At 46.5% G+C, this 144,179-nt stretch overlaps 2 protein-coding genes and 2 long non-coding RNA genes across 7 annotated transcripts; 2 read left to right on the top strand and 2 right to left on the bottom strand.

Moving 5' to 3' along the window:
- Positions 1-33,922: 33,922 nt before the first annotated feature.
- OSGIN2 (oxidative stress induced growth inhibitor family member 2) lies at positions 33,923-65,911 on the top strand. 3 transcript variants are annotated; one of them, XM_040432266.1, is made up of 6 exons: positions 33,923-34,061; positions 49,928-50,064; positions 51,518-51,654; positions 53,278-53,469; positions 55,603-55,694; positions 63,937-65,911. In XM_040432266.1, the coding sequence occupies exons 2-6, from the start codon at positions 49,998-50,000 to the stop codon at positions 64,973-64,975; spliced, it is 1,527 nt and encodes a 508-aa protein (XP_040288200.1). In that variant the 5' UTR covers positions 33,923-34,061; positions 49,928-49,997; the 3' UTR covers positions 64,976-65,911. The 3 variants fall into 3 exon arrangements, with proteins under 3 accessions (XP_040288200.1, XP_040288201.1, XP_040288202.1); XM_040432267.1 differs by having other exon boundaries at positions 33,923-34,065; XM_040432268.1 differs by lacking the exon at positions 33,923-34,061 and adding an exon at positions 44,918-45,284.
- On the bottom strand, positions 58,895-60,276 carry LOC121001275. Its single transcript, XR_005779019.1, has 3 exons — positions 60,188-60,276; positions 59,604-59,608; positions 58,895-59,026 (listed from the first exon to the last, which is right to left on the bottom strand). It is a non-coding gene; the product is annotated as an uncharacterized LOC121001275 (long non-coding RNA).
- Positions 65,912-82,319: 16,408 nt separating the features above from the next.
- On the bottom strand, positions 82,320-136,548 carry NBN (nibrin). Of its 2 annotated transcripts, none has more exons than XM_040432263.1 (16): positions 136,454-136,548; positions 131,330-131,466; positions 130,448-130,596; positions 129,870-130,029; positions 124,940-125,043; positions 123,273-123,390; positions 122,218-122,408; positions 119,521-119,630; positions 119,255-119,393; positions 118,868-119,137; positions 114,769-115,252; positions 100,272-100,352; positions 97,214-97,372; positions 95,149-95,262; positions 94,640-94,689; positions 82,320-83,212 (listed from the first exon to the last, which is right to left on the bottom strand). In XM_040432263.1, exons 1-16 carry the CDS (start codon positions 136,482-136,484, stop codon positions 83,179-83,181), a joined length of 2,331 nt encoding a protein of 776 aa, XP_040288197.1. In that variant the 5' UTR covers positions 136,485-136,548; the 3' UTR covers positions 82,320-83,178. The 2 variants fall into 2 exon arrangements, with proteins under 2 accessions (XP_040288197.1, XP_040288199.1); XM_040432265.1 differs by having other exon boundaries at positions 131,330-131,463.
- LOC121001273 lies at positions 92,937-107,322 on the top strand. Its single transcript, XR_005779018.1, has 3 exons — positions 92,937-93,092; positions 105,482-105,485; positions 107,310-107,322. It is a non-coding gene; the product is annotated as an uncharacterized LOC121001273 (long non-coding RNA).
- Positions 136,549-144,179: the final 7,631 nt, after the last annotated feature.

Here is a 144,179-nt window from a genome sequence, read left to right as displayed (position 1 = left end):
AACGCTGCCAGACTGATGCATTCTGAGCGGATCCGCGTCCACTCAGAATGCATTAGGGCAGTACGGATGCGTTCGGGGCCGCTTGTGAGCCCCTTCAAACGGAGCTCACAAGTGGAGCCCCGAACGCTAGTGTGAAAGTAGCCTAACAGAGGAATGGGACAATATAGAATCATAAGAGCTATTCAATAAAATGTATCTGCTATTGGTTCATTTCAGTATTATTATTATTTTTATTTTTTTGTCCGTCTCACTGAGCTGGTCGAATGTGCTCAGTTTAAATGTTCAATTGTCACCAGCCATGTGTTCTGTTAGAAGGTGTGACAGTTACAGGGAGAGAGCTGCAGCTGAAAGGACACGCCCCCTGAGCTGCAGCTGAAAGGACACACCCCCAAGCTGCAGCTGAAAGGACACACCCCTGAGCTGCCAGGCTGAAGATCATCTAGCAGAGCATGAATGGGGAGATCTCTGGACCCATGTGAGTTACAGGGCTGGTTCTAGCTCTAACAAAAGGTATTGTCATCTTTGATATGATGTCTGAGTCTGACGTACACATATTACACCAATCATAGCAGAACCCCTTTAATAGGGTCCCACCTACCATGTGCCATTTATTGTATTGGTGTCTACTCTGTGGGAGAGGCGCCTTTGGATCACGTGTGATTTCTACCTCTGCAACCCTCTGTAATTCTGTCCAATGTTTTATAATTCTAGGCTGTTGCCAGATTTCAAATTTTCCAGTATTTAGACCCTGTAAATTCCCGACACTCAGTTTAGGAATATTTCGTATCCCTGCCAGATTTCTAGGCTATGATATGTTTATACACGTGGCCCTGCACTTCACATAGAGAACATTTCCTCACAACTTACATACTTGTAAGTGATACGTGAAAGTGATCTGTCAAGTAAGAAAAAGGGAATTCAAAAAGGTATTGTTGGAGTAATCATATGTTTAACAAGTGGCTGGTTTCAGCGTCCCCAATATGAATGGACACAGGTGGCTCATACGTAAAGAGAAGTCACAGCGTTAGGCCTCATGCACACGGCCGTGGCCGTATTGCGGCCCGCATACAGCAGGTCCGCAATACACGGGCACCGGCATTGTGCACCCCGCATCACTGATGCGGACCCATTTACTTGAATGGGTCCGTAATCCAGGAGATGCGGTGCGGAACGGAAGCAAGGATCGGAAGCCCACTGAAGCACCACAAAGCTCTTTTGTTGTGTTTCTGTCCGTGCCTCCGCACCGGAAAAAAATTTTCTATTTTTTTACGGTCCGGATGGATCACGGACCTATTCAAATTGAATGGGTCTCGATCCATCCCGGCCGCCGCAAGGATGTTGCCCCTGCATTAAGGGTACATTCACACAACCGTAGTGTACACCCGGCCGGCACCCCCTATAGAACTGCCTATGTTCTATTTTTTTGCGGGGCCGCGCTCCGGAAATGCGGTGATTGCACTGCCTATAGATAAGCAGCGTGCATGTAACGGATCTCCTGGCACCCCGACCGGGTACCTCCGTCGATGGATGCTCCTAGCGCTTCCCGAGGACTCCAAGCACTCCACTTGACACCATAACCGCCACAGACCCCACGAACCGCCGAAGCTTGGTTGAGGTCTCACCGTCTCCTACCCACCCTGGACCTACGACAAGGCTCCAGGCTCCAGTGGGTGAACCTCTCCTAAATCCAGAGAGCAGGAACAGTTCTTACAAGAGCTAGTAGTTATAGCCAGGGGAGTATAGCAAATCTTCAGAGTATAGCAATCCCCAGTGTCGATCAGTTACCCAAACACCAGCCTCAACATGATGAAGGGTAAAACAGGAACTCTTTATTGAACACACAAGCATTGACTTATACACATTTTCCAACAAGGTTACCACCCCCAGGGTTTTATAAAAATAACCAATAAACACGTACAATACAATAAAACACTCCCACACAAAATTCTCCCCTCTGCTGTGATACAATTACCTTACACAATGAGTTAATGTAATCATCACAGGCAGGAGAATACACAATGTCTTCTGTCCTGGAGACAACCGAGGAGTAATTCAATTATCTCTCAGGACAAAGGGAAATCGCCAATACACACGTGGAGACAATAGGACAGACATCACTACTCAAATATACAATGTCCACCCTTTACAGTACACATAGACATTTAACATATCCCAAAATGGCACGAATTAGACCAGGGGTTCAAAAGTTTAGCATGGGATGATGAGAGGGCCCATAATCCTGGGGCAAGAGGCTGGCAAACAGGCCCCTCCAAAACCCAGTGGCGAGGTTGGTTTCGTCACAGTGCAGCATCTCAGCCTATGTTCATATTAAAAAATGGGTAAATGACTTAACAAAGTACCTAGTTTATTATAATATATGCATCTGGAGGCCGAGATGACATCTAGGCACAGTGGCAGGCCAGCCCGTCTCCTCTGTCCCCAGGGACCTGTCCTCTAAAAGTCAGTACAGGCCACCATAATCATCTTGTAGCATCTTACTGCTGCATGGAGCTTTACAGAGGGCCCTCAGAATGAATTTTACTGGTGGGCCCCAGGCACCTAAGTCCGACACTGTACAGGACAAGATTGGAAACAGCCCTGTACCTCCCATGGACCCAGAGGTGGCGCTATACAGACAGATTTCAGTGAATAACTCAGTAACTATACTAAATTTAAAATCCAGGTGCTCTTTTGAAAACTGTAGAATATTTTTTGTAGGACAACCTTTTTAAGCCTTCGCCTATTCCCTATGTTTCCCTATGTCGGAATGATTATGTTTTTGTATTCATGGGTCCACTGTTAGAAAAGCATTGAAGGAGAATGGTGTCCATGGAAGGACAATGTAGAAGAAGCTACTGCTGTCCAAAAAAACTGTGCGGCCCATCTCAGTTTTATCTGAGACCACCTCAATATTCCACAGTGCTTCTGCAATTATGTTTAATGGACAGATGAAACAAAAGCAGAACTTTTGGAGGAAAAAAACACTGCAAATCAGCACAAACTCTATGAGCAACTAAGCCAGTTTTACTTAATGACAGCAGTTTGATAAATGACTCCATTATTGTTTCACTGATCATAACTTTTTACATTTTTTCTTCAGTATAGCTGTATGAAACCTTGGATTTTGTGGGACAACAGGAGGGGCTGCCCCTGAACCATGCAGCCCTGTGCAAGTGCCTATTTTGCTGCGGTTTGTCATGAAAACAATTGTTTAGGGTACATTCATACAACCATATATTGCACAAAAAAAATAATCCGCAAAATATAGACACAGTCCGTGTGGCATCCACATTTTTTTGGCAGAACCATTGACTTCAATAGGTCTGTGGTCTGCGTTTGCAGACAAATATAAGACATGTTCTATCCTTTGCGGAACAGACATACAGATGCGGAAAGCTTCCATAAATGATAGAATATACCCTATTACTGCCACACCATGGACCCATTTAAGTAATGGGAAATGGCTTCTAAGGCTGGGTTCACACGGGCGAGATTTCCGCGCGGGTGCAATGCGTGAGGTGAACGCATTGCACCCCCACTGAATCCGGACCCATTCACTTCTATGGGGCTGTGCACATGAGCGGTGATTTTCACGCATCACTTGTGCGTTGCGTGAAAATCGCAGCATGCTCTATAGTGTGCGTTTTTCACACAACGCAGGCGCCATAGAAGTGAATGGGGCTGTGTGAAAATCGCAAGCATCTGCAAGCAAGTGCGGATGCGGTGCGATTTTCACGCACGGTTGCTAGGAGTTGATCGGGATGGGGACCCGATCATTATTATTTTCCCTTATAACATGGTTATAAGGGAAAATAATAGCATTCTTAATACAGAATGCTAAGTAAAATAGGGCTGGAGGGGTTAAAAAATAAATAAATAATAATTTAACTCACCTTAATCCACTTGTTCGCGCAGCCCGGCTTCTCTTCTTTCTTCTTCTTTGCTGTGCAGGAGGAAAAGGACCTGTGGTGACGTCACTGCGCTCATCACATGGTCCGTCACATGATCCATCAACACGGTGATGGATCATGTGATGGACCATGTGATGAGCGCAGAGATGTCATCAAAGGTCCTTTACCCAGGTCCTGAAGAAAGAAGAAAGAAGAGAAATCGGGCTGCGCTAACAAGTGGATTAAGGTGAGTTAAATTTTTTATTTATTTTTTTAACCCCTCCAGCCCTATTTTACTAAGCATTCTGTATTAAGAATGCTATTATTTTCCCTTATAACCATGTTACACATGTCTACACAACCTTGAACCCAAACCTGAACTTCAGTGAAGAAGTTCGGGTCTGGGTACCACATTCAGTTTTTTGTCATGCGTGTGCAAAACGCATTGCACCCGCGCGATAAAAACGAAATAACGGAACGCAATCGCAGTCAAAACTGACTAAAATTCCGTACCTACTCGTGCGGGTTTGCCACAGTGCACCCGGGACGCATCCTGAGCCAAAATGTGACGCCTGTGTGAACCCAGCCTAAGGCCTCATGCACACGACCGTATTTTTTCACGGTCCGCAAAACGGGGTTCCGTTGGTCCGTGATCCGTGACCGTTTTTTCGGCCGTGGGTCTTCCTTGATTTTTGGAGGATCCACGGACATGAAAAAAAAGTTGTTTTGGTGTCCGCCTGGCCGTGCGGAGCCAAACGGATCCATCCTGAATTACAATGCAAGTCAATGGGGACGGATCCGTTTGACGTTGACACAATATGGTGCAATTTCAAACGGATCCGTCCCCCATTGACTTTCAATGTAAAGTCAGGAGTTAATATACCATAGGATCTGAGTTTTCTCCAATCCGATGGTATATTTTAACTTGAAGCGTCCCCATCACCATGGGAACGCCTCTATGTTAGAATATACCATCGGATTTGAGTTACATCCTGAAACTCAGATCCGACAGTATATTCTAACACAGAGGCGTTCCCATAGTGATGGGGACGCTTCTAGTTAGAATTTACAACAAACTGTGTACATGACTGCCCCCTGCTGCCTGGCAGCACCCGATCTTTTACAAGGGGCTGTGATCAGCACAATTAACCCTTCAGGTGCCGCACCTGAAGGGGTTAATTGTGCGTATCATAGCCCCCTGTAAGAGATCAGGGGCTGCCAGGCAGCAGGGGGCAGACCCCCCTCCCTCCCCAGTTTAAATATCATTGGTGGCCAATGTGCGCCCCCCCCCCCCCCCCGGCCCCCCCTCTATTGTAATTTCATTGGTGGCCAGTGTGCGGCCTCTGTCGGCCCCCCTCTATTGTAATTTCATTGGTCGCCTCCCCCCCGGCCACCCCTCTATTGTATTAATATCATTGGTGGCCAGTGTGCGGGCTCCCCTCTCTCTCCCCCCCCCCCCCCCGATCATTGGTGGCAGCGGAGATTCCGATCTGAGTCCCAGTTTAATCGCTCTGGGGCTCCGATCGTAACCATGGCAACCAGGACGCTACTGCAGGCCTGGTTGCCACGGTGACTTAGCAATATAACAATATTAAAAGCATCATACTTACCTGCTGGCTGCTGCGATGTCTGTGTCCGGCCGGGAGCTCCTGCTACTGGTAAGTGACAGGTCTGTGCGGCGCATTGCTTAATGATCTGTCACTTACCAGTAGGAGGAGCTCCTGGCCGGACACAGACAGCGCAGCAGCCAGCAGGTAAGTATGATGCTTCTAATATTGTAATATTGCTAAGTAACCATGGCAACCAGGCCTGCAGTAGCGTCCTGGTTGCCATGGTTACCGATCTGAGCCTCAGAGCGATTAAACTGGGACTCCGATCGGAATCTCCGCTGCCACCATGCCACCAATGATCGGGGGGGGGGGGAGAGGGGAGGCCGCACACTGGCCACCAATGATATTAATACAATAGAGGGGGGCCGGGGGGGGCCGCACACTGGCCACCAATGAAATTACAATAGAGGGGGGGAGGGGGGCCGACGGAGGCCACACACTGGCCACCAATGAAATTACAATAGAGGGGGGGAGGGGGGCCGACTGAGGCCGCACACTGGCCACCAATGAAATTACAATAGGGGGGGGGGCCGGGGGGGGCCACACACTGGCCACCAATGATATTCAAACTGGGGAGGGAGGGGGGTCTGCCCCCTGCTGCCTGGCAGCCCCTGATCTCTTATAGGGGGCTATGATATGCACAATTAACCCCTCAGGTGCAGCACCTGAGGGGTTAATTGTGCGGATGACAGCCCCCTGTAAGAGATCAGGTGCTGCCAGGCAGCGGGGGCAGTCATGTACACAGTTCGTAGTATATTCTAACTAGAAGCGTCCCCATCACTATGGGAACGCCTCTGTGTTAGAATATACTGTCGGATTTGAGTTTTCACGAAGTGAAAACTCATCTCTGAAAAAGCTTTTATGCAGACGGATCTTCGGATCCGTCTGCATGAAAGTAACCTACGGCCACGGATCACGGACACGGATGCCAATCTTGTGTGCATCCGTGTTCTTTCACGGACCCATTGACTTGAATGGGTCCGTGAACCGTTGTCGGTCAAAAAAATAGGACAGGTCTTATTTTTTTGACGGACAGGAAACACGGATGCGGCTGCAAAACGGTGCATTTTCCGATTTTTCCACGGACCCATTGAAAGTCAATGGGTCCTCGAAAAAAAACTGAAAACGGCACAACGGCCACGGATGCACACAACGGTCGTGTGCATGAGGCCTAAAGGTGGAACTCTAGGCAAAGGTGAATCTACAGGCATTTCCCCCATAGTTTTATGGGTTTTGTTTTTATGGTATTCCCTTTGCGGTAAACCTGACCTGTTACCATCATTCTCCATGGCAATATGACTACAGCGATACCACATTTATATAGTTTTACTTATGTTTTAATGCAGAAAAAAAAATAAACTTGCATTGCCATACTCTGACCCCAATAACATTTTTATGGCTATGTCTACAGAGCTGGATGAGGGCTAATTTTTTTCAGGGCATTCTGTAGTTTCTTATTGTTCTTATTGACATTTGAAGTGCATATAACTTTTTATAGAATTCTTTTGGGGAGGGAGATTAAACAGAAAAATGGGATGGTGAAGCGGCCATTTAAAAAAAAAAAATTCCATTACAACATTCACCATATGGAATTTACACACTACCATGGCTGACATGCAAAAGCAAACAGAATATGTAGCAGCACCCTGCCCCAAGCGCACACATGCAAACACTAGGAACATGGATTACTCTGAATTGCACTACTACTATGCTTACTATGTATGAATTTTAAGCATTTTGCTCACATTTGAGATCAAAATTGTATCAGACCCATCTACAAATGTCAAGATGGCTCCTACGGATGGGAACCTAAGGCCTCTTTCACACGAACAATAGGGATTGTGTCAGGGTGCGTTCAGTGAAATTCGCACCATTTCGCAAGCAAGTTCAGTCAGTTTTGTCTGCAATTGCGTTCAGTGTTTCAGTTTGCAATCCGCTTGGATGCGTTTTTCACGCGCGTGAAAAAAAATTAAAGGTTTACAACCAACTTCTCCTACCAACAACCAGTAAAAAACGCATTGCATCTGGTCATTCACTTCTATGGGTCCAGGGCTGCGTAAAAAAAACGCACAATATAGAACATGCTGCGATTTTTCCTGAATGCAGAAATGATGCGTGAAAAACAACGCTCATCTGCACTGACCCACTGAAATGAGTCAGGATTCAGTGCGGGTGCTATGCGTTCACTTCATGCATTGCATCTGCGCGGAAAACTCGCTCATGTGAAAGGGGCCTAACACTAAGGCTCCATTCACACGTCCGCAAATGGGTCCGCATCCGTTCCGCAATTTTGCGGAACGGGTGCGGACCCATTCATTTTCTATGGGGACGGAATGGATGCAGAAAGCACACAATGTGCTGTCCGCATCCGCATTTGCGGAGCGCGGCCCCGATCTTCAGGTCCGCAGCTCCGCAAAAGATAGAACATGTCCTATTCTTGTCCGCAGCTTGCGGAGAAGAATAGGCATTTCTATAGGGGTGCCAGGGCGGGTGTGTTGCGGATCCGCAATTTGCGGGTCCGCGACACGCCACGGACGTGTGAATGGAGCCTTAGTAGGCATAAAGCCCACAACATTCGGGGCAGTGTAGGATCCAGCTATAGTATACTCGATTTAAAAAACTCAGGCAGATGGGCGGGAGTGCACAGTCTAAACTGAGACCACCACTCCTGCAATTGTACAATGCAAAAAATTAAATTATTTTTCGGTAAGGCGCAGAAGCAGAAAGCTCTGTACACTTTGTAGTTTCTGGCACCGGCGTTCTGCAGCTCAGCTTCCATTCACTTTGGGAACGGAGCTGCAGTACCCCATTACTGCCACTACACAGTGTACAGAGCTGCCCTGCTTCCCTTTCCGTACACTGTACAGTTGCGGGTGCCAGAAACAGCCTGATTAGTGATGCCGGGTGTCGGACCCCCACTAATCTGATATTGATGACCTATCCTGAGGACAGGTCATCAATATCTGTAGCTCGGACAATCCCTTGAAGTATGCAACATGATTTCACATTTCTGTCTCTGCAGCTCCCATAAAATCACATCAACAGACCTTGTATGGTCCTGCCACCACTTCCATACATCAGTTTCTAGCTAAATGTAATGCACTGAAGACGTTCTGCAGCTTTGAGCCATGGGAGCCTGTTTTTCTATTCATACAGTTTGGGTTTTCAAATCCCAGGGAACCAAAGGACATCAATGTACGGTGCATAAAGTTAATTCAAGCACTAAATGAGCTAATGGAGGCCACAAATGACCTGAGTGCATTGCTATCGTCTGCTAATGACAGATGGGGCTCCGAGGTGTAAGGCCCCTTTCACACGGGCAAGTTTTCCGCCCGGGTGCAATGTGTGACGTGAACGCATTGCACCCGCACTGAATCCGGACCCATTCATTTCAATGGGGCTGTGTACATGAGCAATGTTTTTCACGCATCACTTGTGCGCTGCGTGAAAATCGCAGCGTGTTCTATATTCTGCGTTTTTCACGCAACACAGGCCCCATAGAAGTGAATGGGACTGCTTGAAAATCGCAAGCATCCGCAAGCAAGTGCAGATGCAATGCGATTTTCACGGATGGTTGCTAAGTAGATGATGTTAATAAATAGGGATGAGCCCCAGGACTCCATTAAAGTCCATTTACTTTATCATTTTCCATTATAACATGTTATAATAGAAAATAAAATAAAATCTACAGAACACCGGACCCAAACCCGAACTTCAGTGAAGAAGTCCAGGTTTTGGTCTGGGTACCAACATTCAGTTTTTTATCACGAGTGTGCTAGACGCATTAAAAACGCTTTTCACTCGCGCGGAAAAAACTGAACAACGCAATCGCAGACAAATTGCGTGCGAACCCGCCCGCAACGCATCCGGACTGAATCCGGCACGCTCATCCGCAAGGGACCTAAGACTACTAAGAGCTGTTTTCCGCAGGTGAAATCTACAAGCAAATCTTCTCCCAAATTCTCCAGATTTCCCTGCAGATTCTTGCTGAAATGTTGCTCAAATTTTGTGGGGCGTTTTTGTACCTGCGGTGTTTAGTGTGCTTTTTGTGGTAAGAACTAAAGATGAGTGAAGTTCTGAAAAATTTTATTTGGCTGCTTCACAAAATTTCACAAAGAAATTTCATTTGTGGCAAATTATTTCATTGCGAAGCACATTCCTTTATATGTTGCAGATGCAATGACGGCGTCCGCGCTGCCCCCCGTCATTGAACCCGTCAGATGCCATGTTCATCACTGATCGTGGCATCTGAGGCTACTATTTAAGCCTTTCAGGGGTTAATCAGGGTCAAATAAATAAATACTCTCCTTATCCATTTGTTCGCGAAGGGGCCGTCGTGGCCATCTTGATTGAAGGCAACACACAAAATCTCGCGCAATTGCAGCATCCCACATCAGTGTGTAAATGGGACACTTTAAACATCTGAATATATATATATATATATATATATATGTGTGTGTGTTTATTTGCAATGTATGGTATTTCCTATTATCTGGCTGGCAATGTCATTACACCCACTCGCCCCTAGGTGGTGCTGCACCACACTATATATAGCTTTGGGTGTGTCTAGCTTAGAGGAGGTTGTTATGTTAGAGTCAGAGTGAGAGAGGAGAAGCAACTTCATGAAGGAGAGAAACAGGCTAAAGTCACCATGTAGCTGTGTTCCTTTCCTCTGGGCCCTGATCAAGCCTGGAGAAGACAACCACAGCAACCAAGCACCAGACAGTAAGTCTATGTACAAAGATGCAGAGAGACTAGCGAGGGTAACAGCTAAACTTAGCTTATGGACCATATCAGCACGAGTGCCTGAGAGCAACTTTCTGAGTGCCAGGACACAAATGGACAGTTAGTGTGCAGAATTGTCCTTATCCACTACACAAGCCTTCCGGGTCATGGTGGAAAAACCTATTTAGAAGAGTATCCTGAAAATAATGAAGCAGATGTGTTTGCCTGCCACAAGGGAGATCGCCCTTAAAGGATAGCTCATAGTAACCAGATATAACAGCATACTTTAGTACCAGAGTGCTATAGAGTGGACTTGGGATTACCACCGGGATCCTTGCCTGTAAAGTGTCTACTTTAAAAGTGACAACTCCTTCATTGACAACTGCCACTACCTGATAATAGGATTACAATTGAACGTATTAATACTTATGCTATACAAAAAGCTTTCCATTTATGAACTGTACCAACTGTCCAAAAACTATTGATTTGCAGTAAATGTTAACTGGTTTATAACAAACGACTCCTGATTCTTACTACTGCTACTCTCAACATTTGCACCTTACGGTGCTGGCGTCACGAACCAGGGGCCCAGCCGCAAAAGCACCTTACACCAATTACCATCAAGGGCACCTCAACTTCCATCTGGCTGGTGTTCCCTGCAATCGAGAGTGCCCTGGGGGATTTAGTGCTGTCTTCCCATCCACTGCACTGCCGACCAAGGGAGGCTCTGCTAACCGTGAGTACAAATGAACTACTACCTCCATCGGCCCACCGTCACCTCACGTGTTTCCCCTGCGGTCTGGCACGTTGCACAATGACGTGCTGACGTGATCGCGCTAGCCCGGTTTCTGCAATCAAGAAGGCCGCGACTGCCTCTTTGCGCTCAAATGGATGAGGTGAGTTGTTTTTTTTTTACCGGCATTTCGGGAAAAATACATTCGTTACAACAAAGCGCAAGGAAATTCGGCTTCGCAGCGAATCCAATTTTTCCTGAAATTCGGATCAAGTCAATTCGTTTGGCTTCGATTTGCTCAACACTAGTAAAAACGCTAGCTCCAGATATTAGCTGAAGGTCTATGGGAAATGGGAAACACAAGTGTTGTTTTTTTTTTTTTTTGTTACTGCCATTTTTGTTAATCAGGTGGCACTTTTGGGGAATTTTATTTAAAAAAAACACGATACTGTATAACTAAAAATTTAGAAAAGAAATTGACATGGTGTGGATCTAAAGTGGTTTTCTAAGACTTTTATACTGATGATCCATCCTCTGGATAGGTCAACAGTACGTGATCGGTAGGGGTCCGACATCTGGAACCCCCGCCGATCAGCTGAACTGCGATATTAAGCACAGCGGCTATACAATTTACATCACTGTGCTTCGGGAGGTGAGAGAATGCCGTGGCGCTACTGTGAGCGCTGCAACTTCTCAAACAGCTTATTAGCAGGACTCCTGGGTGTTCTCTTCCTGGCTGCAGCGATCACATACCATGCACACAAGTCAGCACGCAGCCAATCACTGGACTCAGCAGTGTATGGGATGTCACTGCTGCAGCCAGGAGATCAAACAGCAGCGGGGAGGACCAGAGCTCAGCGGGGGAAGAAGTAGGGGAGAAAAAGGTTGAATATTGATTCTTTTGTTATGATAAATTGGACAACCTCTTTAATGACAGTATTTTCATAAGAAAGAAATACACAATAAGCAAGAATGAGCTGATGGCGGGGAAAATGATCTCCTCTCCAACTCGTGGATGATTTCAAGGTTGGAGCAGAAATGCTTACTATTTAAAACTGTACATGCTTATCAGACTGTGAAATATACAAGACTAAAACCAGACACAGCTTAACAATACTCGGGAGATGTCCTCTTACTGCAACTCACGAGCGCTGGCGCTGTGCGAATCAAATGGTCTCCAGCCTGTTCTACTTGATGTCCTTAAATAAAAACAATATCAGGCATCACAAATCCTGCATTATTGAATAGCAACTGCTCAGATAACATTGTGTGTTCAGAAAAAGTTGGCTGTTCAGTTTTTCTTGGTGCAAAGCCATGGTTCTTGGTGAAGTATGTGGCTTTACCTTCCTTCCTGGAAACAACACAACAACACAGATGCAGTAGAACTGATGGCTTTGAAATTGCAACGGAATAAAAGATAGATCATTGCCGATTTGAAGGCTAGACTTCCTTCACCAAGGACAAAGAACCTGCTTGTAACTTATGCCTGATGGCATGAGCCAGATGCAGGGAGGTGTAGAAGGATGGAGCCTAGAGGAGGGCGCAGAGAGAAGCGAGGTGTGGATGTTCAGGTGCTGGGACAGAGAGAAGCTGTCAAGAGCTCACGAAGGGAGAGAAAAGGGTGCCTTCATAGCAAGTCCTGGAGGAGCCAGTGCGGAGGGTGGGAGTGGTAGTGGCCCTGATGAGACGTTGTCTCACAGTGTACTCACTCAGGCAGTTGCTCCCTGGGGATCAGTGCAGTAGAAACGTAGTTTGAAGAATGAGGCCAGAAGTGAACGTATAACAGTCTCTTTTTACTAAGTGCAGACTATAACTTCTGGCATAATCTGAAAACTGGTGTAAAAGAAGATAAATATGCTGGGCCTGCCAGGCCGCCCTCACCACACCCCCTTCTTGGGAAAGTGGCAAGGTCATTGTAGAAACATCAGTGTTTAAAGAGTCACAAACACAAGGTTTGAACCTTTTTAATGCCAGAAAACTGGCATGGGGGTGATTATAATTTACCCCCACCTGAAAAAAAAAAACTTGAGGGTGGAGCACATATAGGTTTTCAGGAAGGTAATTTAAAAAAACTGTTCAGAAAGATTTCAAAACAGAAAAACAGGTATTAATCACCTCCAACCATCCCCTGATGCTGCCGTTCCAATGTTGCTTCAGTCCCCACTGCTGTCTACTTCTTCCTGGTCCCGGCTCGTCGCACTGGACTTGCTAGGAAAGGCACACTTAAGTCAATTACTGGCTGAGGCAGATCACCACAGAAGCCAGTGACTGGCTGTGTGGGCTTTCCTGGCATTTCTAGTGTGCCAGCATTTCAAGCTGGCAACTGGAAGTGGAAAGTGGAAAATAACTGAAGTGCCAGATTCAGCACATAACTGACAGGAACAAAGCCTAAAAGATCCTATTGACTGTAATGGAATCCATCCGGTTTCTGTTTGAGAGAATGTTTGTTTAGCCAATAGGATTGTATTTTACTACACTCCCACCAGATGTGTATGAACGTGCCCGATTCCATTTGGCATCTCCAGCACATTAGGTCTATGTTTGAAAACATTTTATGCAGAGGCAAAGGAGTATGGTACCATCTAGTGAGAACGTTGAAGAATCTTTGAAATAAGGGCAAGAAGGGTCAAGATACCTTGATCAGACAGTGGGGTTTTAAGGTCCATTTCCCAAGGTGTGAGGAAAGAGACAGTAGATTATCTACTCGGCTAGAATAATATGCTGTAGATTACCAATATCTTTTTGGTTGGTTAGATATGTATTAATGCCATTCTTTCAAAGCAAGTGAGTAGAGATGGCCCAAATAGTTCGCCGGCGAATAGTTCCCGGCGAACATAGCTTGTTCGCGTTCGCCGCGGCGGGCGAACATATGCGATGTTCGGTCCGCCCCCTATACATCATCATTGAGTAAACTTTGACCCTGTACCTCACAGTCAGCAGACACATTCCAGCCAATCAGCAGCAGACCCTCCTTCCCAGACCCTCCCACCTCCTGGACAGCATCCATTTTAGATTCATTCGGAATCTGCATTCTCAGTGAGAGGAGGGACAGTGTAGCTGCTGCTGATTCAATAGGGAAAGCGTTAGCTAGGGTAGTGTTCTGTGTCCACAGACTCATCTGCTGTAAGGACAGCGTACTGACAGCACCCCAAAAAGCCCTTTTCAGGGCTGGTACATCAGTCTGCTTTTTTTATTTTATTTTATATATATATATATATATATATATATTGCAGTTGCCTGGCTGCCCGTGTGTGAGAGGCTGCAGGCTCAGTCACAGACTGTACTGTGTGCACACCATTCATACAGGGTGTGACAGAAAATACCTTGCAGATAAAAAAAAATTCTATTTAATATTATTCTGTGATCTAATCCCATTTGCAAGCCCTTGTGTGTCAGGCCCACACAGACTGTATTGTGGCCACTGGCTAGTGGATAGGCCTCCACTTATACCATTACAGGGTGTTACTCACTCACAAATACCTCGCAGATAAAAAAAAGGGGAGTTTGGTCTGTCAAACCCTTACACTACCTGATCGATACAACATCATACCTGATCGTATACACACACTGGATGTTTTAAACCACTTTGTTCAAAAACAATTTGGATTGTTAGGTGATTTATGTCCTTTATGGATTAAAATCCAACTCTGCGTCAACTACATAATTTTCCATGGGAGTTTTGCCATGGATCCCCCTCCGGCATGCCACAGTCCAGGTGTTAGTCCCCTTGAAACAACTTTTCCATCACTACTGTGGCTAGAAAGAGTCCCTGTGGGTTTTAAAATTTGCTTGCCTATTGAAGTCTATGGCGGTTCGCCCGGTTCGCCTGTTCGCGAACATTTGCAGAAATTCGCGTTCGGCGTTCGCGAATGGAAAATTTTATGTTCGCGACATCACTACAAGTGGGTTCTCTAAGAAAGACTGCCAAGTCAGTGATGGCTTTAAGATAGGTTCTAATATGACTTAGTTGCAATAGAGAGAGAGTTACCAAGGATGGACAGTCTCATAGTTCAGGTATGGTTGGAAAATAAGCCTCTGGGCAGAAGATGGTAACGTTTGTGCAATTCCGCTTTTCCGTCCCCCTCAGTGAGGATCTATTCTCTCCTCTATTTTTGACAAACTCTGTGACAGAAGCCCTGAACGGAGCTTCCGAAGCAGATTGGAATATAGCCTAAGGCTACTTTCACACTAGCGTTCAGAGAGGATCCGTCTGGTGTCTGCACAGACGGATCCGCTCCTATAATGCAGACATTTGGATCCGTTCAGAACGGATCCGTCTGCATTATAGTTTAGAAAAAATTCTAAGTCTGAAAGTTGTTCAGACGGATCCGTCCAGACTTTACATTGAAAGTCAATGGGGGACGGATCCGTTTGAAAATTGAGCCATATGGTGTCAACTTCAAACGGATCCGTCCCCATTGACTTACATTGTAAATCTGGACGGATCCGTTTGCCTCCGCACGGCCAGGCGGACACCCGAACGCAAGCAGCGTTCGGGTGTCCGCCTGCTGAGCGGAGCGGAGGCTGAACGCTGCCAGACTGATGCATTCTGAGCGGATCCGCATCCACTCAGAATGCATTGGGGCTGGATGGATGCGTTCGGGGCCGCTTGTGAGACCCTTCAAACGGAGCTCACAAGCGGAGCCCCGACGCTAGTGTGAAAGTAGCCTAAGCTGTTTCAACAGAGAAAATAAAGCTTCTTGTTATGAGTAGATATTATTTTTATAACCATAACTCAAACCAAGGAGATATCATTCTTTTCAATGGAAAAATCAGTTTACAGGAGCCTACAAAAAAACAAAAGCAAACAAAAATGTTTAGATCATTATGTTATTACACTTTCCATATTTATAGTACCTTCTCCACATTTAGTATCTTAGGCTACTTTCACACTTGTGTTTTGGCGATCCGTCATGGGCTCTCAGTTTTGCCCTAATGCATTCTGAATTGAAAAGGATCCGTTCAGAATGCATCAGTTTGCCTCTGTTCAGTCACCATTCCACTCTGGAGGCGGACACCAAAACGCTGTCTGCTCATTTTTCACAGTTTTTTTTTTTTTTGTGCAGAAGAAACTTTTTTTTTTTTTCTCCTTTTCCCTTTTTTGTCTCCTAAATTTAATTGCCAATTTATTACAAGCCCCTTCACGTGTGAAAGCACCTCATACACACCCCACAGTAAATATAGTTTTACATATTTCACACGTTACACCCCAATAAAATAAAAATGGAGCATCCGTCCCAACGAGTATACTCAGCTGAAGAGGCATACGCGTATCTTGCCTCTGATACTGAGTCGGCCAGTGAGGGAGAAGTGGATGCCACTTTCCTGTTTTCCTCTACCCCCTCATCATCATCATCCGGTGATAAGGGACCCTCTAGAAGGCGCCCCAGGGTAGCAGTTTAGACAGCCCCCAGAGTGACCCCATATGGACCCCAACCCCTGAGGATTATCAGCCCCAAATTCCTGAGTTTGTGGGCAGCTCAGGAATTCAGATAGACTTTACGGGCTTCACAGAAATTGCATTTTTTTAAATCTTTTTCTCTGAAGATTTTATAAATTTGATGGTAACCCAAACAAATTTATATGCCCAGCAATTTATTTCCCAGAACCACATAACAACATACGCTAGACCCCAAGGTTGGACCCCAGTGAATGCAGCAGAGATGATGACCTTTTGGGGACTCTTGCTGCATATGGGCCTTGTTAAAAAAACCAAAGATTAATCAGTATTGGAGTGCGGATGTCTTGTACCACACTCCAATTTACAGTAATGTCATGGCCCGTAATTGATTCCAAGCAATTCTGAAATTTTTGCATTACAACGAAAATGCACAGTACCCACCGCCAGAATGACCCCGCATTTGACCATCTGTTCAAAATTAGGCCCATCCTTGACCACTTCAACCCAAAGTTCTCAGAAGTGAACACCCCAGAACAAAATGTGTGCATAGACGAATCCCTATTACTTTTCAAAGGGAGGGTAAGATTCCGCCAGTACGTGCCCAGCAAGCAGGCAAGGTATGGCATAAAAATGTATAAAGTCTGTGAGAGTAGCTCTGGGTAGTGGAACTTTACTGCACCCACTGCTGGATAAGGGTTACCATCTCTATGTGGTGTGGGGACTCGCTCTGGGAGACAGGATTAGCGGAAGCAGTATAGAGGCAACAACAAGTTCTTTGGATCAAACAGTTCAGTGTTTTATTCACACTTTAGGCAAGTGACAAAACAAGCAGTCATATTCAAACAAAAAGTCACCTTGCGGTGTTGGTGGTAATTCACATCATGCGGCAATTCTGCCTCAAAGAGTCCTTCCTGATAGCAGCACCAACCTGTTTTAACACCAAACAGGTAGCAAGCCTTCATGCAGACACAAGGCTCCCAGATCCCAACACAGAGACGTGGCTTCTGAACCCTATTTAAGGACAGCCAGATACTGCCAAAACCCGGACCGGCATTTAAAATCCGGTCCAGTATTTGACCTTACCTGGCTGTAAATCAGCCCAGCAGCACATGCTGGGAGGAAAATACCTGTTTTCCCAGACCAACCCTATCACTGTGTTACATACCCCTCCCCCCCCTTTGTTCAACCCTGAGGGGGTGAACACATGCCAGACAGTGTAACCGGCCTGCCCTGTGTTCCACCGAAAACTTAAAGTTTTGTAGGGAGAAAAACCATCGGGTGATCCGGGCATTTCTGTCCTTGGCCTGGCTCATCGGGTCTCGGCTGGGGTGAGCTTACGACTGAGGAAGACAACGGGATGCTCCTCCCCATTGACTTCCTGAGACAGTACAGCACCGAGGCCTACTTCAGAGGCATCGGTCTGTACTATAAACTCCCTTTTGAAGTCGCGCGTCACCAAAACCGGGGACCCGCACAGGGCCGACTTCAAAGCGGAGAAAGCCTCTTCCGCCCGATCATCCCAGCGAAACATCATTGGCTTGTGTCCGTTCAAGAGTCCTGTCAAGGGTGCGGCTAGAGTAGCAAAGTGGGGAACAAACCTCATGTAATAGCCCACCATTCCCAGGAATGACTTTATTTGCCTAGTAGAGACAGGTCGCGGTCGATTCCGTATCGCCTCTTTTTTGTTCACTTGGGGTTTGATGACTCCGCGCCCAATGACATACCCCAGGTACTTAGTCTCTTCTAACCCTATTGCACATTTTTTGGGGTTAGCGGTTAGGCCAGCTTTCCGAATGGAGTCCACTACAGCCCACTTCACTTTGGTTAGGTGACTTTACCAGTCGGTACTGTGGATGACAATATCGTCCAGGTAAACCGAAGCGTATCGACGATGTGGACGAAGCACAATGTCCATTAGTCACTGAAAAGTGGCGGGGGCGCCATGCAGACCAAAGGGTAAGACCTTATAAAATACCGGGCTTGTCCTAACCTCTCGATGAGCTCATCCACCCGGGGCATGGGATACGCATCAAATTTGGAAACCTCGTTAAGTTTTCGAAAGTCATTACAAAACCGCAACGTCCCGTCCAGCTTGGGCATCAATACTTTAGGACTGGCCCACTCACTTTTTGACTCCTCAATGACGTCTAGCTGCAACATTAGCTGCACCTCCTCCGATATGGCTTGTCGCCGAGCCTCGGGCACCCGGTATGGTTTTAATCTGACTTTTGCCTGAGGCTCAGTGACTGGATTATGGAAGTGCGTCCAGGGAGGTCCGAGAACACATCCGTGTTCCGACTAACGAACTCCCTGGCCTCCTGAGTCTGTTTAGAGGAGAGGCTGTCAGCCAATTTTTACTGTGGCAGCCGCCTCTCTTGCATCAGAGGGGCCGGTACCTCTTTTCCTAGAAAACCCGGCCGCGGGCTGTCTTCTGTACAGGTTTCCTTATCTTTCCACGGTTTGCGTAAATTCACATGGTAAACCTGCTCCGGCTTTCGCCGCCCTGGCTGGTGTACCTTGTAGTTTACATCTCCAATTTTCTCAAGTACCTCGCTTGGCCCCTGCCACCTAGCCAGGAACTTACTGTCCACGGTCGGCACCACAACCAAAACCCGATCACCCGGGTTAAAGATCCGGACCTGAGCCTGCCGATTATATACTCGACTGGGCTCGCTGAGCTGCCTCCATATGCTCCCTAACAAGAGGCAACACTGTCTCTATCCGATCTTGCATCTGGGTAACGTACTCAATGACACTTTTATGTGGAGAGGATGTTGTTCCCACGCTTCTTTGGCCATGTCCAAGAGACCGCGAGGGTGTCTGCCATATAGCAGTTCGAAGGGCGAGAACCCAGTAGAGGCCTGGGGTAACTCTCGCACTGCGAACATGAGATAGGGCAGAAGGAGGTCCCAGTCCTTCCCATCTTTAGACACTACCTTTTTCAACATATTTTTTGATGTTTGGTTAAACTGTTCTACCAGACCGTCCGTTTACAGAAGATAAACGGACGTCCGTAGTTGTTTTATGTGCAGCATGAGTTCCCTCATCACCTTGGACATAAAAGGGGTCCCTTGGTCGGTCAGAACCTCTTTAGGTAGTCCTACTTGGGAAAACATCTCCATTAACTCCTTAGCTATAAGTTTGGCCGAGGTATGTCGCAGTGGCACCGCCTCCAGGTAGATGTGTTGATGCCCTCTGGTAGACTTCGGTACTGGGCCTATGAAGTCCATACCTATTCGGTCAAACGGTACTTCGATAATCGGGAGAGGTACTAGGGGACTACGGAAATGTGTCTGGGTGCTAGTTAACTGGCAGGTCGGGCAAGACTTACAAAATACAAAACTCTTTTACTTCTTCGAATATGCTGGGCCAGTAAAACCGCTGTAGAATACGATCCTGAGTTTTCTGCAGCCCCAGGTGACCCCTGAGAACGTGTTGGTGGGCTAGATCTAACACAAGCTTGCGATAAGCCTTGGGGACCACCAACTGTTCAATAGGCTCACCCCGTAGTTGGTTTACCCGAAACAGCATATGATGAACCACAAAACGGGGAAACACTGACACTGCCCCAGGTTGTTGTGGTTCACCATCTACTATTAAAACATTTTCCCAGGCGCGGGGTAGGGTTGGGTCCCGACATTGGGTGGTACCAAAATTATCCCCAGAGACATTGAGGTCTGCTAATTCAGGACCCGGCGGCAAGTCCTCCACATCTCCCACCATCACACTTAGCGGGGTTGTCTCCCCCTCTTCCACCGAAGTGGGGGTCACCCCTACCGCTGGCCCTTCGGTCTCAGGTTCCCAGGGTTCTGTTCTCTCCCCAGAGCCTGGACACTTTGCTAGGGTTACCCCTGACTTATGGGTATCGGTCACTCTAATAGCAGGCCTCAGTGCCGGGAAGTATCTCCCTATTATGAGTTCATATGGGTCCATCTACCGGCCACCGTGGTTAGAGACACCAGCGTTGTGGGGTAGTCTTTTAAATCTCCGTAGATGCACATCACCCCGACTTCCCGGCTAGTATACTCAGTGGATCGCACCAGGGTAGCACTTACTAGGGTCACCAGACTCCCTGAGTCCAGCAGAGCCTCCGCCCGAGTGTCTCCTACTTCCACCTGGCACGAGTGATCTAGAGACTCTGGGGTACCTGTTGCACACAGCCTCCTGGCGACTGATGGTAGCCATAGTTAGTGTCCATGGGAGGAAAATACCTGTTTTCCCAGACCAAACCTTTGACTGTGTCACAGTGGATAATTACTACACCAATCTACTACTGTTCCAGTCCCTAGCTTCCAGAAGTACTGTGGCGTGCGGCACAGTATGCAAAAATCAGAGAGGCCTCCCTAGATCCCTGGTAGGGCAACCACTAAGAAAAGGAGACAGCCATGCTCTCCTCAATCAGAACATGTTGGTGGTTAATTACAAGGACAAGATGGATGTCCTTTTACTGACCACCATTCACAGTAACACCAGCTCCCCTGCCGCTGTACGAGGTACCACAACCGCTGTCCCCAAGCCAGACTGCATCCTGGACTACAATAAACACATGGGGTGGTTGATCTTTCAGATCAAGTTCTGAAGCCCTACAATGCCACACGAAAAACAAAAGTGTGGTACAAAAAGCTGGCCTTACACATTGTACAGATGGCGCTGTACAATGCGTTTGTGCTATTTAGATCTAGAGGCCATCCAAGAACATTCCTACAATTTCAATAGGTGGTGATAAAGGCCCTAATTTTCTCAAACCAAGCAATAGAGGGTCCCAGTACTTCTGTAAGTTACCGTGCCCAAGTTGTACCAGGGCAACATTTCCCTGGTGAAGCCCCCCAAACAGCGAGAACGGGAAGGACCCAAAAAAGATGCAGGGTGTGTTCCAAAAGGGGGATAAGGAAAGACACCATTCACCATTGCGAAACCTGCCCTGCAAAACCTGGCCTATGCATCAAGGATTGTTTCAGAATATATCACTCATCCATGGAATAATTTCATCCTTGATGTACCCTGTAATTTTACCACCTTATATCTGATTTTGTCCACAGAGCTTACATATCCACTTTTCCCCAACCACTTTGTTTGGTCAAATGTGCCCTTTCCACCACTTAAAATGTTCGTACGGTGGTGCTCTTTCCAAAATGGGGTCACTTCTTGGGGCGACATGGCACCTAAAATCCATGTCTGTTTATTCAAGCCTGCAAAATCCGTATTTTGCACTTTGCCTCTAGAGCCCTGCTGTGCGCCCATACGGCTGGCTACAAGCACATATGGGGTGTTGCCGTATTCAGGGGGAAATGGGTAACAAAATGTGCGTGCACTTTGTCCAGTTACCCTTTTTGAAAGTGAAAAATGTGGGTGTAACGCAACTTTTTCTGGAAAAAATTTGAATTTTTCATTTTCACAGCCAAGTATTTCCTAATTCTGTGAAACGCCTGATGGGTGAAAGTGCTCACTATACACCTTGAAATACTCCTTGAGGGGTCTAGTTTCCGGAATTGGGTCACTTTTTGGGGGTTTCCATGTAGGCATACCTCAGGGTGTCTTCATATGCGACATAGCTCCAAAAAGACAATGCTGAAAAATCTGTCCTCCAAAAGCCCTCTGATGCTCCTTTCTTTTTGCACCCTGCTATGCGCTCAAAAATCAGTTTTTGAGCACATGTGGGGTGATGCCGTATTCAGGGGGAAATGGGTAACAAAATGTGGAATGCATTTTGTCCTTGTGAAAGTGAAAAATGTGGGTGTAAAGCAACTTTTACTGGAAAAAATAGTAATTTTTCATTTTCACAAGTATTTCCTAATTATGTGAAACGCCTGATGGGTCAAAGTGCTTACAACACACCTTGAAATACTCCTTGAGGGGTCTAGTTTCTGGAAAGGGGTCACTTTTTGGGGGTTTACACTTTAGGGGTAGCTGAGGGTGTCTTCAAATACAAAATTCTAGCAAAATCTGCCTCCAAAATCCATATGGCGCTGCTTTCCTTCTGACCACTGGCACATGCCCATATAGCATTTTACCGCCACATATGGGGTATTTCTGTAAACTGCAGAATCAGTGTAATGCATATTGAGGTTTATTGATTAACATTAAAAAAAAAAAAATTCAACCTCCATTTTCATTTCATTCTTGTGGAACACATCAAGGGTTAACAAAGTTTGTAACATCAGTTTTGAATAATTTGAGGGGTGTCGTTTCTAAAATGGGGTCAATTATAGGGGGGTTTCCATTATATAAGCCCCTCAAAATCACTTTATAACTGAATTGGTGCTTAAAAAATGGTTTTGGAAAATTTGGTGAAAATTAGAAAAATTGCTTCTAAACTTTGAAGCCTTCTAACGTCTTAAAAAAATAATATGACGTTTACAAAATGATGCCAACATAAAGTAGACACATGGGGAATGTTGATTGATAACTACAGGGTGGGCCATTTATATGGATACACCTTAATAAAATGGGAATGGTTGGTGATATTAACTTCCTGTTTGTGGCACATTAGTATATGTGAGGGGGGAAACTTTTCAAGATGGGTGGTGACCATGGCGGCCATTTTGAAGTCGGCCATTTTGAATCCAACTTTAGTTTTTTCAATAGGAAGAGGGTCATGTGACACATTAAACTTAAAAAACTATTAAAAAACAATGGTGTGCTTGGTTTTAACGTAACTTTATTCTTTCATGAGTTATTTACAAGTTTCTGACCACTTATAAAATGTGTTCAATGTGCTGCCCATTGTGTTGGATTGTCAATGCAACCCTCTTCTCCCACTCTTCACACACTGATAGCAACACCGCAGGAGAAATGCTAGCACAGGCTTATAGTATCCGTAGTTTCAGGTGCTGCACATCTCGTATCTTCACAGCATAGACGATTGCCTTCAGATGATACGAGATGTGCAGCACCTGAAACTACGGATACTGGAAGCCTGTGCTAGCATTTCTCCTGCGGTGTTGCTATCAGTGTGTGAAGAGTTGGAGAAGAGGGTTGCATTCTGAATTCAGACATTAGTGTCGGCCGCACCACAGATCATCCAACGCCCGCCCCCCCCAGGTATGAAGCCGGTGTGTGCGCATTATCCATTCTTTCTTTCTGGCCACACGACAGATCCCCAAATCATCGCCGCCCTTCGAGGTGAAGCCGATGTGTGCATACATTGACAAAAAAAAACGAATTAACTACCTCTAACTACTTATTCCGCTCCGTACTTGCGGGCTGCCCAGGCGTGAGTTCGTTGCGCAATCCCGTCGGCACGTGCTCCAGCGAGACCCGCCACGGGAGTTCACTGGTCTTGCGGGATTGCGCAACGAACTCATGCCTGGGCAGCCCGCAAGTACGGAGCGGAATAAGTAGTTAGAGGTAGTTAAGTAGGTTTCCTGACATTGAGCGCAGCGCAGCCGCACTTAACATATAGGGAGGGTACTTGCGGGACTGCGGGCCCTCCCCCCTGCCGGTCGCGCGGTGGCCAGCGGGGCTCAAGAGGCAGCTGCCCCTTTTGCCCCGCGTTAAAGACGGCCCTGGATGCTCGGTGTGCTCGTCTTCATTTTGGGGGCCCTGTTCTGGAGATAGGAGAAAGTCCCAGAGGTGGGACCCACACCTATCTGACATTGATGGAATATCCTAGCACTATACCATCAATGTCCCAGATGGGAATACCCAATATTAATAACATAGAATGGGATGTGAAATGTCGCTATTAGACTATCGCTTCTCTTCCAGTATTTCGGCGAGGCTCTGTGCAATTCTTTATTGAGGAAGTGGCTAAATCCGCCCCGTCTTTCCATGAACTGTGTAGCAATCATTTGCATCAAGCTTGTGACAGGGTTCCGCATTGAACATGTGTACAGTAAATGGTTATATAGCCAAGTAACCTTATCTTATGACTTGCCATAGCTTCCAGCACAGATGCAAATAAGCCACGTCAGATCCCATTGATTTCCACTGATTGACTGGCTGATACTTCCTATTAGCAGTCTTGCCTGATACAGGTCAGTACTTTTCCATTAAAATGTCGCTTTGTAATGCAGAACACATGAACCAAAATTATTTCTGTTAAGAATTAATTAGAAATTGATTTAATTACATTGTAACTTCATCTTATAATTGTATTACCCGGTAAACAATGGGAGACATTTATCGAGCCTGGTGCAAAGGTAAAGCGGACCTGTCGCCCACAGCAGCCAATCAGATTCCAGCTCTCACGTTTTTAGAAGCTCATTTGACAATGAAAGAAATAAACTCATTGGTTGCTGTAGGCAGAAGCTCCTATTCTCCTTTACAACAGGAGTGATAAATCTCCCCTTCTGTGTCTAAAGACCCTTTAGACACAGAAGGGGAGATTTATCATATAGCGGCTTTCTTTTGTCTAATCAGATTTCAAGAATAAATGCAACAATGTGTCAACAATCTGTGTTATTATGTATCATAGTGTATAATAAGTCTGACGAACACTGTCAGTAAAATGTGGGGGGCGCATAATTAAACATAAAAAATACTTTGCTCGATAATATTATATAGAATAAGTGTCTTGGTAGCTTCACTTACTATAGATCAATGAACCGAAGCTGGTGGCTCTCCGGCTAAGGTCTATTTCACGAGTCCATGTCCATGATGACATCCATGACAAGATGATTAGTGGTTCATCCGTGAAGATGTCTGTGAAGGATACAAGTTTGGTCCTTGTACCCATTTTTGGGTCTCCATGCGTCATTCTATCCTTAGGATAGGTCATCAATATAAGGTTGGTATGGAGGGGGGGGGAGGCAACCAGCTCTCCACCACAAAGCTGTTTTGGGCAGGTAACTTTACCACCAGTACCTAGAATACCACCATAAAGTGGTCTATTTGCTTATAATACCACAGTATTGTGATCACATTCTACAATCATGTAATGCTTAAATAAAAAACAACAGTATATCTTTCCAAAATAATTCTGCCAAACTATGCTTTACTAACACCATCATATAATATCATGGTACTTCAAGTATCGACCAATTAATAGCACTTTGCATGAGTCAAGTATTATTATTTATTTTAAAGTGTCATTAATTCTATTGAGCTATGCGTAAGAAGGAAAATACAAATGTGATAGCACTCTGCATCCAGCATTCTGCCCTGCCTCCATGCTGGATGAGGCATTGGTGTACATTTTGGCCAAAGCGTAATAAGCCACTCACCACGTCAAGGTCGCCTCTATTGAGTGGTCCTTAACACTAGTTCCTACCTGTTTATGGGCCATGACAGCCACACAAAGTCCAGGGAATGCAGGTCAGCGTGCACGCCAAGTACACTTTGCTTGTAACCCCGTCCGGTGCCATTACAGCTTTCATTGGATCCAGGGATGCAAGTACCAACATGCACGCTGAGCCCACCATATACTTCTCCTGGAGCCAAATGGCTAATGGTAGGTTCTATATAAGCAGACTCAGTTTTATACTGACTTTAAAACCAGCCTCCAGGACAGATTGACTGGTCAGGTGTGCATGACTCCAAGGAGATCGCCACGCCTCCAATATATACTACAAAGAAAAAAATGTGGGGGATTGAGTCAGCACAACCCTGTATGTGGTGCACATCACTATGGCGAAATACATATACAAACGGAAAATACAAATGTGATAGCACTCTGCATCCAGCATTCTGCCCTGCCTCCATGCTGGATGAGGCATTGGTGTACATTTTGGCCAAAGCGTAATAAGCCACTCACCACGTCAAGGTCGCCTCTATTGAGTGGTCCCTAACACTAGTTCCTACCTGTTTATGGGCCATGACAGCCACACAATAGAGGCGACCTTGACGTGGTGAGTGGCTTATTACGCTTTGGCCAAAATGTACACCAATGCCTCATCCAGCATGGAGGCAGGGCAGAATGCTGGATACAGAGTCTGCTTATATAGAACCTACCAGTAGCCATTTGGCTCCAGGAGAAGTATATGGTGGGCTCAGCGTGCATGTTGGTGCTTGCATCCCTGGATCCGATGAAAGCTGTAATGGCACCGGACGGGGTTAAAAGCAGAGTGTGCTTGGCGTGCACGCTGACCTGCATTCCCTGGACTTTGTGTGGCTGTCATGGCCCATAAACAGGTAGGAACTAGTGTTAGGGACCACTCAATAGAGGCGACCTTGACGTGGTGAGTGGCTTATTACGCTTTGGCCAAAATGTACACCAATGCCTCATCCAGCATGGAGGCAGGGCAGAATGCTGGATGCAGAGTGCTATCACATTTGTATTTTCCGTTTGTATATGTATTTCGCCATAGTGATGTGCACCTACATACAGGTTGTGCTGACTCAATCCCCCACATTTTTTTTCTATGCGTAAGAAGGGCTTCACATACATAATATCACACTACAAAAAAGTAAAAAAAATCAACTGAGTGACAGACTGGTTCAGAGGGGGAGAGTACCCTGCCCATGAGGAAGTACAATCTGCAAGGGAAGGGGTAGGAGACAGTAGGTCAAGGTAGAAGCTGCTCCGATGGTACTGTAGTGGCAGCAGGGTTTATTGTAGGTTTTACCCTTTCCTGAAAAGGTTAGCTTTCAGGTTGCCTTTGAAAATTTGTAAGGTAGGGGAGAGTCTGATGTGTCGGGCTAGTGAGTGTGAGAGTATGTGGGGCAGAGGAGGCAACTGTGTGAGAAGCAAACAAGAGGAGATCAAAATAAGAAGGTCTTGTGAGGCTCAGGGAGATTAAGTGTGGGGATGTCTCAGGTGGAGACGTATGGTTGTGGACGGCCTTGGATGCCATTGTTAATATTTTGAACTGAATTTGCTAGGAACTATGGGGAGTCAGAGAAGAGATTGACAAAGGTAATAGGTGGAGAATAAACATGAGGAGAGACGGATTAAGTGGGCAGCAGAGCTGAGAATTAATTAGAGGGTGAAAGAGTGCTAGATGGGAGGCCACAGAGATGGATTTTGCAGTAGTCTTGGCAGGAGATGATGAGGGCATGAACTTGCAGTTTTGTTGACTCGAAAAGTTGCAAATTAAGTTGCAAATGCCTCTTAATAAATTACTCTGTAACCAAAATGGATGAGACACAGCTGCTGAAGCAGTGAAGTTGTAAGGAGGGGGGAGTCTTGAAGGGGAAATCAAAGAACATGTTTCTAAGTACAGTACATGTACTGTATATTGTCTGGAGGTACCAAAGACTCCTATGTAACCAGAATAGTATTGAACTTCTAAGAATCCAAAGAGTTAAATGATTTTTCAGTACGAAAGAGGTTAACTGGGAGTGCAGAGACCATAGATTGACCAATGTAGGTCAATCAGTTTGGAGACAGAAGAAACATGGGTGAGATCTAATAAGTGGGTCCAAAGCAGGCTGCCCAGGCTGGTGTTCTGAACATAAAGCATTCAGAATTATGCTGGTTGTTACTGGGATTCATTTGTCAGCAGAAACACACCTTAGACATATTAGCTGAGCTCCTCTAATCTACTGGAACAGTTAGTTTTTCCAACGCCAGATTACTAGACAATGCATGTTTCACATATTACTCTTCCCAAACACCAATTACCAGAGAAAGCGGTGTGCAGACGATGAACAAGCAGGCAATACTTAGAAATAAGCCCATATTCTCCTTAGACTGTAAAATAGATTGAAAAGTCTAGACTGAAAAGTAATGTATTTGGAAATTAGCTTTTCACTAGAGGTGGAGGTGAAGTGCTGCATTTACAAGCAACGATACCCATACACATTTGATGTTTCTGGGCAGCGGAGTCAGCATGATCTTTGGCGTTTACGTGAACGATTGTTTCACCCAATAAAAAAGAGTTTCGTTCGTTCATCAGGTGATTTGCGGCACCTCTAGACGAGCAGATTATCAGGAACAAGCATTCTAGGAACGTTCAGGCAGCGTAAACCTGCCTTTACACGGGACATTGTAACGCAGCAGGTGTGGACCCACAGTGTCACTGAACAGATATGACTTAAGGTACTCCTAAGGGTATAATCAAAGTGGTTCCCCTGGTCTTCACACTTCCACCTCTGTACAGGGATCTGGGCTTTACTGCAAGGGAACCACAAGGCCAAAACCTCTTGAAATAGTCTGTTCAGTAACAGCTGACCCACAGGGGTCAAGAGACACCAGTGCAAGGGAACAGAGTTTGTTCAATCAAATAAACATGCAAGAGGCGGCACAGGGTCCATATGATGATCAGGCAGAGGTCAGAATGGGCAGAGGAGGACCAACGCGAAAAACAGATGGGAGTTTAGAAGACACAAACACCTTTGCAGGAACTGGACTGGCTAAGGACCTTATTGCTCAGGCACTTTCCCAGACTGGAGACGAATCAGGTGGCGCTACCCCTTTAAAAGACGAGGTGAGTGTGCTCCTTAAGGGTGAAGAGCAGGCACTAAAAGGCAGAAGGAGGAGATGGCCTGAAGAAGCCAACAGCGTGGGACCAGACTACAAACACTTCGGCAGTTGAGAGATATGCCAGCAGGCACGATTGGATGGCAGAGCTGTAGGTGGGGTGAGTATTCCGGGGGCTGAGGGACAGGGAGAGCTAACATCACAGATAGTGATATACTGCCCTGTTTCATATAGACTCAGCGTGTGCACCGCAGCTGTGTTTACATCCCTGCTGTGTCCTTCTAGAGATGATGGATGTGTGGTGGTGATGGTGGTGGAAATGGATCCCATAATGAGGAGCGCTCATTGTGTGGTCTGTGCTCATTGACACCATGAATTGTACGACTTTTACATCGCTTGAAAACTCGCAATATCCAATAAAATTGTAATGTACGGTGACATATAAGACGCACCCCACGGCACCTTATTATGTGTATATGCTGTATCTTGTCCTTTGGGCTCCACAGAGATGTTACACACTGCAATTATGGTTATTTGCAATGGCAGGAAACTGTAGTGTTCTATGCCAGGTGCAGCTGTTCACAGGAAAGCTGGGTGACATCAATATGGCCGCCATTACAGCTTCCACAGGAGTGGTCACCCAGCTCTCGTAAAATAAATAGATGTAGATATGTAGAGAAACAGAAAACATGTCACTCAATAAGTAGATAGATGACAGGACAGAAAGGATGTGAATGGTGGTTGTAGTCCTGAGATTGGTGGTAGTACTCACAGTTCACGGAGGCAGTTCTCACCTTGGCACTCCCATGCGAAATGACTGGAGGACGCACCCTTTATTTTCCCCTCGGGGCACTCCCTGGTATTAGGGCTCCTGCCTGATGGTGGTTAGGGTGCCCTTGATGGTAGACAGTTAGGTGCAAGGCAGGACAGATGCAGGGGTCAATGGACGGTGGAGTCAATAATCAGGCCTAGTTTAGTTGAAACAGATAACAGTCTCTTTACTGTGGACTGTAGTCTTCTCCCAACAATGATGGTGTAGTAGTCCCTGAGCTCTTTCTAAACACTTTGCTATCCTTCCAAATTGACCACAGGTGTGCAAAGGCTCTCACAATCAGTACTGCAGTACTGATAGGCGGTGATGGCCAGTTCGCATTGTTCGCCCGCGAACATATGCGGGCTGCCATCTTTTTTCACTAGTTCGGGGAGGCACAGGTAAGCCCTTACCTGTGCCTGTGCGCGAGCCGGTCTGAAAACAAGTGCGGTCAGCGGGAGCAGGCAGTTCCGAGAACAGCCGCCGGGGGCCTTCATTTGTTTTCAGACCGGCTCGCGGCACAGGCACAGGTAAGGGCTCACCTGTGCCTCCGCCAGACTTGTGAAAAAAGATTGCAGCTCGCATATGTTCGCGGGCAAACAATGCGAACTGGCCATCACTGCTGATAGGTCATCGATATCAATTCCTGGGTAACCCCTTTAACCCTTGCAAACGTTAACCCTTTCCAGGGATCCTGCGGGGCACCGCAGTACTATAGTTATTACACTACAAGTTATACTTATTACACCACTAGTTATAGTGATTACACGATTACTTATTAGAAAGCGCTTGGATATCTAAAAGGTCAGCACTGCTTCCTCTTCGAGCAGACATGTCTCCTGTGAGCACGGCAGTGCACTTTCTACCGACTCGCTGCAAAATACTGGCCGCTACTCCACTAACCTGAGCGTGCGCAGGCGTTGCTCTACTTCCCCTGTGTGTACTGGGGCTAGTGCTTCTCTGTGGCACTGCTGGAGTCAATATTTCCCTCTTCCTCTGTGTTGCTGACTAAGGTGCTGATCAGGTCTCTTATTGATACTGGGCTGTTGCAACCATCCCTTTGCCTGAGCTTTATGTATTCTAGTGTTTTCTAGTTCTAGTGAAGGTGTGTTTTTTCTGTCTGTCTAACCCTGTACAAACTCTGCCTGTTTACCGACTCTGATCCTCCGCGGCATGCCCCGACCTCGGATTTATTTAACGAATCCTCGCAAGCTTTGCTTGCCCTGATCCTGGCCTGTCTCCTAATGATGAGTATTGCCTGCCCCTTCAGCTGCACTGGGACGATACCAGAAGGCCGTGGCCTGGTTGGATTCCCAGCAGTGAAGTCCAGATCCCTGTATAAGGGTTAAAGGGTGAATACCAGGAGACCACTGCGACAACATCCTTAGGGTCAGCCCAAAGTCAAACCACTTAGTTCGCACAGAAGGCCTATGCCCACTGCCTGTTACTCAGCATCGCCGTACAGTGTGGACAGATCAATGGGCTTTTTGTGTGTTCCCACTCAATATCCATCGCTAAAAGTGGACCACCAGAAAACTGGTACCACTGTGGGATCTCTGTGGCCCCAACTTTCGCAGTTTTTTTTTTCCTGTAGACCTGGAACTGAAAATAATTTAAAATACTGATAATCCTTATGTAAGACATTTACAATGTTACCTGTGCGATGTAGATGATGTGTTTCTAGACTGGTCAGGGAGAACATGAGGTCCACCAGTAAATTAGGGGAAAGGAGATGGATGTGCAGGAAACATTGAGAATGGACATTTGAGTGCAGCCTTGTTCTGTTATGAAAGTTATCATCCCGAGCATATCAAACTCCCTTATGGACAATTCTTGAGATTTAAAGCGGCCTTACACATTAAATAGAAGTTGGCCGAATGCTTGTTAGGCTGACAGCCCTCTATCCCTCATACACATTCAGCTCAGCTGTATTTCCGACAGACACTTCTGGTGGTAGCTGATCTCCAGGGAGAACAAAATAATCGGGTGAAAATATTAATTTCACCTGATCCTTATCTCTCTGACATTATCTGTCTGGGGAGAGTTGGGAGCTCCCTATAATAATTCCTAACACCTAAGTCAGAACGGTCTAGGTGGGGGGCAATTTGATGAAACGACCATCCTGCTTCTCTCCGTCCAATGATTTGCCCCCTCTTAAAGTCTTAGTAGAGGCATGTGCAGACGTGAACAGTCTCTCACCAAGAGGTAAACTACCCAAAAGTGGCCTCTGAGAGCCTTTTTTTTTTTTTAGGACCGCAGGGAAAGCACTTTTGCGCCCTCTTGTGGTAGGACCTATTGTCTAATCAGACCACACCTTAAATCATTTACATATCTGCCTGAGGCTGCATGTTGCGTTTTGCAGTTCTCCCATTTCTGCTATTTGAGTGTATAAATGTATTGACTGCAGGTTTCTGAACTATACTAGATATTTGGATTTGGGAGGCCGTGGACTAGTTGTGAAACTTGAAAGCGAACTCGGCATCGGTTACGAGGTGCTAGTTGGAACCAAAGCCGAGTCTGGTTTCAAGTTTTAAAGTGGTTTTCCACTTTAACAATCAACTACCGAAGTTATTCAACGAAGTAACGCGCGACTTTGTGAATAACGAACTTTGGCTCATCGGAGCCCATACATTCTAATACTGTTCGGGGACGGATCTCCGTACAGTATTAATCTGAAGTTTTGAACGAAGTGACTTCGGATAAAGCATCCGGAGCTCGCTTCGCTCAACACTAATCCGAACGAATTTACTTTTTAAGGAGCGCCCTCACAGCAGATAATGTGGCTAGACCCTTTCCAATCTCACGCATGCGCTGTTACTGCGAGTATCGCCTCATGCACTATGATATTTAAACAAATCAGCATCAACGAATTTGAATGCGTCGTTAAACGAATCACTGATTTGTCTAAGTAGTCATCATTTGCGCATGTGCAGATACTCACAGCCTGCATGAGATTATCACGGCCGCGCGGGATGTGCTCCCCCACAGACCCCATGTGTTCATGAATCCACTCACCGTACACTGCTGGTTACTGTGATTACATGGTTAGTTATTACCCTGCTGCTAGTTATAGTTATTATACTGTTAGTTATAGCTATACGTTATTACTAGTTATAGTTATACTATTAAATATAGTGATAATACTAGTAGTTATAGTATGTAGAGAAAATAATATATAGATATTTTATTAGTTATTACACTACTAGCTATAGTTATTAATACTACTGTAGCTATATTATTACTTGTTACACTGTTAACTACGGTTATATTAAACTTATTATACTATTATAGTTTTTATATTAGTTATTACACTGTTAGCTACAGTTATTATACTTTATACTATTAGTTCTAGTTCTTATATTATTAGTTATTACACTGGTAGCTGTAGTTATACTATTATACTTTACACTATTAGTTATAGTTATTATACTATTAGTTACTGCAGTGTTAGCTATAGTTATGAGGTCTCTTTTTACATGAAAAATGTGATGGTGGAGTCAGTTTTGTCTGCGATAGCATTCAGCGTTTCCGTTTTTTTTTTTGTCATCTGTCATCCGTTTTTTATGAGCATTTAAAAAAACCTGAAGACTAAGACACAGACTCTCATAGCAGCTGTTGTGCACAGCCGCCGTCCACCTGCTCTCACTTTTTTTTTCACGGACCCATTGACTTGAATGGACCAGTCCTGTGTGAAAAACAGATGAAGAACGCGCTGCGATTCCTCCTGAGCGGACAGATGGCGAGGGGAACCAGCGCTCCGTGTGTACACCGCTAGAGGCCTCATACTAGTAGTTATCCATTTACTGCTAGTTAGGGTGATTACACTATTCATTACTACATTATACTGCACAGCTAGTTATAGATGTACTAGTTATTATATGAGTTCACTAGTTATTGTTATACTAGTCATTATTACATTACTAGATACACTGTAGTTATTAAACAATTACAGAATTAGTTATTACACTACTACGATTATGGCACTATCCATTACTAGTTATTGTTATTACACCACTAGTTATAGCTATACTATTAGTTATAGTTACACTATTAGTTATAATTATTACACTACTATAGTTACACTAGTTATAGCTATACTACTAGTTATAGTTACACTATTAGTTATAATTATTACACTACTAGTTATAGCTATACTACTAGTTATAGTTACACTACTAGTTATAGCTGTACTACTAGTTATTACACTACTGGTAATCACACAGCTAGTTCTGGTTATTACACTGCTAGTTAGGGGAAAGGAATGAGAAGATGAAGGTTGTCCTTCCTCTATGTAACCGCCTATCAGCAGTGCGGTTTCGGTGCGGTTTATGCTCTCTCCCCCGTCAGCGCTCATCGCTAAGGACCCTGGTCTCCATGAGAACGCCCCGGCATCTGTCATCCAGGCCCCGCCCCCTGCTCCCCCTCTCCCCGCCCCCTGCTGATCGCAGCCCGGTATCACAGGCCGGCCGGCTCGTGCTCTGCCCTCCCACAGATTCTGGGCTTTAAATCCCCGGCACCTTGTGTGAAGCGGCGGATGAGAGGTATGCTTCCGTGACTGCAGGCGGGCGGAGGACGGCATCACACCGGCGGGCGGGTGAGTGAGCATGGCTGGGGAGCCCGGCATGTGCGGCGGCGGCGGCTCCTCTATTGCATCAGATGGCCGGTGCTGAGCCTCCTGCTGGTGGAGGCGGATGAGGTGCAGCACCATTGGAATAGGCACCGTCTGCACATGTAGTCATTCCTGTCAGCAGGGCAGTGTTCACACGGCATGAAGAATCTGATTAGTCAGTAATTATCTTCCCCTCCAGTGAGAGGCGCTAGAGATGCAGCAGTGTGACCTGTGTATATACATTCAGACATCATGTCTGGTCCCAGGAGCTGGTGCCTAGAAATCTGCCGCCGGTCAATAATATATATTTTTTTCTCTCAAAATTTTGATTGTCTGGCTACGTAAATCCAACCTGGAAGGGCTCATTCACACGAGCGAGTTGTCCAGACGCGACGCATGTAGTGAACATATCGTATCCGGACTGAATCCTGACCGATTCCTTTCCATGGGTCTGTGCGCACCAGTGTAGGGTTTCACGCATCGTTTCTGTGTTCAGGAAAAATCTCAGCGCACACGAGCGATGCGGATTGTGCCAGGATCCGTTCAGGAAAAAAACGGATGCTTTTAGGCCTTATGCACACGAACGTTGTTTGGCTCCACATCTGAGCCGCATTTCTTGCTCGGATGCAGACCCATTCGCTTCAACGGGGCCGCAAAAGATACGGATAGCACTTCATCTGTTCCGTGGCCCCACAAAAAATAAAATAAAAATTAGACCATGTCCTATCCGTGTCCGTATCACGGACAAGAATAGGATTAGTTTATTGAGGGCCAGACCATTTTGCAGAATGCACACGGCTGATATCTGTGTTTTGCGGACCGCAAAACGCAGGTATGGTTGTGTGCATGAGCCCTTACAAGTAAGTTGAATCCGTTTTCTACGATTGCGTTCAGTGTTTCCATTTGTATTGTATATGTACAATCTACATCTCCCAGCAACCATCAGTGATAAACGCATTGTATCTGGAAGCCTTTGTTTTTTTTACACCGGCCCCATTCACTTCTATGGAGCCAGAGCTTTGTGAAAAACGCACAACATAAAACATGCTGCGATTTTTCTTCCCCTGAACTCAAAGATGAAATGAATGGGTCCAGATGCTGTGCGTTCACTACACGTATCTCATCCAGACTGAAAACTCGCTTGTGTGAAAGAGGCCTAAAGGGTCTAAATACAGGAAGCTTGGTGTTTCGTCTGAGCCCCAGCCTTCATACTCTTATGTAGGGGACATGGGTCCTTCCCCTCGGCTCCTGCAGGAGATGGCGAGGGCCGAGACTTCGGGGACAGCGCTGTTCTGTCCAGAGGCCCCATGGACCTGGTGTGTACAGAGTTCACATGACTGGACGAGCGTACCGCATCTGGTATAACCAGCGGTTGTCATCTACCGGTACAACATGGACCACTACGTCTCATGTTGGACCACCGCCTGCTCTGTGGTTTGTCACTGTGCCGTCATCGCGTTCCACTGATGTGAGTCCGAGTCAGTCAACTCCCAATAGACGATGTGGGGGATTTATCAAACTGGTGTGAGGTAGAACTGGCTTAGTTGCCCATAGCAACCAATTATTTTCAGAGCTCCTATGGAAAATGAAAGGTGGCATCTGATTGGTTGCTATGGGCAACTAAGCCAGTTTGCCTTTACACCAGCCTGGATGGCTAGTTTATGGCAGTGGAGAGGAGTAGCAGGGTCACGCATGAAGTGTGGAGTAAGTGGTTCTTATTACGGCCTCTGGGGGTGTTTGAAAAAGGACAGGTCAAGAATATTGTAGCAGTGTCCTCCATATCATGTGTCTCCCCAGTGCTCTAGTAGGTCACCTAACTCAGACTCCTCAAAGGCAGATCCACTCCTGGTGTACCCTGAACAGTTTGCGCTGTCCCGCAAGCCCACCTTAATCACACAGAGCACACCTGTTGGAGAAGGAGTATCGTATACTTACCGTTCTGAAGCCGCGTGGATCGGCCTCCTGGGAACGTGGTCACGTGGTGCTCTGCTGAAAATCCAGCTTCTGCAGATGTCTCGTCCTTTACCAGTTTTGCGGTCAGGACTTCACTTCCACTGTAGGTAGGTCCAGAACAATTCCTTTACATGGCACATGTGCAAACGCCAGAATCTCTTACCTCATCCCAGCATGCGCCAAGGAGAAGAATAGATCTGGCCCCGTCAACAGTGGAAACCTATGGCGCAACCAACAAGATTAAAGGGGTTGTCTCATCTTGGACATTGGGGGCATATTGCTAGGATATGCCCCCAATGTCTCAGAGGTGGAGTGCCGAAAATAGCCGAGCGGCACACTAGGATATTTTCGGAAGTCCTATTGAAATTAATGGGAAGCGCAGCAACTGCTACATTAACTTATATGGGGCTGATGGAAATGGCCAGGCCAGCACTTGGCTGTTTTCACCTCTCCCATAGAAATGAATGGAGGGCGGCAGTGCATGCATGGTGCGCCCTCTGGCCCTTAGCGGGCTCCGTTCACCTATCGGACATTGGGGGAATATCGCTTGGATATTTCCCACCCCCCCCCTCCCCCGGCAATGTTCAAGATGGGAATACCCTTTTAAGAACTTATAATTAGGCTACTTTCACACTCGCGTTTGGTGCGGATCCGTCATGGATCTGCACAGATGGATCCGTTCAGATAATACAACCGTCTGCATCCGTTCTGAACGGATCTGTTTGGCTCTGTTTCGTCAGACGGACCACAAAACGCTACAAGCAGTGTTTTGGTGTCCGCCTCCAAAGCAGATCGGAGGCAAACTGTTGCATTCTGAGCGGATCCTTTTCCATTCACAACGCATTAGGGCAAAACTGATCCGTTTTGGACCGCTTGTGAGAGCCCTGAACGGATCTCACAAACGGAAAGCCAAAACGCCAGTGTGAAAGTAGCCTGAGGTTTCAAATCCCAAACCCCTTTATAGCCCAGAGAACGGTAAGTATATTATAAACTTTCTCCTACAGGTGTATTGTGGGTTTGTGGAACCTACTAGGTGCCAGAAGCCCCTTTAACTTTGACATTACACTCTGTACAATCAAAGGGTGTATAAACATTTGCAACTACATAGATTTCTTACAATTATGGCCTCATGCACACGACCGTTGTGTGTTTTGTGGTCCGCAAATTGCAGATCCGCAAAACAGATGGCATCCGTGTGCGTCGCAGCCATTAATATAACTGCCATTATGTGCGGACCGCCATTAATATAACTGCCTATTCTTAAAACAACGGTCATGTGCATGAGGCCTATTAAAGGAGTTTTCATACTGAGGACCCATCCTCTGGATAGGTCATTGGTATCTGATCAGTGGGGGTCCAACACCTGGGACCCCCGCCGATCCGCCGTTTGAGACGGCCAGTGATGTCACATGACCTAGGAGCAGCTCAGTCTCATAGAAGTGAATTGGGCTGAGCGCAATACCAAGTACAGCCACTATGCTTGGTGAGCACAGATAACGCCTGCAGCGCTCACAGGAACGTCGGTGCCTTCTGAAACAGCTGATAGCTGGGGGTCCCGGGTGTCTGATCCCCCACTGATTATATACTCGTGACAATCTTGGGGAAAACCCTTTTTTGAGTGTTTTCTAGTTAGTAATTGCATAGTGAATTGCAAGCCTGATGGTTTACTACAGGAAATTTTTACTAAATTATTGGCCATTGATGAAGGAGTTGAACTTTGATAAAATACAGGAGGAACTTTGGCTCACCAACTCCATAGCCCTGCTTCTGTCCATAGAAGGTGGTCTTTGACTCAGGGACTCTCCCCTCTAGGCTGTGGTGGACCTGGAGATCCGGCCAGTCCTCACCACTGTCCCCCTGCAATGGGCAGATGTGACATCCCCATCAATAAAACTGGATAGACATGCAGGCTTTTTGCAGGCTTTTTGACTGAGTCTGCAAGTACTCAAGCTGAAGAATCTAATAGTGCTAAAATGTATATAATGACTCATGTAATATGTGACTCATAAAAGAATGCTACTGCTAGCCCCCATCCTAGCTACCCACAAAATTACCAAACGTACTGCAAAAGTAGATCAGAGAGGATGGGAAGATTGATCCAAACACCTGCAGATCTTCTAAAGAGCAGCAGAAGACCTGGAAGACATGGACATACTAACAAAAGTAGGAGTGGTGCTAGAAGACATGGACATACTGACAGAAGTAGGAGTGGTGCTAGAAGACATGGACATACTGACAGAAGTAGGAGTGGTGCTAGAAGACATGGACATACTGACAGAAGTAGGAGTGGTGCTAGAAGACATGGACATACTGACAGAAGTAGGAGTGGTGCTAGAAGACATGGACATACTGACAGAAGTAGGAGTGGTGCTAGAAGACATGGACATACTGACAGAAGTAGGAGTGGTGCTAGAAGACATGGACATACTGACAGAAGTAGGAGTGGTGCTAGAAGACATGGACATACTGACAGAAGTAGGAGTGGTGCTAGAAGACATGGACATACTGACAGAAGTAGGAGTGGTGCTAGAAGACATGGACATACTGACAGAAGTAGGAGTGGTGCTAGAAGACATGGACATACTGACAGAAGTAGGAGTGGTGCTAGAAGACATGGACATACTGACAGAAGTAGGAGTGGTGCTAGGTTCCCATGTTTATGACACAGATGTGCCAGTAGGCTCTGGTCATTTTGGAATCAATTGGAAATTTCCTTACAAAAAAGACAGTAGATGGGATTCAGTTGGTCGAGTCTGAAGATATTTCGGATGGTGCATTTCAAGAGCAGTAACAGTTTTTAAGGCCTCATGCACACGACCGTTTGTGTGTGTGTTTCGATCCGCAAAACACGGATGGCGTCCGTGTGTGTGTTCCGCAATTTGCGGAACGGCACGGACAGCCTTTAATATAACTGCCTATTCTTGTCCGCAAAGCGCGGACAAGAATAGGACAGGTTATATATTTTATTTTTTTTGCAGACCACGGAACGGAGCAATTGATGCGGACAGCACACGGAGTGCTGTCCGCATCTTTTGCGGCCCCATTGAAGTGAAACGGTCTGCATCTGAGCCGCCAAAACTGCGGCTCGGATGCAGTCCAAAACAGATCCCTCATGAAGCCATGCTAATATGGCGTTTTTTGCTTATTTTATTGAGGTACTCAAGATATTATCTCTTAGAAAACCTTCAAACAGTTTACCCATGACAGATGTTAAACTTACCAGCCTATAGTTTCCAGGCTCTGTTTTTGGACCCTTTTTGAATAATATTGGCACCACATTTGCTATGTGCCAATCCTGTGGAACACTCAGTCAATGTAGGGCCCTTAAAGGGTTTCTGTCACCCTGCAAAACTCATATTTTTTTTTTTGGATAGTTAGATTGCTCATAGTGCGATATAGCAGAATATAATGCTCTTACTTACTTTCATGCGGCCGATTCTTTATAAAACGAACTTTTATAATATGTAAATGAGGGCTCTACCAGCAAGTAGGCGTCTACTTGCTGGTAGCTGCTGCAGAAATCCGCCCCCTCGCCGTGTTGATTGACAGGGCCAGCCGTGATCTCCTCCTCCGGCCGGCCCTGTCAGTAATTCAAAAATCGTGCGCCTCGCGTCATTCGGCGCAGGCGCTCTGAGATGAGGAGGCTCGTATCCTCAGCACTCCCTCAGTGCGCCTGCGCCGATGACGTCTTCTCTTTCGGTGATGTCATCGGCGCAGGAGCACTGAGGGAGTGCTGAGGAGACGAGCCTCCTCATCTCAGAGCGCCTGCGCCGAATGACGCGAGGCGCGCGATTTTTGAATTACTGACAGGGCCGGCCGGAGGAGGAGATCACGGCTGGCCCTGTCAATGAACACGGCGAGGGGGCGGATTTCTGCAGCAGCTACCAGCAAGTAGACGCCCTACTTGCTGGTAGAGCCCTCATTTACATATTATAAAAGTTCGTTTTATAAAGAATCGGCCGCATGAAAGTAAGTAAGAGCATTATATTCTGCTATATCGCACTATGAGCAATCTAACTATCCAAAAAAAAAAAGAGTTTTGCAGGGTGACAGAAACCCTTTAAATATCAGAAATAAGGGTGTGGCTATGACATAATTTAATGCTCTTATGATCCTGGGGTGTATGCCATCTGGTTCCGGCAATTTGTCTATTTTAATCTTTTTAAGACTCTGCTGTACTTGTTCCTGGGTCAGATGGGGCACTTTTAATGGACAATTTACTCTGCATTTCATCTGACAGTCTCTGGTCTCTAACATAGTTAATGCAGCCAGCTTGGATTTGTAGAAGGTCTTCTGAAACACTTTCGCCCCTTGCTGACGAGTGTGAGCGGATTAGGTCCGGATGCATTGCGGATGCGTACAGTGAAAACTAACGATTTTGCAAGCCATTTCATTCAGTTTTGTCTGCGATCGCGTTCAGTTTTTTTAATCGCGCGGATGCAATGCGATTTTAATGTGTTTTGCACGTGATAAAAAACTGAATGTTTAAAAATAACATCTCTTAGCAACCATCAGTGAAAAACACACTTGCTTGCGGATGCAATGCGATTTTCACGCAGCCCTATTCACTTCTATGGGGCCAGCGTTGCAGCATGTTCAATCTACTGCGATTTTCACGCAACGCATAAGTGATGCGTGAAAACCAACGCTCATGTACACAGACCCATTGAAATGAATGGGTCCAGATTCCGTGCGGGTGCAATGCATTGCACCCGCGTGGAATACTCGCTCTTTCCGCTTCCCTTCCGTGTTTTTTTTTTTTTTGTTTGTTTTTTTGGATCGTATGCGAAACTATTCACTTCAATGGGTCAGCAAAAACAACGGAAGTACTCCGTGTGCATTCAGTTTCCGTTCCGCAAAAAGTAGTACATGTCCTATTATTGTCTGCAAATCACGGTCCGAGGCCCCATTCAAGTCAATGGGTCCGCAAAAATGCGTAACGCACACGGAACACATCTGTATGTCATCCGTATGTTGCGGATCCATACTTTAGAAATGCTATGCCCAGCCCATATTGCTCATGTGTTTGGTAATTAATAAGTTACTATTTCAGTTTCCGATCCGCCAAAAAATCTCATACAGATATGTTTTGTGGAATAACGGAACGGAAGTGGACTTAAATCAGAGAAAAAAAAAACCCTCAGATACGGAACAACGGATCTGTGAAAAACGGACCGCAAAACAACAACTGTCGTATGCATGAGCCCTTAGGCCCCTTTCACACGAACGAGTATTCCGCGTGGGTGCAATGCGTGATGCGAACGCATTGCGACCTCATGGAATCCGGATACATTCATTCCAATGGGTCTGTGTACATGAACGTTGGTTTTCATGCATCACTTATAGAATGTTCTCACTTATAGAATGTAGAACATTCTATAAGTGACAGAATATAGAACATGCTGCGATTTTCACGCAATGCTGGCCCCATAGAAGTGAATGGGTCTGCGTGAAAATCTCATTGCATCCACAAGCAAGTGCGAATGCGATGCGTTTTTCACTGATGGTTGCTAAGAGATGTTTGTAAACATTCAGTTTTTTTTTTATCACGTGCGTGCAAAACGCATTAAATCACTTTGCACCTACGTGTTAAAAACTGAATGCGATCGCAGCCAAAACTGAACGAAATTGCTTGCGAAATCGCACAGTTTTCACTGAATGCATCTGCAACGCATCCGGACCTAATCCGCTCACACTCGTCTGCAAGGGGCCTTAGTCTAGGTTTTCACCTAAGGCGTGTTTCCATTTTCCTGTAGGAACAGAAACTGGAAAAAAAATTAAAACTCCAGATCTGGCAACAGCTCCTCAGAGCCCATTGACTTCTGGAGAAATTACTGCTTTATGAATCTGTCGGAGGCACCTTAGGGCCCCTTTCACACGGGCGAGTATTCCGTGCAGATGTGATGCGTGAGGTGAACACATTGCACCCGCACTGAATACCGACCCATTCATTTCTATGGGGCTGTTCACATGAGCGGTGATTTTCACGCATCACTTGTGCGTTGCGTGAAAATCGCAGCATGCTCTATATTCTGCGTTTTTTCACGCAACGCAGGCCCCATAGAAGTGAATGGGGTTGCGTGAAAATCGCAAGCAAGTGCGGATGCGGTGCGATTTTCACGCACGGTTGCTAGGAGACGATCGGGATGGAGACCCGATCATTATTATTTCCCGTTATAACATGGTTATAAGGGAAAATAATAGCATTCTGAATACAGAATGCATAGTAAAATAGCGCTGGAGGGGTTAAAAAAATAATAATAATAATTTAACTCCCCTTATCCACTTGACCGCGGAGCCCGGCTTCTCCTTCTGTCTCCTTTCTTCAGGACCTGGGTAAAGGACCTGTGGTGACGTCACTCCGGTCATCACATGATCCATCGCATAATCTTTTACCATGGTGATGAATTATGTGATGACCGGAGTGACGTCACCACAGGTCCTTTACCCAGGTCCTGAAGAAAGGAGACAGAAGGAGAAGCCGGGCTCCGCGGTCAAGTGGATTAAGGTGAGTTAAATTATTATTATTATTTTTTTTAACCCCTCCAGCGCTATTTGACTATGCATTCTGTATTAAAAATGCTATTATTTTCCCTTATAACCATGTTATAAGGGAAAATAATACAATCTACAGAACACCGATCCCAAGCCCGAACTTCTGTGAAGAAGTTCGGGTTTGGGTACCAAACATGCGCGATTTTTCTCATGGGAGTGCAAAACGCATTACAATGTTTTGCACTCGCGCGGAAAAATCGCGGGTGTTCCCGTAACGCACCCGCACATTTTCCTGCAACGCCCGTGTGAAAGAGGCCTAATGGAACCTCCTCCGATGATGTGAAACTAGACTTGGGAGAGAAAATTTCACAATCTATGTTTTTGAAATAAATGTTCTCCTACTTCTGATCTCTCATCTGGATAATTATTTTGACTGAACCAATCTATCTATGGTATCAAGATACACCAAGAATCTTGTAGGACATACGCATATCTCCCATTCTAGTTGATTACAATCAGAACGGCTCTACTCAGAATTTCACTTCAGCGACACGCAGTATGCACCACTAGAGCGAATTCCTAGCTGATTGAAGAGCTGTGGGTAAATGGGTCGTTCTTTAGGTAGATCATGGGCTGTGGTCTTAGCAGCAGTATCATTTTGTGACTTCAGTGTCTTTGAAATGATCAGATTTTAAGGTGCTGGGATGCTGGAAATTAGATTGATGGTCAAGGAAAAGCATTCCAGGCGGGTGGGTGCAGCACAAGAGAAGTGCAGGATGGTGGAGAATTTTGTACACTAGCAATTACATTTCTATCCAGAAGAGACCTGATGTAGACTGACAGAGCAGAATCGATGGTGTAACCACTATACAGTATTGTACGTGTGGTTTCTGACAAAGCGCTGAAAGCCACAAATCGTAAGGCGGAAAACAACTTGGGTGTGAATGGGTAAGGCTTATTCTATGTCTTCCAGATTCCTAATACAACAGATCCATGGGTTGCACAAAGTTCTCTAACTTGAGTGTTCTTCAGCTCTCCTGAGCATTGCTGATGGCGTCAGTACGAGAGCTGGTTAACTTATTACTTTCTTTGGAAACAAAGCCAGAAACATAATTGCATTCTGATGAATGTAAAGTCCTAGTGATTCTGTTCCAAAATTAAAATGGCCAACTAATTAAAGTAACAATGCAAGTAGGTCACGTCTCCCAGTCCCTTTAAGAATGCATGCTCCATAGTCCCCTGTGTTGCCCTGTAAACACCTTAGGATTGTTGCTTCTAAGATATCACTTAAAGGGGAAAACCAGTCACACTGGTTCTCTGATATATTATAGATACAGGTGAAATCTGATTTCTGACAACCACTGATATCCAGAATGAAAGGGCACGATGGGGTGACTCTTCACATCTCTGGAAATCTGACACCACGTTCTAAGAAGAGGACCTCTGAAATTAGTGACAGAAGTCTATTATCCCTGCAGCTAAAAGGTGCAAACCTTGTATTTGAGGGAACGTTACAATTCAATAATGTATTCTATAAAGCTAGATAAATTCAGGTTGCCATGGTAATTATATATTTAGACCTGGCGCCCGCTTTTTGCTTCCTGCCTTTGCATTTGGTGGCTGGGTACTTTCAAGTACAAGGCTCAGTATGCGATCACAGGCCGCCTTAAAGAGGACCAGAGAGTCCCTTCCTCTGACATGTCTGTTTTAGAAACTAGTTGCATAAAGACTGACTGAGACTATTGATGGCCTGCCGTGACTACTGGGACCGCACGTGTGCCTTCAGTGACTGATTGGGAGGAGTGTGCATTGGTTGCTTATGAATAAGGATGTATGGACCCAGGCCCAGTGTCTCTCTGATGGCTTCTTACCTTTTGGATTTGGTTCCTAGTCTTGACCACATTTATTCAGGCTTCTTCAAAAAACCACTCCAAACATAGTAACACTTGAGACAGAATGTGTTCCCTTCCTCTGCCCTGTGAAGAGGGAGAAATATATAAACGTAGTCCTTACTGAAGTGGTCTGGCCTGATTTTATTTTTATCCTTCATCTGCACTTATTGAGAAAAAAATCTCTGGAGCGCCACCAGATTCCCGGCTCTGCTGAGACAAAAAAAAACCTCATTAATTTATTTTCTTTCTCACAAAGTGAATGTCTTCAAGGACAATGTTGTCTGCCTCCTGATAACATTTTTACCTTCACCCATGACAGCACGTAGAGAGAGAGGATCCACCCCCACAGACAGGAAACCTGCAGAATAAAAGGGCGGACACTCTCCTCCCAATTCAGTGTGGTTTCCTGTCTCTGGGAAGCCTGCGGTTTTCTCTTTTAGGTCCTTCCCTCTGGTGGTGCTCCCATGTTAATCTTGTGACACATACCTGCTGTCCTCTAATAAGTGAAGCGGCATCAGTAGTGCGCGTGTAGGGACGCGCAGAGGCACAGCAGAACCCCGGAGGCGGCGACTGTGTGCTGGAGCTTGTAGTGCCCCGGAGGCGGCTACAGGCACGGACTAACCCCCCCCAGGGGAAGAGGAGGAGCTTCTGGCAAAGAGAAGGCCAAAGGAAGCCCGAGGAGTCACGTGATTGGCGCGCTGCGTTGGCCGTGACATCATCAAGGGAGCGCCTATGAGTAGAGCGCGCTATAAGCTACAGACTGGCGTCCTAAAGCAGTTCTCTGGTGGCCAGCAGTGAAAGCATGGAGGAGGACAAACTTGCTGAGGAGTCAGCAGTCCCTCCAGCCTTGGTACCTCTGAGGGGGTGAGTGTTCTGGTCATTATATTATGCTGATACAATTGTACTAATGTATTTTGAGACTAAACCTAGGAAAGTGGTGTCTAAGAAGAAGTATAAGGAATGTGCTGTTTCCTGGCAGTACTCTCTCAAGGATGCATATTACATTCCAATCAAAAATTCCTAAGAGTCGCGGTCAGGATAAGGGGTCAGTTACGGCATTTTCAGTTTCGGGCTCTCCCGTTTGGCCTGACCATGGCCCCGAGAGTTTTTGCAAAAATAATCGCAGAGATGGCGGCTTATATAAGGGAGAGGGATTTTCTCTTCATACCATATCTGGGCGATTTTCTAATTATAGGGGAAACAGAATATGCCTGCAAAATAGCAGTAGCTGTGGTGACAGAAGTCCTGAGCAGATTAGGATGGATTTTAAACCTGGAAAAATCAAAACCACATCCCACCAGGAGACAGTCTTTTCTGGGATTGATATTAGATTTTTCCTGCCAGAGCAGTTTTTTTGCCAGAGGAAAAAGTAATTCTCATCCAGAGAAAAATCAGAGACCTGATCAGAAATCCGGTGATTTCAATAAGAAAAAGAATGTCTATCCTACGATCCCTCACATCTTGTATTCCAGCAGTATGATGGGCACAACTCCACTCAAGGGCCCTCCAGTGGGAAATCCTGTCTCGCTGGGAGAAAAACAACTCCCTAGATGCAAAAATAAGGATTCCAGTGCATACTCTCCAAAGCTTGACATGGTGGCTGGAGAGGGAAAATCTAATTCAGGGAGTTCCATGGAAACTGAAAGACCTGATTTGTCTAACTATGGACGAGTATCCAAAAAAAGTGTCCTCCAACCTGAAAGATCTAAGAATTATGACCAACAACAGGATGGTGGTCTTGTACCTAAACAGGCAGGGGGGCACAAGGTGCAGAACTCTAATGCAGGAAGCCCAGGGAATCCTCTTACGTGCAGAAAAATAATGTGCGTCAATATCGGTGGTGCATATCAAGGGTGTCGAAAACAGACAGGCGGACTTTCTCAGTCGTCACCCTCTCTCTCGGGGAGAATGAATGCTGGACCAATCCATTTTCAAGAAGATAACTGCCTTATGGGGACAGCCAGACATAGATCTGTTTGCTACCTACCAAAACAAGAAAATTCTAATCTGTTTCTCCCTAGATCCAACAGGATTCCCTTGTGGGATAGATGCCCTGTTACAGAAATAGAATTTTCCCCTGGCCTACGCTTTTCCTCCTCTTCCCTTGATTCCTCTTGTGTTACGGAAAATCAAAGAAGAGGGGGCGAGGGTTATCCTCATTACTCCATTTTGGCCAAGAAGATCTTGGTTCACATGGCTCCGGATCATGTCAATCTCTGATCCATGGGTCCTTCCAGAGATCCGGGGTCTGTTGAGCCAAAGTCTAGTGTTTCATCCAGACATAAAAAAAATCACTGCCTGGAACTTGAAAGGTACCTGTTATAGAGGAAAGGATTCTCCGATGCCTTGATCTCAATGCTTCTTAAAAGTAGGAAAAAAGTAACTGTAGCCATCTATGCTAGAGTGTGGCAGAAATTGTTTGATTTTGGACATATCCAGATCAATAATATTCCATCTTCTGCTCCCATCCATCTAATACTGGAGTTCCTTCAGAAGGGACTAGCGGGTAATACCTTAAAAGTGCGTGTCTCAGCTCTTTCGGCCCTGTTTAATCAAGACATTGCAGGATGCCCGTGGGTATCTAGGTTCTTTAGAGTGATAGACAGATCTCAGTTCAGTTAGACCTCCTCCTTGGGATCTAAATGTAGCTTTAAAGGCCCTTACTCTTCCTCCATTTGAACCTATAGAGACCAGCTCTAGTAAATGTATCACCTTGAAATTATGTCTTCTGATAGCTTTAACATGTGCTCGTAGAATTAATGAGATTCAGGCCATTTCCATCAATCCTCCATATACAACAATTTTAGAGGACAAGGTTTTAATACGTCCAGATCCGGCTTTTCTTCCAAAAGTAGTGTCCAAATTTCATAGGTCACAGGAAATTATTCTTCCTACCCTGTTTAGAAATCCTGGGTCAGAAGAGAGATCCCTTCACTGCCTTGATTTCAGAAGGGCTTTGATTAACTATCTATCTCGCACTAAGGATTGGCGCAAATCTTTACTCTTTATTCTCTTTCAAGGAGTGAATAAGGGTAAGGCGACCTCTAAAAGTTCTATTGCTAGATGGATTGTTTTAGCTCTTTTCTTGTCTTATCTGTCTTCTGGGTTATTTCCTCCTTTGGGTCTTAAGGCACACGATCTACCAGGGCAGTGGCTACCTCCTGGGCAGAAAGATCCTCCGTTCCCATTGAGGATATTTGCAGAGCAGCCACCTGGTCTTCTCCAGCAACCTTTTTCAAACACTATCATCTTGATTTGAACTCTCTCCTTCAGGATCTTCCTTTGGGGAAAAGGTGCTTCTTTCTACTCTCCCACACTGAAAATTCCTCTGGTAATTCTCTCGTGGTGCTGTCATGGGTAAAGGGAAAAATGATTATTACTTACCAGTAATTTGATTTTCCAGAGCCCATGACAGCACCCTTATATTCCCTCCCTGCTGGGTTTGTTCTGGTTGTCTTATACTCACACGGGTATAGCAACAAAAAAATAAAAGAACCTAACTAAACGGAAATTATTTTGACTATCTAACATTATGTTGGCGGCCTTCCTCCAATGCTTGGATATCACACTGAATTGGGAGGAGAGTGTCTGCCCTTTTTATTCTGCAGGTTTCCTGTCTGTGGGGGCAGATCCTCTCTCTTGTGGTGTTGTCATGGGCTCTGGAAAATCGAATTACCGGTAAGTTAATCATCATTATCTCTCAAAAGCGACTTGGGAATATTCCTTGCGGCTCAACCTTTTAGCCTTTTTTAGGATACATAATTAAAGGGGTTATAAAATTAGAAAACCATGGCTGCATTTTTCCAGTCTTGGTTGTGTGTTTGTAATATTGCAGTAATTTAATTCAGGTGAATGGGGATGAGCTACCCATGGACAAGAGTGGCACTTTTTCTGGAACAAAATGTGTGTGTGTGTGGATATAGATAGTACGTTACACCTAAGCATTTGGCCCTCGTCTATCCCACTGTATCTCCTATATGTTGGCGTAGCTGTCCCTTTGAGATTGTCCTTTTATATCCTCATTCTTTTTATTTTTGTAATGTGTAGGGGCAGTGATACTGACCATTTTTGTAATATACTTTAATTACTGAAATTGTACATTTCTATTAGAAAATAGCTCTAAAGTGGCCCATTTTAAGCCTTAGCAACACTCCATGTCTTTTGTTTACTTAACAGTCAGTGCTAGAAAGTCTCCACAGTTATGTAAACAGGAGACATGGGCCACTTTAGAGCTATTTTTGTAATAGAAATGTATGATTTCAGTAATTAAAGTATATTACAAAAATGGCCAGCATCACTGCCCCTATACATTACACACCTAAAAATAGAATGGCTGTTACACTTTAAATGAACTGGTAATTTACGTAAATAAAAAGTTGCCAGTTCAAGAAGATTATTGCCTCAATTCCAGGATCCTCTACAACTTTCTCTGTTAGGTTAGATCGGGTGGATTCATTCACAATGTTATGTCCACGGGATATGAGAATTTAGATTTCTCTGCCTCTGTTCTACAGTTTGTTTTTTTTTGTTTTTTTTTTGGTTGCTGTTTTTGGCTTTAAATAACTTATCTTAAAATCAGCTTTGTGATTAAATATTTGTCATCTTATATTGCTGTATCTTTTATGATGCTGAATAAAAAGTTTCTGAAAGAATACTAGTAGTATGAGGTTTCTTAGAGGGGGGGAAAAAAAAAAAGCTGAAGCAAATATCTGCGTACAACTCCTGAAATTGTTTTACACTGTGTTCTTACACATCCATATCGGTGGACCATGTCTATTGAAAGGCACCGATCACCATGAATGTGTAGTGCAATGGGCAGGTAGTATGTTATAGAGCAGGAGGAGCGGAGCAGATTGAGGTGTGTGTGTGTGTGTGTGTGTATATATAATATACATACAGACACACAGCTGTCATACTGATGGCACCACCCACTGGACTCCTAAGCGTAGCAATAGCTTTTAAATGAAAAAATTAAACAAAACTATATATCAATCTGCTCAGCTCGTCCTGCTCTATAACACGCTGCCTGCAGATCGCACTGCATTTCATGGTGACTGTTTCTTTTACTTCAGTGTATGTACATTGACGGTCAGGATTTTGCATGTCTGCAGTTTGATTTGCTATGATTTCTTCCTTTTTTCTCTCGGCTGCTTCAGATTTTATTAAAAAAAAAAAATTTATATATATATATATATATATATATATATATATATATATATATATATATTAATATAATATAATTTTTATTTTATTTTTCCCCTAATAGCCTTTCTATCCCCTAATTTCCAGTATATTATGGACGCAAGGTGTGGCACTCTGCTCCTTATACCAGGCCTGCTCCACCTTGTGATGCCTGTGTATTTGTAGCTGAGGAGGAAGAAGTGGAATTCTGTAGTCATCTGGAAAGCATTTGACTCTCATGTGCGAGCAACGTGGAAAGCCTGAGGGTTGGGGGATATAACTGGTTTATATGAAAAATACTGATTTTGGATTTTCTCCTTCTCCAGTAGTGACCCTGACAGCAGACAACTTGCTTACTAGTCCAGCACTGCAGCAATAATATTTCACCCCGTAGTGATGCCTTTAGCTGAAGAAAACCCTCTCTCAAGAGACCCTCCGCTGATCCTTCCGGTGGTTGTCATAGGTAGGTGAATTTCTTTATCGACTCTATGTACTAAAGTTGTTACCTCCAACCTGTGGCTCTCCAGTGGAAACTACCACACTTAGCGTGGCCTGAAAGTCACAGGTACCTGGGGTCCCCTTAAACGTTGTTGACTCTATGGCGCTTGGCTCCACTACAAGTAAACATTGGAAATACTTTATGCCTGTGGTTTTTCCTCCAGGAGCAGGGACTTTAATCTGATTTACAGAATAGCTCATCAGTCTAAGGCCGGCTTCAGACCTCTGTAATGAACCTGAATACTAACAGCCCTGATACTGTTGGAAGTCTGGGACCCTTGTGGTTCTCTTGTAGTAAAGGAGTGGAAGAGTGGTCTTTAGTATGGCTTGTGTGCCTGTATTATGGACGTCACAAGCTCTTTTTATATCATTATTACACATGCAGAGGAGCAGATATCTGAGTGAAGCCCTAGAGGTACAGACCTCAGAGCCCTATAGATCCCTTGCTGGAGGAGAGGAACCTCTTCTGACATGCTGAATTATTTTTACAGGAGTTATCCCATCTTGAAATTTTATGGCATATCCATAGGTTACACCATATATGTCCAAATAGGTACAGATCCCGCCTCTGGGACCTGTTTCTCAAGATTGAGACCCCCCACATACATGGGGGGGAGAAAATCTGATGTGGATTCCACAGAAAAATCTGAGGCTGACCCTCTCATTTCTGTTTGTCAGGCCGTGGATCTGACCACATATTGGCAGCGTTCAGTAAGCCTGATCCACACGTGGCTCCCAATTTGTGGTTTCCATGTGCTCCAAGAAGAGGATTTCAAATCTGCATAGAAGAAAAATGTATGGGCGTATGAAGAGAGAAACATATAGTTATAAGAAACAATGGGCCATGAATGTGGTGTGGTTTCTACGTGGATATTGGCTGAGAATATGCAGAGTGATCCACGGGCAGTGTAGGCCCTGTGAACGTACCCGTAGGGGAGGTTCACACAGAGTTTCTTGGAGGCAGATTTTCCAGCCAAAGCCAGAAGTGGATCCAGTAGGAAGAAGTAGAAGTCCTACCTTTTCAAATCCTTTTTTTTTTTTATCGGCTGTGTGAATTAGTCCTTAGCCTTGAACTCTTAGATTTGCTTGTGTAAATCCTCTAGTATAAAAATGTTAATTCATGAACTGCAAACATGATGCTGATGCTTCATCCGTGTGATCAGTTGTCGCTTTTGAGTTGTGCCTCTGGCATCTGCTTTACACACTTAGTGCCATTTTTTATTATCTGCCTAAGCTAGGCATAACCATCCGTTGGCCATTTGGACATGCCTTATCACTACATTGTGCCCCCCACTAGTCACGGCAGGGTCTGCTTGGAACTTGTCAGCAGCTGCAGTTAAGCTGGAACAGATGGTGCAATGTAAACTGGAAAATCTATATGGCCGGTAATAGTGTAACATACACATTTTCCATTCCAGGCAATGGACCATCTGGAATCTGCTTGTCATACATGTTGTCTGGATACAGACCTTATCTGTCCCCTGAAGCTCTACATCCGAATCCCATTCTCCACAGCAAGTTAGAAGAAGCAAGGCACCTTTCTATTCCTGAGCAGGTAAATCCACTTATAACCATTATCAGACGTCTACATCTTTTAGACTCGAAGAACCTTTTTACAGGAGGGGGTTACTTCTATAGGGTACTGTGGTTACTTGGTATTAGATATATTCCAAAGAAACCTGCCACACTACAGGCATTTTTTTATTTTTAAGCTAGCCATGCACCTCCATTAGCTGTTGGCCATTCGCTCTCCCCCATAGAAATGCATGAATGTGCCCTCAATGGGGAGAGACCCCTCTGGCAGCGGCTTATTTGCTGTGAGAACAAAAGCATCTGGCACGTAAAAGTCAACATAGCCAATCCTTTTCTCCCCCAACATCATCATCTCTCAGGTTTTTTTTGGGACACTGGAATACACATCAGATAGTCAGCCAGTCCTGCTGAATTTGGTGGTTCCAGCTAACTTTAACACCTTAACCGTTTTGCTTTGGCTTGGGAGAAAAAAGGACTTGTGCCTCATTCACACATCAGTGATTCTGAGCCAAAATCAGGCGTAAAGCCTACACACAGATCAGGTATAAGGGAAAGATTTGCTCCTGTTCTGTGTTTAGAGCCGCACCTGGTTTTGGCTCAAAATCAGTGACTGAACACTGATGTGTGAATGAGGCTTTAATAGTTCAGCCCGAGCAGTGCTTAGGAGAGGTTAAGCCAGCCCTCCCCTGCTGCCTATCTCTGGATCAGCAGCAGTTAGAAATATGGGCCTGGTTTTGTTTGAAAGCTGACAGCATTATCCCCTCTACTTTTGGAGATATAGCTGTTAGAAATCAGGTCAGGAGTGATAGCAGCTGAAACTAAAAGCAGGCTTCAGCTGCTTTCTCCTCCGACTCTATTTAGAACTGCTGTATCTCCCAATGTAGTGGAGACAACACTGCGATTCTGGCGCTTTATACTTTAGATTGTCAGCTATCAAACCCAAAATATAAAGAGTTAACAGTCTTCCCTTTCAACTGGCTGTGATCTCAGTCAGATTGAAGGGGAGGGGGCAGTGGGGGAGCAGACAGCCTGTAGTATAGGAAAGAAAATATATATATATATATGTAATATATCTAAATTTGACAACATCATAAATTTATTCGGGGGGGGGGGGGGGGGGGATGTTATTAAAGCTAAAATTAGTTGTCATCTAAGGGGTTAAAAATGCTCTTGAGTCCCCCTTTGAGTTGTGCAGTAAAATATTTACTCCAGACATCAATTCTAAATCTACAATAACGTTTTCAGGAGGGTTTTTCCAAATTTAAAGGGAACCTGTCATCAGCTTTATGCTGACCTCACTGAGGGCAGCATCAAATGGTGACAGAAATGCTGATCCCAGTGGTGTCACTCATGAGCTAATAGTAAGTGGTTGCTGAGAACCAGCATCATAATCATTGCAGCCCAGGCCTGGAAAAGAGTCAAATCTACCTGATAGGAGTCATGAACAGAGGGGTAACATGCATGCTTAACCGCTGCTTCATGAACTCTTGAAAGTCTAGCACCTCATTCAGCAATCGGACCCCCACTGCTCAGGACATCTTATGGTAGGACGCCTTTCGTAACTTGAAATAATGCTACGTGTACCTGGAGTCTTCAGTCCATCTGTGTCTGCTGCCTCTTACTTTGGTGTGCTATTACATTGCAGGATTTGGAATACTTGTCGGAAGGATTGGAGGGTCGCTCATCTAACCCTGTCGCTGTATTGTTTGACACGCTCCTACATCCGAATGCTGATTTTGGGTATGACTACCCATCTGTTCTGCAGTGGAAGTTGGAGCAAGAACACTATATTCCTCATATAGTACTAGGGAAGGGGCCCCCAGGTGGAGCCTGGCATGTGAGTAAAAGTTTTCGTTTTTTTTTATGTATTGTACATGGAGAAGATTGGATTGGAGCTTACTAACGTAAGATCACTGAGAAAAATAAATGTCCCATAACTTGTAATACATCTATAAAACAGCCCAGAAGCTTCCAAATTGACACTAGTCGTGATAATTGTCACCTCAAACTCCATAAGCCATACAATGAAAACCATATAGCATGACCAGCCACCAGATGGTTTACTGAGTCACATGAGGTCATTAGAAGTGGTGTCAGGGTCATGGATGCTGAACTATAACCTGTCCCTGTACACAACACCCTACAGTGACTTTTAGAGTGCCTGCCCTGACGAGGACCACCCTGTGTGCCTTGCCCTGATAGATCCATGTCCCGTATACTGTCCCACACACGTTTTAAGTGGCAGGTAGACCAGAAGGTATGTGCTTGTTGGAACAAAAGGTACATGAAGTCTGTTGCCAGTCGGGTGTCCAGCCATGGCCACATGCACCCTGAGACCTTTGTTTTTCTGAGTCATTTTGATACTGATACTCAATTCTGTTTGTGTTATTCTTGGGTATAAGAGTACAGTTGTCCCTTAGGTTACAACAGCTGTCTATCCTTGGCCATCATAACTTGAAACCACATTCAACATACAATCCCAAAGACACTACTGGTCTTCGCCACCTGTGATTAGCTGAAAGGTCCAGTCAATCGGCTGCGGCATTTTACTGGTAAAGCAGCTGTATTACAGTACAGTTCGGTACTACATGTCCTATACTACGCCTTACCTGTGGCGGGAAGACCAGCTCTATTTGGACACTAGGTGAGGTCGGCTGCATGTTATCTTCTGGTAGACTGTATTTACTGTACAGGACCCCGAAGAAGCTCCTGACTTCGCCATCATGTTTCCGGCAGCTGTTTTTGAGTTTCTGTAAGGAGTCAATACTGGATTTACTTAGTTTGAGATGACATTTTGGGTCTTCAGAACCGGTTACTAGTTTTCCATGAGTTATGGCCTCAAGTTACAATGGTTTCAGGACAACCATTGTAATTGTAACTTGAGGGACCCGGTTGTGTAATAATTCTAGAAAAGACTGGATACTGTTAAAAATTCTCAACCTGATACATGTCTTTTTATGTACTAGGATCTGAGCTAACCGCATACAGTTATACACTGACCTCCATAATGGGACAGTAGGCAATAAGCTCCACCTAGTGGTGACTGCAGGAGGCCAGCATGTCCTCTTTATAAGGGACTTTAAAGCCGATGGCATGTGTTTAGGGGATTTGACTTCTGCTCCCCTGCCCATCAGCTGCTTGAAGGGGGCTGCAGCAGTTCCACGAGCGCTGCACCCCCTTCATTGTTTGCTAGGCACAGATCCATACTTTTTAGTAGTGGCTGTGTCTAGTATTACAGCGTGGCCCCATTTATTTAATGGGGATGAAGCTGTAATGCACTGCAATAAGTGGCAAAAGTATGGTGCTGTGCCTAGTAAACGATGACTGGTTTACGACTCTCAAAGCTATACAAAGCCTGTTAAAGGGAACTTGTCACTGGGATTTTGTGTATAGAGCTGAGGACATGGGTTGCTAGATGGCCGCTAGCACATCCGCAATATCCAGTCCCCATATTTCTGTGTGCTTTTATTGTGTAAAAAAAAAACAAAAAACAACGATTTGATACATATGCAAATTAACCTGAGATGAGTCCTGTCCCTGAGATGAGTAAGGGACAGGACTCATCTCAGGTTAATTTGCATATATATCAAATAATTATTTATTATTATTATATATATATATTTTTTTTTTTTTTTTTTTACACAATAAAAGCACACAGAGCTATGGGGACTGGGTATTGCGGATGTGTTAGCGGCCATCTAGCAACCCATGTCCCCAGTTCTATACACAAAATCCCAGTGACGGGTTCCCTTTAATTTCACTGGTGCAGAGTTCAGATGCTATAATTTATATAGTTTTATTCAAAAGTCATCTGTAGTGATATCTACTGTCTGGTGGATAACTATACGAAAATGTCCAGAAAGAACAGGTACACTGTAAGACAGAAGTCATTGGTCAGGACTGACACCTGCAGTACGCCCCAGTTATCCCCTCTATTTCTATATTATTCATGTGTACGTCACTCTTTTAGGATATGGAAGGCTCCATTCTGACTCTCAGCCTTGGGGACTGGATGGAGTTACCTGGGCTAAAGTTTAAAGACTGGGCCATGGGTAAGAGAAGGTGAGTGCCTGCTCTATGCCAAATCCCTTCGAGTTATATATATATATAAGCTTATACTAGACTTGCAGATCATCCAGGCGATTGTGGGGAGGGAATGGTTCCTTCCCGGCAATCGCTTGCTTGTCAGTGGAGGAGACCGCTGCTATTACATGCAGCGATCGATCTCCTCCACTGTATGGGGGCGAGCTATCGCTAATGCCATTGCTCGTCCCCATACAAAATTATTATTTGCTGGCAGTAGATCGTGATCAGACAGCACGATCTGCTGCCGGCAAACGATTGCTCATTCATCGGGGTAATCGGCAGTATTACACTGCCAGATTATCGCAAACGCTTGTTAGTGATCTGCATGATTATCCACGTGTCTAATAAGCTTTGGTTTTATCTACCTAGCTGATTTTATTTTCATTTTTTTCTTTGGTAGATTTTTATTTTTTTTTCTCTCAAATGCGTTGTGGTCACATTACTTTAACCCTTTGAACACTGCACTGACCCAGATTTACTAATGTGTCTACAACACAAATATGTCAAAAAAATTGGTACAAATTGATGTAATTTTGGCTCAAATAGGGTTTTGATTTTTGACTGAGGGTGGGGCTTAAGATTAGCGCTGAAACCATTACTCGATTTTTGAATCTAGTAATTAGACACAAAAAAAATCCTTGATGCAAATTTTTTTGCAGCGAGGATTCGTTTGTGTCATGTGACCACGGAGCGGGAGTGAAGCGATTGCTATTACTCACCGCTCCGTGGTTACCCGCCGGCCCGCACTGCACTGTATATTGACACATCGTCGGGTCATAGTGCACATAAGGACGACGCACGCAGAGAAGATGATGAGGAGCTGTGCCCCTACAGGAAAGGTAAGTACTGGCGCTGGGGACATGGCTAGGAGGGAAGATGGTGGCACTGGGGGGACTGCTGATGAGTTTTTATAAAGAAAAACATTCTTTTAATTATTTTTTTTGTTCGAGTACTCGATTAATCGTTGAACTAATCAATAGAATACTTGATTACAAAAATAGTCAATAGCTGCAGCCCTACTTAAGATCCACCCTTTTTTTTTTTTACCAAAATTGAGCCACAACTTTTGTCTCAAATTAAGTAACCCAACAGTTGGTATAGAGTCAGACAAAACTGTCTAGCCATTTTCAGGATTTATCATCCAGCCTGAGCCACTGTGATACAGGTCTGGACAACCTGTCTAAATTTACACCATCTATTCTAAAGGATTAGCATGTCTGGGCCAGTGTAAGTATTTTTTCTTTTTAATTGTGGAACTCCTAATAGTGATTCTTGGAAAGCTTGGTCCGACCACAATTGCTTTCAAATGTTTTACTGTTATTACTCCTTAGGGCCTCCTCTGTATAATGGATACATTAATGAGATTTTCTTACTGTGAAATATCATTTATTACATAGATCATAAAAAATAAAGCATATTTGCCATTTACATGCTGTTTAAAAAAATTAAAAAAAAGTCCAGTGAAGATCTGACATTTAATCATTATGGTGTCCAAAGGGTATAGCTGTGTGCACATCCATCTTCTGAACGGAGTGCTACTGGTTATGCATGCAGTCGCTCTCCTCACAGGTAGGTCTCTGCATAGTAATCCTCTATGCACTGCAGAACAGTCAATAGCTAGGAGCAGAGCCTCAGCAATGGCATGTTAGCTTCCAGAAGGGGAAGGATACGGATTCTGTCCTGACCCAGCCCTAGCAGCACAAATCAACAGCAATTCATAAGGAAAATGTGATAATTTTTTTTTTTTTCCCATTTCGTCCACCATGACGGCTCTACTATGAGATTGACCCATTGACCTCTGTAGGGGCAGGAACACAGAGTTTAAAAGGCCACCACCCACTCTCACCCTCAGTGTTTCCTGTCTCTACGGGAGCACCTCACAGAGAGTCCTCCTGATGGAGGTGAAGACTTTTTTATTATTTTAAAATACCTTTGGGATCTGTGTCCCTTACCTCTGCCCTCTTGCGGTTGAGTCCAAAGCTGGGCAGAGAATATCAATGGAGCTGATCTCGTTCCTGTCAGCAGGGGCCTGTATCTCTCCTCACAGCGTCGGTCCCCCTTCTCTACATTGAGGAAGCTGACCACTTGCCGCAGAGACACGCTGCACGCCGACTCCTGGTTGAATAGCCTCAGCGCTGTACTCTGCTACGGAACGGCAGGAGGCTGAAGGGGCGGAGCTTCGACCGCGCACCGTGATTACCTCAGACGCCGCTCTGGATATTTAGAAGCGGCAGTTTTGAATATGCAGTGGAACACAACCTGGTCTTCCTCTTAGTGCTCCAAGCTACAGATGTCTGTCCCTGACGCCCCTGCAGTCCAGATGGAATCTTCTGAAGCCCCCTCGGCTACTCCAACTGTGAGTTCCCCTGTGGGAGAAAGAAATTATCATATCGACCTGCTATACTTATGTCTACTGATACCTGGTTACTCCTCTCTTATAGGGAGTAAAAGAGCCCAGAACAAAAAACTAAAATCCATAGGTGTGTGACTTGTAGCAAGAGACTTCCAGAAAATCACAAAAAGAAACTCTGCCAAGTTTGCATTAATGATCTTGTAAAAGAGGAGCAACCATCCATACTGATGGAGGTCAAATCCTTGATTTATAGCAAAATAAAGTCCTCCCTGGCCTCTCTCAGATCTGTCCCTTCTACACCACCGGCAAAAAAGCTGGGGTGTCTGTTCCATCCTTCTCTGATTCAGAGGACATGGATGAGGAGGCCTCCACCTCTAGACATAACGTTGACATTGACGCTCTATCTGAGGGAGAAATTGTGGAGGATAGTAAGAAGTACTTCTCATCTGAGGACATGGAGGAATTATTGGGCGCTATTAGAGCAACCATGGGTATTGGGGAGGTGAAGAAAACACCATCTGTCCTGGATGAGATGTTTGGGGGACTTGGAGCCAAAAAACTAAGTATTTCTGTGAACGAAAACATAAGATATGATTCTGGATGAATGGATGGATCCTGAGAGAAGACTGGGGGTATCCAGGGAATTCAGGAATAGGCTATTGTTCGATCCAGCTGATGTTAAACAATTTAATGAGACCCCAAAAATTGACGTCCAGGTGGCTAAGAAGTCAAAAAGACCTCCCTCCCATTTGAGGACTCGTCACAATTGCAGGACCCTATGGAGAGGAAGGCCGACTCACTTCTAAAAAAATCCTGGGAGGCGTCCATGTTTGGTATAAAAACAAACATAGCTGCAACGTCTGTAGCTAGGTCCATGTGTTTCTGGCTCAATGAGTTGGAAAACCATATTAAAAATAAAACCCCAAGAGAGGAAATATTAAATTCTATCCCACTCCTTAGATCAGCCACCGCATTCTTGGCGGATGCCTCAGCTGAGTCTGTGAGGTTCGCCGCCAAGGATGCTGCTCTCTCCAATTCAGCTAGAAGGGCATTGTAACGGATCTCCTAGCACCCCGACCGGGTACCTCCGTTGAATGGATACTCCTAGTGCTTTCCGAGGACTCCAAGCACTCCACTTGACACCGTACGCACTGCAGACCCCACGAACCGCCGAAGCTTGGTTGAGGTCTCACCGTCTCCTACCCACCCTGGACCTACGACAAGGCTCCAGGCTCCAGTGGGTGAACCTCTCCTAAAACCAGAGAGCAGGAACAGCTCTTAAAAGAGCTAGTAGTTATAGCCAGGGGAGTATAGCAAATCTCCCAGCGTATAGCAATCCCCAGCGTCGATCAGTTACCCAAACATCAGCCTCAACATGATAAAGGGTAAAACAGGAACTCTTTATTGAGGGCTACCCACCCGTATTTATGCAGGTCCCCATCTGGTGGACACGCCCCTAGGGGACCAGAATGAAGACTGTGACACAGGACAGATATGCAGCAATTCAAGATACAGACACAAGACATCCCCACAATGCCTCATGGTTTCCTCCTCTCTGCCCTGGAGACACCCGAGGAGCAATTCAATTATCTCTCAGGACAAAGGGAAATCACCAATACACATGTGGGAACAGGACAGGAATCACCATTTAAACATACAATGTCACAACCCTTTTCAATACACAGACATTTAACATCCCAAAATGGCACGAATTAGACCAGGAGTTCAAGTTAGTTCAAGTCCGTTATGAACAAATAAGGCCTGGCTGATGAGAGGGCCCATAATCCTGGGGCAAGAGGCTGGTAGCGAGGCCCCTCCGAAACCCAGTGGCGAGGTTGATTTCGCCACAGGCATTGTGGATGAAAGCATGGGGAGGAGATAGAACCTCAAAAGCCAAGCAATGTTCTATAGCTTTTTTTGGGGAATGTTTGTTTTTGGACCTGTGCTAGACTCCATCCTTGAGAAAGCAGCAGACAAAAAGAAAGGTTTTCCGGAGGAAAGTAAAAAGAAGCCCTTTCGTTCCTTTAATTCCCAGACTAGATCCTATAGGGGCAAAGGGAAGTTGGGCAGGTGGAATTACCAGAAAGGGAGGAAAGGCAGAGGATTCCTTCTCAACCCCCAGAATAAGCAATCAGATAAATAATGATGCCAGAGTAGGGGGGAGACTGAGGAATTTTCTGTCCTGTTGGGAAACTGTCACCAAACATCCGTGGGCCTTAGACATCTTATGGAATGGCTACCGGATAGAATTTTCATCAGTCCCTCCAAAAAAGTTCAGAATAACATCTCACAGCCAACAACTTATAGATTCAGGAGTGGTGGCAGGAGTCCCCAGCGCGGAAAGAGGAAGAGGTTACTATTCCAATTTATTCCTGGTTCAGAAACCAGACGGTTCCTTCTGCACTATTATAAATCTAAAGGGACTAAACAAAGCTATCACATACAGAAAATTCAAGATGGAATCCATAACATCCATCATTCCCTTGATCAAAGCCGGATATTTCATGACGTCCATAGACTTAAAGGACGCTTACTATTACGTCCCCATAAACAAAACATTTCAGAAATACCTTAGATTTGCCCTAGTAGACAACTTGGGAAAAGTAAAACGCTTCCAGTTCACCGCGTTACCCTTTTGGAATTTCCTCTGCTTCAAGGGTATTCACGAAGCTCGTAGTGGAAGTGATATCCCCCCTCAGAGCAGAAGGAATAAAAGTATTTACATACCTAAACTATTTCCTAGTTCTAGGGTCCTCTGAACTGGAGACAACCAGCCTTACCAACGACCTAATACGCAGGTTCTCAGACCTAGCCTGGATAATAAACCTAAAGAAATGAAATTTTTGGGAGTGATCCTGGATTCAGTTTCCCAGATTACATCCCTCCCTCAGGAGAAAATAAAATCCTTTATAGACAATACAAGAAAGTTCCAATGTCAGTCTCAGTGCTCCATCCACAGTGCCATGAGCCTCTTGGGAATGATGACCTCCTGTATAACGGCAGTATCTTGGTCCCAAGCTCATACCAGGATAGTCCAGTTGTGGATCCTGAAGAATTGGGACAAGAGGCAGTGCTCTCTAGAAAAAAGAATCTCCATCCCAAACCGCGTAAGTTCAGATTTAAACTGGTAGACGGAGAACAAAAACTTGCTAAGAGGTGTACCCTGGATAAAGAATCCAGAAATACAAATGTATATGGATGCAAGTGGCACAGGATGGGGAGCAAAAGTAGGCTCACTAAACTACCAGGACACTTGGTTGGACATCATAAAAATAAAGTCATCAAACCACAGAGAACTGAGGGCTATCTGGGAGGTTCTGAAGGCGTCACAGGACAAAGTATCCGGAAGACACCTGAAAATTCTTTCAGACAATGTAACAGCAGTCGCATATTTAAAGCATCGGGGGGGGGCACAAGATCCCCAAGCTTAAAAAATCTGTCAGGGAAAAAATATTCTTCTGGGCAGAAAGAAATGTTCCCTCCATCACAGCTATCCATTTAAAGGGTACAGAAAATATACAGGCGGACTTCCTCAGCAGGAAGACCATAGATCCAGGAGAATGGGCCCTAAACTCAGAGGTATTCTTCCATCAGATCACCAGGAGATGGGGGACCTCCCAGATAGACCTGTTTGCGTCAGGAAAAAACACAGAAGTCCATCCTTTCTGCTCCCTAAATCCCAGGGACAACCCTTGGGCAGTGGATGCATTCTCAATCAGGTGGGCTTGGGGTCTAGCCTATGCCTTTCCCCCTTGGATGCTAATACCCTGAGTACTGCAAAAAATAAGATCGGACCCAGTAACAGTAATTCTGGTTGTTCCATACTGGACAAAAAGAAATTGGTTCCCAGTACTGAGGGCACTAGCTCTGGAAGAACCCTGGAGAATTCCCCCACAGGGGAACCTCCTTTCTCAGGGTCCAATCTTTCATCAGAATCCAGGACTATTCAAGTTATCAGCCTGGATCCTGAGCGCAAGGTCCTAAAAAGCAGAGGGCTGTCTGAAAAGTTTATAAATACCCTCAAATCCAGCAGAAAAGAAGTCACCTCTGCGATCTATCTTAAAATCTGGAAGAAGTATTGTAGCTGGCTAGGCCAGAACCCTCCTGTAGATTCTACCCCAAACAATGAGAAAATACTTGATTTTCTTCAAAAGGGATTAGATTTGGGCCTGAGACCAAGTACAGTTAAGGTGCAGGTCTCAGCCTTGGGGGCTTGCTATGATACAGACTTAGCCAGTCATAGGTGAATAAGGAGGTTTATAAGAGCTGCCTCAAGGTTAAGACCATCCTTAACCTCTAAGACGTCTCAATGGGACTTTAACTTGGTCCTGAGAGGACTTACAAAATCAAATTTTTCTCCTATTCAGGATATTTCACTTAAACACCTGTCCTTAAAAGCGGCCTTCCTAGTAGCCATAACTTCAGCCAGACGATTGGGCGAGATCCAGGCGCTGTCCTGCCGGGAACCATACCTCACTATCTTTCCAGACAGAATAGTATTACGTTTGGATCCTGGTTTCTTGCCGAAGGTCGTAACGGACTTTCACAGAGATCAGGAAATTGTCCTTCCACCTTTTCCCAGGGATGGTCCATCACACGATCAGTTTCAGCTCCTGGATGTTCGGGATACTATAATACAGTATCTAGCTGCAACAAAGGAATTTGGAAAGGATGATAATCTTCTTCTTCAATACGCAGGTCCAAACAAGGGAAAAAAGGCATCCAAAGCCTCCATTGGACGATGGATTAAATCTACCATTGCCTGTTGCTATCAAAAGTCAGGTCTAAACAGCCCCACAAATATAAAAGCTCACTCTACAAGAGCTATGGCTTCTTCGTGAGCAGAAAAAGGGGGTGTCTCCTTAGACAAAATTTGTAGAGCAGCCACCTGGTCAAGTATAAATACCTTTATCAAACATTACCGCATTAATGTTTCGGCTTCTGCTGACTTGGTCTTCGGTCAGAAGGTTCTGCAAGCAGTTGCCCACCCTGTTTAGTAATCTGGTAGCTCTCATAGTAGAGCCGTCATGGTGGACGAAATGGAAAAACCGTAATTAGACTTACTGGAAATTCTGTTTCCTTGAGTCCACCATGACGACCCAGATACCCCCCCCCCCCCCCCCCCCGAGGATCAAGGAGGGGTTGAGTATGAATTAATACTAAAAATAAATTAAAATAAAAAATTATATATATTTTGCCTAAATTAAGGCTGCACCCAGTGAGTGGGTGGTGGCCTTTTAAACGCTGACCCCTTGACCTCTGTAGGGGTAGGAACACAATCTCATAGTAGAGCCGTCATGTTGGACTCAAGGAAACAGAATTACCGGTAAGTCTAATTACGTTTTTTTTTTTTTTTTTTTTTTTTAATGCTTGTAACACTAATAATTACTTAATGGTATTTCTAGAATTTGGGTATAACTTATGGGTTAACCCCTTGTATCACCAATGATATTCAATTCCCACAATAAGGGTCCATTCACATGTCCGTAGTTCTGGGTCCTCATCCATTCTGCAATTTTGTGGAACGAGTATGCTAATTAATTTCAATAGGGCTGAAAAAGATGTGGAAAGCTCACCGTCCGCATCCGTAGTTCCCTTTCGTGGCCCCGCAAAAGAGAGAGGGCATGTCCTATTCTTGTCCGCAATTGCAGACAAGAATAGGCATTTCTATTGTAGGGCCGGCCATGTGCGGTCTGCAAAATGTGGAACACACACGGCCGCTATACGTGTTTTGCTGATCCGCAATTCACTTATGGATTTGTGAATGGACCCTAAGAGTAGCTTTCCACATGTTTGTGTTTCATGATTTTCCATATACCCCAACTTTTTGTAATGTATTTCTTTATTTATTTTTTCTCCATGTAGAAATATAAAGAGTGACCGGGCGACACCAGCAGAAGTGGCCTCATATTACAAACATTATGTGAAACTTATGGGTATTCAAAGAAATTTTATAGACAACACCTACATTACTTCTGTCGTAAGACCTTACCGGGAATCAAACGATTCTGTAAGCCATGATTCAGAAGATGTTCCATGTGAAGAAACACACATTGATAAAGAAAATGAGGTTCTCAAGAAGAACTGGGAAATTCATGGCTATCGGAGGGCGGCAGATGGTGCCCATCAGCCTTTCTTTCTATTTGCGGAGAATCTTGTTCTTGCCACAGGAACATTTGATGCACCTGCTCGGCTGGAAGTCCATGGAGAAAACCTTTCTTATGTTTCGCATTCAATTGCCGAATTTGAAGAAGCTGTAGGGAAAGGAATGCTGAGTGACGTGGTAGATCCAGTCTTAATTGTGGGAGCCGGGCTGACGGCAGCTGACGCTGTCCTATGTGCACACAACAATAATATTCCAGTAATTCATGCTTTCCGTAGAAGACTCAATGATCCAAATCTTATTTTTAAACAATTGCCCAAAAAACTGTATCCAGAATACCACAAAGTGTACCATATGATGTGCACTCAAGTCTCTGCTGCTGCTTCCAACTTGTATCCCTCTTATACAAGTTACCCTGAGCACTTTGTACTTTCTTTGAAGCCAGACATGACGTGTGTCCTTCAGAGTACTAGTGGACCAAAGAAGGTTGTAAAGGTATCAATGGCTTTAGTCTTGATCGGGTCTCATCCAAACCTATTTTTCTTAAAAGAACAAGGTCGGGGTTTAGGGAGCCACCACAATCAGCCAATCACTTGTAAAGGCAACCCTGTGAAAATTGATCCGTACACATATGAATCTTGTAAAGAACCAAATCTCTTTGCCCTGGGACCTCTAGTTGGCGACAACTTCATTAGGTTTCTGAAAGGTGGCGCACTTGCCATAACTCGAAGTCTAGAACTGAGGCAGAAGAAGACAAGACATCGAATTGTAGAAAGTGGCAGTGAGGATGGGGTGTCTTAAAGTTCTACATTTTCTATCTTCTGGTGCCCTTACAGCTCCCTGATTCCCTTCCATGATCTGCAAACTTGCAGATTCCATCAGTATGTGTTTTTGCACAGTGCAATGTATTTCATAATCTATGGTAGGACTGAAATAAAGTGCTGCTTTTGTAGAAGATCCAGTCTACCTACTGTAGAGGACTAACCAGATTTTACGGTGTCCTATGTTTCTTTAGCTCTTGTGCAGCTGTTTATATAAACATACTGTTTTTGTTTTTTTATATTTTTCAGCCTCTAATTTCATTCCTCAGTATGTTGTAAATCTTATCTGTCAGAGTTCAGTGTTATTGGGCTGTAGATAAATGGCAATGTGGAAGTTGAAGCTTCCCACACGTTGTGTGAAAGTTTTGTGGCGTTCAAGAATGCTATCTGTTGTATATTTAAGGAAATGTGAACGAACCCGTTACACTTTTAGTTTATTAACCTAACTGATGTAGAAGTACAATCTATCCGTTTGGAGGATGTAAGGGTATTTAAGTGCTTTTATTAAAATGTCCCTTCTAAGCCTTTTATAATGTTACTGAAGTACTGGTAACTGTCCAGATCTGCCTCTTCATTGAATGTGAGTCTTGTCAAAGGGTTTCTGTCATCAGAAAAATCGTTATGTAGCTGACCTTAGCGATGTGCTGATGTCAGCAGTACATAACAGTGTGCTTTATAACTCCCTGCCTGCTGCCGTTCCCTCAAAATAAAGACGTTTACAATCAGCTAATGAGCCTCTAGGTGTTGCAGCGTCTTCTCACCCTTTGGCATGCCCATGTACAGTTGATTGACGGCCGAGTTCTCCTCAGAGTCCCGTAAATCCCGCGCCTGCTCCGTCCCATTTAGTATTCGGTGCAGTGAGGAAGCAGGAGCGCGTCCTTCACTCACTGTGCCGAATACTAAAATGGACAGCGCAGGATTTATGGGACACTGAGGAGAACTCGGATGTCAATCAACTGTACATGGGCGTGCCAAAGGGTGAGAAGACGGAGCCTCTAGGTGCTGAAGCAACGCCCTAATAGCACCTAGAGGCTCATTAGCATATTTTAAGAGAACGGCGGCAGGCAGGGAGTTATAAAGCATACTGTTATGTACTGCTGACATTAGCACATTTTTCTCATGCCAGAAACACTTTAAATTATGCATTGCCTAAAGGCAGGTTTACACGGCCTGATGGAGCAGCGTTCTTTACTGACTGGCTGCGCGGCAGTGGAGGTGAAGAGCTGCATTTACATGCAGTAGTCCCCTCCACTCTGATTCATTGTTTCTGGGCAGCAGATCACACACCACGATCTGGAGTCGGCAAATAATGATTTAGGTATCCGCGTGAAAGATTGTTTGTTTCAGATTTATCGGAAACGAGCGTTCATGTAAATGGTTACCCTCCAATAATCTGCCTGACCATCGGGCAGTGTAAATCCACCTTAAGGCTGTCCAGGCAAACTTTATATACACTTCCCAACACATTGAAGACACTTAACAGACCATATGAGCTAGAAAGAGGAACAGAAAGTTGTGACTTTCACATTCCTTAAAGGTGAAGGATGGGTTCTATTTAGTCATTTACTGAGGCACTTTCCATAAACCAATAGCCACGTCCGTGCAAGAAGAAGAGGACCCCCTTTAAAAACGTACATTCTTCTGTGTTGAATGTGTAAAGAATGTATAGAAAATGGGGTTGTTTACAATGATGGAAGACCAAATCCCCTTTAAATTAACATTGTGTGTGGGGATGTGATGCTGCTTATGATGGATGAACTGGAGCCTATGTTTTAGACCCATTCAAGGGTTGACCACACTGTCTAATGTTCATGAGTGAAGGCCACTGATCTTCTATTGGGGACCAAAAAAGGAAGAGTGACCCAAGATTAGTCAGTTGTTACACTGCAGTCGTGTAACTTGGAGCTCCTCTGCGCCACATCCACACTGGAGAAAAATAAAATCATAGATTGTATTTTTACGCTGAAACATGGGATAAAAAGGCTGATTGTCCTAATGCCAGTCCGGCTCTGATGTCATGCTGTACCACTAAATCTTTTGGTAGGTATAAACTTGGGCTGAAGAACATTACCCACATTGACATTTCAACAGGAGATTACTGTACCTCCATCTCTCGTTGGAGAAGACCTACCCATGTCAATGGGGGGGGGAAGGAGTCTAAAAGATGGCTTTGTCCAGCGGTTATTTTGGTTTAAGGGGCATTATGAGACCATTATCTGGGGGATTCTATGGTTAGGCCTAAACAGTTGGACATTCCTGCGGTAGCTGCATGTTGTGCTTAATCTCTAGGAAATGCTAGATGTTTCATGTGTAGTCCTGGCCTAAATGAATGTTTTTACTTTTATTTGCTGCTGCAGCGTTCATCACTCTGAACCTCATGTACGATGAGTACCCCTGTAACCGTGTGTGGCCTTGCAACAGTATGGTTCGAAACCATTCTCCTATGAATCCCAGTTTACACTGTCGCTGTATTTTCCAGGATACTAGCACTTGAAACTGTTTATATGTAACCTGCTAGGATGTGTCCTGTTTAGACGGATGACCCTTTTAGAAGGCCCAAGACGTATCCTGGCTGCCGTGATCATTATGGTTTCTCTGTGAAACATCCGTACACTACTCACACATAATGCTGTGTAAAAGTTGAAAATCTACTCAGATGCTGTATGTAACAATTTGCTGTGCAAAATAGGGTTGTTGAAATGCAACTTTATATTATGCAATATAAAATTATATGAAGGAAAACAAAAACCTGACTTGTCTGATCTTTTGTATGAATGGAGAGTGGGCGACTGAGACTTTATCTTGTAAACCTGCCCACAACGGAGGCAAAATCTATTAAACTCCAGTCACTGTTAGGCCGCTTTCAGACGAGCGAGTTGTACCCTCCGGACTCGCTGCGTGAGTATAAGACAGCTCCTGTCCTGAACTTCCAACACTGCTGGGGTCACATAGCATTATATTGATTTATGATGCCATGTAACCCTTAGAGGTCTGGAATAGATGACACTGACATAATGCTGTCACTGGTATACAATACATGCCAGACCTCTATGGTTTACCTAGCATCATAAATCAATATAATGCTATGCGACCCCCGGCAGTGTTGGACGGAAGCAGTCTTTATACTCACGCAGCGAGTCCGGAGGGTACAACTCGCTTGTCTGAAAGGGGCCTTAGGGAAGGTTCACACCCCTGTTTAACTGATCCAGCAGAGAACGGCCTGCCAACGTTCACTGGATACTGCCGTCCACCGCTTGACTACAGTGGGATCTGGCCGGTTGCCGGCGTCAGTCGAGTTTTGGTCGAACAAAAACATGATGTAGTTTTGCAACAGCTGGAGGGCCAAGAGTTTGATATCCCTGCTTATAGATGTTTCAGTCTAAAGGTATTCCATAAATGTTGGCAAAAAAGCAAATTCAACCCATGACAGACACTCAAAAGAAAATGAGAGCAAAAAGTTGCATGCTAATACATTACCCCTTAAGTGTCTATCCGTGCACCATATTTTCAAACACTGATGACATCTTACAATACAATCCAGTAAAAGTACAGTGACCGCCAATAATTTCTGCAAGTGGTTTGGGCTGAGATAGTGTCAGAGTTGTAAAGCATATAATCCAAGGAATAACTATGGAAAATAACATTCCAACGGCCAAAGAAAAAAGGGGGTGGGGAAAGTAATTGTAAAGAGCAAACCCTTTCAGATCCTGCACATAAGGGTGGCCATCATTGTTGCTACAGAGCGGTCCTATCAGAAGCTGTCAAAGCATATCTTCTATATGTTACCCAAGGATCCCAGATGGCTATGATAGAAGTGGCGTGTGAGATCCCAGTGGGCAAGCTGTTCAAATCTGTAAATCTGATCTCCTCTGGCTAGCCATTGTGGAATCAAAGGTGGGTCTTGTCGTTTCAAGTGTCTCACCACCAGGACTTTGGCAGCTGCTAGTATCAGATGGATAAATTAATATAATTTTTTTTTTAACCGTACTGGGGGCTTTGCAGTCCTAGAGAAGACTGATAAATCAGATTATTGGCGATACAGCAATCTGAATCCTGGCAATGTGGGACAGTCTGGTTAGGGGAGTTAGAATCCCATATGGCTAACAGAACCCCGAGGGATCAGTTGCTGGAAGCAATTCCTACAATGTCAAAAGCGGTGGACTTTTTTTCGGATGCATCAGCTGACATAAGGTTCTCTGCTAGAGCAGCAGCAATATCGAATTCGGCTAGAAGATCCCTTTGGCTGAAGGGATGGAAGGGAGATGTCGCCTCTAAGTCCAAATTATGTGCCCTTCCTTGCCAGGGAAAATTTTTATTCGGTTCTGCGCTGAATGACCTATTAGATAAAGCGTCTGATATAGAAAAAAGGGATTCCCGGTGCCAGTCCTTCCGAAGCAGAGAAGGCCCTTTTGGGTTAGAGATAAGAGATGAAACTAGATCCCGAAAGAGGCAATGAGTGAGAAGTCAAAAAGCCTTTTATTCAAATCCAAGCCCCAGTCTTCCAATGTTACTCAGCAATGACGCCAGGGATCAGGTGGGGTGGGGGGTCGGCTGTCTTTATATTTTCAATCCTGGCAAAATATCACATCAAGTGCCTGGGTAAAAAATATAATAAAGGAAGGTTACCGCTTAGAATTCAAAAGTCCCCCACCGGAAAGGCTAAAAATGACGGCTCTACAAGACTCTCCAAAACAGGTCGCCTTATTAAGGGAGATAAGAAATCTGGACAAATCAGTCCTGGTTCCAGTTCCCGCAGAAGAAATAGGGGCAGGTTTTTATTCAACACTCTTTCTTGTCCCCAAGCCGCATGGGTCCTATCGAACTATAATAAACCTGAAGGACCTAAATTTATCATGGAATACATATCGTCAACAATTCTACATCTATTCCACGCCTATTACCATGTACCCATACACCCATCGTCTCAGGGTAGCAGTAAGGGTAAGAGTCAGTTCTCCACCTACAGTTCAGAGCCCTCCTCTTTGGGATATCGCAGGCACCAAGAATCTTTACGAAACTTATGGCAGAGGTGATGGCACATTATAATTATACCGTACCTAGACAATCTGCTGGTAGTAGGACAGTCTCAGAGTTCCCGAAGTGTTAAAGATATTGATGAGCTTGGGCTGGATGGTAAACTGGAAGAAATCATGTCTGACGCATGTCTATCAATGCACCTTCCTCGAAGTTCTACTAGATTCCTTGTCCCAAAAGTCCCACCTCCCGGTGGGGAAGTGCCTTTCAATACAGCAGAAGATAGGGTAATTCAGCAAAACCAGAATGACCACTCTAAGGAAGGCCATTTCAGTTCTAGGTTTGATGACATCTTGCATACCAGCGGTAAAACGGGCACAGTTCAGGTCCAGGGTTCTTCAAATGCACATCCTTTCATTCTGCCCATGTCAGTAAGAAATTCCCTGAGGTAGTGGACATGGTCAGAAAATCTGAGTTAAGGGGTAGAATGGACAAGGGACAATCCCTTAATAATCACAACTGACACCAGCCAACGGGGATGGGGGCGCACTCGGTTTTGGGGTTTTCCCAAGGTCAGCGGTTCAAAGCAATCGGCCCCAGAATTAAAGAACTGTATGCAAACGCATTTAATTTTTTCTGACTGATCAGGCATTTTTCAGACTTATCAGGATCTTAACGACCACAGGTTTATACCCCCCTAAAGACCAGGCCCTTTTTTACAAATCGGCACTCCACAACTTTAGCGGTTTATTGCTCGGTCATGCAACTTACCACCCAAATGAATTTTACCTCCTTTTCTTCTCACTAATAGAGCTTTCATTTGGTGGTATTTCATTGCTGCTGACATTTTTACTTTTTTTGTTATTAATCGAAATTTAACGATTTTTTGCAAAAAAATGACATTTTTCACTTTCAGTTGCAAAATTTGCAAAAAAAACGACATCCATATATACATTTTCTCTAAATTTATTGTTCTACATGTCTTTGATAAAAAAAAAAATGTTTGGGTAAGAAAAAAAATGGTTTGGGTAAAAGTTATAGCGTTTACAAACTATGGTACAAAAATGTGAATTTCCGCTTTTTGAAGCAGCTCTGACTTTGAGCACCTGTCATGTTTCCTGAGGTTCTACAATGCCCAGACAGTACAAACACCCCACAAATGACCCCATTTCGGAAAGTAGACACCCTAAGGTATTCGCTGATGGCATAGTGAGTTCATAGAACTTTTTATTTTTTGTCACAAGTTAGCGGAAAATGATGATTTTTTATTTATTTTTTTCTTACAAAGTCTCATATTCCACTAACTTGTGACAAAAAATAAAAACTTCCATGAACTCACTATGCCCATCAGCGAATACCTTGGGGTGTCTTCTTTCCAAAATGGGGTCACTTGTGGGGTAGTTATACTGCCCTGGCATTCTAGGGGCCCAAATGTGTGGTAAGGAGTTTGAAATCAAATTCTGTAAAAAATGACCAGTGAAATCCGAAAGGTGCTCTTTGGAATATGGGCCCCTTTGCCCACCTAGGCTGCAAAAAAGTGTCACACATCTGGTATCTCCGTATTCAGGAGAAGTTGGGAAATGTGTTTTGGGGTGTCATTTTACATATACCCATGCTGGGTGAGATAAATATCTTGGTCAATGTCAACTTTGTATAAAAAAATGGGAAAAGTTGTCTTTTGCCAAGATATTTCTCTCACCCAGCATGGGTATATGTAAAATAACACCCCAAAACACATTGCCCAACTTCTCCTGAGTACGGCGATACGAGATGTGTGACACTTTTTTGCAGCCTAGATGCGCAAAGGGGCCCACATTCCTTTTATGAGGGCATTTTTAGACATTTGGATCCCAGACTTCTTCTCACGCTTTAGGGCCCCTAGAATGCCAGGGCAGTATAAATACCCCACATGTGTCCCCATTTTGGAAAGAAGACACCCCAAGGTATTCAATAAGGGGCATGGCGAGTTCATAGAATTTTTTTTTTTTTTGGCACAAGTTAGCGGAAATTGATTTTATATATTTTTTTTCTCACAAAGTCTCCCTTTCCGCTAACTTGGGACAAAAATTTCAATCGTTCATGGACTCAATATGCCCCTCACGGAATACCTTGGGGTGTCTTCTTTCCGAAATGGGGTCACATGTGGGGTATTTATACTGCCCTGGCATTCTAGGGGCCCTAAAGCGTGAGAAGAAGTCTGGAATATAAATCTCAAAAAATTTTTACGCATTTGGATTCCGTGAGGGGTATGGTGAGTTCATGTGAGATTTTATTTTTTGACACAAGTTAGTGGAATATGAGACTTTGTAAGAAAAAAATAATAATTTCCGCTAAATTGGGCCAAAAAAATGTCTGAATGGAGCCTTACAGAGGGGTGATCAATTGATCACCCCCCTATAAGGCTCCATTCAGATGTCCGTATGTGTTTTGCGGATCCGATCCATGTATCCGTAAAAATCATATGACAGGGGGGGTGATCAATGACAGGGGGGGTGATCAGGGAGTCTATATGGGGTGATCACCACAGTCATTGATCACGCCCCTGTAAGGCTCCATTCAGACGTCCGTATGCGTTTTGCGGATCCGATCCATCTATCAGTAGATCCGTAAAAATCATGCGGACATCTGAATGGAGCTTTACAGGGGGTAATCAATGACAGGGGGGTGATCAGGGAGTCTATATGGGGTGATCACCACAGTCATTGATCACGCCCCTGTAAGGCTCCATTCAGACGTCCAGATGCGTTTTGCGGATCCGATCCATCTATCAGTGGATCCGTAAAAATCATACGGACATCTGAATGCAGCCTGACAGGGGGGGTGATCAATGACAGGGGGGTGATCAGGGAGTCTATATGGGGTGATCACCCCCCCCCTGGAAGGCTCCAGGGAGACGCCTGTATGTGTTTTGCGGATCCGATCCATCTATCAGTGGATCCGTAAAAATCATGCGGACGTCTGAATGGAGCTTTACAGGGGGGTGATCAATGACAGGGGGGTAATCAATGACAGGGGGGGGTGATCAGGGAGTCTATATGGGGTGATCACCACAGTCATTGATCACGCCCCTGTAAGGCTCCATTCAGATGTCCGTATGCGTTTTGCGGATCCGATCCATCTATCAGTAGATCCGTAAAAATCATGCGGACATCTGAATGGAGCTTTACAGGGGGGTAATCAATGACAGGGGGGTGATCAGGGAGTCTATATGGGGTGATCACCACAGTCATTGATCACGCCCCTGTAAGGCTCCATTCAGACGTCCGTATGCGTTTTGCGGATCCGATCCATCTATCAGTGGATCCGTAAAAATCATGCGGACATCTGAATAGAGCTTTACAGGGGGGTAATCAATGACAGGGGGGTGATCAGGGAGTCTATATGGGGTGATCACCACAGTCATTGATCATGCCCCTGTAAGGCTCCATTCAGACGTCCGTATGCGTTTTGCGGATCCGATCCATCTATCAGTGGATCCGTAAAAATCATGCGGACGTCTGAATAGAGCTTTACAGGGGGGTAATCAATGACAGGGGGGGTGATCAGGGAGTCTATATGGGGTGATCAGGGGTGATCAAGGGTGAATAAGGGGTTAATAAGTGACAGGGGGGGTGTAGTGTAGTGGTGCTTGGTGCAACATATTACTGAGCTACCTGTGTCCTCTGGTGGTCGATCCAAACAAAGGGGACCACCAGAGGACCAGGTAGCAGGTATATTAGACGCTGTTATCAAAACAGCGTCTAATATACCTGTTAGGGGTTAAAAAAAACACATCTCCAGCCTGCCAGCGAACGATCGCCGCTGGCAGGCTGGAGATCAACTCTCTTACCTTCCGTTCCTGTGAGCGCGCGCGCGCCTGTGTGCGCGCGCGTTCACAGGAAATCTCGGCTCACGCGAGATGACGCCAATCGGCGTTAGCGTAGCCTGGGGGAGCCGCCACGATGACGCCTTTCGGCGTTACAGTTGCGGCAAGTGGTTAATCAGTCTAAAAAAATACCTGGTTAGTCAGAAAAATGCATTGCAATACCAGATCCGTTTTTCCGGTGTCATCCGGCAAAACGGATCCGGTATTTATTTTTTTCACATTTTTAAAGCCGGATCCGTCAATGCGGCAATTTGAATGACGGATTACATTCCTATGCCAATACATTCCTATGGAAAAAAATGCCAGATCCGGCATTCAGGCAAGTGTCCCGATTTTTTGGCCGGAGATAAAACCGCAGTATGCTGCGGTATTATCTCAATCCTGAAAAGTTAAAAAGACTGAACTGAAGACATTCTGAACGGATTGCTCTCCATTCAGAATGCATTAGGATAAAACTGATCAGTTCTTTTCCGGTATAGAGCCCTTAGGACGGAACTCTATGCCGGAAAAGAAAAAAACGCTAGTGTGAAAGTACCCTTACCCCGATTACAGCAGGCCTGACCTGCGATCACCTTCCTGCTAGGGAAAAACCTGCCCCGGACAACTGAAAATATACTCGAGTATAAGCCGAGGCCCCTAATTTTACCCCAAAAAAAGGGAAAAATTATTGACTCTAGTATAAGACTAGGGTGGGAAATGCAGCTATAATGCAGAGTGTATGTGTATATAATGCACACACTCTACATTATATACACACATCTGCAAGAGGGTGACTCAGATTGATGGGAGTCTGACTTTGAGTCCCTGTATTTAATGCAGAGTGTGTGCATTATATACACACACACTCTGCATTAAATACAGGGAGCCATCCAAAGATCTCCCCCCTAAACAGTGCCATACACAGATCCCCCCTCCCCTAAACAGTGTAGGGGGGACTGTAGGGGGATCTGTGGATGGCACTGTTTAGGGGAGGGGGGATCTGTGGATGGCACTGTAGGAGGATCTGTGGATGGCACTGCCATCCACAGATCCCCCTACAGTGCCATCCACAGATCCCCCTCCCAGACGCTCACAGCAGTATATTTATAAACTAATCAGTAACCTTTAACTTTAATCATTGCTCATTGCTGAGCTCTTTACTCGAGGGGGCTTTTTGAGCACAAAAATGTGGCAAAACACGAGATTTTTGTGAACTCAACTGTAAAATCTCTTTCTCGCTTTATTCATTGGGGGACACAGGACCGTGGGTATAGCTTGCTGCTGCCACTAGGAGGCGACACTAGGCTGAAAGCTGTTAGCTCCTCCCCTGCAGGCTATACCCCCTCCAGCCTGGAGAGAGCATATCAGTTTGTGCTTCAGCAGTAGGAGAAACAGTACCGAAACAAAAACACAACCAGTAAGGACCACTGCCCAACAAAAAAAAAAAAACGGACACCAGCCCCAAACGGCAACTCGGACCCACTGGCCTCATAATAAAAGAAAAAATGTGTGGGTGCTGTGTCCCCCAATGAATAAAGCGAGAAAGAGATTTTACAGGTGAGTTCACAAAAATCTCGTTTTCTCGCTCATTCATTGGGGGACACAGGACCGTGGGACGTCCTAAAGCAGTCCCGGGGGCGGGAAACAACCACTGGCCCAGAACAAAACCAACTCCCTCTGGTAAGACACTACACTGCGGCCTGCAAAACTCTGCGGCCAAGAGCAGCATCCGCCGAGGCGAAAGAATGCACTCGGTAAAATTTCGTGAAGGTGTGTAAAGAGGACAAAGTCGCTGCCTTACACAATTGAGACGCCGAAGCGTGGTGAAGGTGAGCCCAAGAAGCCCCGACCGCCCTGGTAGAGTGAGCCGTGATACCGGGAGGAGGAACCTTGCCCTTAGAGCGGTAGGCCTCTGCAATGGCCGATCTAATCCACCGAGCAATCGTCACCTTCGAGGCTGCCAAACCTTTACGAGGACCTTCCGAGATTACGAACAGGGATTCCGTACGTCTAAAAGGGGCCACCACTGCCAGGTAGATCCGCAAGGCCCGTACCACATCCAGACGGTGGAGAGCCACCTCCCTAGGATGAGAAGGCTCAGGGCAAAAAGAGGGCAGAACAATGTCCTCATTAACATGAAACGCCGACACCACCTTCGGCAGGAAGGACGGCACTGTCCGGAGTACTACCTTGTCTTGATGAAACACCAAGAAGGGCTCTTTGGACGAGAGAGCCGCCAGTTCCGACACCCGCCGGATGGAGGTAATTGCAACCAGAAACGCAACCTTCCATGAAAGCATGCGAAGGGAGACTGATCGCAGAGGTATAAATGGCTCGGACTGGAGCGCTACCAGCACCAGATTCAGGTCCCAGGAATGCAACGGTGGCCGATAAGGGACTGCGGTGTGAGCCACTCCCTGTATGAAAGTCTTGACCAGACCCAACACCGCCAGTGTACGCTGGAAAAAAATGGAAAGAGCAGAAACCTGACCTTTCAGCGAACTCAGAGCTAGTCCCAGCTCTAAACCCGCCTGAAGGAAAGCCAGCACCGTAGGGAGGGAAAACTGCCTGGGAAGATCCCTGTCCTCACAGAATTTGAGGAAAGATTTCCACGTCCGATAATAGATCTTGGCGGAGGAGGGCTTCCTAGCCCTAATCATCGTGCGAACAACTGCATCGGAGAAACCTCTTTGCTTCAACAGGAAGGTTTCAATAGCCACGCCGTTAAACGTAGCGTATTTAAACCCTGGTGGAAGACTGGGCCCTGTGAGAGCAGGTCGGGCCTGAGTGGAAGGGGCCACGGCACGTCTCCCAGAAGAAGAATGAGCTCTGAGTACCAAGCTCGACGAGGCCAGTCTGGGGCGATCAGAAGCGTCTGAATGCCCTCCATCCTGATTCTGCGTAGGATCCGAGGTAGGAGCGGTAACGGAGGGAACACGTACAGAAACGTAAAGTTGTCCCACGGAGCCACGAGGGCGTCCACGTCGTACGCCATCGGATCTCTTGCGCGAGACAGAAAGCACGGGAGTTTGTGATTTAGCCTGGACGCCATCAGATCCACTTCTGGGCGTCCCCATCGGAGACAAAGGTCCTCGAACACCTCCGGATGGAGAGACCACTCCCCCCGAGTCCACCGTCGTTCAGCTGAGGAAGTCCGCTGTCCAATTGTCCACACCCGGGATGAATATAGCCGAGATCACCGGAACATGGGCTTCCGCCCACTGCAGAATCCTTGCGGCCTCGTTCATCACCGTCCCGCTGCGAGTCCCCCCTTGGTGTTGAATAGGCAACCGCTGTAGCGTTGTCCGACTCTATCCTGACCGGACGGCCCTGCAAATAGGGGGTCCAATGGCAGAGGGAGAGGTAGATGGCCCGGAGCTCCAGTATATTGATAGGTAGTTTGGACTCCGACAGAGACCAAACGCCTTGGGCTGTCCGGGTACCGAAGACCCCTCCCCAGCCGCTGAGGCTGGCGTCGGTCGTGACCACCGTCCATGACACTGGAAGGAAGGACTTCCCCGAGGACATGTGGTCCGGTACCATCCACCAGCCCAGAGCCGCGCGCACTGGGTGGGACAGAGAGATCCTGAGGTCCAGAGAATCCCGGGACTTGTCCCAGGAGGACAAAATGAGCCTCTGAAAATCCCTGGTGTGGAACTGGGCGAATGGAATCGCCTCGAAGGAGGCCACCATCAGGCCCAGTACTCGCATGCAGCTGCGAATCAACACCCTGCGGCGCTGAATGAGCAGACGCACCGTCCTCTGAATGTCCGATCTCTTGTCCAGTGGTAGACGCACCACGGCAGCCTCGGAGTCCAGTGTCATGCCCAAGAATCTGATCTGAGTGGTGGGAGACAGGCATGACTTCCTCAGGTTGATAATCCACCCGAAGCGAGTGAGGGTGCTCATCGTAATCTGAAGACTCTCTTCGCATTGAGCCGCTGTAGGTGCCTTGATTAAGATGTCGTCCAGATACGGGAGAAGAGTAATGCCTCTGGACCGCAGAATCCCCAGAAGAGGGGCAAGAACTTTTGTAAATACTCGGAGCCGTCGCCAGACCGAACGGCAGAGCGACGAACTGGTAATGAGCTGCCTGGATGGCAAATCGAAGGAACCGTTGGTGGGCTGTGGTGATGGGGATGTGGAGATATGCATCCTGGATGTCTAAGGACACCATGTGCTCCCCTTTCACCAGTGAAGCAACCACGGAACGAAGGGACTCCATCCTGAACCTTTGAACCCGCAGATAACGGTTCAACAGTTTTAGGTCCAGCACTGGCCTCACATCGCCCTCCTTTTTGGGGACCACAAACAGGTTGGAATAAAAACCCGTAAACCGCTCTCCAAGGGAACAGGGAAATCACCCCCCGTGAGAGAAGTGACTGGACTGCGTGCAAAAGAGCCGCGGCCCGGATGGGATCCCTCGAGGGCTGGGAGAGGAAGAAGCGGTTGGGGGGAAGAGACCTGAACTCTATTTTGTAGCCCGAGGAGACAACCTCGAGCGCCCATGCGTCGGAATATGGGCGTGCCAAATCTCCTGAAACAGGAGAAGACGCCCCCCACCTGTGAGGGTGGGGGACAAACCTTCATGCTGAAGGCTGCTTACCTGGGGGCTGTGCGAGGCTGCTGAGGCCGCGGACGCCAGGCCTGCTGGGGCTTAAAGGACGGTCCTTTCCGCCGATCCTGATTGGGCGGCCCCGCCACTGAGGTGGGTGCTGAACGGGTGCCCGAAAAGCGGCGAAAGGACTGAAAGCGAGAAGATGAAGTTCTGGACTGAAAAGGCCGCTTTGCCCTGGTTGGGGCAGATGGGTGCTTTTTCCACCCGTAGCCTCCGAAATAATCTCATCTAATTTGGACCCAAATAGCCGAGACCCCGAGAACGGAAGCCTCAACAGGGAGCGCTTAGATGAGGAATCGGCTTTCCAGGCCTTGAGCCACAACTCCCGGCGGATGGAAGTGGCGAGAGCTGAGGAACGGGCGATCATAGTCCCAGCATCCAAAGCCGCTTCACAGAGATATTTCCCTGCCTGAGAAATTTGAGCGCTGACGATTGAAGTTTCAGCGGGAGGGAGGTCGGACTCTATGTCCTGGTTCAAATGGAGGGACCACTCCGAAACTGCTTTGGCTACCCAGGCAGAGGCGAAAATCGGTCGCAATGCCGAACCGCTCGCCGTAAAGATCGACTCTATGCGGCGGTCCACTGGATCCTGGAGGGACGAGCCATCCGCCACCGGGATGGTAGTGAATTTTGCCAAGCGAGCAACCGGTGGGTCCACCTTCGGTGGGGAGGACCATTTGTCCACGGACTCACGTGGAAAAGGGTAGAGTAGGTCTAGGCGTTTCGGAATAATGAAACGCAAACCTGGCTGGTCCCAAGCCTTCGTGACAACGATAGAAAAATCGTTGTGTAATGGGAACGATTTGGGGTTCTGCTTTGTACGCAGAAATGACACCCCTTGTTGGCTAGTGGAGGGAAGGTCCTCCTGAACCTGGAAGGTGTCCCTTATTGCCGATATCAGGCTATCCACCATGGATGCAATCTGAGAAGAGTGCTCCGGATCCATATCTGCATCCGAATCCCCAAGCTCTCCTTCTGACAGTGCGTCGCCTAAAAGGGAGGACGCCTGTGAATGGGATCCAGGAGCAGGGGGGGATGCTGAGGCGTCAGAGGAGGAATGGGTGCCTGCTCTGGGGCGCTTACTAGGAAGTCTACCTCTGGTTTGTGCGCTATGCGACTGTGCGGGTTGCGCCGGTGGTGATTTCTCTACAAACGACCCAGCAATGAAAGGGTGGAATGGGAGATTTTTGAGAGGTCTTCCACTGCCCGTGACAGGGACCTTGCCCAGTCTGGTTCCCCCTGGACAGGCCGCTCCAGGGCTTCTGTGGGCTGTTGTGCCCTAGGGGGATGGCTCTGTGCAGGTTTCTGACATGCAGAGCACAGTGATAGTGACTGACCACGAGGGAATTTCTCCGAACATAAGGAGCAGGCATAGTAAGTGGGTCCTACAGGTGCCTGGTGGGGGTCAGTGGCGGGGTCAGACATGGTCAAATCTCCTGCTGGATGGGGGTATCGATTGCCTACCAGTATGGAGGTCCCAGGTCCTGTATCCTACCCACGCAGTGCAGAGGAAGAATCAGGAAGCTGAATCAGGGTGGGAGAATAAGCCACGCCCCCTTCCAGACCGGACCGGCAAGTCACGCCCCCTTCCAGCCCGGGATCGGCAAGCCACGCCCCTTCCAGCCCGGGAACGGCAGCCTATGCTGAAGTGAGGTCAGAACGCCTATGATCCCCATGTCCGGCCCTGACCACAGCGGTACTGGAACCGCTGCGGCTAAAAGGTAATGTGTGCTATGCCGCCGCCTCTAATAAATAGACCCGATATGCCGCAGAGCGGCCGTGCGGCGAGAACAGTGAGGCCGGAGATCGGGCTGACGGACGGGTGGGGTGAAAGATGGAGGAGGTTCTCCTGCAGCTAGGGGGATGAAGCAGATTACTTACCTGTCTTCATCTGTGTTCTTCACCCTATGATGCAACACCAGCAGGGCCACCCTATGTACCGCTGGCACCATGCGACGGGGTCCGGGCAGAGAAGGGCTGAAGAGAGGGTGGCCCTCTTGCTGGGGGGAAGCAGGGGAGCGAGGCTGCCCTGGTCCACTTTGCCTTCTTGGGGGAGGCAAGGCGGTGACTTAGATACACCGGCCAGCCTCCCGGGGATACAGGGACGCAGGTGACCCTGTGCCCCCTTCCAATAGTCTGTGAATTAAAGATAAAAATAATAAAATCAGAAGAAAAAATAAAAACGCCACCCTGCAAAGCAGGGAGGTCTGCCTCCTACGACACTAAGCTAAAAACTGATATGCTCTCTCCAGGCTGGAGGGGGTATAGCCTGCAGGGGAGGAGCTAACAGCTTTCAGCCTAGTGTCGCCTCCTAGTGGCAGCAGCAAGCTATACCCACGGTCCTGTGTCCCCCAATGATATGAGCGAGAAAACTCGTCTTATACTCGAGTATATACGGTATGTCATATTCTAGGTTCTTCAAAGTAGCCACCTTTTGCTTTGATTACTGCTTTGCATACTCTTGGCATTCTCTTGATGAGCTTCAAGAGGTAGTCCCCTGAAATGGTTTTTACTTCACAGGTGTGCCCTGTCAGGTTTAATAAGTGGGATTTCTTGCCTTATAAATAGGGCTGGGACCATCAGTGGCGTTGAGGAGAAGTCAGGTGGATACACAGCTGATAGTCCTACTGAATAGACTGTTAGAATTTGTATTATAGCAAGAAAAAAAGCAGCTAAGTAAAGAAAAACGAGTGGCCATCATTACTTTAAGAAATGAAGGTCAGTCAGTCAGCCGAAAAATTGGGAAAACTTTGAAAGTAAGGGCTATTTGACCATGAAGGAGAGTGATGGGGTGCTGCGCTAGATGACCTGGCCTCCACAGTCACCGGACCTGAACCCAATCAAGATGGTTTGGGGTGAGCTGGACCGCAGAGTGAAGGCAAAAGGGCCAACAAGTGCTAAGCATCTCTGGGAACTCCTTCATTTCAGGGGACTACCTCTTGAAGCTCATCAAGAGAATGCCAAGAGTGTGCAAAGCAGTAATCAAAGCAAAAGGTGGCTACTTTGAAGAACCTAGAATATGACATATTTTCAGTTGTTTCACACTTGTTTGTTATGTATATAATTCAACATGTGTTAATTCATAGTTTTGATGCCTCATAGTCATGAAAATAAAGAAAACTCTTTGAATGAGAAGGTGTGTCCAAACTTTTGGTCTGTACTGTGTGTGTGTGTATGTATGTATATATATACACACACACACACTGAACAAAAATATAAACACAACACTTTCGGTTTTGCTCCCATTTTGCATGAGCTGAACTCAAAGATCTGAAACATTTTCTACATACACAAAAGACCCATTACTCTCAAATATTGTTCACAAATCTGTCTAAATCTGTGTTAGTGAGCACTTCTCCTTTGCCGAGATAATCCATCCCACCTCACAAGTGTGGCATATCAAGGTGCTGATTAGACAGAATGAATATTGCACAGGTGTGCCTTAGGCTCATTTCACACGAGCGAAGACTTGCCTGAATGGCGGATCCGGCATTTTTTTTCCAAAAGAATGTACTAGTGCCGGATCCGGCATTCAAAATACTGGAATGCCGGATCCGTCCTATGTATGCTATCAAGTGTTTCGCTTCGGCTACACGGCAATCTTGGCCGCAATATCTTTCATACATCAGAATATCTCTGTGCTACATCCCAGCATAGTGAAAGTGAATGGAGATACGTTGCGACTCTTGGCTTGCCATGACCAAAAACACTATGGCTGGATTTCTCGCAACTCAGCAGGACTCGAGTGGCCAAGTTTGCCATATAAACCTGGCCTTATGGTGCCTATACCACTAGAACTGATTATTTTAACAGCAAAAAAAAATGCTATTAAAATAGAAATATTTTCTCAAAACTTTCCCAGAAAAAAAAAAAGACTGACACCATCAGTTAGAAGGGCAACGGTAACATCCAGCTGTAAGTTTATTCATACATTTCCAGGAGGAAGAACACAACAGAGTTCTAAGAAAAGTTGCTAGTTACGTGGACATGGTCTTTGCCTAACTCTGTTCCTTATACTGTGTATCTGTAGGTGGCGGACACCAGATATAATAACATTGCCAGCTTGAGAAGTATCTAGTGGACTCACAAGCCATCAAGAATCTAGAAAGTGAACATTGTGTCAAGTGGTCATTTTAAGTGTAAATTATTTAATTATTTCAACTCAGAACAGCTGCAGACTATGTAGGATTCAGCTGGGATGTGCCAGAAGTAAATATATGTGTAAGGAAAGGTTTGCAAAAATGTCTGGGCTCAGGGTCCTTCACCTCTGCCTGCATCAGAATCCTTCATCCACAGCATGGGTGACAGTAAACGGATCCATGTCTTTTCTTCTGCATCTTTATTGCAGCAGCTTACAGAAAGTTTGGCGTAGTAAAAACATTTACATTTTTCTCTCGCATTCATTTCTTGGTTTAGATTAATGGAAACCAACAAGATATTGGAAGGTGCCTACAACCTTCCCGATTCCTTCATGTGGACGTCACCATACAGTCGCAGAAGTGGAAAACTAACTCTAACCTGAAGAGACCTGGTCCTATACGCAGGGGGCGGATAGACCACTGCATATGTAGAGAAGACTTATGGCCCACTCATATTGGTCATAGACATGACTCCTAACACTGTTCAGTTGAACAGACCCTTGGGTCCATTACTATATGAGACAATGATCACTTTACAGATCAACACGTTGAACATTAGTTTTATCAGTTTTACTTAAGACGTCTTCTTCTTCTGATCAAAAGTCTCCTTAACGTCTTCTTTTGACCGTTTTAGGATTATACCTGTAGAAGCATACAATAAACCAAAATTAAACGTACGATAAAACACATTACAACAGTCATGCTCTAGGAATATGCAAGGAAATGACTGACGAAGTAAAGCTTGACGGCATTACCAAACCAGAGAACTGAGGAAGTTGTGACACTGACTTTTCGTATGTTTCTTGCAATCAGTAACAATAAAGCAGTAAATGGCAGCAAAAAAAATTACAGTTCTCACCCCAAATGTAGTCAAACTGAGATTTCTCTTTTAAAAAAAAAATAGTATGGAGAAGCTGGGCACTCTAGATATTGGCGTACAACCACCAAGCCATTAATGAAGTTAAGACAAGCTGGAGCAAAGCTATAAAAATTCTGAGGTTGCAGTCCCTTAAAGGGTATACCCATCTCAGACAATGGGGGCATATCGCTAGGATATGCCCCCATTGTCTGATAAGTGCAGGTCGACCCGCACCTACAGCGAGAACAGAGCGGGGAGAGCTGTGGCTGGAGGACCCCAGATTTCCACCACCTCGCGCAGCCCCTGCTTTCATTCATTTCTATGGGGCAGACGGAAACAGCCGAGCCAGCGCTTGGCTATTTTCGGCGGCCCCATAGAAATGAATGGAGGCCGGCTGCGCATGCGCAGTGCGCCCTCCGTTCATTTCCCCGATCCGTTGCCATTGTAGGTGAAGGTCCCAGTGGTGGGACCCGCACCTATCAGACAATGGGGGCATATCCTAGCGATATTCCCCCATTGTCCGAGATGGGAAAACCCCTTTAAGACAATAGTATGCATGTTGCATATGCGTTAAAAAAGACCTGCCAGCACCGATTGGATGTCAGACTGTGTAGGGTATTTGCCATTGAGTCTGATAATGAGTTAATAAGGTCCTGTCTATAATGTGATCGCCCTCTCTTTTTATGGGATTAGAGGCAGGCAGCATGTACACCAGTTATCACACGGTCCTGTCCGTATTTCAGTCCACAAACAACGGATCCCAAAAATACGGATACCGTCTGTGTTCATTCCGCCGCCTTCTCACTCCCATCAACAGAAAGGACTGTTCTCATCCACAGGACATGTTTTATAACAGGCATCCTGAAACTGCGGCCCTCCAGCTGTTGCAAAACTACAACTCCCAGCATGCCTGAACAGCCTACAGCAGGGCATTGTGGGAGTTGTAGTTATACAACAGCAGGAAGGCCGCAGTCTGAGGATGCCTGTTTTATAATTAGTGGAACGGCCATGCAGATCCACAAAAAATACGGATGTGTGCACGGCTTCCCAAAAAAATGCAGATAGCGGACGGAGGAAAAATACAGTCGTGTGCACGAGGCCTATAGAGGACAATATTGTAGAGAACCACTGGGTTTTCGGTCTAAAAATAACCAGTGTGAAATGTTAACAGACGAGCTGCGTCAGGATTTAGAAATGCTTGGCATACAATAAAGTGATTAAGCATTTTCACCCTCCTCAAATCCCATTTACTAAGCTCTATTTGCTTAGACAGGGAAATGCAGCAGCCAAATTGCATCATCACTTAACTGGGAATATAATTTGTAGCCGGCCGCCGTTTCCAGGCAACTCCTGATTATCCTTCATATGTGACAGGAAGGGGAAAAAAAGCAAACAAAACCGCGGAAAATAACCTGCCGGGCAGCTCGACCCCGGCTAGGACGGCAAGCAGCGCACACATAATAAGGGCTTCCTTACTTCTGTAATATTACTGCCATATGAACACATACAGATCACACTTTACACATTTTTACTTTCCCAAGGCCCCGTTCAGGATACAGTAAGAAAAGGGACAGTTTAACAGGGTGCCCAGATGACTATGAATGAGAACTTACTAAACCAACAACTTGGATTTTAAAGTATGTTATCGAAAATGGGGGAAGTGGGGGAAAATGGCAAAGCGAACACTAGTGAGTGCTTTCACTATGGAAGCGCTGATTAATATGCAGGAGGTTCGGGGAGCGGCGAGTGTAGCGCTGCTAGCACTGACTGTACTCACCGGGCGCCAGCACCACACTGTACTGTGTTCTGACTGCATATAGTGTCAGGACATAATGCACATAGGGGTGCACTATGATCGGACACTGCGCGATGTCAGGTCACAGTGCAGAGTGGCGCCGGCAGAAGACCAAAGAGAGGTGAGTGCAGGAAGTGCGCGCCATCCAGAGCAGGAGAGGCAGGTTGTTTTATTTATTTTAATATCTGATCTGAGGTCTAATGAAGATTGGAGGGGTTCTGATCTGGATTGTGGGTCTGATGGAGGGGGGGGGGGGGGGTTTGATCTGGATTGTGGGTCTGATGGGGGGGGGGTTTGATCTGGATTGTGGGTCTGATGGGGGGGGGTTCTGATCTGGATTGTGGGTCTGATCGGGAGGTCTGATCTGAGGTCTGATAGAGATTGTAGGTATGTTTGGCAAGCCTGATCTGAGGTCTGATGAAAAAATATATTTTTTTTATTATTTTCCTCCTCTAAAACCTACTTGCGTCTTAGGATCAGGTGTGCCTTAAAAAGTAAAAAACAGAAATTAATAATTGTGTCTTGCTGCCAATTAAAACCAGACAGTGAAACATTCTTTTTTTCTAATTTGTTCATTTCTGATTGTAGTTTTTTTTTTTTGTATTTTCTGATCTGGTTATGGATGGTGGGCAGCCATATTGTCTCATCTGTACTTAATGGCATTCAGGGATATGATTCTACAGAAGCCGGATGAACCATTGGCACATGCACAGTAGAGTCTATAGAGGCCAAGACAGGACTGCTCGGGATATGTGCTAAATTTTGAACAATTGGCGCAAACAAAAGCCAGGAGCAAGGGAAGCCCGGCCCCGTGAATCAAACCAGAACGGGACACACTAGGCTGTGAAAGTGTTGGAAAGAAGGTGCACCAAAGAGCACAGCCCCGCCCATGGTGCACTTGAATCCTCATTTACATCAAGATTAATTTCTTGAGATTACACAAACTGATTTTACAATCCAGTAAACCGGCCCTACAAGGTGTTATGCTTAATTGGGAAAAGTCTGGAGCTGACAGACTCTCTTTCAATTGACTATAATGAGATACAATGAGGATTACAATAACAGACATGTAAAATTTGGGGCTCTTTCCCATAAATCTATTAACCAAGAAAGAAAATCAGTTCACTTTTCTCCTTCCTCACGGGTAACCATAATGGAACCTGCATAACAGACATCGCATATTGTGTGCTGGTCTTAAGAGAGCTCCAGGGAGGTGAGAGATCCCCTTTAAGGCTACAGTAACACGACCGCGTGTCTGCAAACATGGGAACCGGCCATGTGAACTCCGTGCAGCGGTGCAGACCCACTTTTGTGGTGCGGAGGCACAGATCGGAAAACCCACCGAAACACATAGAAGCCCTTCCGTGGGCTCCTGGGTCCATGCCTCCACACCATAAAAGATAGGACATGTCCTATAAGTGGCCGTATCATGTGGATCGCGGACCCACTCAGCATGGAGTTCATGGGTTTGGTGTCCCCGCGGTTTGCCGTCCGCAAGACAGACATGGCTGCACCACGGTTGTGTGAATGTATCCTAAAATGACATCTAATAAATGTCTCACATGGGATAATTTACCTTCATGTCAGGATCCCCTACAAATTGCAGATGATCCCTGGGGATCCCAGCAATGGTGCGCACTGTGATCAGCTCAACTCTGGGGGACTTTTCTAACAAAAAGGGATTTGTACTGTAAAGACCAACCTTTAAAGAGTAACTAAACTTTTGATTAACTTTTCGGTAAAATTACCCAAATACCCTAATAACACTTTTTGCAATATATTTTATTAAGGCATTTTGAATTTTTAATAAAGATACCCCTCCGAAAATCCACTGTTCTGTACACCGTTGACTTCTCAGGAGTGTACGGATTCTACACTTTATGAATGGGGCCGCAGCGCAGGGAGTACGGGCAGGAGCGCACATTGCTGCTCCTGTCCGTGCCCCCCCCGAGGTTCACTAAATGCTGTACCCATGTGCTATGCCAGGATTAGCTGAACGGAGCGGGCTTCTGCCTCTGCCTGCTTCGCTAAGCTAAAAGTCCTGCATGTAAGCTTTTAGCTTAGTGAAGCAGGAACAGGCAGAAGCCCGCAGGGTACAGCATTTAGTGAACCTCGGGGGGCACAGACAGAAGTCAACGGTGTACAGAACAGTGGATTTTAAGATCACAGGGAAAGGTGCGCTTTAGGGGGGTATCTTTATTAAACATTCAAAATGCCTTAATAAAGTACATTATAAAAAGTGTTATTGGGGTATTAGGGACATTTTACAAAAAAGTTAATTAAAAGTTTAGCTACTCTTTAAAGGGCTTCTGTCACCCCACAAAAGTCTTTTTTTTTTTTTTTGGATAGTTACATTCCTTATAGCGCGATATAGGAGAATATAATATATATAATAGTCTTACTTACTTTCATGCGGCCGTTTCTTTAGAAAACAAAGTTTTATAATATGTAAATCCGGTCTCTACCAGCAAGTAGGGCGTCTACTTGCTGGTAGCCGCAGCAGAAAACCGCCCCCTGCGTCGTGTTGATTGACAGGGCCAGCCGTGATCTCCTCCTCCGGCCGGCCCTGTCAGTATTTCAAAAATCGCGCGCCTCTGTTCATTCGGCGCAGGCGCTCTGAGATGAGGAGGCTCGTCTCCTCAGAACTCCCTCAGTGCGCCTGCGCCGATGACGTCTTCTCTTTCGGTGATGTCATCGGCGCAGGCGCACTGAGGGAGTTCTGAGGAGACGAGCCTCCTCATCTCAGAGCGCCTGCGCTGAATGAACAGAGGCGCGCGATTTTTTAAATACTGACAGGGCCGGCTGGAGGAGGAGATCACGGCTGGCCCTGTCAATCAACACGGCGAGGGGGCGGTTTTCTGCTGCGGCTACCAGCAAGTAGACGCCCTACTTGCTGGTAGAGACCGGATTTACATATTATAAAACTTCGTTTTCTAAAGAAACGGCCGCATGAAAGTAAGTGACAAGATTATATTCTCCTATATCGCGCTATAAGGAATGTAACTATCCCAAAAAAAAAAATATGACTTTTGTGGGGTGACAGAAGCCCTTTAAGTAAGAAATTTATAAAAATACAGGATATAATGAGATCTGCTAAAATAATTCACACATGTTCATGTAACTGTTTTTGAATGTTCTCAGAACCAAATATGTAAGAATAAAATGTAGTGATTATGAAATCATATTATTTAGTGCCAGGACATCCATTCAAGCACACTACAATGAAGCGCTGCCCGACCGCACCCCAGAAAATCGTTACAAGATGTGGAAAGATGACGTCGCCTTTCATTGATCAGACGGATACATTCCAGGGTGGATGCTGATTTTCCAGTGGATGAATTTAGAGGTTTAGCTGGAAACTGATTATCGTAATGTAATGATTTTTATGGTTCAAGCAAATAAATGGATTTTTTGTACTCACCGTAAAATCCTTTTCTCGTAGTAGGCATTGGGGGACACAGCACCATGGGTATATGCCCAGCTGCCACTAGGAGGCTGACACTAGAAACAAAAAAGTGTTGGCTCCGCCCAGGTGGGCTATACCCCTCTGCAAGAGCCGAGATACACCAGTCGGTACAAAAGCAGTAGGAACGCCATACACCTGAACAAACAGAAAACTGAACGCCAACAAGTCTTCAACTGGGGAAACCCAACGACCACAAATCGCCGGGACCACAACAAGAAGAAACTCAGTAAGAAAATGGGAGGGATCTGTGTCCCCCAATGCCTACTACGAGAAAAGGATTTTACGGTGAGTACAAAAAATCCATTTTTCTCGTGCATGGCATTGGGGGACACAGCACCATGGGACGTCCCAAAGCAGTCCCTGAGGGAGGGAAGAAGAACGCCATGTCGCCAATCTAAAGCACAGCTGCTTGCAGAACCTTGCGCCCAGGCTAGCGTCAGCGGAAGCCAGAGAATGAATGTGATAAAACTTAGAGAAAGTGTGAACTGACGCCCAGGTGGCGGCCCGGCAGACCTGGGAAGCAGATGCCTGATGACGCACCGCCCAGGAAGCCCCAACTGCCCTAGTCGAATGAGCGGTCAACCTGGAAGGGGGAGCACGGCCCTTTGCGATATAGGCCCTCCTTGACAGCCGACCGAACCCAGCGAGAGATGGTAGCCTTGGAGGCAGGCAAAACCCCTACGAGGACCCGCCGGGACCACGAAAAGGGAATCCGAACGACGGAAAGGTTCGTGAGGCGAAGGTACAGGCGAAGGGCCCGAACAACGTCAAGGCAATGGAGGGATTTCTCCCTAGGGTGAGAAGGATTAGGGCAGAAAGAGGGAAGGACGATCTCTTCATTGATATGAAACGAGGAGACCACCTTTGGAAGAAAAGAGGGAACGGGACGCAACACCACCTTGTCCTGATGGAAAACCAGGAAAGGCGAACGGCAAGAAAGCGCCGCCAGTTCGGAAACCCGGCGGATGGAGGTGACTGCCACTAAGAAGGCCACCTTGAACGAGACAAACGACAGAGAGATCTCTGCCAAAGGCTCGAAGGGAGAAGACTGAAGGGCGCCAAGGACGAGATTCAGGTCCCACGGCTCCACTGGAAAACGAAAGGGGGGGGCTCGGCGAGCGACACCCTGTAGGAAAGTCCTAACCTGAGCCCGCGAGGCCACAGGACGTTGGAAAAGGACTGAGAGGGCCGAAATCTGTCCTCTGAGAGAAGCTAGGCGAAGACCCTTCTCAAAACCGGCCTGAAGGAAGGCCAGAACGTTAGGGACGGAGAAATGAAGAGGGCGGAAGCGCCCAGACTCGCACCAGGTAAAATACGCTCTCCAGGTCCGGTAGTAAATACGGGCTGACTGGGGTTTGCGAGCGTGAAGCATCGTCTGAATGACAGAATCCGAGAGGCCACGGGACTTCAAGACCGCGGTCTCAACGGCCACGCCGTCAAACGAAGCTGAAGTAAATTCGGGTGGTACAGAGGACCCTGAGAAAGGAGATCGTGGCGCAGAGGAAGTCGCCACGGAGCGTCGGCGAGCAGAAACACTAGATCTGCGTACCACGCCCTGCGGGGCCAATCCGGAGCCACCAGGATTGCCGAAACCCGGGCTGCCTTGAGACGCTTGAGCACTCGGGGCAGGAGGGGAATGGGGGGGAACAGGTACAGAAGGTTGAACTGAGACCAAGGCAGAACTAGGGCGTCTACCAGCGAAAGCCTGAGGGTCTCTGGACCGCGCGACATAGCGCGGAATCCTGTGGTTGAGACGTGACGCGAAAAGATCCACGTCCGGAGTTCCCCATCGGTGACAAAGTTGGAGGAACACCTCTGGGTGAAGAGACCATTCGCCCGGGTCGACTAGCTGACGACTGAGGAAGTCTGCCGCCCAATTGTCGACCCCGGGAATGTGCACCGCGGAAAGGACGGGAACGTGGAGTTCCGCCCAGCGCAGGATATGGGAGGCTTCCTGCAAGGCCATCACGCTCCTGGTGCCCCCTTGGTGGTTCAGATAAGCCACGGCGGTGGAATTGTCTGTTTGAACCCGGACCGGGAGACCGCGAAGACGTGGGGTCCAGTGAGACAGTGCCAGGAAAATTGCCCTGAGCTCGAGTACATTTATCTGCAGGGAGGACTCCTGAGCAGACCAAAGACCCTGGACTGTGAGAGAGTCGAGGACAGCTCCCCAACCCAAGAGGCTGGCGTCCGTCGTGACCACCCGCCAACTGGGGGGAAGAAAGGAACGGCCCAGGGACACCGTCCGAGAAGAAGCCACCAGGAGAGGTCCTGGCGAAGCTGGAGAGGGAGACGAACCAGGCGATCGAGACCTGCCTGGGACTTGTCCCACCTGGATAGAAGAAACAACTGAAGGTCCCGGGAGTGGAATTGGGAATAGGGAATGGCTTTCGAAGGAAGCCACCATCCTCCCCAGGACGCGCATACACGTCCTGATAGTCAGGGTGGACGGGCCGCGGAGAAGCGTCACCCCCGCCTGAAGGGAGGCAATCTTTCTGGGGGGAGAAACACCCGCCCGAGGCGAGTGTCGAAAATCATGCCCAGGAAGGGCATCCTCTGGCATGGGACGAGGGAGGACTTGGAGTGGTTGACGAGCCACCCGAACTGGGAAAGAGCTGAGAGGGTGATGTGCAGGCTGGACAGGTTGTCCTCCAACGACGGGGCCCGAATCAGAAGATCGTCTAGGTAAGGTATCAAGGCGACCCCCCTGGCACGAAGAAGGGCCATGAGAGGCGCCAACACCTTGGTGAAGACCCTCGGAGCAGAGGCCAGGCCGAAGGGCAGGGCTACGAATTGGAAATGAAGAGAACCTACCGCGAAGCGAAGGAACCTTTGGTGGGAGAGGGCAATGGGGACGTGGAGATAGGCGTCCTGAATGTCTATGGACGACAGGAAACTCGTCCGACTCCAAGGAGGCGATCACCGACCGGAGGGATTCCATACGAAAGTGACGGACCCGGACAAAGCGGTTCAGCGCCTTCAGGTCCAGGATAGGACGGAGCGAACCGTCGTTTTTGGGAACCGTGAACAGATTCGAATAGAACCCCCGAAAGCGTTCTGACTCTGGAACCGGAACGATGACCCCTAGAGAGCGAAGGGAACGAATGGCCTGAAAAAAATCTTCTGCCCCGGAGGGGGACCTGGGGGGCGACGTCAGGAAGAAACCGTCCCGGCGGAAGATCGGAAAATTCGATCCTGTATCCGGAGGAGACTACCTCCAGAACCCAAGCGTCTTCTACACTTGCTTGCCAGACGTCCTGAAAGGCGAGCAGACGCCCTCCCACCTTGACGGAGTCATGCGGAAGGAGGTTTAGTGGACTGGGGGCGAGCAGGTTTGGGCTTGGCATGCCAGGAGGGCTTGGTCTTAAAGGAAGGCCTGGAGGCCTTCTTGTCAGATCGGGCAGGGGGGGCCCGAAAGGACCGAAAGGACTGCGCCCGAGAGGACGACCCAGGAAAGCGACGGCGGCGAGGCTGATTCTGGGGAAGAAGAGAGCTCTTACCGCCAGTGGCCTCCGAGATGAGCTCCTCCAAACGCTTCCCAAAGAGCTTCCCGCCGAGAAAGGGAAGGGAAATCAGAGCCTTCTTGGAGGCGGCATCTGCCGCCCAAGAACGAAGCCAGATGGTGCGGCGGATGGCCACAGAGTTAGCGGCCGCACGGCCGGATCGGCGGGCCGATTCCATAGAGGCATCGCAAAGAAATTTGGACGCCTGATAAATTTGAGAGGCAAGCACTGCCAGTTCCCCTTGATCAGAGTCTGGGGGTAAAGCGCGAACAAGCTGTTTTGCCCAGATAGCGCAGGCCTTAGCCACCCAGGAGGCGGCAAACGCAGGACGGATGGCAGCACCCGCTGCGATGAAAACAGACTTGGCCAAAGAGTCGACCCGTTTGTCAGCGGGATCCGACAAGGAAGCCGCGTCAGCCAGGGGAAGGGTAGTAGCCTTCGCCAGGCGAGCAACCTGAGGGTCTACCTGAGGAGGAACCGTCCAAGTATTGACAGATTCCTCAGAAAAAGGATAGGGGACGTCAGAGGCCTTGGTAAGATGAAGGCGCCGATCAGGATGACGCCACTCTTTAGCCAGAAGTGCGTCCAGATCCTCGTGATTCGGGAAGACCACAGTGGAACGCCTAGTCCGGCGGAAGGACACCGACTCCAGGGAGGAGGAGGAGGGTACGTCCTGCACATGGAGCGCGTCACGGACGGCTTTGATGAGGTCCTGAATGGCCGCAGACATCGCCGAGCACCGCTCTGATTCAGAATCAGAAGCGGAGGAGTCCCCAGGAACGGCGGAAGCGGCTGAAGAAGAAATTTCGCCCGACTCAGACCTAACCGGGGAGTGATCCGGGGTAGCTGAGGAAGAATGGGACCCAGCCGAGGCTGTGCGAGGTCGCTTGCCGGACCTCGTACCAGAGCGGGAACGGACATCCCCGGCGGGGGGGTCCCTGCCCGAGGCGGCCGCAATCTGAGCGGGCAGACGGTCCAAGGACTGCGCTAGGGATTGGGAGAGGCTGGCAAGGTTACCTATGGCCTGGGACAGGGTAGCAGCCCATTCCGGAAGGACCGACAAAGAGGGGGCCGCAGGGGCGGACTGGGTGGGCCTGGGGGGAAGGCACTGCACGCAGAGAGAGGAAGACTGACCGCATGGGAACTTCCTATTACATACGGAACAGGCGTAATGAGTGGAAATAGCGGCAGGGGGAGAGGGGGCCCGACCAGAAGAAGACATGAGGGCGATGGAGGAGCCTGCAAAGCAAAAAAGAGTCAGCCAGAGGCTGCCTACCAGACCCAAGGTGCTGTGTCCCACAGAAGCACGTCCAGAGAGCCGAGGCGCAGGAGAAGCAAGATGCGACAGCTGCAGGCAGGACAGGAACCGGTAGTCAAGAAAGACACGCCCCCCCCAGCAGCCCGCGCTGGTGCTGGATTGGTTGGAAAAAACGCGGCTCCCAGGGCACCGCCCACAAAGGGGAGGGAGGAGAAAAAAACCCGGGAAGGCAGAAGGCGGAGACGAAGCTCCGCCCCACGTGACCTGCGGCCTAGGCTGGAGAAAAGCCGGGGCCTCGAGTAGAAAAATGCTGCCGGAAACGGACGCCCGCGATCGCGGTAACGCCCGGAGGCAGCAGCAGAAGCGGGGACGCAGCACAGATTCTCTGGGAGTGCGGGGGCCCCGAAGGCCAGGAGTTAGCCGGAAGAAACCCGCAGGTACGGGAAGGAGCCGAAAGAATCGGCCGTCTTAAAGGGCCAGGCCCTAGAAACGAGGGTGCCCCAAGGAAGTTTTCCCCCGCAAAAAGAATGCCCAGGCAAGCGTGCAGTGCCCCCAAGAGCCATCAGCCTCCCTAAACTAAAAAGGGGGCCAGGACAAGAGGTGGTTGTGGTGGGTGGAGGGGGTGGGGGTGGGGTACCGCCATACTCACCTTCCGACGTTTTCAGGCGCAGCAATAGCCACCCCCTCGGCGGACTCAACACGGGAGCCGTGGGTCCGCCGGAATTCCGCTGCGGAAGCAGATAGTGGGGACTGGGTGGCTGCCGGGTACCTGAGTACGCGCCCGCAGGGGGGCAACTAAAGTGGAACACGATGGAGCCACCCCTGCGTCCTGAAGAAACCTGTACAAAAAAGGAGAAAAAAATAGAATAAAATAAAAAATAAAATTAGCAGGATGACCTGCAAAACAGGTCATGTCTGCCTCCTACGGACACTAGAACTAGACTGGTGTATCTCGGCTCTTGCAGAGGGGTATAGCCCACCTGGGCGGAGCCAACACTTTTTTGTTTCTAGTGTCAGCCTCCTAGTGGCAGCTGGGCATATACCCATGGTGCTGTGTCCCCCAATGCCATGCACGAGAAATTATAGCATGCAGCTGACCATGCAGTGATGGGGGAGGGGGTAGTAGATGGAGGTTTGCTGAAGGATGGTCGGGTGATCTACAAAGGATAATGAATGTGCAGGACTCACCTGAAAAGATCGTCGGCCAGTGACTGTTCTCTGGCCTGTTGAGTTTGCTCCTGTAAAAACAGAAAACTTACAGTAAATGTTCCATTATAATAAAACGTCACATTACACTGCGGAGCTGTTTTAGCCAATGGCCCAGATCTGTTTGTCTTTTGCACTGCAGGTACACGGGTGACACCAAGATCAGGAGTGTCAGCTCTACAGCAAAAGGACTAGGAACGATGTGAGGCCAGCACGGATGTATCCAGCGACTGAGGGTGCCAGTTTCTAAAATGTGGGTTTTCACGTAAATATGAATTTCTTCCCTGAAAAGGGCACCAAGGTGGGCGATTCTGGTTCCCACATTATCTTATCTCCTGTACCCGCACACTATGTTGCGGCTGGCACTGCAGTACATAAACCCATCAGAAAATAAAGCTATATTTGAAGGATCCACAAAAGGACCATAAATAAGTGTGAGTAACAGGTCTGTGTAACTTCTGCTTTTATATTTCCCCTTTTACACCCCTCACCTCCATTTCCTGGCGCAGCCACTGTTCTAGCTCCGAGTTCTTCTTCCTGTCATGTGCAATTAGATCAGAGCCTCCAATGATGTGAGGAAAGCCTCCAGCTCCTGGATATGTTATCTGTTAACATGGAGGATATTGCTATATGAGGTATCTAGACACAAGCAAACAGCATACTCCTACCTATATGGACTCAAGCCTGGCTCCAGCATGTCACATATCTAATGTCAGCCAACAGCTAAAAAGGTTCTACACTGTAAACTCCTTTTTATTAGTCGTGTCCTCAACAAAAAGAAAGGGGAGAGAAAAGGGAGAGGAGAGAGAAAAGAATGGAAGCAGAGAGAAGGAGAACAGAGAGAAGAGATAAAAAAAGAGAAGAAGGAAAGAGGAGGGAAAGAAGAGAGAAGAGGAAGGAAAGAGGAGGGAAAGAAGAGAGAAAAGGGAGACAGAGAAGAGAAAAAAAAAGAGGAAGGAAAGAGAAGAGGGAAAGAAGATAGAAGAAAAAGGGAGAGAGAGAGAAGAGAAGAAAAAAGAGGAAGGAGAGAGAAGGGAGAGAAGAAAGGAGAAGAGAATGAGAGAACGGAAAAGAGAGGGTGGAAGGGAGAGGAGAGAAATACAAAAAGGAAAGAAGGGAGAGGAGAAAAGAGATAGAGAGAGAGAGAAAAGAGATAGAGAGAGAGAGAGAAGAGAGAGGAGAGAGAAGAGAGAGAGAGGAAGGAGAAGAAAGAAGGGAGAGGAGAAAAGAGATAGAGAGAGAGAGAAAAGAGATAGAGAGAGAGAGAAAAGAGATAGAGAGAGAGAGAAAAGAGATAAAGAGATAGAGAGAGAGAGAAAAGAGATAAAGAGATAGAGAGAGAGAGAAAAGAGATAAAGAGATAGAGAGAGAGAGAAAAGAGATAGAGCGAGAGAGAAAAGAGATAGAGAGAGAGAGAAAAGAGATAGAGCGAGAGAAAAGAGATAGAGCGAGAGAGAAAAGAGATAGAGAGAGAGGAAAGAGATAGAGAGAGAGAGAAAAGAGATAGAGAGAGAGAGAGAGAAAAGAGATAGAGAGAGAGAGAGAGAAAAGAGATAGAAAGAGAGAGAGAGAAAAGAGATAGAAAGAGAGAGAGAGAAAAGAGATAGAAAGAGAGAGAGAGAAAAGAGATAGAGAGAGAAAAGAGATAGAGAGAGAGAGAGAGAGAAAAGAGAGAGAGATAGAGAGAGAAAAGAGATAGAGAGATAGAGAGAGAAAAGAGATAGAGAGATAGAGAGAGAAAAGAGATAGAGAGATAGAGAGAGAAAAGAGATAGAGAGATAGAGAGAGAAAAGAGATAGAGAGAGAGAGAGAAAAGAGATAGAGAGAGAGAGAGAAAAGAGATAGAAAGAGAGAGAGAGAGAAAAGAGAGAGAGAAAAGAGATAGAGAGAGAGAGAAGAGAGAGAGAAGAGAGAGAGAGAGAAAAGAGATAGAGAGAGAAAAGAGATAGAGAGAGAGAGAGAAAAGAGATAGAAAGAGAGAGAGAGAGAAAAGAGAGAGAGAAAAGAGATAGAGAGAGAGAGAAGAGAGAGAAGAGAGAGAGAGAGAGAGAGAGAGAGAGAGAGAAAAGAGATAGAGAGAGAGAGAAAAGAGATAGAGAGAGAGAGAGAAAAGAGATAGAGAGAGAGAGAGAGAAAAGAGATAGAGAGAGAGAGAGAGAGAGAGAGAGAGAAAAGAGATAGAGAGAGAGAGAGAAAAGAGATAGAGAGAGAAAAGAGATAGAGAGAGAAAAGAGATAGAGAGAGAGAGAGAGAAAAGAGATAGAGAGAGAGAAAAGAAAGAGAGAGAGAGAGAGAGAGAGAGAGCGCAATAGTGTGGGGCAGGGGGAAAGGAAAGAGAGGGAGAACACAGACTAGAGCTAACAGATGAGGCGCTGTACTTAGCATTCCCGAATAATGTTTTTTGGTTTGGTACACCAGGTTCCCTTACTGCCAAGGAGAACTTTTCTTTCTGCGGATGTCCCCTTAAACATGCGGGACAAGCATGGATAAGCGGTATTCATAGTTGTGCACTAATACTACAGATGATAAATCCCATCAGCGTCTTCACATTATTACCTTCCTGAACTTCTTGAAATTAGCCACATTCTCTCGATTGTCTTTGATGATGGTCTCACTGTTTCTTGCTGGCCGACTAACAACTAAAGATCGGAACTCCGATGCCAAGAGTCTACTCGGGAGCCCATCATCATTTTCTTGTTTTGGTCGGAAAGGCATCTAAAACAAGAGAGCACAAGATGTGGTAGAGGAGAAGTATGTACCGGTAAATGTGCTATGCAGAGTGCCTAAGGGAACCCCTAAGGGGAATGTGTCATCGGAAGATGATCTAATGGTTAGATCCCATTTTTATGTTAAATATATATTTCTTCATTTTTGGTGATTTTTGTTTTAATTTTCAATCTAATTATCTATATTTAACGGGAATCCATCACCAGCGACCTCCCTTTCAAACAGTTTGCATAGAGACATAGCTGTGGATCACCCAATTACAACAGTGTTGATCCGAGGCAAAGTAGGCCTTTGGTGCAATAAGGGTGTCACCATTGCTCCACCCCTTCCTCACTGCTTTGCTGCTCCCTGGCACTGTCAATCAAAGCAGCCAGGGAGGTACTGGTCACAACAAGAGCAACGGTAATGCCCTCATTGCACCAGAGGGCTAATTTGCATATTAAGAGTATCAGAACTCAGGAATGGCACCTCGGATCAACAAAATTAAAAAATAATTTTTAATATGTGTCTAGGTATACAGGTGGATAGGGAGGTCACTGGTGACAAATTCCCATAAGAAATATACTAAAACCATGCAGTTTTCACACTGGCCGCCATGTTGAGACTTCCTGTTCTGTACAGATAAGGCTACTTTCACATCTGCGCTTTGCCTTTCCTATGACGGATCTCAATAGCGGGGGGGGGGGAAACGCTTCCGTTTTGTCCCCTTTCATTGTCAATGGGGACAAAACTGAACTGAACAAAGCTGATTGCTCCAAAACGCATTCCATTCCGTCTGGTTGCGTCCCTATCGCGGACAGAATAGCGATGCAAGCAGCGTTTTTTCTGTCTGCGATGTGGTGCGGTGCAAGATGGATCAGTTTTCTTTTATGTCCAAGATCCGCGCCCCTCCCCCCTTGACTTACAATGGTTTTAGAGACGGATCCGTCATGGCTGTTTTAGAGATAATACAACCGGATCCGTTCATAACGGATGCAGACGGTTGTAGTATTATGACAGAAGCGTCTTTGCTGATCCATGACGACTGGTGTGAAAGTAGCCTAACTTGTCAGGAGACATTGCATTATTATCACAGCCAGGTTTACAATGACATATGTCACCTCTGTATAGATAACACAGAAGTCACAATAGGTGATATCACCGCTAAGGCTACTTTCACACTGGCGTTTTGGCTTTCTGTTTGTGAGATCCGTTCAGGGCTCTCACAATCGGTCCAAAACGGATCAGTTTGCTCTAATGCATTCTGAATGGAAAAGGATCCGCTCAGAATGCATCAGTTCAGTCTCCATTCTGCTATGGAAACGGACACCAAAACGCTGCTTGCGTCTGATGAAACTGAGCCAAACGGATCCGTTCTGACACACAATGTAAGTCAATGGGAACGGATCCGTTTTCTATGACACAATCTGGCAGAATAGAAAACGGATCCGTCCTCCATTGACTTTCAATGGTGTTCAAGACGCATCCGTCTTGGCTATGTTAAAGATAATATAAACGGATCCGTTCTGAACGGATCCAGACGGTTGTATTATCTGAACGTGAGTGTGAAAGTAGCCTTATCCCCTCTCTCCTGACCTCTGCACAGAGCATGACTCGAAAACTCTTCCATATAAAGGTCCCCTCCAATCTATTGTGTCTATGGCCCATACGGCTGCTCTCAAAGAACTGGCAGTCTTGACATATTTTCCGCCTAGTGGCGAGTGTGAAAACAGCAGGATTTTAGACTTTTTTTTATTTTTATAAAAGGGCATCCATCAGCAGATCTGTACCTATGACACTGGCTGACCGGTTACATGTGCACTTGGCAGCTGAAGGCATCTGTGTTGGTCCCATCTTCACATGTGCCCGCATTGCTGAGCAAAATGATGATGTTTTACTATATTCAAATGAGCCTCTAGGAGCAACGGGGGCGTTGCCGTTACACCTAGAGGCTCTGCACCCTCTGCACTTTGATTGACAGGGCCAGGTAGTGTAAACGTCACCATGCCTGGCCCTGACAATCAAAATGCAAAGAGTGTGGCATTTGCAGAGAGAGCAGAGCCTCTAGGTGTAATGGCAACGCCCCCGTTGCTCCTAGAAGCTCATTTGCATATATATATATAAAAATCATTTTTCTCAGCACTGAGGGCACATATGAACATGGGACCAGCACAGATGTCTTCAGCTGCCAAGTGCACATGTAACAGGTCAGCCAGTGTCATAGGTACAGATCCGCTGACAGATGCCTTATAAATATAGATAGGGACAGAGGGGGGAAAAAATATCATCCAAAATTTGTAAAAATGTATAAATAAATAAAAAATTATGTCTTACATAAAAAGTTGATCTAAGCAACAGGTCATTTTCTGATGAACCTATCTTTCTAGATCGGTCACCTGTATCTCCATAATTGTAGGTTTTCTTGCGCTCAGCTCCAGCAGAGGTACTGCTCTTTTAGGCCCTCGTTGTGCCTGCTTCTAACGGTCTAGCAGAAGGTTTACATGTCTGGCCACACTAAGTTCATATGTTTGGGCTGGAAGCCTTCAGTAAAGGTAATCTCCAGCCAGAAACTGAAAACTCGCTTTTAGCTGGAAAGGCCATCTCTTCCACCACAGCGATAATGCATGTAGGGCGTGAGGGTCCAGTTCCTTCGGTTGTCCCCCCTGGTAGCGATTAAGGCTGGGGACATCACGCCTAGTATAATATTACATTCTGTAAATGGAGTGTACATAATCCCCAAGGGGTATGGTTATGGAAATTCCGGGATCGCTGACAGAAACAAGACACCCTCTGCCAACTCACCCACCAATCCTGCCCAACTGCAGGCCGGGGGTCCTAACCAACACAGGGAAATCCGTGCACCACATTATGATAGGTTCTCATCAAAAACAGTAGAGGGGGTGATTACTTTTGCTTCTTCATGCTGAGATATAGGTTCCTGTTTGATGTCCGGCTCAGTCTTTATTGTCTGGACACCCGCTGCTGGCACCTACAGAAAAAAAAAAAAAACACAAGACACGTAACATATCTGTATGGTGGCAACATCAGCCGGCTTCCCGGCGGGCGAATATATGCAAGGAATTTACAATTAGAGGGAAGTAAAATCCACAATATTAACTGAAAATAATTAATCCTCTGAAGCAACGATACAAACCTTGCAGGAATGTCACGCTCTGTCCAGGTGGAGCCTGTGAACATGGGCGTGCTCCTGACTAAAGACAGACCTTGTAATCTAGTTAACCCTTCAGCAGTGACAAAATCCTGTTTGAATACGTTAGTAAAGAGCCGACTCACGCTTTTTCCAAATGCGCCCGGTTACCACAACCCGAGCCGTCTCCATTAGGGTACCTGCAGATTTGGTGCGGATTTCTGTGCGTTTCCACACCAAAAACTGCATGTGTTACTTGTGGTTTTGCTGCAGCTCTCAGATCCATTGAAATGGGGGAAATCCGCACCAAGAATTGCACGGAAGAAAAAGGCAAGATGTGCATGTGATTTGTCCAATCTCATACACTTTGATGGTACTGCATTACACGGTGGTTTTTCCACGCAAGTATCCGCGCAGAAAAACAGCACGTGATCCTCACCCTGTGCAGGTGCCTGTAAAAGACATCTGTCAGCAGTTTTGTACATTGGCTGACCTGTTACATGTGCGCTTGGCAGCTGAAGGGATCTGTGTTGGTCCCATGTTCATATGTGTCCACATTACTGAGTAAAACAATGTTTTAATATATGCAAATGAGCCTCTAGGAGCAACGGGGGCGTTGTCATTACACCTAGAGGCTCTGCTCTCTCTGCAACTGCCACGCCCTCTGTACTTTGATTGACAGGGCCAGGCAGTGAAAATGACATCACATCTGGCCCTGCCAATCAAAGTGCAGAGAGTGCAGCAGTTGCAGAGAGAGCAGAGCCTCTAGGTGTAATGGTAACGCCCCCGTTGCTCCTAGAGGCTCATTTGCATATAATAAAACATCATTATTCTCAGCAGTGCAGGCACATAAGACCAACACAGATGCCTTCAGCTGCCAAGCGCACATGTAACAGGTCAGACAGTGTCATAGGTACAAAACTGCTGACAGATGTCTTTTAAACCAGGTTTCTGAAAACAAACATTCAGCACTCTCTAGGCTTTTGAATAAAACAAAACAACTTTATTGGACTTCCGGGATATAAAAGCAATAGACTATGCCGCAGGAGCGCTCTTAGTTATGGCTTAGTCTGTGGCTTTTATCCGCTGAAAGTCCAATAGACAAAGAACTGGATGGATATCACAGTATGGATTCGTCCCACCGTCCGTCCACCATATGTGTGGTTCTCGCCGCACACTTACCACTCCGTATCAGTGTACCCTAAGTACTCCAGGAAAATCTTTATCATTTAGACCAAAGGTAATCATAAAAAGGAGACTTTTGTATTACTTACCAGTAAAGTCTCTTTCTCGCTCTTCCTTGGGGGACACAGGAAACCATGGGTATAGCTCTGCTCCCTAGGAGGCGTGACACTAAGTGAAAGCTGTAAGCCCCTCCTCCATCAGCTATACCCTTCAGCCTGGAGAAGAGACTGCCAGTTGCGTGTCCAAGTAGTGAAAGATAACCACCAACCGGAAAAAAGAACTGTCGAGCCCCAACGGGGGCAACCAAGCCGGAACCACAACTGTAACCCAAATGAAGGGCGGGTGCTGTGTCCCCCAAGGAAGAGCGAGAAAGAGACTTTACTGGTAAGTAATACAAAAGTCTCCTTTTCTCGCCCATATTCCTTGGGGGACACAGGAAACCATGGGACGTTCCAGAGCAGTCCCAGAAGGGAGTGACCAGAACAAACTAGACCAACACCAGAGGCATCAATCAACTGCCGCCTGCAACACCAGACGGCCTAAAGCAGCGTCAGCCGACGCATGAGTATGCACCCTGTAGAACTTGGTGAAGGTGTGCAAGGAGGACCAAGTGGCCGCCTTGCAAATCTGCTCCGTAGAAGCCCGATTCCTCTGAGCCCAGGAAGCCCCGACCGCTCTAGTGGAGTGAGCGGTAACACCGAGGGGCGGAACCTTGCCCTTGGCGAGATAAGCCTCAGTAACAGCCATCTTGACAAAACGGGCGATAGCAACTTTGGATGCCGCCATCCCTCTGCGCGACCCCTCCGGAACCACAAAGAGCGAGTCAGTACGCCTGAAAGAGCTGGTTACCTCCAGGTAAACCTTGAGCGCCCTGACAACGTCCAGGCGATGAAGCTTCCTCTCCCGCGGGTGGGAAGGGGAAGGACACAAAGAGGGGAGAACGATGTCCTCGTTCAGATGAAAGGCGGAGACCACCTTAGGAAGGAAGGAAGGGACCGGACGAAGAACTACCTTGTCCTGGTGGAACACTAGGAAAGGTTCCAGATAGGAGAGTGCAGCCAATTCGGACACCCTCCGAAGAGAGGTGACGGCTACCAGGAAAATAACCTTGCAGGACAGAAGTCGCAAGGAAACCGTCCGCAGAGGCTCGAAAGGAGAAGCCTGGAGCGCTGAGAGAACCAGGTTCAGGTCCCAGGGCGGTACCAGAGGGCGGTACGGGGGAACCGCGTGAGCCACGCCCTGAAGGAAGGTCTTGACAGGGCCAAGGGGGGCCAGTGGGCGCTGAAACAAAATGGACAGCGCAGACACCTGACCCTTCAAAGAACTAAGGCCCAGACCTTGGGCAAGTCCGCTCTGCAGGAAGGACAAAACGGTGGGGAGAGAAAAGCGGAGCGGAGGAATCCCCAGATCGGCACAGAACCCCAAATAGGTCCTCCAGGTCCTATAATAGATCCTAGAAGAGGACGGCTTACGGGCGCGGATCATGGTGCGGACGACGTCCGCAGAAAAACCCCTACGTGTCAGGACGGTGGTCTCAACAACCACGCCGTCAAACGTAGGGACCTTAAACGCGGGTGGAAGATTGGTCCCTGAGAGAGAAGATCTTCCCTGGCGGGCAGCGGCCAGGGCGCGTCTGCCAGGAGCAGCATGAGGTCGGCATACCAAGACCGGCGGGGCCAGTCCGGAGCGACCAGAATCACCGAGACACCTTCCGCCGTGATCTTCCGAAGGACCTTGGGCAGGAGTGGGATGGGAGGGAATATGTATGGACGCGCGAAGCCTCGCCAAGGAAGAACGAGGGCGTCGGCTCCGCAGGCTCCCGGATTCCTGGCCCTGGACAGATAGGCGGGGACCTTGTGATTGAATTTGGAGGCCATGAGGTCCACGTCCGGTATGCCCCAACGAAGGCAAATGGCCTCGAACACCTCCGGGTGAAGAGACCACTCGCCGGGGTCGACGGTGGTGCGACTGAGGAAGTCCGCCGCCCAATTGTCCACCCCTGGAATAAAAATTGCAGATAGGGCCGGGACGTGGGCTTCCGCCCAACGGAGAATGCTGGTGACCTCCCGCATTGCTGCAACGCTGCGAGTGCCCCCCTGGTGGTTTATGTACGCCACGGCCGTGGCGTTGTCCGATTGCACACGAACTGGATGACCCTTCAGCAGATGAGTCCAGTGTCGCAGAGACAGAAGGGCCGCTCTCAGCTCCAGGACATTGATCGAGAGTTTGGACTCCGATGGAGACCAAATGCCCTGGACGGATCGGGGAGGAAACACGCCTCCCCAGCCCAAGAGACTGGCATCGGTTGTAACCACCAACCAGTTGAGCGGCAGAAAGGACCTGCCCAGAAGAGGGGACTGCAACCACCAGTGGAGAGATGACCGCACCGGAGGCGATAGATGGAAGGGATGATCCAGAGACTCCGGCGATTTGTCCCAGGAGGAGAGGATCGCCCGTTGGAGAGGGCGGGAGTGAAACTGCGCAAATGGGATCGCCTCGAAGCAGGCAACCATCTGCCCCAAGACCCGCATGCAGAAGCGGAAGGACGGTCGACGGTGGAGAAGGAGACCCCGAATCGCCCGACGGAGGGTCAGTCGTTTTTCCGAGGGAAGACGTACCTCCGCCGCTTCCGTGTCTAAAAGCATTCCCAGGAAGACTAGTTGTCTGGCGGGAGGAAGGGAGGACTTGGGGAAGTTGATGACCCAACCGAATCTCGCCAAAGTCTCTAGAGTGAGATCCACGCTGGCAACCGCTTGGGAAAGGGACGGAGCCTTGATGAGGATATCGTCCAAGTACGGTAGCAGAAAAACACCCCTGGAACGGAGTAAGGCCAAAACCGGGGCCAGGACCTTGGTGAACACCCGGGGGGCTGTTGCCAGCCCAAAGGGAAGGGCGACAAACTGGAAGTGGAGGTCCCCCACGGCGAATCGGAGGAAGCGATGGTGACACCGGGCTACCGGAACATGGAGGTAGGCATCCTGTATATCGATGGAAGACATGAAATCTCCCTGCTCCAGGGAAGCCACCGCGGAACGGAGGGACTCCATCCGAAACCGTCGGAGGAGAAAACGGTTGAGCTTTTTTGAGGTCCAAAATGGGCCGCACCGAACCTCCCTTCTTGGGAACTACAAAGAGGTTCGAATAGAACCCTTGGAACCTTTCCTCTAGAGGAACGGGGGTAATCACCCCCCTGTCCAGTAAGGCTTGAACAGCCGCGGAGAACGCAGCCGCGCTTTTCGGGTCCCGCGGGGGGCGGGAGCGAAAGAACCGATCTGGAGGGAAGGACGCAAATTCGATTTTGTATCCTGAGGACACAATTTCGAGAGCCCAGGCGTCGGAGACGTGAGCCATCCAGATGTCCCTGAAAAGGAGGAGCCGGCCCCCCACCCGGGTGGGTGGGGGCGCGCCTTCAGGCAGAGGACTGCTTTGCTGCGGGTGTGCGGGCAGCCTGCGGCCTGCGCCAGGAGGGCTGCGCCCGAAAAAACGGCTTCCTACGCTTATCCTGGGGAGGGGCCGAAGCGGCAGCTGCGGGGGGAGCCCCAGAGGTCCTGCGGGAGGACCGAAAACGAGACGCACCGGGGCGTCCGCGGGGGGCGCCCCTGGCTTGGGGTTGAGGAAGATGGGTGCTTTTACCACCCGTGGCCTCCGAAATAAGCTCGTCTAGGCGGACCCCGAAAAGGCGGGAACCCGCAAACGGTAGCCCCGCCAAGGAACGTTTGGAGGCAGCGTCTGCTTTCCAAACCTTCAGCCAGAGCTCCCTCCTGACGGAAACCGCCAGGGCGGAGGAGCGTGCAATAAGGGCTCCCGCATCAAGGGAGGCCTCACAAACAAAATTCCCGGCCCGAATAATAAGCTGGGCCAAGGAACGTAGGTCCTGGATGGGGACGTCCGAGTCCAACTCCTGTTCCAGCTGCGCACCCCAAGCAGAGATTGCTTTACCTGCCCAAGCAGAGGCAAAAACCGGTCTGAGAGCAGAACCGGAGGCAGCAAAAATGCCCTTGGAAAGGGTCTCCATGCGACGGTCCTCCGCTGACTGAAGAGAGGACCCGTCGGGAACAGGGATGGCCGTGTTCTTTGACAGACGGGCCACAGGGGGGTCCACCTTGGGTGGGGACGACCAGGTGGCCACGACATCGGCTGGAAAAGGATAGCAAATGTCCAGCTTCTTGGGATTGACAAAACGGGCGTCCGGGCGAGCCCAAGCCTTAGACACCACGGAGGAGAAATCAGAGTGGATTGGAAAGACTTTTGAGGCCTGCCTGGGTCTGATAAAGGAGACGCTAGCTGCGTCAGAGCTAGGGGGGTCATCTTGCACCTTAAAGGTGTCACGAATATCCGAGATGAGTTGACCCATCGCAGAGGCTAGCTTGGACGGCAGGGCCGAGTCCATTTCCAAATCTGAAACCGCCAATTCACCTTCAGAGAGCGAATCCTTTGGAGAGGAGAGGCTCGTCTGAGTGCGCACGCGTGGCGGGGAGAGGGAGGCATCCGAGGAGGAGGCTCGCTCTACTCTAAGACGCTTCTGAGAGTGCCTAGCTCGGGAGGGGTCACTAACAAGGGGTGAACCCGCTGCAGCGGCAGAAGCGGTGGACCCGGAGGGCGCGACAGTAAGAGTGGCGTCCTGCGGGGTAGGCGGCCTGTCTATTAGGCGGCCCACGACATGAGTGAGGCTTTCCACGGCCTGGGACAGGGATCTAGCCCAGTCAGGCGGGTCAGAGGAAGCAGGGAGCGACACAGCGGGCGACTGAGGCTGCGGTGGAACTCGGCATGCAGGACAGTGCGGATCAGACTGCCCCCGGGGAAAGGGTTCCCTACAAGCAGTACAGGCATGGTACCAAGGCTTGGCGGCTGCAGAAGGGTCTGACATGGTGGAAAAAATGTTGCCTTAAAGTGGGAGACCCCAGGGCAAAAGGAACGGGGATTACACCCAACAACAGTACTGGTGGCACGGAGGGGGTTAACAGTCCTACCAGACCCGGATGATGCAAGCGGCAGCAGCAAGGGGAGCAGACTGAAGGAGGCTGTGGAGGAGAGGCAGCAGGCACGGGGATGAATAGCTTCAGGATCGGACGCAGAGAGGATTCCACGCAGCACTATGCGATGTGGAGCCCGACGAAACCGGAAGTAGCGGAGCGCTGTGAAGCTCCGCCCACCCCTTGCCGCGCTGAAAGAGACGCAGAGCCGCGCGCGCGCGGCAAAATGATTTTAACCCCCGAGGTGGATGAGTGCCGGCCAGATGAAATGGCGCCGTTCGCGCCAAGAAAACGGCCCCCGCCGCGCCTGATGTGGCAGACGGCCTCCTGCATACAGCCGTCCCCTGAAGGCAGAGTTCGTGCCCTGCCGCTAAATAAAGGATTTTGCCCAGATAAAGTCCCCCCCAAATGATACCCGGAGGTTGCCGGTACGATATGCCCATGGGGGGGGGGGGGGGGGGGGGGGATGTAGCAGCGGTGGGAGGAAGGAAGGGGAGGCTGGAGCAGCCACTCTCACCATACGCTGTCTTCGCCCTCAATCCATCCAGCAGGGTCGCCCCTTCAGCTACTGGCACCGCAGTGGCAGGAAGCCGGGGGAGGGACTTGGCGTGCGGGCGACCCTTGAGCTGGCGGGACGCAGGGGAGCGAGGCTGCCCTGGTCCACCTTGTCTTCTGTGGGGGAGGCGGCAGTGCGGAATTACCGGCACTGGCGCAACTCAACCCCGGGAGAAACAGAGGGGTCTAATGCGCCTCTGTTGTCCCTGTAAGTAGAAAAAAATCGAATTAAAACAACAAAAAACGCAAAAATAAAATTATAGGAAAACAACCCTGCATAAGCAGGGGGTGTCTTGCCTCCTTGGACACTAAGCAAAAACTGGCAGTCTCTTCTCCAGGCTGAAGGGTATAGCTGATGGAGGAGGGGCTTACAGCTTTCACTTAGTGTCACGCCTCCTAGGGAGCAGAGCTATACCCATGGTTTCCTGTGTCCCCCAAGGAATATGGGCGAGAAAATAGCAGTGCCGACAACTCTGTTACCAATGGCTATATTCCTGATTTATCAGCCGCCATTCCTCCATGTGATCTGGACTGTGACCCTCCAAATACAAAGCATCTAAGATGTGAAACAGAAGTCATCCCTTCTATGCATTCCTCACAGGGACTCGTGCCTGGAGACGCTGTGCATTTGGAGAGTCAGATTGGGGGTCACATGGTACTGCAGAGGCTGACTAATTAGGTGGACTGCTAATCTAATATACATAAAAGAAAAGGCAGTTGTCTTCTAAGGCTACTTTCACACTTGCAGCAGAGCATTCTGGCAGGCAGTTCCGTCAACGCAACTGCCTGCCGGATCCTGCAATCCGGACGCAAACAGATGCATTTGTGAGACTGATCCAGATGCGGATCCGTCTGACAAATGCATTGAAATACCGGATCCGTCTCTCCAGTGTCATCCGGAAAAACGGATCCGGTATTAAATTTCTTTAACGCAAGTGTGAAAGTACCCTTAGGGGTTGTGCAGTCTGTATATATTGATAACCTGTCCTGCGGATTGGTCATCAACATCTGATCGGCAGGAGTCCGACACCCAGCAATTCTGCTGATCAGCTGTTTGAAGAGGAGGCGACGCTCCATACGAGCGCTACTTCTTCATTATTAAGCATCGCCTAGGAAGTGAAGTGTAATTACAAGTACTTGCTCCATTTGCTTGAAAGAAGTGAGTACTTGTAATAACACCACGCCACAGGGGGGAGAACGTGCAGTGTAACGAAGAGGACACCGCGCCGCACCCTCTTGAAACAGCTGATCAGCAGGGGTCCCAAGTGTCGAACCCCCACCGATCAGATATTGTGGATAGGTCATCAATATGTACTGGCTGCACAACCCTTTTAAGACTGGATTTACATCAGTGTTTATAAGTGCTACCAGCAAGTCAAAGGGTCTTCTTCTGAGGTTCCCATGTGTCTGTACTGCTCCTCACAGCTCCAATGGAAAGACCACCGCCCCATAACAGTGTATAGAATGCCGAAACGGAGATCATTTATCAGTATTTAGCTGTAAAGGGATTGTCCAATGAATACAAGCACAGTCCATTTGCCCTATTCGGGTAGACTGTCGTCTAGGCTTGAGCCAATCGACCTTTGGATCATAGATCCAAAGTCGATTCATTCAAATACTTAGATTTTAACGCCGTTTACGTACAGCATTAAAATGTATTAGCAACGTGGATATCTGCGTATTGAAAAACTATTTAAAATAGCAATCCGAAGTGGGCTTTGTAACCGGGGGACCAGCCAGTACCAGAGCCCAGTTCAGATATCTATTTTAAATTCTTTTTCAATACGCAGATATGAATATAGGAGGAATTCGCCAAAGTCTTGCACAACTTCAGGCGACAAGAATATATGCGCCACGGAGCCAATACATTTTAATGCTGTACGTAAATAGCGTTAAAATCTAAGTATTTGAATGAATCGACTTCGTATGATCCGAAGGTCGATTCGCTCAAGCTTACTGTCGTCAACCAGAGCGGTCCCCTATATGAGACAGAAGGGAGAGCCATTTTGTATGAGCGGCTTCTGTTTTAGCAGACTCGAGCCGACCAATGCTCACAGTACATGCATCCGCGCGGGTGCAATGCGTGACGTGAACGCATAGCACCCGCACTAAATCCTGACCCATTCATTTCAATGCGTCTGTGTACATGAGCGGTTTTTTTTTTTTTCACGCACCAGTTCTGCGTTGCGTAAAAAAAAACTGCATATTTTATAATTCTGCGTTTTTCACACAGCCGTGGACCCATAAAAGTGAATGGGGCTTCAGTGAAAAACGCATTGCATCCGGAAGCAAGTGCGGATACAGTGTGTTTTTTACTGATGGTTGCTAGATGTTGTTGTTTGTAAACCTTCAGTTTTTTTATCACGCGCGTGAAAAACGCATCAAAACGCATCGCACCCGCGCGGAAAAAACTGAACACAATCGCAGACAAAACTGACTGAACGTGCTTGCAAAATGGTGCGAGTTTCACTGAACGCACCCGGACCCAATCCGTCACGCTTGTGTGAAAGAGGCCTAAGTGTAGACCTGCAGCAGATTTATCACAGGGCCGGCTGATACATGTGGTGCAGGGAGACACTTTCTTTGACTCTATACCAACTACTCTTTGGCTTAATTTGGGAAAGATTTTTGCATCAGAATTGTGGGGCAGTTTTGGTGCAAAATGGTTTCATCAGCTAAGGGTCCATTCACACGTCCGTAACTGCTTTGCGGTCCGCAAATTGCGGATGTGCAAAACACGGACACCGGCCATGTACGTTCCACTTTTTGCGGACCGCACATGGCCGGCACTATAATAGAAATGCCTTTTCTTGTCTGTGTCTGCGGACAAGAATAGGACATGTTCTATTTTTTTGCAGGGCCGCAGAACGGAAGTCCGGATGCGGACAGCACACTGAAAATGAATGGGTCCGCACCAGTTCCGCAAAATTGCAGAACGGATGCGGACCCATTTTGCGGACGTGTAAATGGACCCTAAGGCTACTTTCACACTTATGTTGTTAATTCCAGTATTGACATTCAATAAAGGAATTAAATGGATCCGTTTTGATTTTGCACATCAGAATGCATCGTTAGGATGCGGTTGTGTGAAATCAAAACAACAAAAAAATAAATAAAGGGATCCGTCACTAAATACACTGAAAGTCAATGGGGGACAGATCAGGTTTTTTTATACCATTGATCATTGACTTACATTGTTTTCAGTGCCAGATCCATTTTTTTCCGTCTTTATGACCAGCTTGCTGCGGTATTGTGTCCGGTCACAAAACAGAGTGCTGCCGGAACGGAAGACATCCTGATGCATCCTGAACGGATTTCTTTCCATTCAGAATGAATGAGGACCAAACGGAAATGTTTTTTTCTGGTATTGAGACGGGCGGCCCATTGTAGAAATGTCTATTCTTGTCCGCAAAACAGACAAGAATAGGACATGCTATATTTTTGTGGCGGGGCCACGGAACGGAGCAACGGATGCGGACAGCACACGGAGTGCTGTCCGCATCTTTTGCAGCCCCAACGACGTGATTGGGTCTGCATCCGAGCCGCAAAAACTGCGGCTCGGATGCGGACCCGAAAAACGGTCGTGTGCATGAGGCCGAAAGACAATGAACCAGCAGAGAGTGTTGGGAGATATAAGATCAGCTTACTGAACAAGGGTTACTACTGTGGTAAGTCCCATGTGGTAGTCGAAGCGACTGGTTAAGAACATGAATGTGTGCAAGTACCATGGGTCTACTGAATAGTGCAGGCAGAGCTACACTAGAAAAAAAAATCTTAAAGGGGTTCTCCAGAATATAGAAATTGATGACCCATCCTTAGGATGGAGGTCCGACAACCAGCACCACCACTGATCAGTTGTTTCGGCCTGCCGTGAATGTAGCTGGAAGCAGACAGCGCCATACAACTTGTAGTGGCCATCCCAGGGTACTGCAGAACAGCTGCCACTCACTCAGTGGGAGCCGAGCTTCTGTACGCTGGCGCTGGAAACTACTATATGGAGCCTTCTGTTTCCACTCTATACAATGTCTACGTTTCCGGCACCACAGCTGCCCAAAACAGTTGATCGTGGGTTAAATCCCCATCGATCTGATATTGATGACCTAACCTAAGGATAAGTCATCAATATCTGAAGCCTGGAGAACCCCTTTAAGAAGCCTCGCACCTTGCTTAAAGGGAGTCTGTCACCAGGAAATTCACTGATAAACCAGGTACAATGCCTTGTAGGACTAGATCAACCGGAGGTAATGATACCTTTCACTTACAGAGCCATTGTTTCGTTCTGGAGAAAACTTTTAATCCATATGCAAATGAGAAGTTAAGTGCACAGAGGGCGGGCCCAAGCCACTCGGTGCACTCTTGCTCCTCCCTCTCCTTCTTGAGACAGACAAAGCCAGATGAGATAACTAAGCAGAAACTTGGCCCTGTCAAATCAAAGGGAGAGAGAGGCTGGCAGAGGAAGCAGGAGGAACAAGGGTGCACAGACTGGCATGGGTCCGCCCTTGGTGCACCGAGCTGCTCATTCGCATATGGTTTAAAAGCCGAATCAAGCAACTAATCACTAAGCGAAAGCCGTCCTAACATTCAGCTGATTAACAGTGAGTTTCCTGGGGACACACTCCCTGGGGGGAACACCCACTTGTTACTACATATTAAATGGTATTTTGAAAAATATTTAGGGCGACCTAAAAAAAAAACTGATTCCGTAAAGCAAAAACGTGCATGGACTCCAAGACAGCAAAGGGATCTCAGGCGTTTACTGCAGCCGGTGACCCTTATAGAAAGATACAAGGACAAAGTCTGTGAGCTGGCCCCACAATAATAGACAGCATGCCTCCATAAACACATAACTCCAATCTGCTGATGTGAGAATAGCCGCCCTCCTGGGTTCACGGCCCTCTGCGGCCATTGCTCTGGTAACCGGCATACCTTTGGAAACCGATTCTTTTCATTAGGAAACAAGTTTAATCATTTTATTTTTGTGCGGATGTGTGTGACTGACAAAATGTGACACTGCAACAAAGGCCGACGGCCACAGTCGGCAGAGCGCCGGGGAGACGGCGTCACCCACCCGGCCCCCCATGTCACACACATTACTAAACTATTCAGCAGCAGGAAAATCACCAGAGCTGGGGATTCACATTTTCTCCTAAAATTAAACAAATGAAGGTCATTTCCTACTGAAACATCTCAAGAACCTGTCCACCTACACTAAAAAGAGGGAATATGGTTTCCATATGTTGCAGTCAGGACTCCGGACAGGCCTAGCACAGCTGTGTGCTGACGGTAGATGGATGGACAGCAGGACACAAGCACCGAAACAAAAATACATCAATGCAATTCAAAATTAATTTTGACTCTCAGGCTACTTTCACACCAGCGCTTTCCCTTTCCGCTATTAAGATCTGTCGTGGGATCTCAATAGCGAAGGGAAAAAGCTTCCGTTTTGTCCCCATTCATCGTCATTGGCGACAAAACTGAACTGAAGAGAACATAGCGCACCAGAATACATTCCGTTCCTTTTTATTGCGTTCCCATGACGCACACAAGCAGCGCTTTTGACTGCGTCCTGGGATGCGGAGCAAGACGGATCTATTAGACGCTCCCTCTAAGCCTTTGTAGTCTGTGTAGCTAGTAAGGCCTCTTTTTTACACGAGCGTGACGGATTAGGTCCGGACGCGTTCAGGGAAACTCGCACCATTTGGAAGCAAGTTCAGTCAGTTTTGTCTGCGATTGCGTGCAGTTTGTTCTGCACGGGTGCAATGCGTTTTGAAGCGTTTTTCACACGCATGATAAAAAAACGGAAGGTTTACAAACAACATTTCTTAGCAACCATCACTGAAAAATTCACTTCTATGGGGCCAGGGCTGCGTGAAAAACGCAGAATATAGAACATGCTGTGTTTTTCACGTAACGCAGAACTGATGCGTGAAAGAAAACACTCATGTACACAGACCCATTGAAACGAATGAGTCAGGATTCAGTTCACGCATCGCACTGGAGCGGAAAACTCGCTCGTATTAAAGGGACCTAAGGGTGCAATTTTGGGTTTGGGTGCTGTTCCCTCTAAGCTGTGCAATACAGAGCATGATCGAATAAATATGAACGTACAGCAGCCTAATAATTACCTAGAAAGAAGGCTGGTATACAGGATCACAGTAAAATAGTATTAAACAGCACCAATGTCTGGCTCAGGGACGGTTACTGTCTGCATCCCTAGTGGTCTAGGGAAGTGAAGGGGTCATTGCCAGCTTCTCTAGTGGTCTAGGGAAGTGAAGGGGTCATTGCCAGCTTCTCTAGTGGTCTAGGGAAGTGAAGGGGTCATTGCCAGCTTCTCTAGTGGTCTAGGGAAGTGAAGGGGTCATTGTCAATACTCCTGGAAAATGCTGAGTGGATTGCACCGAGGGTGGGCCCAAGCCACTCCTCTGCCAGCAGCTCCCTCTCCTTCTTAATTGAGAAGGACAGTCAAGATGACTATGCAGTAACATGGTCCTGTCTATCAGGGGCTGGCAGAGGAAGCAGGAAGAATGGCTTGGGCCCTCCATGCACTTAACTGCTCAATCACATATGGATTAAAAGTACTTTTTCGAAAGGTATCATTACATTTACCTGAATGAGCCTTAAAAGGCATTGCGCCTGGATTAACAGTGAATTTCCTGGTGAGTGATTCTCTTGAATTCCAATATCTTTGCTTATCTATGACATCAAGACTTTTAATTTAAAAAGGGTCAATGGCAGAGAAATGGTTCATTTTTAGATCCCCGGTGGAGAGCAGTGCAAAGGTTACTGCTGCATACCCAGGGTCCAGTGGTTACTTGCTTCTCCAAGCTCCAGTGTTGTCCTGGTTGTAACAGGAGGCTGAACACCGATTGTTTAGCTTCCCGTTTCCTCCCTGCACTAGACTAGAGGGAGGAGCTAGAGAGAACTGTGCAGCTGTAACTGTGCGGCTGAACAGTTCTCTCTAGGATGGAGAGCTCTCTACCCCATCATTAAGGGGAGGGTTGAGAGAGTCTGCGTAGCTGAGGGAACAGCAACTTAAATCCAGTGATCACGATTTTACCTTTGGTAGAACCTGAAAAATATTGCAGGAAAACCATACCAATCACAAGCTCCTAAATTGGAATAAATGACCACACGCACTCTTTCAAGTTTAGTATTTTGTCCTCTTCCAAGCAAAAATCAGCCATACACATGAAATAACTGATGGCCGAACACTTGTTTAGCTTGATGGCTATTTCTCCTGACTCCACTATACACAAGAATGGTCTGTTCAGCCTAGTGTGTGCATTTTCAATTGGGAGAGGGGGATAAGCAGCTTGAGTGCCTCATCTCCTGCATGAACCTGGCTAGCAGAAATCCAACAAGCCCAGTCCCTCATTATCGGACATCTCAGCACCCATATGCAAGAACTCCAAGACCGAGATCCATAAAACCCTGGTCAGGAAACACTTCTGTAACCACTTTCACTGTCAATGACCCCCCTTTGTGACTTCCATATGCTTTTATAAGGAAATTTTCCTCATGTACAATACCTTAACAGGACTTACTGTGGCTCTCTCTTTTTTGTCCAAGGTTTCCATGTTAAAGTCATCCTCAAAGTCTTCCCCAAAGTCTTCTCCAAAGTCGTCTTCAAAGTCTTCAGTAGTTTCCACGCGAGGCCTTTTCACTTGGCTGACATTGCTTTTAGTGTTTTTTTTATCTTTTATCTCATCACCACTTTTATCCTCATTTTCTAAGTCAGACTCATCCACCACATCCTCAGGCTCCTTCCTCTTCTTCATGAAGGAGTCCTTTGATTGACTGGTTACTGTTGTGTCCATCTTATCCTGACTATATGCTCTATCAAGTCTCCCACCAGAAGGACCAACTGTCCCTATAGGCAGATCGGTATCCAGGTCATTAATGGGGGCTGTATCTGCAGTTTTCTGTTTTGGGGGCACATTTTCCTTTGTTGGATGAGAACATTGAGAAGTCACTTTCTCCAGTCTACACAATTTGACAGTAGAAGTTTCTCCTTCTTCTTCTCGGTCTCTTTAAAGGTACAAAGAAATCTAATGAAAAAAAAGAACTAATAGGGTGCATTACGGTATCTGTTATGTGCAAGGAAACATCCTGAAAATGCATTTTGCCAGGACTGTATAAATATTGGCTTAAACTCTCATTATGACTAATATATCCCAGATTCATGCCAAGAGCACAATGTGTACACAGTATAAACATGAACTCAATTTAAGGTTATTCCCGATGTGCCAAAGATTTCTATCTGTCTTGCCTTTGAATACATCGATCATCAGGGCCGCCTAAGCCCTCCTCAGCCAGGTAAGTAATGATCTGTCGCTCCCAGAGTAAAGTAATGCCAGGGGCATCAAGTAGTTATGTACCTGGCTGGTGACCACAGGTACCCTCCTGATCCCCGAATCCAACTGTATTGTCATCCTGAAGCAACTGGAGTAGAAAGACAGAACATGGCAGCTGGTGCTGGCCACCACATAGGGGCAGCTTCTAAAGAGATACAGGGTGTCCCACGAAAAAGTAGCCCCCTTCCAGGGGGTGGGGGGGGGGGTGGATATTGTGCCGTAATATGGTATTGCTCGCCCTGCCTACTTGTGTTGCCCTGACTTCTGTCAATTTGTACCCTTCGACAACATGGGGCCACTTAGTTGTTTTTTTCCAGGGCCACTTTAAGTTCCGAGTTTCCTGTCCGCGATGAACCCCTTTTGGGCGCTAATACTTGTGCAAAATGACATGACAGTATATCCTCCATATAAATAGTCTAGGAAAGCTGAGCTGTAACATTTACAGGGCTGTGATGAGGCAACGCTTGTGATCACACAATTTTCACTTATTTTTAAAGGGGAAGTACAGAACATTTTTAGAATATATTTTAAGGTTGGCTGTCTATTACCAAGCGAGTCAGCCATCGGTGACAACACCGGATCTGTGCAGTGTGTACACATTTGCTTATTTTTTTCCCTAGCTGCTAGGGAAAGGAAGTTGTGGCTGAGAAACAGCCCTGGACCATAGCTTAAGGGCTCCTGCACATGAACGTGTGCGGCCCCGTGGTCGTGCACGAACACCGTCCGTGGGGCAGCCGCAGCGGATCGCAGACCCATTCACTTCAATGGGTCCGCGATCCGGCCGTTCCGCAAAAAGATAGGACATGTTCTATCTTTTTGCAGAATGGAAGTACGGGACGAAACCCCACGGAAGCACTCGTAGTGCTTCCGTAGGGTTCCGTTCCGCATCATTCCGCATCTCCGGATTTGCGGACCCATTGAAGTGAATACATGCGGAATGCCCACAGAACGGCACCCGTGTATTGCGGATCCGCAAATGCGGTCCGCAATACGGCAACAGGGCGCACACGTTCGTGTGCAGGAGGCCTAAATTGGTATTCCCATTTGATAAAGTAGCAGTCAGAACCTTTCGTACACAGAGAGCCGCATTGGGCACTGAGCAACGCGCATTCAATAAGACCATGGTGCACATAGCCTATTCTGATTAATAGGATCTGAGCACGATACTCTTTCGGCTTTTAGATCAGCAGATGGTTCGCGCAGCATGAAGCAGAGTCTCTCCATATCATTGTGCACAGAAACACTGTGAAGGGGCCACAGGGCTGAATCACTGTTGGTGGGGGTCCCTGAGATCATAAGGTGATAGCATATCCTGGTAGTATGCCATTATTTTAGAATACGGGAATGCCCCTTCAATAAAAAAGTTTTTAATTTAAAAGGGAATGTACCTATTTTTTAAATCATATTTTATGTCAAAAATATTTTTTAATAATTTTAAATTTTCCATGTCATTATATTTAAATGGATTGCCTCTAGGATATGCCCCCCAATGTCTGATAGGTGCGGGTCTCACCTCCGGGACCCATATATCTAGAACGGGAGCCCGCAAAGTGAAGGAAGGTGGAGCGCGCATGTGTGGCTGCCCTCCATTAATATCTTTGGGAATGCCGAAGATAGACGAGCACTGGCTCAACTATTTCCGTCAGCCCCATAGAAGTGCGCATCCTATTTATTTTCTATGGGACTGAATGTGGCCTTACTTTGTGGGACCGGTTGTAGAGATAGGTGCAGGTCCCAGAGGTGGGACCAGCACCGATCAGACATTGGGGGCATAGCCTAGAGATATGCCTCCAATGTATGAGATGGGCCAACCCCTTTAACCTCCTAACAGTCACATTGTGTCTGACTTAAATCTTGTTGGTGCACAACTTGGGACAGAGTTACATTTTAACCCTTTAGTGACCAAATAAATTTAGGCTTAAGGACCAGTAACTTTGTCCCCCTTTGTCTTCCAGCAGTCATAGTTTTAAAAAAAAAAAATCTTCTAAAAATTTTTATTTTGTTTTGTGGGATTAGTTGTAGGTTTTTTAGGAACCATTTTTGGGTATATATAGTGTATTAAATAATTTTTATTAATTTATTTTTAGGGGAAAATATAAAACAGAAATTTTTACATTATTTTGTGGAATTAATTTACGGCGTCCACTGTCCACTATAAATAACATAACTTTATTATGTCAGTCACTACAATGATGATAATGCCCCATTTCTATATATTATTTTACCTTTCCTCCTGCAGCCTGTCAGCTCTGCAACTGCTCGGCCTCCTACTCCAGACTAATGGGGGGGCTACTTTAGCTGCTGCTATCTCTGGATAGGTAGCAGCTAGAGATATGGGCTTTGTATTGTTTGAAAGCAAGCATTCTAAGCTTTCAGACAATACCAAAATCATTATCTTCAGCATTATCTTCACTACATGGCAAGATATCACTCTTAGAAATTGGGATGCAGAGAATGTAGCTGAAAGTGAAAGTGAAAGTAAAAGTAGGTTTTACCACGTTTATTCCCGACTTGATTTCTAACAGTGATATCTCCTGCTTATGTTGTGCTAATGCTGTAATAATGGAATGCCAGCTTTCAAATAAGACCAGGCCCATGTCTCTAGCTACTACTAATCAAGAGATATGAGCAGCTAAAGCAGACCCCCCTCCCCTTCTTCTGCCCGAGCCCGAAAAAAAAAAAATCCTAAAATCCTGCAGTTTTTGCAATGGCCACTAAGCCAAACAGGCACCACTTATTGGTCTGTATAGCTTTTTGCTTTTCAGCAGTCATCTCATTATTACAAGCAGGATTACAATGACATATAACACCTCTGTATAGAAAACTCAGGGGCCAACATTCACAATAGGTGATGGTCTCTTATACTCCTTCCCTGCATAATGACCTCTGCACAGGTCACAGAGCTGGTCTAGAAAACTCGACAGTCCCTGCAGACCATTGTGTCTATGGCCCATGGTGGCTGCTGTAAAGCAATTCTCTATATGCTGTTAACAGCAGCTCAGGCAAGATGGCCGCCCCCATAATCAGGAAACCAGATACAAAAAAAAAAAAGAAATTAGAAAAAATGATACACAGTAGTCACTATCTGGTTTTAACTAGCAAAATATGAATTAATCATAGGCGACACATTCCTTTTGAAACGATAAATTATATAAATGTTTTTTCTTTTTTTCCCCTGTACCTGTACACATAAGGATAACCCTTTAAGCACATGAGCGTCATTCATGCAGGGAACACGAGCAGCTGGATGGAATTTCAGGCAAAGGTTCATGGTCTTTTAATCACCTACCGTTTCTTGGCCACGGGCTGGAAATAATTCTGTATTTTATTGGAGGGCTCCATTTTCTGAGATACTCTCTGTCTATTTGAGGAGGGGGTTTCAGCTTGTGATGACGGTCGTGGCCTTTCATCTGCCTGATGGAGGTGTTCCTGAAACAGGGCGGTCCTGCAGTCACCACTGACCCCGGCTTCCCCATCCCGATCCTTCCTCTGATTGGTTTTACAGCTGCGATTACTTTTGGGGGTCTCTTTAACTTCGCGAACCCCACTGACGTCCATCCTACATCATGAAATTACAAATCATCACATATCTTATTCTATATACGTTATCGTTACCTACAGGATTTTGTAGATCCGTCACATTAGTGTAATTGTATCTATGCACATAATTACCTACCACTCATCTGTGTGGCTTTGTGGCTCTGTGTCGGCCACATAAGCCGTGGTGCTGAACGTGGCTGCTGGCAACACAGTCTCATCAATGGCCATGCTGGAAGACTGCGTAGATCCCAGGATATTACCTTTGGCACTTTTTCCTAAAAGGTAAAACATAAATATATACCTTGGATTTTAAACTTAGATGTCCGATTCCTCACAAAACTCTGTACAACTTATCGGCCTGATGGCTCAGGCTTTTTTCCAGTAAATGAAGCACCGCCATACCAGTTTCATCTCTATTCACGGAGCCTTGTAGAGGATTGCAGTACATTTCTGTTGACATGTAGATAACGGCTAAACCAATTTCAGCTTCAGGAATAGCTCTCAGGCCCTTACTGTGAAAAAGAAAGATTTATCCTCTAGTATATCTTGTAACGCAAAGGAACAATGGCAATGTTATATACACTTACAGGATACAACCGATCAAAGTGTCTGCTAAATCGTAATGAAAATCTGGATGACAAGCAAGTAGAAAAAAAAAGATGATAAAAGGAATACTGGGACATTTCACAACATATTGCTAATAGCAATGCAGGAACTATATAGTGTATGTGTATATATATATATATATATATATATATATATATATTATTGAGTTCTATTATCCCTTTCAGTACAAAATTATTTGAAAACTGCCAGGACTCACAGAGGAAGTCCTAAAAGGGTAGTCCAAAATACATTAAAAAAAAATCTCAGACAAGCCCCCCCAATTGGCTAAAAAAAAAAATGATGCTCTACTCGCCCTTTTCTCCAGAGCCGTTCTCTGCACCACCGGTCCGGTCCTCCTACCACTGACGACAATGACTGGCCGCAGTGAAGTGTCTGACACCTACATGTCACAGTGTCGGTGACGTGTAAGCATACAGCCCCGCTGAAGATAGTGATTGGCCGCAGCCGTTACGTGATTTATATCGGCACATCACTACTGTTTTAACTTAGGCTACTTTCACACTGGCATTTCTGGGTCCGCTTGTGAGATCCGTTTCAGGGCTCTCACAAGCTGCCCAAAACGGATCAGTTCAGCCCCAATGCATTCTGAATGGATAAGGATCCGTTCAGAATGGATCAATTTGGCTGCGTTCAGTCTCCGTTGCGTTTTTCAGACGGTCACTAAAACGCAGCTTGCAGCGTTTAGGTGACCGTCTGACTATGCGGAGCGAAACGGATCCGTCCTGACTTACAATGTAAGTCAATGGCGACGGATCAGTTTTTCAATGACACAATATGGTGCAATTGAAAACGGATCCGTCCCCCATTGACTTTCAATGTAAGTCAGGACGGATCCGTTTTGACTTAGACTTTTTTTTTTAATGAATAATGCAAATGCATCCGTTATTAACGGATACAACCGTTTGCATTATTCGTGCGGATCAGTCTGTGCAGATACAAGACGGATACGCACTAAACGAGAGTGTGAAAGTAGCCTTACTTGGAGAACTCCTTTAAGATGACCATACACATTGGATAAATGTTGGCCAAATTAGACAACCATCTAATGTGTATGGTGGCCGCCTGACTCTCCCGTGATGGCAGGGGTTAAGAAGGATCGGGCAGTTGGATTTTAACATGCCCAATAATTTTGTTCTCAAGGAGATGGTGTCTGGCTGCGGTTTATTCCTTTTCACCCTACGAGCGCACACGTGTTTGCGGGGGGAAGGGGGACAGGAGGAACAGCTGCCAGCCTAATGAGTGTTTGGCCAACAGAAATCTAATGTTTATGACTGGCCTAAGGTCCTTTTTACACTTCCAGATCATCACTAACATTGCTTATTAGTGATAATCTGTCGGTGTAAAGGTGCCGCTGATTACCCGATGAAGAAGCGAAATGCTCGTTCATGGGGTAATTGGATCTTTCATGGTGTCACCTAAACCATCATTTGCTGGCAGCAGATTGTGCCATCTAAACAGCCTGTATGGGGAAGATGGGATTAGTGATCGCTCCTCCCCACACCATGAACGAGATCACTGCAGGTACAGGTAAATGTAGCGGCCTCCTTCACTGACAAGCAGCCAATGAGCAGTGTAAAGGGACCTTTAAAGCCTTTGACGCTGAAGCATTTAAATAGCTGTTTACATAAAAATTCTATGGAAAAAACCCTACATCCCGGAGATCAGCATCTGCATCAGACTGGGAAGCACAAGACGCCTGACAGGACCACTCTATGCGTATTCGGAATTAATACAAGTAAAGGAAATGCTATCACATTATTAAAGGAATTCTCCACTTTCATGTCGGTTAATTGATGTAGTTTTTGAAGCCAAAATTAGGTGTGGATGATAAATGGAGAGAAAGTATTAAGGCGGCTGCAACTTCTCCACTTTTTTTTAATGCACACCTGATTTTGACTTCAAAGACTGCATTAAAAAAACACTTGTGTGGATGTGCCCTTGGCGGGGGTCCCTTGATGACAATAAGCTGATCACAATCTGGTGAATGTGTTACCTGCAGCTGTACTTTGTGTGACAGCCCAGCAGTAAATGTTCAATTTTTATGCAGGACCACCATAGGGGAAACTAAACATTACACAGTGCCCATTTATATCTATGGGTTTTCTGTGGAACACAAGACGAGACCTTCAGAGTGAGAGACGCTCTCCAAAACCTGGGCAAGAGAACCCACAGGATGGAGGTGGATGGGCATGCATTGACCTTAAAGGGGTCATTTATCAAGTTAAAGGTGTTCTACAGTTTGTTTTAACTGATGATCTATCCTCTGGATAGATCATCAGCATCTGATCGGAGCTTAGCCCCGCCCAGGCCATTGATACAAGTCGTGACGTCACTGGGCCAGCGGTTAACAGTGAGAAGGCCGCGGCACTGCTGATTAAAAGGATGAACCTGGCCATGATTACAGTTTTATTCCACAAGCACATACTATGTATGCACAGTAACTGACTGTATAAATGGAGATCGATGTTTCACCTTTGCAGTACGTCCACTATAGATCGGATCCAGGTCGGGAGACCCTGCGACTCTGAAGACTGTGACTCTCCTATACCCACATCAATAACACAAACATTGGGATCTTCTAGCCGGGTCTCGTCGTCCAGTTCTCCAGTCAGTAGCTTTGTCTTGCCCCCTCCTAAGTGAACTGGGGTGCTCAATTTCTTGTGCTGTAAAAAAAAGGAAGGAAGAAAAGTAAGAAAGAACGAAAGAGAGAAAAGAGATGAAAACGTAGCTTTAGTCATGGATTACACTGAGCAGTAAAAGAATCACTGTTTGTAAAGCACATTCAACTGTTGACATCTGTTGTCAGAATTGATCCTTTTTCCTTCAGATTCTTAAAGGGATTGTCCCATTAAGACAACATGACATGAGAGAAGTGTCTGAATGGTGGGGATCCAACCAATGGGGGGTCCTGCCCATGATGAGAACAAGGACTTGTGCTCCCTGTTCAAATGGAGCAGCAGACATTAATGTGTGTCCGCCGCTCCATGCAACTCAAAGTGCTGCCGAGCGCCTGCAGGCCACAATTCACAACAGCCTGTATTCTGATGTGGAGCAGCAGTGTATATTGTATTGTTGGCCACATTAAGACAATTTAACCCCTAGGGGTTAAATTGTCTTAATGGGGCAACCCCTATAAGAGGCCAACAGTATACACTGAAACTCCACAGCACAATATAGGCTGCTGTGAATTGTGGCCTGCATTCTGCTAATGGACTCAGAAGACAATAGAGAGGAACATTACTATTCCACTATCATTTAATCACCCATACTTATAGGGGCATATCAGCGAAGAGCTGCATACGGTGCCACACAAGATGCCAACTGCACGACTGGTATTGCAGCATTGTGCCAGTCTCTCCTTTGTACTGTATTCCAGCTGTATAACATGCCGGTCATACTGTATAGCATATATTTAGCTATTAGCTAGTGAAGTCGATTATTTTCCACCACACAGGAGATACAGAGTCTGACATATCTGTGGTCAGGAAGTACACAGGAAACGTCTAGGGCTTAGATGCAGGAGATACCTGCTTTGCTGTTAAAAAAAGGAAAGTCTTGTTCTTGAAAACTGTTCTCCGCTTTGGGTTTTCTGAAAGATCCAAGGACTCAGACTGCAAAGATGGTTCATCAATTATAGGAATGAAACTGGGGAGAAAAGGAAACATGTATATGAAAAACATAAAATGTATCAAGAAATTAACTGCAATTATAGGGCATCTGTCAGCAGTTTTGTACCTATGACACTGGCTGACCTGTTACATGTGCGCTTAGCAGCTGAAGGCATCTGTGTTGGTCCTGTGTTCATATGTGCTTGCATTGCTGAGAATAATAATGTTTTATTATATGCAAATGAGCCTCTAGGAGCAACGGGGGCGTTGTCATTACACCTAGAGGCTCTGCTCTGTGTCCCCTGCACTTTGATTGACAGGGCCAGGCAGGTGTGATGACGTTTACGCTGCCTGTCTCTGTCAAAGTGCAGAGGTCGCAGAAGTAGCAGAGCCTCTAGGTGTAATGGCAACGCCCCCGTTGCTCCTAGAGGCTCATTTGCATATGTTAAAACGTCATTGTTACAGTTGCACTCTGGCTGATACTTTGTTGCAACAATGTATTTCGGTTATTTAAGACATGAAAGCCGGGTCATTTGGTACTTGCCCGATTTGAACAGTGATACCCCAGATTGCGATGCCATGGAGCCCATTCGGATAACAAAAGACTATGTGAAAGTAAAGACTTTGGCTCCATGGCGATTCTACTGTATTCGTGTAGTCTGAGTGCCATTTACCTAATAATATGCACTCAGACCGGAGCTATCTGGGGATGTGTTACATATCTATGTTTACTGTAATGGTTGTGACATTGTATGTTTGAGTAGTGATTTCTGTCCTGTTGTCCCCACATGTATAGTAGCGATTTCCCTTTGTCCTGAGAGATAATGGAATTAACTCCTCGGTTGTCTCCAGGGTACGTGTCTATGTTTACTGCAAGGGTTGTGACATTATATGTTTGAATTACTCTTCGGTCGTCTCTGGGGCAGAGAGGAGGAAACCAGGATGCATTGTGGGGATGTATTGTGTCTGTGTGTCCTGAATTGTTGTTTATCTGTCCTGTGTCACAGTCCTCCATCTGGTCCCCTAGGGGAGTGTCCACCAGATGGGGACCTGCATAAATACAGGCGGGTAGCCCTCAGTAAAAAGAGATTCTGCTTCTCACCCTCAATTCGTGCTTTGACTTTGTTTTGTAGAGCATCACTAATCACTTGCCCTTGTAAGAGCTCTCTGGATTTCATCTACACTTACAGGAGCATGGATGACTGCTAAAAGGAACCTAACAGAGCGCTCTAGAATTCGGGGACAAGGATATCTAAGCGGTCCAACCCTCAGCGAGCCTGAGGCAACCGTAACAATCATTAACGTGGACACATGAACATGGGACCAACACAGAGGCCTTCAGCTGCCAAGCACACATGTAACAGGTCAGCCAGTGTCATAGGTACAAAACTGCTGACAGATGCCCTTTAATCTGAAAAACAAGATCACAATTTACACAATACAAAGAAATTTACCATGAGAGGCATTTAGTGCACTGAGCTCAAGAAAGGTTTTCCTCGGTGCACTAAAAACCACTCCATATGACTGTGACCCCAGGATCACATTCTAGTAATGCAGCCGCATGCGACAGCCACTACTTAGGATACCTTGCAAGTGCAGGTAGTGATTTCTTCTGCTGAATGGCTTCCCTCATCTCACTGAAGTATTCTGGTTTAATGATAGATCTGCAACAGATCAATGCACATAACGTCTACAAGACAAGAAGGGGAGAAAGAAATGAGCTATGCTATAAAAGCAAAAGCTATCACAGGCAGAACATTATCTGAATCCATGCGCTATACACTCCGTGATCCGTACCCTACAAGTGACCCTCGTGTGATGCCTACAGCTCCGTCTGTAACGCACACAATGGGTGCAGAGACCCCAGTTCAGAAGACGAAACAACACTGTATGACGGTTCTGCAACTTTCTAGTACATTTTCCATTTCACTTTCTGAACATTCTCAAAAGCTCTGCTTGCTGTCAGAAGAGTGCGATTTTATGTACAGAGAATTGTACGGTGCTAATGTTACACATCTTAAAATGGCACAGAGATATCCTGGTTTGGTGGCTCACCTCCCTCTCTTTACTGTGGATAAGGGGCTCCGACCTTGTGACACCCCGTCAACTAACTATGGACGGGCAGACTTCATTTGGAGAAATCTTATGTCATTCAAACTCTCATTTATTAATAAACAAATTGTTCTTAAAAAATATACTGAATAGTAGATAATTAAAATAAATTGCAATTCATTATCAATACTATGCAAATACCTTACTATCTATTCTATCTACTCAATATAACTCTTATACCAGACGCGTTTCGGAGCCCTGCTGACTCCTTACTCAGTGGCCACTGAGGAAGGAGTCGGCAACATTCCGAAACGCGTCTGGTATAAGAGTTATATTGAGTCCAGAACCCACCAAAAAACACCCACTGTATTTGATGATTGGGAATTTACTTTCTTGAAAGGAGAGATATCTAATACGTCTCACCACGTGGGACGCCGAGATTCAACAATACAAGCTGACTGCCCGTGTCGAAGATAGCGGGAGCCGCTGCCTCCGAGTGGAGCGCCACTCGCCACCACATGGGAGGACATAGAGATTGAAAGAACACGATCTTTTAACAGTGAGTAAAGATGGTTTAGCACTATCAATCAGCACAATAAGCTGTATATATGGACTGATACAAAGGATTCATGAGAACTATATACAGAAAATAAAATATTTAGGATCTTGGAGCAGCAGAGAAAGAGCTTTTAAGGCTACTTTCACACTTGCGTCAAACTTTTTCGGCACTGAGTTCCGTCCTAGGGGCTCAATACCGGGAAAAAACTGATGAGTTTTATCCTAATGCATTGTGAATGGAGAGCAATCCGTTCAGTATGCATCAGGATGTCTTCAGTTCAGTCACTGTACGGTTTTTGGACGGAGAAAATACCGCAGCATGCTGCAAACTTCCAGAACACTTGCCGGAATGCTGGATCTGGCATTATTTTCCATTGAAATGCATTAATCCCAGATCCAGCCCCAAGTGTTCCGGAAAAACGGATCCGGTTTTACAGTCTGGGCCTGCACTTGGTCAGTCAGTAAACTAACACAAAATAATTGTGCATTAAGGTTACAAGTGAACTATAGAGTCATATGAGTATCAATTTATAACAAATATTCACTGGGATGGGGATTATTTTTTACATATTTTATATTGTATAACGATTATATTTTTACCCTTATTTTTATTATCCCCATAATCATTGTGTTAGAAGAGAAAGGAAATAAGTAGGTCGCTGCACAATAGATAGTAAGGTATTTGCATAGTATTGATAATGAATTGCAATTCCTTTTAATTATCTTCTATTCAGTATATATATATATATTAATTGTTTATTCATAAATGAGGAGTTTAAACAACTTGTCTGGATTTCTCCAAATGAAGTCTGCCTGTCCATAGTTATAAATAATATCTTAAAATGGCAATAGACATAGGATGACGATTTCGGCGGACCAGCTGAGCATGGTACGTGTATGGGGGTGTCTGACGTGTCCCTGGTTGGGCATGTCAGATTTTAACAAGCCGGATTCAGTTTGCAGAATGCAGTTTATTTTATGACGAAATAGATATTGGCAGAGCATTCACTTCTATGGGGCTGAGCACGAACCCAAGCACGGCAGCAATACAATGTACGGCACTGTGCTTGGTGAGCACGGAGAAGGCCACAGCGCTAGCAGGAGCGCCGCTGCATTATAAACAGCTGATCGGTGGGAATCCCAGGTGTCAGACTAGAGGTCATCAGTATTAAACTCTTGGAAAACCCCTTTAAGAATACTGATGTCTTTTGGCACCAGGTTAAATCCTAAAGAAATTAATTTTCGTTATGTAAGGAAAAATAAAATTGGAATGAGAGGCGCATTGTACTGTCTGCACCCTCAGTACCTGCTGCAGACAGTACTAGGAGGAATATTTGCTTCATATTGGTTTCTCCTTTACTTTCATTTCTGATATACAGTCCTGATCAAAAGTTTAAGACCACTTGAAAAATGGCAAAAAAAATCATATTTAGCATGGCTGGATCTTAACAAGGTTCCAAGTAGAGCTTCAACATCCAACAAGAAGAAATGGGAGTGAGACAAAACATTTTCTGAGCATTCGATTTAATGAAAACAACGAATAAACTGTAACAGGCTGTTTTTCAGCTGATCAAAAGTTTAGGACCACACCTCCAAAAAAAATACTAAACCCCCCAAAACAGAAATCCAACTTCCAAACATGAACTCAGTAATGAGTAGCTCCGCCGTTATTGTTTATCACTTCAAAAATTCATTTCGGCATGCTTGATGCAAGCGTTTCCATGCGGTGAGTGGGAACATTTCTCCAAGTGGTGAAGACGGCTGCACGAAGGCCATCTACTGTCTGGAACTGTTGTCCATTTTTGTAAACCTTCCTTGCCATCCATCCCCAAAGGTTCTTAATTGGATTTAGATCAGGGGAACACGCAGGATGGGCCAAAAGAGTGATGTTATTCTCCTGGAAGAAGTCCCTTGTCCTGCGGGCATTGTGTACTGTAGCGTTGTCCTGTTGAAAAACCCAGTCGTTACCACACAGACGAGGGCCCTCAGTCATGAGGAATGCTCTCTGCAACATCTGGACATAGCCAGCGGCCGTTTGACGCCCCTGCACTTCCTGAAGCTCCATTGTTCCACTGAAGGAAAAAGCACTCCAGACCATTATGGCGCCCCCTCCACTGTGGCGCGTATAAAACATCTCAGGTAGGATCTGCTTGTCATGCCAGTAACGTTGGAAACCATCAGGACCATCAAGGTTACATTTTTTATCATTAGAGAATAAAACTTTCTTCCACCTTTGAATGTCCCATGTTTGGTGCTCTCTTGCAAAGTCCAAACGAGCAGTTCTGTGGCGTTCAAGGAGACGAGGTCTTTGAAGACATTTTTTGTTTTTGAAGCCCTTCAGTCTCAGATGCCGTCTGATGGTTATGGGGCTGCAGTCAGCACCAGTAAGGGCCTTAATTTGGGTCTAGGATCGTCCAGTGTCTTGACGGACAGTCAATTGGATCCTCCAGCTCAGTGCTGATGACATTTTTTTGGGTCTTCCACTTGACTTTTTTGTTCCATAACCCTCAGGATCATTTAAGAAATTCCAAATGACTGGATTACTGCGTCCCACCTCAGCAGCGATGGCGCGCTGTGAGAGACCCTGCTTATGCAGTTCAACAACCTGACCACGTTCAAAAAGGGAGAGTTTTTTTGCCTTTGCCATCACAACGTGTGACTACCTGACAGAAAATGACAATGAATCCACATCTTTGCACAGATTTGGCCTTTTAAAAGGCATGTGGTCCTAAAATTTGGATCAGCTGAAAAACAGCCTGTTTCAGTTTAATCGTTATTTTCAATTAATTTAATGCTCAAAAAATGTTTTGTCTCACTCTCATTTCTTCTTGTTGCATGCTGAAGCTCTACTTGGAACCTTGTTAAGATCCAACTATGTAAAATAAGATTTTTTGCCATTTTTCAAGTGGTCTGAAACTTTTGATCAGGACTGTATGTTAGTGACTGTATAAAGGAGCAATTACATAACTACCTGCAGGCAGATTGTGCTGAGCAGTGCTGGGCTCTGAATGCCATTCAGACTTACAGATTATTTCAGCTTTGCACGGATCTACATGTTTTGCCACACCAAAGGGCAAGACTCTTAGGGCTCATGCACACGACCGTATGGCTTTTTCAGTGTTTTACGGTCCGTTTTTAACGGATCCGTTGTTCCGTTTTTTGTTTCCGTTGTGTTTCCGTTTCCTGTTTTTCCGTATGCCATATACAGTATACATTAATTACATAGAGAAAATTGGGCTAGGCATAACATTTTTAATAGATGGTTCCGCAAAAACGGAACGGATACGGATGACATACGGATGCATTTCCGTATGTGTTCCCTTTTTATTGCGGACCCATTGACTTGAATGGAGCCAAGCACCGTGATTTGCGGACAAGAATAGGACATGTTCTATCTTTTCACGGTACGGAAATACTGAAACGGAATGCACATGGAGACACTTCAGTACTTTTTGCTGAACCATTGAAATGAATGGTTCAGTATATGTACCGCATACTGAACTTAAAAAAACGGCCAGTATACTGAACGCAAAATACTGTCGTGTGCATGAGCACTAGTTTCGGTGTATGCCCAGCAGATCGTAGGGGTATCATGGGTTGGACCCCACCAAAATGGATAATAATGACCTATCCTGAGGATGGATCAAATATTTAAAAAGGGGTTGTCGCATCCTGCCACTAAGCTCCAGCCCCAGGTAGCCGGTCTTATGGGAAACTGCCGAGCGGGCTGGCACTCCTGCTTTTGTGCAAATAGTATAGCACTGAAAGCTTTGCTGTTTCCATTACGCAAGATTTACAGAAGCAGCGGAGCTTGATCTGCTCTGCTGTTTAGGTGGAAACCCCTTTAATGGCATCCTATAGGTTTTGTGGTGCAATTTTCACAATTCTGCTACTGGATTCTCTTACCTTGATAGTAACTTTAACAGAAGTCATAACCAGGTGTGTGCATTTCTGTGTCCAGTTATTCACAAGATGGCCTCCTAAAGTCAGTAGCGACTGCGTTAAAGTAGTCTTCTCGGAGTCATTTAGGCATGAGGAACAAACCACTAGGGGCTCATATATGACCCTGGAGGGAAGAAAAGAACAACATGCAATACATCATACAAACATACTCCTGCAATATAAACTATACAATCAAAGCTATATACTCCTGAATGACTGATGACAATGGATCCGCACAAAAAAAACGCATGCACGGATCCGCGTTTGTGGACCACAAAATACATACGGTCGAGCGCATGAGCCCTAAAGGTGTTGTCCCATTACAACAACTATCCCCTATCAACAGGTCCTATCAGGGCCTACGTACATCATAGAGCAGGGCCCCCCCACAATAAGACAGAATGGAAAGCTGCTGTGCATGAGTGGCTCCCAATTGACACGAATGGCGGCCATGTAATTCTAGATTTACCCCGCCGCAGTCTGACCTTCTTCCAATGAATCACCCAAAAAGCAAACAGCCTCAGCGGCAAAGACCCTCTCACCTGAACTTGCTGTTATAAACACCAAATGTGATCTTGTCTCCAGAATTTAAGGATCTAGAACTGCTGACCTCCATCCTTTCTCCATTAATGAAAGTGCCGTATTTTGAAGAGTCTCTAATGGTTAGAACGGGGATTATGTCTGGGTGACTCTGGAAGGAAAAGCACATGAACAGGTTATACCATACGGATATTTTTTTATATTGCTACGCAGATTAGGAATGCACCATCTTGTCCGATTATACAGGCGGCTATTTAACCCCTTTAACCCCAACGTGTTCGTTCGCTTTTTTCACATTTGGTTATGCTGAGGCTTTGTGCTAAAATCTAAAAAAATTAAATAAAATCAAGTTTTCCCCCCATCATGACAAAGTAAAAACTGAATTTTAGAAAGGTTTCTGGTTCTTGATATTGATTCCCCATCCTTGAGTGAAACAGCTGATCGGCAGGGATGCCGGGTGTCGGACCCCCGCTGATTTGATTTTGATGACCGGTCATTAAGATAAGTCCTTAATATCGAAAACCTGACAACCCCTTTAACTGTACTAAACAAGCGCTGATCAACATGCTACAGTATATCGATCAGTGCAGGTTTACTGTCCACCTAACACACAGATACAGGCCGTTTGCGTTCCGCATTTTGAGGAATGCCCACGGCCACCGCTATGATAGAAATGCCTATTCTTGCCTGCGATTGCGGACATGCTTTATCTGTTTTGCGGGGCCACGGGACAGAATTACGGATGCAGACAGTACACGGTGTGCTGTCCGCATCTTTTGCAGCCCCATTGAAATGAATGGGTCTGAATCCATTCTGCAGAATTGCGGAACAGATGCGGACCCAGAAATACGGTCGTGTGAACGTACCCTTAAACCGAAACTTACCAGGCTGGAGGGCCGGTGGCTAACAGAAAATGCTGCATGAGCCCTGCTAATGGACTGGTCATCTTCAATCAGGATGGCACAGTTCTTCCTCCCCACAATGTAGTCAGTGCCAGCGAGAAAGCGATAGGCGACTCCTGCTAATGTAAGGGATTTACTGTTACAGTAATGCTATCAGACAATAAGGCATTGTTCCTCATAATTAAGTAAAAGTGGATTTACACGGGCAGATTTCTCTGAATGCTCGTTCCCGACAATCTGCCCATATAAAGGTGCCGCTGATCCCCCTGAGGTTCCTGCCGGCACCTAAAACATCATTTCCAGGCAGCAGATCATGCGGTCTAAACAGCCATCTGCTGCCCAGAAACAATGCAGATGTAGGAGGACGAGCGTTCGCAATAGCCATCCCTCCGCCTCATACTGTGGAGGAGATCGCTGCACAAAAATGCTTCACCTCCACTGAGCGAGCAGCCGACTGTCGGGAAGGAACGCTTTCTACCCAACAATCTTCTGCTGCTCGGACCTTGTAAATGCACCTTAACTGATATTATAAAACTGGATAAATGGTGAGGCCGAGTGGAGCCGATGTAGTCTCCATCCACTTCTACTACACTGTGCGGTGAATAGCTTGTCCCTTGTGTCATATCGCCATCTTACAACACATCCTCCCAGATCGGCAGCTATTGGCCTCCACCATCAATGTTACTTACCTATAATGTCAGGAAAAAGAATAGCAATTACCAGTAGCTATGTGGTAATAAACTCACCCCACAGAGACTCCTGAGACTATTCAGGTGCTACATCGGCTGGCTGCACTCAGAGTTTCCATCCACATTTACAGATGAAAAATCCAATGCAGCAAAGTGGACGAGAGTTTAATAAATCTCATCCATAGGGCTCATGCACACGGCCGTTGCCCCCTGTGGCCGTACTGCGGCCCGCATACAGCGGGTCCGCAATACACGGCCACCGGCCATGTGCATTCGGCATCACGGATCGCAGACCCATTCACTTGAATGGGTCCGCAATCGTGGGGATGCGGAACGGAGGCATGGATTGTAACACCCAGGAAGCACTACAGATTGCTTTTGTGATGTTTCTGACCGTGCCTCCACACCGCAAAAAAGTAGCGCGTGCTCTACTTTTTTGCAGTGCAAACCGTCAGATGCGGATCGTGGACCCCATTCAAGTCATTGGGTCCGCGATCCACATGCGGCTGCCCCATGGTCCATGCCCGTGCATTTTGTGGTCCGCAGCCCGGGCACGGAGCTCTTACATTCATGGGCTTGAGCCCACATACTGCGGATCTGACCTTCCGGGGCGGATTTTATATGTGGGTGTTCATACCTCTCAATACTGCAGAGTGAATATGGAATTGGCAGTGAAATCTACACCAGAGTCACACGTGCAGCTAAAAAATACACTTTAATCATATCACATGTTAAAGAAAACCTGTCGCGGTTCCTGACCTGACGTTTCTGTTCAGTAGATACTTGTATTCTCCATTGAATAGCCATTCTGGAGCATTTTTCTTAGATTTTTTTATATTATGCAGTTCCCCTGCTATTCCTCCTAGAAATATATGACAACTGGGTGTTACCAGTTTGAAGGGGGAGGGGGGTCTACCACTGTCCAGACTGTGCTGCTAGTGCCTGACTGGCAAAGCCCTTCCACAAGGAGGATAGCATTGCCTAATTGTCAATTCATTCATTATAATTCTGACCAAATAACAGAGGAACGGCGCAATGTGGAGTTATAGGAAAGAGCTTGAGCATTTATGGAGAATACAAGTATTTGAGAGGGGACAGGCAACGGCCCAGAAGTGAGGGGATTATGGTCTGCACACCAGCAAACTTTGAAATGTGAGCATCTCTTGTGTTAAAATAACAGGGGAGCGCTGCACAAGTGTACGGTGTCACCGCTCTGCGCTGTAGAGCAGACTCAGTAACTGCATTACACAGGATTATAGTCTGGAACTGAGCAAATCGGCCTAGTACCTGGAGAGATTAACATAAAGGGACAGGGTGTCCTGATCGCTTTATGGGAGAAGATTCTGTAAAACTTGTCATTCATACATTTACATCTCTGCTCTTTCTGACTTCAGCTGCATACAGGGGACTTATTATCAGACATAGCTGGCAGTCACTGATAGCTGTATACGGGGAGGTGTTATCAGTGATTGATAGTATTCTCTGTGTAGGTGTGTATACATAGATATCTGTCAGTCACTGAGAGCTGTACACGGGGAGATGTTATCAGTGATTGATAGTATTCTCTGTGTAAGTGTGTATACAGAGATAGCTGGCAGTCACTGATAGCTTTACACAGGGAGGAGTTATCAGTGATTGATAGCATTCTCTGTGTAAGGCTGGGTTCACACGGGCGTGACGGATTTGTTCAGGATGGGTCCCGGGTGTATTGTGGCAAACCCGCGCGAGTAGGTACCCAATTGCAGTCAGTTTTGATTGCGTTCCGTTGTTCAGTTTTTATCGCGCGGGTGCAATGCGTTTTGCACGCGTGCGATAAAAAACTGACTGTGGTACCCAGACCCGAACTTCTTCACTGAAGTTCAGGTTTGGGTTCAAGGTTGTGTAGATGTAATTATTTTCCCTTATAACATGGTTATAAGGGAAAATAATAGCATTCTTTAATACAGAATGCTTAGTAGAAGGTCAATTGAGGGTTAAAAAATAAAAAATAATTAAAGAGAACCTGTCACCAGGATTTTGTGCATAGAGCTGGGGACATGGGCTGCTAGCACATCTGCAATATCCAGTCCCCATAGCTCTGTGTGCTTTTATTGTGTTAAAAAAACCTTTTTGATCCATATGCAAATGACCTGATATGAGTCCGGCATCATGTTCATTCCCTGTGCTGGCATCAGCACAGGAAACGAACTACGCATGCGCTAGCTCGCGCATTGCAAGATTTCGGCGCTCCAGCTCTGTGACGTCAGCCAGCAAGGAGGAGATTCGGAGGACGCGGGGCGGTGCTGGGCTCCTTTCCGCTTGACTCATCTTCGGATACAGGACTCATATCCGGTCATTTGCATATGGATCAAAACTGTTTTTTTAACACAATAAAAGCACACAGAGCTATGGGGACTGGGTATTGCAGATGTGCTAGCGGCCATCTAGCAGCCCATGTCCCCAGCTCTATGCACAAAATCCTGGTGACAGGTTCCCTTTAACTCACCTTCCCCTCTTGATCACGTAGTTGCCGATCTCCTTACTTCTTTAATCATGAGCTGCCGGCTAAAGGACCTGTGGTGACATCACATCACATGGTCCATCACCGTCGTACATACAGAGATAGCTGTCAGTCACTGATAGCTGTACACAGGGAGGTGTTATCAGTGATTGATAGTATTCTCTGTGTAAGTGTGTATACAGAGATAGCTGTCAGTCACTGATAGCTGTACACAGGGAGAAGTTATCAGTGATTGATAGTATTCTCTGTGTAAGTGTGTATATATAGATATCTGTCAGTCACTGATAGCTGTACACAGGGAGATGTTATCAGTGATTGATAGTATTCTCTGTGTAAGTGTGTATACAGAGATTAGTTTTTCTTTTCAGATGCATTAGAGCAAAGAAATACATTGAAAACAACGGGTTGTGAAGGAGGACACACTCTTAGAATATAGAAATTTGTTATAATTCCCATGTTACCACAAGCCACTGTCAGGTTACGTCTACAAAGAAAGTAAAATACAGTGGAAAAGCTTACTGTGGGAAACCTCACTACAAAAACCACATCAATCACATGCGTTTTTTGCCGTGGAAATGGCTGTGGATTTCCCCCTCTCCACAGTGGAGATGAGCAGCATTCACTTACAGTGCGGATTCTTTTATTTCATCCACTGTACGGTACAACGATGCAGATTTACCAACACACAAGGCCGTATGTATTTTGTGGTCCGCAAAAAAAAAAAAAGTATGACATCTGTGCTGCATCCGGTTTTTTATGCGGATTAATTGTAACAATGCCTCTCCTTGCCCGCAAAACGGACAAGAATAGGACATGTTCTAGCTTTTTGTGGAACAGACATACGGACACAGAACGCACACGGAGACATTTCCAAATTATTATTTTTTTGCTGCCCCATTGAAATGAATCGTTCCACATACAGGCCACAAAAAAATAAGTGTGCGTGCATTCCGTTTCCGTATGTCCGTTCGGCAAAAAAAATAGAACATGTCCCATTATTGTCCGCATTACGGACAAGGATAGGACCTTTCTATTATGGGCCAGACGTTCCGTTCCGCAAAATTCGGAAAGCACGCGGCCAGTATCTGTGTTTTTCGGATCGGCGATTTGTGGACCGCAAAACAACAACGGTCGTGTGCATAAGCCCTTAGTGATTTATTTTAACCCATGTGCAAACGAGAGGAAGTAGGAGGAGAAAATCTGCACAGAGAGGCCTGGGCCCGCCCTTTGTGCACTTAAAGGGGTTGTCCAGGATTTTGATACCTATGGCCTCAGCTCTGTTTACTGTGCGATCAGGTAACAGCAGCGCTACGATCATTCACCTCCCTGGGATAAGCGCTCCAGTAACCGTCTCCGTCTGCTAGTAATAGCTGAGCGGGGTGCGAGCCTGAGGATAGGTCATCTATATCAGACCTTTAAGTGCACAGGGGGCGGGTCTTACTCCACTCTGTGCACCTCTGCCAGCCCCTCCCTCTCCATGACTGACAGGACCACCTAAGTGGCCCTTAATGGTGGTCCCAAAGGATCCCCCTTATGAGTTGGGAATGCCCTTTACTTCAGCTCTCCTGTCCCGCCCATCAGACGTATAGATGCCACCACGATACCCGTGTGACAGCGGGGGCATACGTCCTATTCTGATTATAGGCCCTAGGATGTGGCGGGAGAGCATCGGTACAGGGACACCTCCATGCCCAGGATTAGAGACAGCGCCACTCCTGACCACGGGCTGTGACTGGTATTACACGTCATCCGCAGAAGGATACGCTTTTCTAGTTCTGGACAACCCCTTTAATCTGGTGCGGTAGATACACAGGACTCCACCTGCCTAATGTATACAGCTGGCTATATACTATGCATGCACAATAGCCTCTACAGGACACGTGGTCAGTGGTGGCAGGCGCCCCGCACACACGTTACCTCCCGCACTCTCCCTCTCCAGCCTCCACATTGTGGCTACATTCGGCAGCGCGTAGTAAGGTGCTGCTCCAGGTTATGCGTGACGTCACGGGAAGGGGCGGGGCTTCACCCAACAAGGAAGCTGCAGCAGAGCCACATGATAACGTCTAGAGTGTATGGGTTTCCGGGAGGTTTAGGTCACGTGAACAGAACATGTGACTGATTATACAGTGAAGAGAGATTTCATGGGATTGTATTGTGCATTAGACTGAATGGGGAGAATTGATGTTTTACTTGGGATTGTATGTTGGAGGGACATGAAGCAAGAGGGGTCAATGGAGGAGATTTGTCCAAGTGGTGTAAAGTAGAACTGGTTTAGTTGCCCCTAGCAACCAATCAGATCCCACCTTTCATTTTACAAAGGAGCTGTGAAAAATGAAAGGTGGAATCTGATTGGTTGCTATGAACAACTAAGCCAGTTCTACTTTACACCAGTTTGATAAATCTCCCCCAATGTTTTTACATGGGACTGTTTGTTGGATAGGGCTGAAAGGAGTTTTTAATTTACATGGGACTGTTAGCAGCTGAACAAAGGGGACCAATGTTTTACAAGGGACTCAATGTGGCAGAGGTGATGTTTGTACATGGGACTGTATGTTGGAGGGGAGTGACGTTCTTACATGGGACTGTATGTTTGGGGGCTAAAGGGAGGGGAGGATTTCTTACATGGAACTGTAGGTTATAAGTGGTTGAAGGGAGAGAAAAAGATAGAACATGGTGGCATACTCACGGCTGGATCTGTGTTTTGCAGATACATGATTTGCATACTGCAAAACATACGGTCCCCAAGCATGAGCCCTCTAGGGTTGTTGCGAAACCAAAATTTTGATTCAATTTCGATACCATAAAAAAGTATTGCGATACTCGATACCACGCGAAAAAAATAAAACACCAAAAAGGCAGCATGCATTCCGCATTTTACGGAACGTCCGGCCCATAATCGAGCAGTCCGATCCTATTTTTTGGGGGGACAAGGTGAAAAAAAAGGCGAATCGCGCGGTTTTTATTTATTTTTGTTTCTGTTACGGCGTTCACCGCAAAGGAGATTTTTTTTATTTTTTTAGATTTTTATAGTTTTTTGGGTGTGGCGATATGTAATATGTTTATTTATTCTTTATATATTTTATATGTAAAATTGGGAAAGGGGGTTATTTATACTTAATATTTTGGTGTTTGTTTTTTTTAAACTTTTTATTTGCTTACTATTAGCCCCCTGGGATATTTTCATCCCTTGTCCTATTCACCCTAATAGAGCAGGGAGCCGACTATGGCAGCTAGGGCTTCAATAGCGTCCTGGCTGCCATGGTAACCGATCGGAGCCCCAGGATTACACTGCTGAGGCTCCGATCAGAAGCTGCCACTGCACCACCATTGAATGAAGAGGAGGGGACCCTGTGGCCACTGCCACCAATGATTACAATACTGGGGGGGGCGCACTGTGCCACCAATGTTTTTAGTACCTTACGTAACCTTTTCATACAAATACAGGAGGCGGGTGCCAGCGCCCTGACCTCTGACAGGGCGCTGTGGTCCGTGGCAGTTAACCCCTCAGGTGCCGCACCCGCCTTCTGTATTTGTATTAATGGGTGAGTTATCTTCATTGGTGGCGCAGTGGCCACAGCCCCTCCCCTCCTCCGCCCCTCTCTCTTCTTATTGGCAGCAGCGGCCCTGGGGAGAGGAGAGACCCCTGAGAGCAGCGTGCGCCATGTTCTCTGATACTAGGCTGCGCAGTAGCCCTACAACCTTAGGGCCCTTATTATGCGCCACTTGTTTACACCTATTTCAACCTGATGCAGCTGACCATTGGTTATGCACATTTGGCATCTGTTTGAGCCATTTCCGTCTGAGACCCGTTTTTTTTTTTTTTCAGTCTAAAAAAATGGCTCTCAGATGGAAACAGATGCCCAATGTGCATAACTGGTGCACAGGATCCGTTTTTTTAAATTTATTTTTTGCCTTCTTCTGACGGATCAGAAGAACGAAAAAATTAACGGTGTCGTGAACTCTCCCTTAAACAGCACCCCCTGCTGTGGTGCATCTGACATCTGCTCCCTCCTCTCTTCGGTTTAGCAGTGTGACCTGATGCCTGTGAGGAGGTGTTGGAGACAGCAGCGGCGTGAAGAGATGCAGACAGTCTGTTAAAACCTACTGTAAATGTCCTAAAATGATATTTTTGCCTTCCAACTGTCCCGTATCCAGCGGACAGTCCTGAGTTTTACCCTCTTTCTCATTGTCCTTGGATGGTTGCCGTATGTCCCAACTTCGACTGTATCTGAGTCCTCAGAATGCAGATACAGTTGAATACCATGGTGAAGCAGGATGATGTCCGCTCCCTGATCCACCATTCCCTTGCTGCCTGTGGTTCGGTGGAGGCAGGCGCGATACAGTGATTTTATTGCGCCTGCTGCGCCCAGCCACAGACAGTGCAGACCGAAGACCAAAGTAGTCCTCCTCTGCATCATTGGTCACAGTAAGGTGAAAGAGGTGAGGATTCAGTTTGGACACAATAAGGTGGCATCACGTAAAGGGCTTCTCTCACCAGAAACACAGACCTAAAACCGTCTCATCTGAGACATAAGCCATTGACAGCTGAAGATCATGGTCTTGGTCCCAGCAGCTTCCGTTCCCACATTCCCATGAGAATTGCACTTTTGTAATATCCAACCTCTCACTGCTCCCAGAGGCTCCGCTCACTCCTCTTCACGGCGCCCCCGCCTCTAAGGCTGACAGGCCAGTCGGTGAAAACATATACACACCTGGCCCTGAAGTCTTGTGCAAGTGCATTCGGCACATGTGCAATAAAGGGATGGAGACCGCCAGGCACATGGGCAATATCTATTCCTGCGCATGTGCTAAACGCACTCCTGCGAGACTTCAGGGCCAGGCATGAATATATTTTCACGGCCTGTCCTGTCAGTCTTAGAGGTGGAGGTGCAGTATGAGGAGGAATGTCCAGAGCTTCTGGGAGCAGCAAGGAGCAACGGCAGTGCTTTCGTTGTTCCTAAAGGCTTAAGGGGGCTCTTATGGGGGCATTAAACTGTGGAGGGACACTAATGGCGCATTGCACTGTGTGAGTGTCACTTAAGAAGGCATCACTCCCTATGGGGACATTTAAGGGGGAGTCAAACTGTGTATGAGGCACTTAAAGCGGTCACAGCGCCGCGGCCTTCTCACAGGTTTGTTGTGATGACACGTTAATCAGTCACATGGCCTAGGACAGTGATGGTGAACCTTTTACAGACTGAGTGCCCAAAATGTCACTTGCGCTGTGACGATCTGGCAGGCAGTTCCGTCACCGAAACTGCCTGCCGGATCCGGAAATCCGTATGCAAACGGATATCATTTGTAGACGGATCCGGATGCAGATCCGTCTGACAAATGCATTGAAATTCCGGAACCGTCTCTACGGTGTCATCCAGAAAAACGGATCCGGTATTCAATTTTTTTTTCATTTTTAAAGGTCTGCGCATGCGCGGTTTTCTGGAACACTTGGTACCAGATCCGGCATTAATACATTTCAATGGGAATTAATGCAGGATCCGGCATCCCGGCAAGTGTTCCGGAATTTTGGACGGAGAAAATACCGCATGCTGCGGTATTTTCTCCGTCCAAAAACCGTACAGTGACTGAACTGATGCATCCTGAATGGAATGCTCTCCCTTCAGAATGCATTAGGATAAAACTGAAGCGTTTTTTCCGGTATTGAGCCCCCAGGACGGAATTTAATACTGGAAAAGAATAACGCTAGTGTGAAAGTACCCTAACCTAAAACCCACATATTTATCGCAAAGTGCCAACACGGCAATTTACCCTAAATACTACAGTCCAGTATAGTATACAGTATCTTCCATGTACTTTATCATTTAGCTGTAATAGCCTGCCTACATTCAGTGCGCTGCCTGCGCATTTCTAGATAGGCACTGGGAGGCGATTCTGGGCTCATGGTGGATGTGCGAGTTGTGCTGCGACCTAATTTAATTCTATAGCTGCCCCACTACACTGCAATACTTGGGCACAACACATGTCACAAGAACGCTGTGTAGCCGAACCCTTAGGCCCCTTTCACACGGGCGAGTATTCCGCGCGGGTGCAATGCGTGAGTTGAACGCATTGCACCAGCACTGAATCCGGACCCATTCATTTCTATGGGGCTGTGCACATAAGCGGTGATTTTCACGCATCACTTGTGCGTTTGGGTGAAAATCTCAGCATGCTCTATATTCTGCGTTTTTCACGCAACGCAGGCCCCATAGAAGTGAATGGGGCCGCGTGAAAATCGCAAGCATCCGCAAGCAAGTGCGGATGCGGTGCATTTTCACGCATGGTTGCTAGGTGACGATTGGGCTGGGAACCCGATCTGTATTATTTTCCCTTATAACATGGTTATAAGGGAAAATAATAGCATTCTGAATACAGAATGCAAAGTAAAATAGTGATGGAGTGGTTAAATATAAAAAAAAATTAACTCACCGAGTCCTCTTGATCGCGTAGTTGCGGATCTCTGTCTTCTTCTGTAATGTTGAGCTGCCGGCTAAGGACCTGTGGTGACGTCACATCACATGATCCAATCCCATGGTTCCTCACCATGGTGATGAACCATGTGATGAGCACAGTGACGTCATCAAAGGTCCTATTCCTGTGCACAGCAAAGAAGAAGACAGAAGAGATGCCGGCTGCGCGATCAAGTGGATTAAGGTGAGTTAAATTATTATTATTATTTTTTAACCCCTCCAGCCCTATTGTACTATGCATTCTGTATTAAGAATGCTATTATTTCCCGCAACACACCCGCATCTTATCCGGGCAAAAAACATGACGCCCCTGTGTGAAAGAGTCCTTAGTGTGAAAAGAATTAGTTGCAGCAGGTATAGCCACTGATGTTTCCCCGTTTATAGCTTTTTCAAAAGTTGGGAGATGCATAAAGAAAAGGATTGTGTACACTCCATCTGCCTAATGTATATGGTACATCCACCAGCAACTATTTCAGGGACCTACAGTGCAGGGTGTCCCTATAGTCACATACATCTCTTCTATACAATTCCCATGTTAATCAGAGATAAGAGCACACACAAAAAAAATTAATCACTTTACCTCTCCAGCTCCGGATGCCGCCGCTCCTCAGACCCAGCTCTCTTCCTGCCGCGCTGTGCTGTGACCTGATGTTGCACAGAATGAAGTCACAGAGCGCCAACGACCTCACGCTGATCGCACAGCACAGCAAGCGGCTGAGGAAGACCAGGAAGCGGTGAGTACAGAGCCTGCACAGAGAGCGTTGCATTCACCGCTCCCTCGTCCTCTTGTACTAATGAGCAGTGATGGCCAGTGTCACTAATGATATTGCAGATAGCTGGAAGTTATGGATAAACATCCGACTGGCTTGATACCAAACTAAGGAGCATAAAGGTGACCCCTGGAAAACCCTAAGAGCTCACCCTGACTGCTAAGCTCATACAAAGGTCTCAGAGGTAGACTATTGCATGCCCTCGTACCTAGACTGTGTGACACCTGAAAACCCTATAATAGTGAGGGGACACGACCACCGGCTCCCTGCACTTAATACGGAGGGAGTCAGGGTCACCTAGAATCAAGCCAGCAAGTAAACACAATACAAGAAAGGACTTATCTGAACAAGCAGTAACAGAAGTCTCCAGCAGTGATCACTTCAATCCAGGAAGTAGTATAAACCGCAAAGTGAGGCAGATTGGGAGGGAATATAAAGGGAGGCAATTAGTGTGAATAGGTGACAGCTGGGAGAAGAAAAGGAGATGACAAAGTGAAACCAAAACAAAGAACATCATGCAAGAGGTACAGAAGAACGTCTGCCAGACCTTCTCAGAGAGCTGGCGGTGACAGCCAGTTCGAACAGCCCGATGAAGGCCCCCGGCGGCTGCCCCCGCATTTGTTTCAGACCGGCTTGCGGCGCAGGCACAGGTAATGACTTACCTGTGCATGGCCGGACTTTTGATTTAAGATGGCAGCCCGCATGTGTTCGCGGGCGAACTGGCCATCACTGCCAATGAGTGCTTCCATAATTGAAGCCCTCGTTAATATTCACCCCATAAGACGCACAGATATTTTTACCCCCACTTTGGGGGGGAAAAGTGCGTCTTATAGGGCATAAAAAACAGTACATCACAAACATCGATATATAACACACTGCGCTGTCACTTTGTAGTGCACGTCAAACTGGATGTCCGGGCTGGACTGTAGTTCTCCGGTGTATACGGGAAGAGCTCACTGCTGCCCCCTACATTCTGGTTATAGCAACAGGAGCTAGCCTCTACTTTCTTCAATTGCAGCTATTATTCCTGCCAGCTGCCGCCCTGCCCACCAAAACTGACCAATAACAAAGCTCCTTGCTGTGCAGAGCTTTGTTATTGGCTATTTCATGTACCACCAGCATCACTGTGCTGTTTACAGAGCGACCTGCGCTGATAAATGGCGCGTTAAGACTTTTTTTAGGGTATAAAATGGTCTGAACAGACATGGATGATTAGTGATGGACGAACATCGGCCGGGACGATTTGCGAACGCGTGTTCGCGATAAAATGTTCGCGAACCGCGCGTTCGCGGCGGGCCCCAATCACTTTATCGGCAGGCGAACCTGAAAAACCTTCAGGTCATATTTGCAGCCAGCAAACACTTACTATAAGTACACAAATAGTCCCACAACATTGACAGTGACATACCAGAGGGGGATCATTGGAAAAAATTCCCACAAAAAATATATGTATTTTAATCAGGGGCCATTTTTATGCATCTCAAAAATGTGCCCTGTTGGAGCCTAGAAATTTTTTATTTCCTATCGGTTTGATGTATACAAATGTGCAGTACTCCACGTTATTGTATCCTGCAGAGTCCATTAAAAAAATGCATACGTTAACGTAATTTTTTTTTTTACCATGGTACTGTATGGTGAACGGACACCACTGTACGCCATCAGTCTGAGGCATCTGTTAACGCATATATTTTTGGTATGCATTAAATGGATGGCAAAAATAGGATGTGAACCCACTAGAATCTATATAATATAAAGATATTAGCCCTACCCCCGAATAATAATACAATTAGGTGGTCATTTATTATATAGAAATTTGTCTGTTAGGCGTATTTCTGACACAGATTGTGGCGCAAAGGTCCATAGCACCGCAATCTGCATATTTTTCCCGCTCATGGCAGGTCTAAAAAAAAGGATGGCGTGGGCAGGGAAAGGAATACAATTAGGGCCATCCAGTTATTGGATACCACCGCCATAGATTGACCCGATAACACCTCTGTACAGTGACCAGATAACACCGCCATACCGTGACCGGATAAAAGGGTATAAGAGGGCACAGTACAGGGAATGAATAGGGGCACTGTACAGGGTGTGGTAAGAGGGCACAATGCAGCATATAAGGGGGCACAGTACAGAGTGAGGGGCACAGTACGGGGTGGGGGGCACCGTTTGGGGTGAGGGACACAGTCACATGACCCTGTGACATTAGAAGGTCCTTATGGTAAATGCGGTTCATACGCCACCATAATGAGGGGCAGAGGAGTGAGACAGGGGTGTGATTAAGTGGCTAGAGATAAAAAATTTAACTGTCGGCCAGTACAGGCCCCAAAAATTAGCCAATAGGCATTCACCTGACAGCAAAGTACATGGATTCTGTGGCTGGAGGTACATTAGGCGGTCACAGGATAA

The sequence above is a fragment of the Bufo bufo genome, chromosome 5 (genome assembly GCF_905171765.1).
Source record: "Bufo bufo chromosome 5, aBufBuf1.1, whole genome shotgun sequence".
Lineage (NCBI taxonomy): Eukaryota > Metazoa > Chordata > Amphibia > Anura > Bufonidae > Bufo > Bufo bufo.
Note: the sequence above shows the minus strand (reverse complement) of the source record. Positions and strands in the feature narration are given on the sequence as shown.

Bases quoted from the DNA above. Each gene is read 5' to 3' on its own strand.
- OSGIN2 (XM_040432266.1), top strand. From the start codon at position 49,998: ATGCCTTTAGCTGAAGAAAACCCTCTCTCAAGAGACCCTCCGCTGATC. The intron at 51,655-53,277 runs GTAAATCCACTT...ATTACATTGCAG, and splicing joins ACCTTTCTATTCCTGAGCAG to GATTTGGAATACTTGTCGGA. The intron at 53,470-55,602 runs GTGAGTAAAAGT...TCACTCTTTTAG, and splicing joins CCCCAGGTGGAGCCTGGCAT to GATATGGAAGGCTCCATTCT.
- NBN (XM_040432263.1), bottom strand. From the start codon at position 136,484: ATGTGGAGGCTGGAGAGGGAGAGTGCGGGAG. The intron at 125,044-129,869 runs GTAAGAGAATCC...CTTGTCTTGTAG, and splicing joins CTGTTAAAGTTACTATCAAG to ACGTTATGTGCATTGATCTG. The intron at 97,373-100,271 runs GTAATCACCCCC...CTCTTGTTTTAG, and splicing joins CTCAGCATGAAGAAGCAAAA to ATGCCTTTCCGACCAAAACA.